Source organism: Bos taurus, chromosome 6, assembly GCF_002263795.3.
Source record: "Bos taurus isolate L1 Dominette 01449 registration number 42190680 breed Hereford chromosome 6, ARS-UCD2.0, whole genome shotgun sequence".
In the NCBI taxonomy this organism is placed as follows: Eukaryota; Metazoa; Chordata; class Mammalia; order Artiodactyla; family Bovidae; genus Bos; species Bos taurus.
In genome coordinates this window covers 70136245-70280423 of record NC_037333.1, presented here as the reverse complement: position 1 = coordinate 70280423, position 144179 = coordinate 70136245, and the positions used below count along the sequence as shown (strand labels likewise).

General features: G+C 41.6%; 1 protein-coding gene across 2 annotated transcripts; it reads right to left on the bottom strand.

The window, feature by feature from the left end:
* Positions 1–26374: 26374 nt before the first annotated feature.
* Positions 26375–113732, bottom strand: KIT (KIT proto-oncogene, receptor tyrosine kinase). 2 transcript variants are annotated; one of them, XM_005207937.5, is made up of 21 exons: positions 113564–113700; positions 74972–75241; positions 71590–71871; positions 70380–70516; positions 66025–66196; positions 61297–61486; positions 59044–59159; positions 42597–42711; positions 40731–40912; positions 39413–39519; positions 39196–39322; positions 38818–38922; positions 38623–38733; positions 37141–37291; positions 35115–35206; positions 34532–34659; positions 33392–33514; positions 30375–30486; positions 30162–30261; positions 29710–29815; positions 26375–28616 (listed from the first exon to the last, which is right to left on the bottom strand). In XM_005207937.5, exons 1-21 carry the CDS (start codon positions 113628–113630, stop codon positions 28488–28490), a joined length of 2922 nt encoding a protein of 973 aa, XP_005207994.2. In that variant the 5' UTR covers positions 113631–113700; the 3' UTR covers positions 26375–28487. The 2 variants fall into 2 exon arrangements, with proteins under 2 accessions (XP_005207994.2, NP_001159956.1); NM_001166484.1 differs by having other exon boundaries at positions 26380–28616; positions 40719–40912; positions 113564–113732.
* Positions 113733–144179: the final 30447 nt, after the last annotated feature.

Sequence of the window (144179 nt, the reverse complement as noted above, 5' to 3'; positions counted from 1 at the left end):
TGTAATCCTGAAGACTGTGGCCTGCCAGGCTTCTCTGTCAGGCAAGAATCCTGGAGTGTATTGCCCAATACCTGGTGCTGCCAGAAGCCCTGCTACCCAAGCAGCTGCACCACCTCCACACCGGGCCCTCACAGGGACAAACCCAAGCCCTCCAGGACAGCCTCAGGAGCAAACCCCAGTGGACGGCCCACATACACAGGTGGAAATAAAACCACAATGGAAACCCAGGGGCAATGTGGCTAAGGAAGAAGACCCAAAACCTTTCCACCACTTGTACAAACTGCAAATTAAATCCACACGATCAATTAGGCAGACTCTGTATCTATGGAATACATAAAAGGACATTGAGAGCTCCCACAAAAGAGAAGGCACTAGTTCTGATAGCTGTGGACATTGGAGGGAAGAACACACAGGAGTAGGGCCAGATTAGAATATAGCTGCCCGCACAACAGGTCCAGAGATCAGCACAGAGTTGGAGGGCATCCTAGGGAGGCAAAGTGGACTGTGACTCCCGGCAAGGGAAAGGACTCTGACAGCAGTGACAGCAGAAAAACGTTTATTATTCTTATGTTTTGACTTGGTTCACAGATTCTTTTGTACTTTTTTTTTTCCCTCAGTCACATTTTTTATTGTTGTTAGAAACCTCTGCCCCTGAATTGGACTTTAGCAGTTCTGTGGAGTTCTCCTTTTTTTTTTTTTTTCTTTTTTTAATTTTTTAAACCTATTATTATTTTTTCGACATTTATTCCTTTGCATTTCCTACTATTCTTTTCTCCTTTCAGTTAATCTTTAACATATATAAATCTTCTTTATCTACCTCTATTTAACTTTGCATATCTCTTCTTTCTTTCCTTTCCTCTCAACATGCTTGTTAGTTTTATTTTCATTGCTTTATTCCCCACTTGGCACCTTGCTTTAGTTTTGTTTTCTAGTTTGTGCTTTAGTTAGTTTTGTTCTTAACTGGTAGATAAAAATTTTGGCTTCCTTTGTTTGTTGGGTCAATCTATTGTACTTTATGTTTGTTGGACTGTTTTGATTTTGCTTATGGGTGTATATGTGTATATTCAGTCACATTTTTTATTGTTGTTATAAACCTCTGCTTCTATGTTGGGCTTTTGCAGTTCTGTGGAGTTTTCCTTTTTTTTTTTCATTTGCTCTTTTTTTCATTTTAATCTTTTAAACCTGTTATTATTTTTTCTACCTTTATTCCTTTGCTTGCTTTTCCTACTGTTCTTCTCCCCTTGCAGTTAATCTTTAACGTATATAAATCTTCTTTATCTATCTCTATTTAACTTTGCACATCTATTCTTTCTTTCTTTCCTCTCCTCTCAACATATTTGTTAGTTTTGTTTTCATTGCTTTATTCCCCACTTGGCACCTTGCTTTAGTTTTGTTTTCTAGTTTGTGCTTTAGTTAGTTTTGTTCTTAACTGGTAAATATAATTTTTGATTTCCTTTGTTCGCCAGGTCAGTCTACTGTACTTTATTTTAGTTGGACTGTTTTGACTTTGCTTGTATATGTGTGTATTCCATTATTTGAATTATTATTTGCCTGATTTTGCTACTGCCATTTGTCTGGGGTTCATCTTTGGTTTCTCATTTTTGGGTATTTGTTTTAATCTCACTTAATGCAATAACAAACCACTTGTGGAATCGTCATACCTTACCAGAAATCAAGACCTGAGCCTCTGGAGTGGGGGCACTGACTCTAAGACCCTAGACTACCAGAGAACCAACCCTAGGGAATATCAAATAGTGAGAATTCACACATAGAAAACCACTTGAATACAAGACCCTGTATCATCCAACCACCAGTAGCACTCTATGCAGGATGCCTCTTCTAAACAACAAACAAAACAAAAATACAAACCAAATCATCAGCAGACAGGATTACCACCTCACTCAGCCTTGCCCATCAGAGGAAAAACAAACAAACAAACAAAAAAACTCAGCACAAATCTCACCCTATATGAAGCTTACACAAATCACTGGACCAATCTTAGGAGGGCAGAAACCAAAAGGAAGAAAAAATTCAACCTTGAAGTCTGGGAAGAGGAGACCTTAAACACAATAAGCTAAACAAATAATGAAAAGGCAGAGAAATACTACACAAATGAAGGAACAAATTAGAAACACACAAGTCCAAATAAATGAAGAGGAAATAGGCAAACTACCTGAAAAAGAATTCAGAATAATGATAGTGAAGATGATCAAAAACCTTGAAAACAAAATGGATAAAATGCAAGAATAAATTAACAAAGGCCTAGAAGAATTAAAGAATAAACATACAGAGACAAACAATACAATTACTGAAATTTAAAATACTCTGGAAGGAATCGGCCGAATATCTGAAGCAGAAGAACAAATCAGTGAGCTGGAAGGTAAAATGGTGGAAATAACTTCTGAAGAGCAGAATAAAGTGAAAAGAATGAAAAGAACTGAGGATAGTCTCAGAGACCTCTGGGACAATATCAAACACACCAACATTTGAATTATAGGGGTCCCAGAAGAAGAAGAAAAAAAGAAAGGGTATGCAAAAATTTTTGAAGAGATTATAGTTGAAAATTTCCCCAACATGGAAAAGGAAATAGTCGATCAAGTCCAAGAGGGACAAAGAGTCCCATACAGGATAAACCCAAGGAGAAACATGCCAAGACACATACTACTCAAACTAACAAAGACTAAACACAAATAAAGAATATTAAAAGCAGCAAGGAAAAAGCAACAAGTAACATACAAGGGAAACCCCAAGCACTTAATAGCTGATATTTCAGCAGAAACTCTGCAGGCCAGAAGGGAATGACAGGATATGTTTAAAGTACTGAAAGGGAAAAATTTACAACCAAGATTACTCATTCAAATTCAAAGGATCTCATTCAAAATTGATGGAGAAATAAAAGGCTTTTCTGACGAGCAAAAGTTAAGATAATTCAGTACCACCAAACCAGTTTTACAACAAATGTTGAAGGGATTTATATAGTTAAGAAATACAAGAGAAGAAAAAAAAAATCTACAAAATCAACCCCAAATAATTAAGAAAATGGCAATAGGAACATATATATCAATAATTACTTTAAATGTAAATATATTAAATGCTCCAACCAAAAGACATAGACTGGCTGAAGAGATTCAAAAACAAGACCTATATATATGCTATCTACAAGAAACCCACTTCAGACCTCAAGACACATATAGACTGAAAGTGAGAAGATGGAAAAATACATTCCATGTAAATGGGAAGCGAAAGAAAGCTGGAGTAGCAATCCTCATATTAGACAAAATAGACCTTAAAATAAAGAAGATTACAAGAGATAAGGAAGGACACATAATGATCAAGGGATCAAACCAAGAGGAAGACATAACAATTTTAAGTATCTATGCACCCAACATAGGAGCAATACATAAGACAATACATAAGTCTCAATACATAAGACAAACACTTTGCGACCCCATGGACTGTAGCCTACCAGGCTCCTCCCTCCATGGGATTCTCCAAGCAAGAGTACTGGAGTGGGTTGCCATTTCCTTCTCCAGGGGATCTTCCCGACCCAGGGATCAAACCCAGGTCTCCTGCATTCCAGGCAGACGCTTTAACCTCTGAGCCACTAGGGAAGCCCAAGACAAACACTAACAGACATTAAATGAGAAATTGAGAGCAACGCAATAATAGTAGGAGACTTTAACACCCCACTCACACCAATATCAAAATAGATCATCAAAACAGAAAATTAGTAAGGAAACACAAGTCTTAAATGATACATTAGATGAGATGGATCTCATTGATATCTTCAGGACATTCCATCCAAATGCAGAAGAATACACCTTCTTCTCAATGCACCTTATGCAGAAGACTACACCTTCTTCTCAATGCACATGGAATATTCTCCAGGATAGACCACATCCTGGGTCACAAATCAAACCTCAGTAAATTTAAGAAAATTGAAATCGTATCAAGCATCTTTTCTGACAACAATGCTATCAGACTAGATACCAATTACAAGAAAAAAACTGTGAAAAAATACAAACACATGGAGATTAAACAATGCATTTCTAAATAACCAACAGGTTACTGAAGAAATCAAAAGGGAAATCAGAAAATTTCTATAAACAAATGACAACAAAAACATGATAACTCAAAACCTATGGGATGCAGCAAAAGCAATTCTAAGAGGGAAGTTTATAGCAATACAATCCTACCTCAAGAAAAAAAAAAAAAAACATTGAATAAACAATCTAACTTTATACCTAAAACAACTGGGAAAAGAGAAACAAAAAAACAACAAAATTAGTAGAAGGAAAGAAATCATAAAGATCTGAGCAGAAATAAACACACAGTAAATGAAAGAAACAATCAGATCAGATCAGATCAGTCGCTCAGTCGTGTCCGACTCTTTGTGAACCCATGAATCGCAGCACGCCAGGCCTCCCTGTCCATCACCAACTCCCGGAGTTCACCCAGACTCAAGTCCATCGAGTCAGTGATGCCATCCAGCCATTTCATCCTCTGTCATCCCCTTCTCCTCTTGCCCCCAATCCCTCCCAGCATCAGAGTCTTTTCCAATGAGTCAACTCTCCGCATGAGGTGGCCCAAAGTACTGGAGTTTCAGCTTTAGCATCATTCCTTCCAAAGAAATCCCAGGGCTGATCTCCTTCAGAATGGATTGGTTGGATCTCCTTGTAGTCCAAGGGACTCTCAAGAGTCTTCTCCAACACCACAGTTCAAAAGCATCAATTCTTCGGTGCTCAGCCTTCTTCACAGTCCAACTCTCTCCTCCATACATGACCACAGGAAAAACCATAGCCTTGACTAGACGGACTTTGTTGGCAAAGTAATGTCTCTGCTTTTGAATATGCTATCTAGGTTGGTCATGACTTTCCTTCCAAGGAGTAAGCGTCTTTTGATTTCATGGCTGCAGTCACCATCTGCAGTGATTTTGGAGCCCAGAAAAATAAAGTCTGACACTGTTTCCACTGTTTCCCCATCTATTTCCCATGAAGTGATGGGACCAGATGCCATGATCTTCATTTTCTGAATGTTGAGCTTTAAGCCAACTTTTTCACTCTCCACTTTCACTTTCATCAAGAGGCTTTTTAGTTCCTCTTCACTTTCTGCCATAAGGGTGGTGTCATCTGCATATCTGAGGTTATTGCTATTTCTCCCGGCAATCTTGATTCCAGCTTGTGTTTCTTCCAGTCCAGCGTTTCTCATGATGTACTCTGCATATAAGTTAAATAAACAGGGTGACAATATACAGCCTTGACATACTCCTTTTCCTATTTGGAAGCAGTCTGTTGTTCCATGTCCAGTTCTAACTGTTGCTTCCTGACCTGCATACAAATTTCTCAAGAGGCAGATCAGGTGGTCTGGTATTCCCATCTCTTTCAGAATTTTCCGCAGTTTATTGTGATCCACACAGTCAAAGGCTTTGGCATAGTCAATAAAGCAGAAATAGATGCTTTTCTGGAACTCTCTTGCTTTTTCTATGATCCAGCGGATGTTGGCAATTTGATCTCTGGTTCCTCTGCCTTTTCTAAAACCAGCTTGAACATCAGGAAGTTCACGGTTCACATATTGCTGAAGCCTGGCTTGGAGAATTTTGAGCATTACTTTACTAGCGTGTGAGATGAGTGCAATTGTGTGGTAGTTTGAGCATTCTTTGGCATTGCCTTTCTTTGGGATTGGAATGAAAACTGACCTTTTCCAGTCCTGTGGCCACTGCTGAGTTTTCCAAATTTGCAAACTAAAAGCTGGTTCTATGAGAAGATAAAAAAATTGTCAAACCTTTAAGCCAGATTCATCAAGAAAAAAAGAGAATAATCAAGTCAACAAAATTTGAAATGTAAAAGGAAAGGTTAGAATAGACAATGGATTATAAGAGACTATTATGAACAACTATATAGCAACAAAATGGATAACCTGGAAGAAATGGATAGATTCTTAGAAAAGCTCAATTTTCTAAGACTGAAACAGGAAGAAATAGAAATTATGAACAACCCAGTTACAAGCACTGAAACTGAAGTTCTGATAAAAAATTTCCCAAAAAACAAAAGCCCAGGACCAGATGGCTTCACAGGAGAATTCTATCAAACATTTAGAGAAGAGCTAATGCCTATCCTTCTAAAACTCTTTCAAAAAACTGCAGAGGAAGGAATACTTCCAAACTCATTCTATGAGGCCACCATCACCCTGATACCCAAACCAAAGATAACACACAAAAAAGAAGAATACAGGCCAATACCACTGATGAACATAGATGCAAAAATCCTCAACAAAATTTTAGCAAATAGAATTCAGCAACACATCAAAAAGCTCATACATCATGATCAAGTTGGGTTTATTCCAGGGATGCAAAGATTCTTCAATATATGCAAATCAATCAATGTGATACACCATATTAACAAATTGAAAGATAAGAACCATATGATAATCTCAATAGATGCAGGAAAAGCCTTTGAAAAATTCACCCATTTAGGCACCCATTTATTCACCCACAAAAGCACCCATTTATGATTAAAACTAAGCCTTTGACTGTGTGGATCACAATAAACTGTGGAAAATTCTGAAAGAGATGGGAATACCAGATCATCTGACCTGCCTCTTGAGAAACCTATATGCAGGTCAGGAAGCAACAGTTAGAACTGGACATGGAACAACAGACTGGTTCCAAATAGGAAAAGGAGTATGTCAAGGCTGTATATTGTCACCCTGCTTATTTAACTTATATGCAGAGTACATCATGAGAAACGCTGGGCTAGAAGAGGCACAAGCTGGAATCAAGATTGCCAGGAGAAATATCAATAACCTCAGATATGCAGATGACACCACCCTTATGGCAGAAAGTGAAGAGGAGCTAAAGAACCTCTTGATGAAAGTGAAAGAGAAGAGTGAAAAAATTGGCTTAAGGCTCAACATTCAGAAAACTAAGATCATGGCATCTAGTCCCATCACTTCATGGGAAATAGATGGGGAAACAGTGTCAGACTTTATTTTTGGGGGCTCCAAAATCACTGCAGATGGTGACTGCAGCCATGAAATTAAAAGACGCTTACTCCTTGGAAGGAAAGTCATGACTAACTTAGATAGCATATTCAAAAGCAGAGACATTACTTTGCCAACAAAGGACCATCTAGTCAAGGCTATGGTTTTTCCAGTGGTCATGTATGGAGGTGAGAGTTGGACTGTGAAGAAAGCTGAGTGCCGAAGAATTGATGCCTTTGAACTGTGGTGTTGGAGAAGACTCTTGAGAGTCCCTTGGACTGCAAGGAGATCCAACCAGTCCATTCTGAAGGAAATCAGCCCTGGGATTTCTTTGGAAGGAATGATGCTAAAGCTGAAACTCCAATACTTTGACCACCTCATGTGAAGAGTTGACTCATTAGAAAAGACTCTGATGCTGGGAGGGATTGGGGGCAGGAGGAGAAGGGGACGACAGAGGATGAGATGGCTGGATGGCATCACCAACTCGATGGACGTGGGTCTGAGTGAACTCCAGGAGTTGGTGATGGACAGGGAGGTCTGGCGTGCTGCAATTCATGGAGTCTCAAAGATTCCGACATAACTGAGCGACTGAACTGATTCAGGAAATAGTCATAAAAGGAACCTACCTCAACATAGTAAAGGCCATATATGATAAGCATAGAGCAAACATTCTTCTCAATAGTGAAAAACTGAAAGCATTCCCCCTAAGTTCAGGAACAAGTCAAGGGTGTCCACTTTCACTGTTATTATTCAACATAGTTCTGGAAGCCCTAGCTACACCAATCAGAAAAGAAAAAGAAATAAAAGGAATCCAAATCAGAAAGAAGTAAAACTCTCACTCTTGGCAGATGACATTATACTGAACACAGAAAACCCTAAAGATAGTATCAAAAAATTACTAGAGCTAATCAGTGAATTTAGCAAAGTTGCAGGATACAAAATCAATACGCAGAAATCACTTGTACTTCTATATACTAACAATGAAAAATCAGAAAGAGAAATTAAGGTATCAATCCCATTCACCATTGCAATAAAAAGAATAAAATACCTAGGGATAAACTTACCTAAGGAGACAAAAGAACTGTACACAGAAAATAAGACACTAATGAAAGAAGTCAAAGATGACAAAAACAGATGGAGTGATATTTCATGCTCCTGGGTAGAAAGAATCAATATTGTGAAAATGACTATACTACCAAACACAATCTACAAATTCAATGTGATCCCTATCAAATTACCAGTGACATTTTTCATAGAACCAAGACAAAAAATTTCACTATTCATATGGAAACACAAAAGACCCTGAATAGCCAAAGCAGTCTTGAGAAAGAATGGAGCTGGAGGAATCAACCTTCCTGACTTCAGATTATACTACAAAGCTACAGTCACCAAGACAGCATGGTACTGGCACAAAATCAGAAATATAGACCAATGTAACAAGATAGAAAACCCAGAAATAAACCCATGGCTACCTTACTTTTGACAAAGGAGGCAAGAATATACAATGGGGCAAAGACAGCCTCTTCAATAAATGGCGCTGGGAAAACTGGACAGCTACATGTGAAAGAATGAAATTAGAACACTGCCTAACACCATATACAAAGATAAACTCAAAATGGATTAAAGACCTAAATGTAAGACCAGAAACTATAAAACTCTTAGAGGAAAACTATAGGCAGAACACTTGATAACATAAATCAAAGCAAGATCCTCTATGACCCACCTCCTAGAGTAATGGAAATAAAAACAAAAGTAAACAAGTGGGATCTGATTAAACTTAAAAACTTTTGCATCGCAAAGGAAATTGTAAGCAAGGTGAAAAGACAACCCTCAGAATTGGAGAAAATAATAGCAAATGAAACTACTGACAAAGGATTAATTTCCAAAATATATAAGCAGCTCACACAACTCAATACCATAAAAACAAACAACCTAATCCAAAAGGGGGGGGAAAGACCTAAATAGACATTTCTCCAAAGAAGACATACAGATGGCTAACAAACACATGGAAAAATGCTCAGCATTGCTCATTATTAGAAAAATGCAAATCAAAACCTCAGTGAGATATCACCTCACACCAGTCAGAATGGCCATCATCAAAAAGTCTACAAACAATAAATGCTGTTGAGCCTGTGAAGAAAAGGGAATGCTCTTGCACTGTTGATGGGAATGTAAACTGATACAGCCACTATGGAAGACGGTATGGAGATTCCTTAAAAAACTAGGAATAAAACCACCATATGACCCAGCAATCCCACTCCTGGGCAGATACACTGAGGAAACCAAAATCGACAAAGACACATGTATCCATTGTTCATTGTACCACTATTTACAATAGCTAGAACATGGAAGCAACGTAGATGTCCACTGACAGATGAATGGATAAAGAAGGTGTGGTACGTATACACAATGGAATATTACTCAGCCATAGAAAGGAACGCATTTGAGTCCATTCTAAATAGTTGGATGAACCTAGAACCCATTATATACAGTGAAGTAAGTCAGAAAGGAAAAGATAAATATCATATTCTAATGCATATATACAGAATCTAGAAAAATGGTACTGAAGTATTTATTTACAGGGCAGCAATGGACAAACAGACATAGAGAATAGACTTATGGACATGGGGAGAGGGGAGGAAAGGCTGAAATGTATGGAAAGAGTAAAATGGAAACTTACATTACCATATGTAAAATAGACAGCCAACGGGAATTTGCTGTATGGCTCAGGAAACTCAAACAGGGGCTCTGTATCAACCTAGAGGGATAGGATGGGGAGGGAGATGGGAGGGAGGTTCAAAAGGGAGGGGATATATGTATACCTATGGCAGATTCATGCTGAGGTTTTACAGAAAACAACAAAAGTCTATAAAGCAATTATCCTTCATTTAAAAAATAAATATTTTTAAAAAGATTGCCAGGAGAAATGTAATTTCAGATATGCAGATGACACCACCCTTATGGCAGAAAGTGAAGAGAAACTAAAGAGCTTCTTGATGAAAGTGAAAGAATAGAGTGAAAAAGCTGACTTAAAACTCAGTGTTCAAAATATGAAGATCATGGCATTCGGTCCCATCACTTCATGGTAAATAGATGGGGAAACAATGGAAACAGTGACAGACTTTATTTTCTTGGGCTCCAAAATCACAGATGGTGACTGCAGCCATGAAATTAAAAGATGCTTGCTCTTTGGAAGAAAAGCTATGACCAACCTAGATAGCATATTAAAAAGCAAGAGACATTACTTTGCTGTATAGTCAAAGCTATGGTTTTTCCGGTAGTCATGTATGGATGTGAGAGTTGGACCATAAAGAAGGCTGAGTGCTGAAGAATTGATGCTTTTGAACTGTGGTATTGGAGAAGACTCTTGAGAGTCCCTTGGACTGCAAGGAGATCCAACCAGTTCATCCTAAAGGAAATCGGTCCTGAATGTTCATTGGAAGGACTGATGCTGAAGCTCCAACATTTTGGCCACCTGATGCAAAGAACTGACTCATTGGAAAAGACCCTGTTGCTGGGAAAGATTGAAGGCAAGAGGAGAAGGGGATGACAGAGGATGAGATGGTTGGATGGCATCACCAACTCGATGGACATGAGTTTGAGTAAACTCCAGGAGTTGGTGATGGACAGGGAAGCCTGGCATGCTGCAGTCCATGGGGTTGCAAAGAGTTGGACACAACTGAGTGAACTGAACCGATAACTGAGGACACTGGAGCTCAAAGATCTTATGTAATTTTCTCAGAATCATACAACTAGTAATTAGCAGACTCAAAAGTCCAGGCAAAGCTGTCTGGTTCCAAAGCTCATCCTGCCAATTTGTATCTTCAGCCTTAACTACTCTCCTGAGTCATACCTGGAATATACAGATGTCTGCTTTATATTGTCACCTGCACGATGATGGGCATCTGTAGGCATCTCTTCCATGTCAAAATGAGCATGTCCAAAATGAAGTCTTGATGTTTCTCCTCCCTCTTTACCCACCGAGTCCTCTCTTAGTAACTTTATCACTGTACACCAGATTTTCTCAATGAAAAACTACAGTTGCTATTGATTACCTTCATTCCCTAATCCCATAATGCTAATTCATCAGCAAGTCCTGTTCACTTTGTGTCCAAACTACATCCTGAATCTAGCCCTCATGTACCACCTTCACTGTAAGCACTCAAGTCAGCACTGCTCCTGCAGCAGCCTCCTGCTTTCCCCTCTTGCCCCCTAAACCATCCACCTGGCAGCCAGGATGACCCTTTAATAATGTAAAGCAGATCAAGTCACTCCCTACTGAAAGTCCCTCAATGACTTTCCGTTGCACTTAAAAAGCTAACTCTTGCATGACAGAGGTAGGCATCAGTTATTTCTTTGGTTATCCAGAATCCTATCCTACTTTGCACGCTAGAGACATTCCCTGACTTTTGGGTTTTGATGGGTGATAGATTCTACATCCCACTCAAGAATGCATCAGATACTCACTTTCAGACTCTTTTGTGAAGTGAGTAAGTGGCCACTTAACCAATCAGCTCTCCTTGTCCGCCATGATGGTTATCTTTATTTGTCAAACTGACTGGGCCATAGGATGCCCAGGTATTTGTGAACCATTATTCTGGGCGTGTCTGTGAGGGTGTTTCTGGATGATATTAGCATCTGAATCTGTAGGAGTAAAGCAGATTGCCCTTCCCAGTGTGCATGCTCAGTCACTTAGTCATGTCCAACTCTTTGTGACCTCATGGACTGTAGCCAGCCAGGGTCCTCTGTCCATGGAATTTTCCAGGCAAGAATACTGGAGTGAGTTGCCATTTCCTCTCCAGGGGATCTTCCCGATTCAGGGATCGAACCCAGGTGTCTTGAGTCTCCTGCATTTGTAGGTAAATTCTTTACCACTGTACCACCTGGGAAGCCCCCTAGACCTCACTCCATCACCAAAAGCTTTACTTGACCAATTGGCTGAGAAAGGAAGAATTCCCTTTCACTGCCTGTCTTCGAGCTTAGACACTGTCTTGCAGAAGACTGTTCTTCTTCTGCCTTCAGGCTTAAACTAAAATTTATTCCATCTGCCCTCTTAGTTCTCTAGCTTGCCAACTACAGATCTTGGCACTTCTCAGCTCTATAATCATGTGACTCAATTCTTTATGATAGAACAGATGATTGGTAGATAGACAGATAGACAACTCACATCTTACTGGTTCTGTTTCTCTGGAGAACCCTAATATGCCCACATAACCACCATAAAGAGTCTGCCCACAATGCGGGAGACCTGGGTTCGATCCCTGAGTCGGGAAGATCCCCTGGAGAAGGGGGTGGCAACCCACTCCAGTATTCTTGCCTGGAGAATCCCATGGATGGAGGAGCCTGGTGGGCTACAGTCCATGGGGTCACAAAGAGTCAGACACTACTGAAGCGACTTCACTTTCACTTTTCACTTGGTGACTACAGGGACCCAGTGCAGATGGCAGCATCAGTGGCATTGGCTGCCATCCAGTGGAGTATCCAGTGACAGGGATGATGGCAGGAGCACCATGTTAGTGTCCAGCTGCAGTCCCTTGTTCTTGCCACTTTTCTACACCTGTCCCTGACAATCCTGTGGGCTATCCAAGTTCCTTACAGTAAATTCTTTTTCTGATATAATTATCCAATCATCCTCTATTACTTACTGTTACTTACAGAAGGGTTTATAAATGTGGCTAATGAAAGCTGGTCACTGCCTCCTCCAGTTTCATCACATACCACCTCCCCACTCAATCCCTACACTCCACCCCTTGGAGTCTTTTTCCCCAAACTCTTCCCATTTTGATTCTTGGGTCTTCCCTGGGTATACGTAGAGGCTCCTTCTTGTTATTAAAGATTCAGCTCAATGGATCCCTTTCAGGGAGAACTTTCCTGACTGTGTGACTTAACACAAATCCTTCTTCATCAAAGTGCGTTTACTGATTAGTTTTCTTTTTTGCAGTGGTAACTACCTGCAAGTTTATTAGTCATGCTTTTACTTGTTTATGGTCTACCTCGCCCATTAGAAGTTATCCCAGTGGAGCAGGGACCCCTTCTGTCCTGTCAGTGCTCCCTCTGCAGAACATGGAGTGGTGTCAGGCACATAACCAACCTGCAGGAATCATTTGCAGAAGAGAGAAAAGGGAGGCCCCTTGAGGGAGAGTCATGGCAGCCAGATTTCTCAGAGGGAAGGGATCACTCTTCATGCTTGAGCATTTGATTTCTAAGTGCAGTAAACTCATGAATTTTGTCCTTCTGAGGATCCAAGCTTTGCCCCCTCAGGGTGTCAGCAGGGGTGGTTCTGTCCATGTGGATTGCTGCCATTTAAACCCTGAAAACCGCTGGAGTGTTTGACAGTAAAAAGTTAGCAGGCCAAAAGCCGCAATCACCCCGAGCTACAAATGTCATCAAGAGAGCCCTGGCTGTGTTGTCAAGAAAGGGCACCCGGGGATGCTTTTCACTGAGAAGCAACAATAACAACAACAACAAAAGATTTATTTCTTTGCTCTGGTCTGTCTTCATCTCTTCCTATGCCTTTTGCGTAGGAAGGGGCGCGAAGAGAAAGGGGGACAAAAAGCAGAGGAGGGTCTGGTTTTCCAGGCTTTGGAGCAATGTCTATAGGGCCAGCTTGGCTGACATGGGCAGAGGGAGGAAGACCAAGGTTACAGGGAAAGGAGGAGGGGAGAGAAAGGGTGGATGAAAAGAACAGACCTCAGAGAGCTGAAGGGAGCTGGAAGGAATGAGAGGAGGGAGAAGAAAGGACAAGGAAACAGAGGGAAGTAGAAGAGGATGGAGAAGGGAAAAGGAGAGCAAAGGAGGAAAGGAAATGAAAAGGAGGGGTGGGGAAGAGCATGATGCTGGGGAAGGGCATGAGGCTGGGGAAGGGAAGGCAAATTCCGGGGACTGTGGATCCCAGACCAGGTTTTTATTTTGTCTTTGTTTTCTTGAATGCTGATAAGAGCAAGTTCCATCTGGGAGTTACTGAAAAGAACTCCTGTGCCTTTAATCTGGATCCCATCTTCCCCTCCTTTCTCTACTCCTTCCAGTGAAGTGAAAGTTGCTCAGTTGTGTTTGACTCTTTGCAACCCCATGGACTGTAGGCCGCCAGGCTCCTCTGTTCATGGAATTTTCCAGGCAAGAATACTGGAGTGGGTTGACATTCATTTCTCCAGGAGATCTTCCCAACCCAGAGATCAAACCTGGGTCTCCCACATTGCAGGCAAATTCTTTACCATCTGAGCCACCACTCCTGTTCAGTACCCATGGTAAGCAACAGGCCCATGTACTGCACTGACCCACTGACCTTGCGCCAGTGATTTACATGTGTTGACTCATTTTTGAAAAAACTTTATTGAAGTATAACTGATTGACAATGTTGTGCCATTTTCTGCTGCACAGCAAAGTGACATGGTTATACATATATGTACATTTTTTTCATATTACTTTCCATTATGATTTATCACAGGATACTGAATATATTTGCCTCTGCTATACAGCAAGACCTTGCTGTTTATCTATCCTATATATAATAGTTGGCATTGGCTAAAAACCTTTGTTGACTTTTAATCCTCAAAGCAACCCTATGAGGTAAGGTCAGTACTGTCAGCCCCATTTTTTCAGATGGGAAAACAAACACAGAGGGGTTACCTAACTTGCCAAAGTTCACACAGCTAATGAAGGGAAGGAGCTGGGGTTTGATTCTAAGCAGTCTACCTCCAGAGTCCACCTTCTCAAATATCCACTCATTTACTACATATTTATTGAGGAGCTACTATATTCCAAGCACCATAAAGTCTCTTCCAATCCTCCAGGCAAAGCTAACTGTTCCCATCTCTTTGCTCCCAAGACACTGTGTGTACCCTGATCCCACAGTAATAAGTTGTACATATGTGATCTGCCACCCCCAGGAACCCATATATTTCTTGAAGTCACCATCCATGCCTTGTTTTTCACCCAGCCCTCTGCTTTCTACAGAGCAGGTACTGAAAAAATAGTTGTTGCATAATTGTGATTCAGTGATTGATTGATCAATATTATTTGGTGTGACTTTGGAAATAGTGCCCCCGAATTCTAGAATTGCAGGCTTCAGGTAGGGAAAATGGTAAAGCAGCAGTTAAGGCAGCTAAAAGATAAAGTATATATGTGCCTGTCTGAGCCCTGATTCATCTACAGCAAAGGGGTGCAGCCCAAGGCAAGATTGGGGTGAGGGAGCGGGGAGCAAGCAAGAGTGATCTTGAAAACCAGGGTAGGAGGCATTTTGCTACAATTCCTAAGGAGCTGTGCACATCTCAGAAGGGTTCAGTTCTGATGTTGTGTGTCTGGGTTCTGAGTCAGGGCTGGGACTGCACTTATTATTTGCTTACATCTAAAGGGCCTGGGTGGAATGCCACACAAGAGAAAGGTCATCACCTGTTCTCAGCTGATTCTGAGAATCTGAATTGCAGACCCTAGAGATCAACCGATCCAGTGGTTTTTACAACTTTTTTCTTGCTTTGGGTAGCAGACCTTTCTTCTAACCAGATATATAGATCAGATAAACATCAGGTAGCTCTGGGTAACTCAAGGGCAGGGACTCAAAGTCCCACCCACTCCCATCCCCATGTTTACTGAGTATTTCAAAAACCACTGATATATCATGACCATCTCATTTCAAAAATGGTTGAGTCCAACCCCACAGAACTTAAATGACACCATCTGAAGTTACCTCAGTGCTGAACAGCCTTTGGGTGGGGTTCAACAGATCTGAAGAAGTTTCCTCCATTATGTCCTTCTGCTTCTTTTGTAATAAATACAAGTGCACTAAAAACAATGATGAGAATGGTACCCTGTGATGTCCAGCATGTGGTTTGCAGGGCACTCTTCTGGAGCCCATGGCTGAAATGCTGCTGCTCATTGGGACGTCAAGAGACTTTTTAGACAAATAACGAATCCCTGAGTTATACTCAGTGCACTTGTCGACTTGTTGGCAGATCGACAAACTCTTTTTCAGATGTGGCAGTATAATTTGTTGGAAGATTAATTTGTGTGACAGGCAGGAGCTGCCAGAAGACAACATTCCCTCCCTTTTGGAGCCTTCATTTTTTAAAGCCTCGGTTCATAGAAGTCATTAGGCTAGCTTTTCCCAGAATGAATGAGGAGACAAGTGGGGACCTGCCAGGGAGGCTGGGGATATAATTGGGGAGACTGTTGGAGACTCAAAGGGTGTAGGAAATGGAAAGCCTGGCCCCCAGGTATCTAGACCCTCAGCCAAGAAGACCAGGAATTGAGTATCTGCCTGCTAACACTTAGCCTGGATTATCTCATTTAATTCTACAAACAACCAAAGAGCTAGAAACGGTTCTTATTTCTATTTAATAAATGAGGCAGCCGAGACTCAGAGAAATTACATGACTCACCTGAAGTCTTAAAGCTAACAAATAGCAGAGCTGAGATTAAAATTCAGGTCTTCTTGACTCCAAACATTCATCACTATAATGTTCTTTTTACAATTTTCTTAATCTAAGGTAGAAGCTGATGGAATACTCCAAAGTATAATTTGGCAAAAACATTTCTGGGGTTATGGTTCAATATAGCCTGTCCATGCAAACAACTTTCTTATGTTCATGGAGAGAACTTACCTTTCGTAGGAGAGAAGAGATGAACTTATTATCCTTTAGATGATTGTGCATAAGCATTTTTTCCAACAACTAGTCTTCTGATGGATTCGGAATGTCAGGGAGTTGGAGGTTATACGGCTTGACAGCTATTGGTGTGCAGCTATTATATTTTGATTGTTGGTTATAAGCAGGCTAATGCTTAACTAATCAGCCCAAACAGGGGTAAGGATTGACATTCTTATGAGTAGGGGAACTGCAATCATTGGAGAACAGTTCAAGGAGGAAGTGATAACTCATTGCTATCTGAGCAGTGAATATCTAATGTAACCCTGGTGTGGTCTGGCTTTATTTTAATCATGGGCAGCTGAACTGTAGATGCATGTGTATGATTGGAAAATACCTCCTTTTCTTTCAATTTCCTTTAGACATCTAAGAAAAGCTAATAATCTTCCTTTTAAAATTCACTGAATAAAAATCAATCCAGGCACACTAATGCACCTTCTACTTTCTTGGCCTCTTTTTACTTACTAAAGGATATTATACTTTCAGATTTAATTAACCTTTAATGAACACACACACCTTACCTGGCATTGCTCTAGGCCTTCTCATATGGATCATCTTTATCTAATAAATTGACTAAAATCTATTATCACGTACTTCCCCAACTCTGTTTTTAACCCAAACAAACAAATGCATGTCAGCTTCTACATTTGTTAGAGGTAGGCCCCAAAATATAAGGTCTATAAACTGTTGGTAGCTAAAGTGATATTTCTTATCTGAAAACGTCAGGTTTTTGGTATGTCCACGCAATGCAAAATTTTAAGCTTCATTTACATGTGGTGATCTAGAGTGATAATCATGATACAGTATAAGTTAAAAACATAAGTTGCAGAATATATAATAATCCCATTTCTTTAAAGAACAAGAAATACATATATAAATATATATGCAGAGAGAGCTAGATAGATGATAGAGGTAAAGATATATATTTGTATAAAATAGAAAGCTATGGAAGGAATCATATCAGAATTCACATTGTTGACCTAAGAGGGATTAACAGTTAATTTGAAAGCAACAAATTGGTTGCTTGGTGCTGGACAGAACTGGAAAACTTGCAGACAAGGAGGGTGTAATTCCTCCAGTATCTTCCTGTTCAGTCAAGAGTGTCTGTTTAATGGCTGAAAAATGCTACCCAAATGCCCCCAGACAGGAAACCTTCTAGTAAGAGGAGCCATCAGCTAGTCAACCACGTGGAAATGTGATAGAATTTTAAGCTACTGAACTGTAGGGAACTTCTGTGGTTTCTCAAATGTGGTCTGTGATGGATTAGTCTGGAGTGACTGTAGAGAAGGGGAATAAGTCTGCCAGGCACACCTCTGGTTCCCCATTGCCATGGAATGTTTTGCTTCCTAGAATTTCCTTTTAACTGGGGATTCAGCAGCAACCCAGCAAAAGAAGTTGAAAATTTCTGATTCCATTGAAAGAGACTTTGGAGCCAAACAAAATTTGCTTAAATTCCCTGCATCTTAGTTTCCTCATTTGTGTAATGGAGACAAAAAGTCCTACCTCCTAGGATTGTTGTGAGGATATGATGAAACAATGCAGGACTTCCCTGGTGGTCTAGTGGCTAAGACTCTATGCTCCCAATGCAGGGGGCCCAGGTTTGATCCCTGATCAGGGAACTAGATCCCAAGTGCCACAATTAAGACCCGGCACAGCCAAAGGAAAAAAAAAAAAAAAAGATGAAATAATGCAAGCAAAGTGCTTAGTACTTAATAAATGGTTGTCTAAAAGGAAAAAAAGTTCACTTGAGCTGTAAACAGAAGAACATGTAGGGCAAGTGATGGGCTTGGAATACCCTTCACAGTATCATTAGCTTCAACTTTCCCTGCCAGCTTTAAACATTATGCATTTCAGAGACCTGAGTTAGCCTGGACTTGTGGTTTTTACCCACACATGTTGAGCACCTGGGGAATTCCTCCTTCTCATCCTGGGGACTTCCACCTCTGCTGTGACTCACGAATAGATACCTTCTTGTATCTGAGGCCAAGGAAAAACATGTGAGGCTTTTACTGAATGAGGCTAACCCACGTAGTCTGTCTTGATTGAAAAAGGACAACAGAGGCAGTTTGACACAGTGCTTTAGAACCACACTCCAAAGCCAGACTCCCTGGATTCAAATTCTGCCTTGGCAACTTACTATGCCAAGTTACTTGACCTCTCTATGCCTCAGTTTCCTCATCTATAATATATTAAACATGGTCATTGAGAGGATCATATTAGTTAATGTATGTAAAGCACTTAGAACATAATAAGAGCTATATAAAGGTGTTATGTGGGTTAACAAATAAATAGCATTCCCCATACCCATGTCCAGGGAGACATCACTGATCGACAGCAGCATTCTGTTTCACTGAACCTGTCTGAGGTTCTAGTATCCTCCTCGAGAAAGCCACTTGAAGAAGTTACTGATAGATTAGGTCACCGAATGAATACCATTTTCACAGACTAATATCATATCAACTGGATGTAAGCGGTAGAGAAAGTCAGTTAACCCATTCCAGTTTTTTAGACCACCCACCCCCTCAAGAGTAAAGCACACCCTGATTAGAGCAAATGATGCCATATAAGGGAGGTTTGGCACTCAGGTCTGGTGACTTGTCACGTCAACACAAATGTTTTCAGCTGCCCTAGAATGTCTATTCACATCCTGAGACAAATAACCACTACAAAAGTGCTTGCCTGTCCTCATTCTTCATTAGCTATAGAACAAAAGCAGCTGCTAAGCCACAGACCACAGAGAAAAAGGTCAGCCTCATACAATACACCAGGGTCTTGCTGATGTGTTTGAAAAAGCACGCACACACTTCAAAGCCAACGGTGGACAGAGACATCTAGAAGAGCCACTTGAGAACATGCATTTCAATTAGAAGCCTTTACCCTGAGGATCCAGCCCTTGAGAGGTTAACACCACCTACCCCCACAACCCCGTCAAATCCACATCATGAAAGCTGCATTTAACCAACAAAAGTGGAATCGACAGTGGAGGAGACATATGGGCGACAGCTTGTTAATTTATAAGCAACAATAACAACTGTTGGAGCAAAGGAAAGGTGGTATTTTCACCCCCACTCTCACTGATCTGCAATTCCTGATTTGCCCTCTTTCTCCAGTGCTTCTCTGCATTTCAGACTCCAGCCCCTGCTGCAAACACTATTATGTTTTTCTCACAAGGCTGGAATGAACAAGACTGTTCTTTTAAATACAAAGGGGAAAATGTCCTTGAAGGATATGAGTAGGGTCACGTGGTACATAGGTGAGAGAGCAGACCATGAACCTGGGAAATCAGTGGTTGATTCTGGAGCCTCACATTAAGTTTGGCTTCAACCACCATTCTCACCAACATTCAGAGGAGACGGTATTAACAATAGGGAGCAAAATGGGTGATTCACTTTCTCTTTCTTTGTAAAATTGAAGGTGAAATGAAATGGCTAAAACCTCATCCAAAGCGCAGAGGATACACGGAGCTTGCCTGTCTATATAACCAACTAGTTTATAGTGACGTTGCTGTTTAAAATTCAGAGATCAAACGAACTAGAGCTTCCTCTCAACTCGACCGCTCCTAGCTGTGGGGTTTAAAGCAAGACAGTGAGCCTCTCAGAGGCAGTTTTCTGATCTTTAACTAGAGATAAATCATACCTACCTCCTAGTGTTATTTTGAGGCTTAAATAAGGTAATCTATGTAAAACATCTGTTGAAGGACAGGGAGAATAAAAAATACCTATGAACTAAGAAGTTATCCTGAGACCAAAAAATGAGTCAGGCAGCTCCATTTAATCATTGAACCAATTTATTAAAGAGTAACTTACAGGATGGATTGAAGAAGGAAATGGCAACCCACTCCAGTAATCTTGTCTGGAAAACACCACGGACAGAGGAGCCTGGCAGGCTATAGTCCGTGGGATCACAAGAGTCATATACAACTTAGTGACCAAACCATCCACCACTACAAAGTGAATATATGCCTAAAGATAATGTGTGAAAAGGATATTTGCCATATACTAGCTAGTTTTTTGGAGAAGGCACTGGCACCCCACTTCAGTACTCTTGCCTGGAAAATCCCATGGACGGAGGAGCCAGCTAGGCTGCAGTCCATGAGGTCGTGAAGAGTCAGACACAACTGAGCGACTTCACTTTCACTTTTCACTTTCAGGCATTGGAGAAGGAAATGGCAACCCACTCCAGTGTTCTTGCCTGGAGAATCCCGGGGACGGGGAGCCTGGTGGGCTGCCATCTATGGGGTCGCACAGAGTCAGACATGACTGAAGCAATTTAGCAGCATAGGATGGATTGACCAGACAAAGATCTGGAAGCATTTGCAGTGCACCCCACACTGCTGAGGGGCCACTGGGACAATTTTATACATAACCTAGGGTATGGGGGTACTTGCTTGGCATCAGAGAGTGAATTCCTAAGTCAAGATTTATGAAAGTGTAACTAGCCTCGTGGGTACTGGGAATACAAAGGCCTTTGTCATTGTTTGGAGACTCAGAGCATAGAGGCCACCTGGTTGTAATGGTTATAAGGAATAATATCTATTAACTACAAACCTGTTAGCAACAAAGAAGGGATTTACCACAGAGCACAGTCCTGGGTAGGAACAGTGGAAGGACAGGAGGAACTGTGTGGGTCCAAGATGGTGTCAGTTATGTTAACCAGCCATACAGCATCCAATATAGACCCAGGTACATAGTAGGCATTCAACAAATGGTAGCTTTCATTATCATCATTACCATCGTCTGCATCATCACTCTTAATATCCAAACAAGGCAACCTATCAATTATCACTGTTATTTGATCAAAACATTTAAAGATCCCAGTGATCTAAATAACTGAGTGCATTCTATGGGAGTCAAAAATGTGGTGTCATCTTACAAGGCAAGAGTAATCAAAAATTAATTCATTAAAATTAGTTGAATACTCATTAAGTGCAAACAAGCATGAGATAAATTTTGGAGAAAATGTTCTAAAACTATATCATGGGGATGGTTGCACAACGCTATAAATTTGAAAAAATCACTGAATTGTACACTTACAATGAGCAGATTTTATGGTATGCTAATTATACTTCAATAATGGTGTTTAAAAAAAAAAAAGTTCTCCTTGGGCAGGAGCTGAAGGGGGATTTAGATAACAGGAAGAATAAAAATTACCTTGTAATAGTATAAAAAGGCAAAAAGAAGGGAATATGAAAGATTAAGTGACACGGAGGGTAGAGTGAGATGCTCTAAGATGCAATGAATTGGAATTCTAAATGGATAAGAGAAATAGGATGGGCAGAGGCAATTTTAAAAGAGCTAAGAAATACCCCATATCCATGAAAAACATCAATCCATAGATTCAGAGTCCAAAAAAATCTCAATAAGAAATAGAAAGAAATTTCATCTCTGGCTGTTTCTGTTTTGTAAGTTCATTTGTATCAATCAGAGCTTAGACATTTCATAGTGAAATCAAAGACAGTGTTAGAAGCAATAAAGAAAAAAGATAACTCTCTTCAAAAGGACAATATATTGATCTGACTTTTCAACAACGATAGAAATCAGAAGAGGGCATGGAAATAAGGATGTTGAAAATTTTAACTGCCATTCTTGAGTTTTAAATCCAGTGAAAAAAATTTTCAAGAATGAAGGTGAAGACATCGCCTTTAGACAGCGAACACAAGAAGACCTGACATCTACAGATCTTCACTAAAATAAAGTTCCTCCTCTGGTTTTTTACAGTCATCAAAACTCTTCATTTCTTCCACCTGCTGGAGCTTGACTCCTCAAATCTAGACAAGGGTTATCAGATTTAGCAAACAAAATATAGGGACACCGTTACATTTGGATTTCAGATAAACTACAAATATTTCTTTAGTATCTATGTCCCCAATACTACATGGGACATTTAACTGGGTGTCTTCTATTTTATCTCACAACCCTAGTCTATACTGGAAGAGAAATACCAGAGACAGAGTTGGAATCATCTTACCATGACAGCCACATCCCAGAGATGATATGAAATAGATCAGGGGTTGATGGGAGCATATCAGATGAGAGAAGACATGAAGGACCAGACCTTGCGCAATTCTCATCGTTGAAGGGGCGATGGAGGAAAACAGAGCAGGAAGACGAAGCGGGGTAAGGGGGGCAAGTTCCAAGGAGGAGCATAAAGTTTCCTTCATTCAAGAAGTACTGCGCATCTTCTACAGACCAGGCACTGTTCTAAATAATAAAATAATTGAAAAGTGTGCTCTGAAATTGGCATTTTGCAGATCATTTTCTTAGTTTTTCAGAGAGCCAATTTCAGTACACTAGTGAGGATCAGGCCACCTGCTACAGTACAGAGGGTTTTTGAGACACTTCTGCTATGGACTGAATTGGTATCCCACCAATTCATATTGAAGTCATAACAGTAACTTCCAGGATGTCAAAACTGACCTTACTGGAAATAAGACTATTGCGGACATAATTAGTTAAGATGAGGTCATACCAGAATAGAGTTGGCTAACCCAACATGACTGCCATTCTCAAAGAAAGAGAAAATTGGACACACACACACACACAGGGAGAACACCACGTGAAGAAAACAGAGATCTACAAGCCAAGGAACGCCAACGATGGCTAGTGAACCACAGGGAGCCAGGTGACAGGCAAGAAACAGACGGACAACCTTCAGAAGGAATCAGCCGAACTCTGCCAACACCCTGATTTAGGACTTCTAGCCTCCAGAAGACAATGAATGTCTGTTGTTTCAGCTTCCCAGTTTGTGAAACATCATTATGGCAGGTGTAACAGACTAATACACTTTCCTTTACAGGTATCCACTGGAAGGCTGCCCAGCTGGTACTAGCCAGGCTGGTCCCAAGGCCCCTCCTGGGAGTGCGTGTGCAGGGTTTCTTCATGGAGAGGCTGGCCCTGCTGGGCCCTCCCAAGTTCAAGTCTAGGGTGTAGCTCTCCTGTCTTATTTCTGTACCTCCAGCCCAGGAGGGTCTTTGTAGCCTCCACACTGCACAAGAAAGAGAACTTCTGTCTCTTTCCCTTCCTCCCCAACCCTGCCCCAGCTACCCAAGCCCTCCTTTTCTCTACTTCTCTTCTCCTCTTTCCCACAAGGCAGCTGGGTGTTCCTCGGTGAGGCTGCCAGAAAGAAGTTTCTTAGTTCCCCTTCTCTCTTCTCCCCAAAGCCTCAGCCCTAGGATGAAATGAAGCTGCCTTTCCAAGGTGCTGGTCTGGGTAAATGTTGTATATTTCCCGTCTTTCCAAGACCCATTTCCTCCCAGACGGCTCTCCCTTACTCTGTGCTGATGGAATGTTTAATTATTCATTCAAAAAAGATTAATTAATCACTCATGAAATATTGTGCTAGAAGCCTCAGGAGCATCTGAGAACACCTGTTTCTCAAGAAATCTTGAAATGTGGTGATCATTTAAGGGTGACGGGTGAATCTCTCCTTAGGCTAACTCCCACTGACAAGTACAGGCTTCCTAGAGAAGCTGAGACTAAGGCATCTCCATGGGACAGAGTGCTGTGATAGAACAGGGATGACTACACGGACACAGATGGGGAGATGCCAGCATGCTAAGACCAGGTACTTGTCACCGTGGAGGTGCAGAGACTCCACAGACCACTGAGTGAACTTGGGCTGGTCTTCACACCTAGCAACTTCTCAAGCAATTTAACCTCTGGAGTGTCTACTTAAATATTTTAACAAGTGAATGATAACTTGTGAAATAAGAGACCTTAGCCCATATAGGTATGCTAATTCTAACACTGAATATAGTACAGGTGGGGAGGAGCTAACACAAGAATCAAAATAATTATAGTACCAGGCAGAATAGATTGTAAGAGCAAATAAAAAAGGATGGGTACCAAGTGTCATGGGGATTCAGAGGCAACTTCCAATGAGATTATTTGCCCAGTCCTGAAAGCTGGGGGCTTGCTGGGAGAGAAGAGACAACATGAAGTCGGAATGAATGGGAACACAAGTGTGGGGCACGTTTATGAGTCTATGGTAACATGAGAGAAGAATGGAGGGAAGGCTGGAGCAAAATAAGAGCCTTGAATTCCTGGTGATTTTAATAAAATTTTAATAAAACAGAGACATCGCTCTAGCAAAGTCAAGTTTCACGGCAAACTAGTACAGTTTTGTTTGCATTTTAGAGGAAGACAGTAGCTAGAAGCACATTTCTGACCAGAGTTCTATGTGGGGTACCTGCTGGGTTACGTTGGTAGTTGGTACAAGAGCATCTTCTTCCTTCTTAAGGAGCCTAATCAGTCATGACCAAAGTTACCATTTTTGAGTGCCATTTATGTAATAGGCATATGAACAGACTTCAGTTGAGTATAATGAGGCAGTCACCACTGTTACGGGAGATGAGATTTCAAGAGCTCATCTGTTCAGTGTCACAGAGCAGTAAGAGGTCGGGACAAGGCTGGCACCTTTGAACCCAGAACGTTGACACCAAGCATCTACTTGATTAAAGCTGGGTCAGTGAAGGAAACACCTAGACTAACAGAACAGGGGCTCCGGACTGCTTCTAACTCGAGAGTGCACATACAGGAAAAGTCTAAATGACACTGAAAATATGTATAAAGGATTTTCCTGTTTTGTGGTCAATTAGCATTCATTCTTGTCTGTAATACAATAATGGAAAATGCTTAACTGAAATGTGGGTCTATTTTTCATTGATTATTGATATGTTTCTGGTCACACCATTTCCCCTTAAGACTTTACAAGGATTCCTCTTCATTACAGGTCACCTTTAACCCCTCTTCCCTCTCCTTTCAGGAGTTACTTCTGCAGGAGTAGATGCCATGACAGTAAAGAAAATAAAAACTGATGGTATCTGGTGTGCTTACCTCATTTTTAATAGAATTTTGTGGTTCAGGGTAAGTCTTTATTTTAAGCTGGAATAACTCTTAGGCTCTATGCAGGGTTCACTGGTCTGGACAGCCCTCCTGAATACAAAGGATGCGCCAGTCACAAAACATACTGAATTAAATAATACAAGTCACCTCCCTCCAAGCAAATGATAGAATTTTGTCCCAGAAACAAGTGAGAATAAAGACTAAAAGGTGGAGCACGAACATTTCAGGATGGATGTTCAAAATCTAAGCCAACAAGAATACAAACCATTTTCTCAAGATTCCTCATGTCAACCTTGTGAATTACTGAACTTCACTGTTCATATTAATTTTTAGGCAATCTCTTTCAGGAGGAAACAAGCTAGTTATATCAGATTGAACCACATAAAATTGCTGCTAACCAAGATGGGTCATTTCACATGAATCAACTTAATAATCATCCTAGCAATGTTTTCTATATTACTTTTCAATTTAAATGGAGATCCTGGGTTGTAAAAATAAAATGAGAAAACACAGCATATACAAATTCTTAATAAATGTTTATCAAATCTTTAAGTATACAAATCCTAGTGATCTGATAGGCTTGCATGTACTTTACACACTTTACACACACGCATGTGTGCATGTGCTCAGTCGCAAGGTTATGTCTGACTTTTTGCGACCACCAGGCTCCTCTGTCCACAGGATTTTTCAAGAATATTGGAGTGGGTTGCCATTTCCTTCTCCAGGGATCGAACCCAAGTCTCCTGCATCTCCTGCATTGGCAGGTGGGTTCTTTACTTATGAGCCATCTGGGAAACCTCACCTTACACATACTAGGTACAAACCATTCTAATGTCAGGGTGAATGCACTTTAACACTTTTTAACACTTTCAAGTTTAATTTCACTGACTCTGAAATAATAAAATAAAAATTCCATTGACTTTATATTTACACTTTTATTAGAATTCTTTAGAACTGTGAACAGTTGGACAACGTATCAGGAAAAAAACACATAGAACATAAACAACCTTTAAACCTGCACCGCTTACATATTTACACATAAAGTTACTGTATATATAAAAAATATTTTCAAGGACTCATGGGATTGGGAATATTCAAAAGACATTATTGCTACATTTCAATATTTACAAAAAAAAAAGCCACAAAATAATTTCAAACATAAAGCTACTGCAAAGAAACATCAGATGTAAAAAAAAAAAAAATTATAAAAATATAAACTTTCAAGAATATCCAAGACAAAACTCTCAGTGAAGTGCCCCTGAAGTACCTAGACATCTACAATTAACAACCACTTTTCTTACTATAACCAAAGTCAATAGAAACGTAAAGAAAATTTTCAGACAAAGTGTGGCAAACAGCAAAAACGTCTTACATTAGCAACAAAACGCCCCAACCTGTTACCTTTGGAAAGGTGCGAGAGCATAGAACTCCAGTGCAAATGGTTACTTTCAGATAAATGGCCACAGTTCTCTAAATGAAAGCAAAGACACCTAGGAGGGGAAAACCGTGAGGGCAGCATACCTGAATCCTGCGAGACAACATAAACCCTGCCATGTACCCATGGACCTCTTATAATTGGGTAGAGGCAAAAAAAAAAAACAAACAAACAAACAGGTAACACTAAGAATAATATCCAGGCTACAGCCTAAAGGGTAGATAGAACTGAAATATGTTTCAGTAGGACAGTAGCATTAATAAGGTCTAAGGAACAGGTACAGTATGTTGAGTATAAGTAACAGAGTGCCTTAAGTGCAGGTGGATTGCAAATAAATATGGACTTAAGCACTCCTCTATGTAGGCTTTTGGTAAGCTTCCCTATACAGCAAGGTGAAGTGAAACAAAAGCTGGGCTGCTGCTGAAAGCCAGGCTACTTCTTGGGTGCTGAAGGACCCTTCTGGGCTCAAGGCAAGACTACTCCCAAAATATTTTGTCTACAAGCATACATACACACACACACATACACACTTATATAGATACTGGCCAGGTGTCCAGGACATGCCTGTGATGGAGGCTGAATCTAAAGTTTATTTTTGGCTACAGAAGAATCCAAACTAAGATAGCACTGGTTGTCACTCCTGCCAGAGTCATGCAATAAATCACTTTTTCAAACGGCATCAAATCCACTGAACACGATGACATTCTGAAGCTGGTCGGCTTGTTCTGGACAATCTCTAGAGCAAGTTCATCGGCTACAAAAGGAGATTTTTGTTAAGACTGTGCTTGGCAATAATTTTTTTTTTTTAAAGCACTGTTTCCTTCAAACTTGTTCTGGCTCATCAGTTATTCCTATACACAGCAGACTCAAGCCAGAATTGTATTCAGAAACTACACCTTGTGGGTTTTCCCCCCTCAAATATGTGAATGCATACAATTTATAGATGAGTATATACAAAATGTGGGCTGGGAGGCCATCTCTCCAATTCAGCTACTATTAGTGAATTTGATTTAGAAACCAGGTCAGAAGCACGAAGGCTCATGCCCAGCAGTCTTTATTCAGGCCTGGAGAACATTTTTCCATGGCCTATGTCTTACTCCCAGCATGAAATACTAGATTTCGTGAGCCCAGATATTCATAGGCTTCTGGCCTTTGAATAACATTCTATTTTCCGCATCAAGGGATAAGGTTTCAGCTTCTAGTCTTGCTACATCATCATACCATCATGGATGATTATGAGGAATGAAGGTGACTACTGCTATGTACTCAAAACTATCAACTACATTTTTCAGATAGAAATTGGAGAAACCTTGGGAAGGACTCAGTGTGTCTAGTCCATCCCACCCTCCCTTTCTCCAAGTCTGAAGTTTCCTTGTTAGCAGGGGCTTGTGTGCTATTAGGAACATAGGCAGCTTGATGGTAGCTGATGACAAAAATCATCAGCCACTAAAGGGTGCTCATAAAGACAGGATTACATCAGGGTGTCCACTACCCTGGAGTAGGATTCGAGTGGAAGGAAAACAAAGGAACCATTGTGAAAACCAAAAGAGAGGGGGTTCGGGGTTGTCAGGAGACCCCCAGATGCAGACTGCTTCAGACATCTTCGTGGACAAGCAGAGGCTGCGTGGAGGAGGCGCTGCTGCCCACAGAGTTGATGCGCACAGAATGGTCCACGGCGGGGTTCTCCCGGTGGGGGCTGCAGTTTGCTAAGTTGGAATAAATCTGAGGAAAAAAAATCCACAGTCAATACGCCAGTACCCACAAGGAACAAAGGGGCACATGTGCAGCTTAGGAACTGCAAATAACTTAGGAAGATTCTTACAGCCAGGAGGTTGACAAGACCTTACAGCCAAGAACCAAATCACACTGACCAAGGATAAGCTTTGTTTTATCCCTCATTTTTCCATGGTCTGATTACGTAAGAAGTGATAGTCCAAAGTGTGCTTTTCTGCTGGAATGCATCCAGGAATGAGAATGACCTAACTTTTTTTAAAAGGTGCATAAACTTCTGTAGCCAATTCCCATCTAATGGCTGATATCATTCACTAAGAAACTGGTGGTTCTTCCATTGAGAACCAGGCACTTGGGTGTGAAATGCTGTCTAATTTGAAATGTGCTTTGACACCCAGAAGAGCGAGCTTCAACCTGAAAGTATCAATGGTATAATCTTAAGAAAAGATAGCTCCAAGCACAATCCAGAAGAAAAAAGCAGCTTAAAAAAAAAAATCTGAGTCGAAGTAAGGATCACTCATTCCTCCTTAAAAGCAAAAGAAATCATGAATTTGAGTTTTGAACTCCCCGCTTCTCAAATCACTAGGAGGGATCCCTCAACTTCAAGCAACTCTTCATTCTCTACGGTTTGTGGCCATGAAAGCTATCTGCCATGTTCTGGTTATTTACTTGAGCAGAAGGTTTATTTTACTGCAGGGAACAAGCTGTCTTTTCTACGTGCCTTACCCCAACCCTCCAAAGGCTGAATGGCCTGACACGTGAGACAGAGCAGATGCAAAGCCCCATGACCAACACTTGGGGTGGAGAAGAAAAAGTGGCAAATCCTTATGGAAACTTCTAAGCCCACACTTCTGAGTGTCAAGCCCTCTACTCTTTCGCCTTTTCATCTCATATCCCTTGGCTCAGAGTAGGGAGCTAGGCAAAAAGAACTTGCTTCCATTGCTTCACTTTCCTACTCAATTTATAGCCTAAGCAAAGGAGAGAAAGGGTGGGTAGCTTAGTCCTCACCCCCAGAACCTGAGAAGGAGGACATGCTTTGGAACCAAGAGAATGGAGGTCCTGTGCCTGACTGGAGTATACTCACATGATTGGTGCTCTCTGAGATCTGCTTCTCAATCAGCTGCACAATCTGCTTAAATGTTGGCCTTTTCAAGGGATCAGCATCCCAGCAGGTCTTCATGATGTCATACCTGCAAGACCAAGGCCAGTTATCACTCCTCAATGCCTTTAACTGATCTGCAGGTATATGCCATTCAACAATTTTGAACATAATTCCAGGGTTACACAACTGGACATATTCAATGACATGGGTATAAATAAAACTGTGTGTACTGAGACTCTGCCTAAACTCTATGTGGTAGCGAGTTTTATGAAACTCAGCGACCGAAATAACATTTGCCCAAGATGTCATAACAAGGAACCAAATGACATTTTAAGCTATGCTTAGTGAAAACCCTCAATATACGAGTTTCTGTTTTTAAAAAAGGAAAACAAAAGAGGAAATGTTATCTGAAGGAAGGACATCTGGGCCCTTACATTTCCGCAGGTGCATGCTCGGGGCTGAGCATTCGGAAACCTTCCTTGATCATCTTGTAGAACTTAGAATCGACTGGCATTCCAGGGTAGGGGCTGCTTCCTGAGGCACAAACAGTTTGCAAATCAGCATGACAATCAGCAAGGAGAGCACTGGTAGCACCTTAAAGAAGATGCTGAGTGTGATTAAGGTGCCTTTGGCAAGGCTCACTTTACCTAAAGAGAACAGCTCCCACAGAAAAATCCCATAGGACCAGACATCACTTTCAAATGTGTATACACAGTTGAAAATACTCTCTGGTGCCATCCACTTCACAGGGAGTCGAGCCTGCAATGGAAGCACAAAAGATCCAACAATGTTAATCACAAAGCTAAAAAAAAATCAAAACCTGAATAGAAAATATTCCTATAGAGAGGTGGGGTGAGAACTTGATGGGCATCTCACAAAGACCTTCTACCCATATGACCTCAGAGGACCCTGATTGCCTCTGAGAATTATGTTATGTGTGGTTTTTTTAGTTTGGGGTGGTTTTTCTTTTGTGGGGTGGAATAGGGTATGCGTGCCAAGCAGTGGGCAGGACCTCAGTGCCCTGACCAGGGACTGAACCCAGGCCTTGTCAGTGAAAGCCCAGAATCCTAACCATGGGACCAGCAGGGAACTCTTGTGAATTATGAATTTTTACTTTTTTTTCTGACTACCTCTGAAATAAGTGGATCACCAGTACAGCTGACCCCTGAACAATGAGGGTCTGAACTGCATGGGTCCACTTATACACGAATATTTTTCAATAATAAATGCTACACGATCCATGCTTGGTCGAATCCAAGGACGTGGAGGAACCATGGATATGGAGTTCTGGCTTTCATTTATACTGAGATTCACCCCTGCCTTGTGCAATGGTCAACTGTATACTATCTTCTGGAGTGGGTTGCCATTTCCTTCTCCAGGGGATGTTCCCTACCCAGGGATCGAACCTTGGTCTCCTGTACTGCAGGCAGATTCTTTACCGTCTGAGCCACCAGGGAAGCCCCAATACTATCTTCATTTTCAAGATGGGGGTCACTGAGTCTGTACAGCCTGGTGGTTACGAGCATAGTTGTCAGAGACAGATACTTGGGTTCTAACCTGGGCTCCACCACTGGCCTTGTGTAACACAGAGGTTAGTTACCAAAGAAGGTTAGTTACCCTTATCTCTTAATAGAAACGTGGCCTCCCAGGGTAAGGACTACATTGCCCAGCTCCTTCATAGCTGTGTGCAGCCACGTGGCTCGGTTTTGGCCACTAAGTATTATATGACAGCTTTTGGAAAACTTCCTTAATATGAAGTTAGCATGTGTCCTGTGGCCTTTTCCTTCTCGTCTCTTCCTCCATTGTCTTGCCTGCTGGATCTGTTGGCTGGCTTTCTTGAGGCATCTTGGACCATGAAGCTAAGGGCCACACCAGGAATGGTGTAAAATGGAAAGGTTGAGGAATTTGCTCCCTGGTATAGAACCTCCATACCAGGCCTGGCCAGCAACTCCTATCCTTATTTTACTTTCCTCTTGGGTGTTCTGTCAAATACAGCCACAATTATCCCTCACTAACACACTGGGAACATCACATACATCTGTAATAGAAGCCTCAGGATATTCTTCCATAAAGCAAAAATTGTACCTCAAATTCCATGAGTTGTCTTGTGGGTTAAATGAGATAATGTGGGTACCAGTGCTTAGTTCAGTATGGCTGATTCACTAGGATCTGAAAAATTATCCTGTACAACCAACCACTTGATAAGACAGTAGTGGCTTATGCTGACTATGACTATTTCAGGGTGGTGAGTGGCAGATTCAGAGTTTAAATTCAACAGTTGAACTTCACATCCTGAACTCCTTCTGCTAACATCCAGCCAAACTTTCTGTGACTATTCCTCTTAGAGACATTTCTGGATTCTTGGATCTTAATTTACCACAGAAAGCTAAATCAACCCTTCCCATAATCCATTTAGGACCCAAAACTGGGAAGACAATTTTTTTCTGGTCTTAAAGTTATTTTAGTCAGTAGGAAAAAAATATAAATGCTTTCCAGTATCCCCTCCCAGATTTTGTGCTCAAGTTCTTATAGGGGCTCTTAACTTGAGATCTATTAATAAAAGGTGTCTTGAAATCAGAGGTGCTGGGGTCATCTTTACCAAATACGACACACCCACCAAATGACAGAACCAGGTTCGAACTCAGCAAGACTGGGCCCGGAACCCATTAGCCTTTTGTCAATATTCAAAGGCCAGGATAGAGAACCACCTTTCATTCTTCCTTCCAGTAGTGCACCAGGATGGTGGGGACTTGGTGTTATTAACACTCCTAGCCTTAGTGAGTTATTATTATAGAAACGCATGCTGTCATCAGAAAGTAAACCCAGCAACATTTCTACAAAAACCAAGTCTAGTACAGCCCACCCACAGAGACGCCTTAGTGATGGAGAAGGAAATATTACATTATGTGTAGGCACACCAATAGCTACCTCTAGGAATAGCTCTGGACTGGAGCTATGAGCCTGGGAAAATAGATGGAGAAATATATATGTTCAGGACTACTGGCTTCCCATACTAATGGGATATTGCTCTGGGAATCATAGGCTCTGGTTTCAGCCTCTACTGATCCGTGTCATCTCAGACAAATATCACAAAATACACTGTGCTTTTAGTTTCCCCAACTTTTAAAATGTGAAGACACTGCATTCTAATGCCAAGGGGTTGCCCTGATGATAACAATGAAAATTGGCAATGAAATAGAGCACTTTGAAATAAAATAACTATGTTCCATAAGCCAATTATTCCTTATGAACGTCTTTAAGAAGCTCTCTTGATTATAAGATCCAATATTCTATATACCTAATTCTGAACATTATCTTAGATTTTAATCTTTTTCATATAGCCTCTCAATCTCAAAATAAAATTCTCCTGCTGTGACCTTCAGGTCCACATTTGTTTCACTTGAACAAAATCGAGTTCATTGCTATTCTCCAGCTATAATGAAAATTAAGGCTATTTCTGTTTCTTTCACATGCCCCATAATTACACAATTAGAATTAGGAATTCTATTATTGGAATTTTGCTAAAGTATATTTAATTTGACTGCTAAAATGCATGATATCGCAAAGGTAGGATTTGCATTATGAAAATCATAAAAAGACAATATTTTTTAAAAATTGAAACGAAAATCTTTTGTTGGACTGTCAAGAGAGAGTGAGTACTCACGTTTCCTTTGACCACATAATTAGAATCATTCTTGATGTCTCTGGCTAGACCAAAATCACAAATCTTTGTGATTCGACCATGAGTAAGGAGGATATTTCTGGCTGCCAAGTCTCTATGAATACACTATTAGAAGAGTAGGAGATAAAGAAAACCATTTAAATTTATTTTAAACTTTTTAAACAGTGGAAGCTATATTGAATGCTAGAATGCTGCTTTCGTTATACAGAGCCAGTAGCTTTGCTTTACATTTAAACCATTCGGTGCCCCAAAAATAAATATCTAGATGGCGCTCTGAATGGTGTTCAATTTGTGTTTTACATTGTTAGGACTTTAATTACTATAATTGCTTTCAAAACCAACTTGAATAAATGCTTTCCCCCCCCCTTAGGACTGCTTTCCTTTTACATGCTTCTCTTTGAATATGTCCTTTTAAAAAGAGTTTCTAAAATGTCTACAACTTGAATTTGACCCCCTCAAAGGACAAAGGGAAGAGGCTCTTTATTTCAGCCATCCTATATCCTCTTTTAGTTTGGTAATTGTTCGGAAATGTCACCAATGACACTTAAGGGTAGGATCTGTAACCTCATCCTATTCTGTTAGCCTGGTTTCCTAAGAAATTCCTCTCACCCTTCTAGAGACCATCTTTCTTGTTTTGGTTCCTTCATTCTCTTCCTATCCTCAACCTTTTGATCAAATGTTTATTACTCTCTCTCGATTCCTTACTTCCCCAGCACTTGGTAAACCATACATGCAATATTTGAAGTCTAACTTCAAAAAGGCTCAAGTATATGCTTCATCAAGCACTGCAACTACAAGAGATACCCTTTCCTTTGGCTGATAAAATAACTACCTCTTTATTTTCTAAGAGCAGCTCCTACATCCTAAAAGCCAAATTCTAAATGAATTCATTGCATATAAAAAATATATTCATAGAAAGCTCATTTAGACAGGCTTGCACTTTAAAACTTATGAGAACAGGAATTTCAAAGAGACAGCAGTTGGAACATGAAGAAACTATATTTCCTCTGCTTTTGGTTACCACACTTCAAGCGACACTCTGCATTCTAACTATGGCTCTAAATACTCCTTGGGGGTGGTGGGGGCAGGGACAGGACCCTTCTGAGAATCACCCCCACTTACATTCTTTGAGGCAAGGAACGCCATGCCTTTTGCCACCTGGTAAGAAAAGCTCAGCAAGTCCTCCAGGTCCAGGGCCAGCTCATCATCTTCCATGATAGCAGGAGTCACGTCTCTTTCTATGTATGAACCTGTTAGGAGAAGAAGGATTTTCTTAGCAATTAAAATCTTAAAGACAAGGAGAGTAAAAGACAGTGACAACACCACCAAGGGCTGGTAATCAGGGAACTGATGTGAACTTGCAGGCAAATCCTCTCCCCAGTGTTAAGGACAGGAAGGTGCTGAATCACAAAGTTAATATTCCCAATCCTGGGCTAAGTTACAAAATCTTTAAGGAAGAAGAATGGTGGATGAACACAAAAGTCTCATATTTTTTTATATGTATCTGATGTATTTTGATATTCATATGTTATCATATATGCAACAAGATGCTCAGATACAGTAACACAGGCTCTGACTCCAAATACCTGCTTACCCTGAGCCTATTGTAAAGAACCGGTTACTACCAGGAATGATGTTAGATTCCATGGTGATATGAGAAACTCTGAGTCAGTGAGGTTGTTCTTATTGTTTGATAGGTACCTACCTATTCTTGCAGATCTCCTCTTGTCTGCCTTGGTTGGTACAACATAAGAAACTCCAGGTTTCATGTCCATGTACTCATTAGTACTATCATTGCTGGGAGAAATGAAACGTCCATCAAATCACGAGTAAATAAAATGAGAGATGGGGGAGCATGTGAGAGGCAGGCTATCTCTCCACTCCCTTTTTTACATAAGAGGCTGATTTATTTAAAGAAAGTATTGCCAAGTTTAAATGAAGAAAATCTTATTCAGTAAGATATGAGTTTTTAATATTCAACATTTGGGTCCAATCCCTAGGAATTAGATGGCCTTTTTTTGTATTCAACTGTAGAGGGGACTCTGGTTAGAAATGTCCTATCTCTCTACACCAGGGATTTAATGAGAAACAGAGAACCAAAACCACTATCCCACATCACTTCAAACTCTCTAAATTAGCCTCAAGAGAGATAAGATGAAAGAGACAAGAAAGAGACAAAGAACCAGAGCTCCTGAGATGTGTTATTAGTGGGGGAAGACAGGGATCGTTAACATATAGCGACTGATGGAAGATAGTTTAAAAAAACCAAGTTTGGTTCAGATAAACACCAATAATTTGGATGATTTTCTGAACCATCTGGACCTCTTGAATCTGTAACATTTGGCTGGAGAGTCTTCAAGATTTCTAGTACTTCCTGCTTCTGATTAGCATAGAAACACCATGACAACAATCTCCTTCAGAGCGTGCTGGTGGTTCCAATCCCATATGGGATCCCAAAGCACAAAAAACACTACATAGGATTGAACTATTTAGGCCATTATTTCAGAAAATCAAAAAATATATGTGAGGCCAAGGTTTAGAAATAAGGCGAAGTGGTTCATTCATTCACATAAAGAGCATATGTGCTAGGGAAACGACCAAAGGTGGTTTGGTTTACATTGTATTTTACTGCCCCTTGACACCACTCAAAGTTTACAGGATCGAAAAAAAATAAAAAGCTTCATCTAGGGTTTAAAACTTCAGCCAGAGGTACAGAAAAACCCTTTAAGAGGTAATCACCCATCAACCATATTTACTGAGGTCTCCTTCAGGGCCTGGGGTTAAGTTCAGGAGACAAAGTCTTGCCTTCTCAAAATACAGGGGATATGGTAAATAAAAAGGAAAGAGGAAACCCATCACACAACTGCAGAGATAAAATGTATAAGGGATTAGGCATGATGACTATGATTCTGTCGGGCTGCATAAATCTAGAAAATCTTAAATGGTGGATCTTAAAAGAAAGAAAAGGCAAAAGATGGCAGAGAATTCTATTCTGATTGTAAACTACACCAATTCTTCTTAAAGGAACTTGAAACTCTTGACATATTCAAATTCAGAATGGTATCAAGGATAAAAGAGATGAAAATAAGGTGCAGAATTTTTAAAAATGTGCTACAGTAGTTGTGCCTCTTGATAACCTAAGTTAAGGAAAAAGAGGGCAAGGAATACAGAAATAATTCGGAGGTAGATGGTGAGAAACCTCGGTACAGAGAGCTGTTTGGAGCTCTCTGCCATTCTGTTAAAGGAATTCACTGTGACAACTTGGCAGCCTTTCCCATGTTCCCTATAAACAGTCTCTCACTCTAAAGATGCATATAGGACCCTATTGTACAGTATAACGAGAACGACACACAGGAAAGAACCACGGTAAGAGAAACAGGTACAGAAATCATACAGGACCCTGGCTCAACAGTATAAAAAGAACGACACACAGGAAAGAACCATTCTAAGAGAAACAGGTACAGAATTCATTCAACTAAAGAGAACTAAAGTTCAGAAAAACACTAAAGATACATTTATAAAAATCAACAAAAACTTAAGTTCAAGACTATCTGAATCTGTAAAAACAGTTTGAACTTTCTAAACCGTTAATCACATTTAAATGATTTAATAATTCTGATTTTGCACCTCAAAGTACCTCAGTTCACTTTTTTAAAGAATCAGCCTTGATTGCAAACCCTTATGACCCCATGAACTGCCTATCAACAGCTATTTATGTAAATCAGTCTTACCAGGAAGACTCCTTTGAATGAAGAAGGTTCTTATAAAGCGCCACTTCGGCGTGATCTTCCTGCTTTGAGCAAATAAATGAATCACGTTTTCTTCTCAAAAAATTCAGAAGATCACCATAGCAACAATATTCTGTAATGACCAGGGTGGGCCCTATGAGCATTTAAGAGAAAGTTAGAGGGAGGTAAGATATACAGACCACCCAGTCTTCCATAAAAATACTCAGTGGCAATCACAGCCATTCACATTCAGGGTCAATGTTAAGCCTACCAAGTACGAGTACAATCCTATCTATGAACATGGCTTAGCAGAACGCGGGATTCTGTGGAGTAAAACTAAACAACCTTTGTAACCTGAATTTCTGCCTGATTAGGGGTCAGGTGTGACTGCTGGTTTTAGACAGAAGTTACAGCTTTCATCATTAGTTATCAAGCTTCCTACGTGAGTCCTCTGATTCACTTCTGTTTACAGAGGGGGCTTCACGCCTTTTGTAATGTCATTATGGAAATGATGATGAGCATAAGCACAAATGGCAGCATAATAGGAAAAGCAACCATCGGAACCACCAGCTGAGACTGGAAGGTGGGAGAAACCCTGAAAAGCAGGGCCATCACATGTGTTTGGGGCTCTATCAGTTGAATTTGTTTTCTTTCCCTGTTGTAAAAGCCTAAAAAACTATAGCTCTGAAGTTATTTAACAGACAACTAATTAACTTGGGCAAAAATCTCTCATAAACAATTCATGATGTCGGTGAAGCAACATTTATGGGGGCTGTTTTAAGAAATTACAGAAAGCTGTCAACTTGACCGTGGATCTCTCCAGATCTTGAGGAATGGCTCATTTTAACACATCTTTGTTCCTTTAGACCAAAATGTTTTCTGGAAACATCGTAGAAAGCCTTGATGGGAGGACTAATGAATGCTTCAAAACTGGAAATTTCTTATTTTATCAAAGTGAAGTCTTTGCTCATTTGGTGTAGATTTGAGGGCTGGTAGGCTTGGAGGCCTATTTTTAATGATAGCATGCAGATGAACATTAACTCTTTAGTGGCTAAAGAGTCATCCAGCCTATATAAAAGCTTGCAAGATAAAAGAAAAGCTTTCTGGAGGAGATGAGACATTCTCAAGATATTCAAGAGGTCAAAGCTGGTGTGACATACACGACAGTATGTCCTGGGTGTTCTACCCCATGATGATAAACACAAAATGTAATTCTTAAGAACAAGACACATGAACCTGGGTCTCCTGCATTGCAGGCAGATTCTTTATCATCTGAGCCACCAGAGAAGCCCCATATATTCTTATATACATGAAAATATACATTCTTAACATTCAGGGGGTCGGGGGAAATCCAGCAAGAGGTTAACCATTTGGGTCAAAATCCTGCAAGGAGCTTATAATCAAGCATTGTCAAAAATCATATCAAAATCTCCCGCCTTTTGATAATTTGACCAATTACAAGAGGCAGGTTGGCCACAGCCTTACCTCCAATGGTGCACGCTCCCAGAAGATTCACAATATTCATATGATTACCGAGGTAACTCAAGACTTTGAGTTCAGACATTAGGGCTTCTCGTTCGGTTAAATGGGCGCTTGCTAAAATTAAAAACATCTTATTTTAGCAAAAAGCAAATCTGGGACACTGACGGTGAGCACCCATAACAGCCTGCAGGAACTTACGTTTGAGCATCTTGACAGCAACAGTCATGGCTGCATCTGATTTAATTAAGCCATAAGCGGTGGCCTCAACAACTTTCCCGAAGGCGCCAGCACCCAGGGTTTTCCCTGTAGGAAGGAAGACAAGGGAATAAATGGTGGTGGTGGAACTGAAGAAACATTTGTGTCATTTCAAAACCAATAAAGGAATTAGGGACAAATGTGTCAAGATACACTTCCCTAAAGTGTACTTGATGCCAAATCTACCAAAGGCAGTGAAATCACAGAAAAAAACCTTATTGTTTCAAGTGAAATAAAATAAAGAAAGTTATTGGGATTCCCTAAAGGCAATGCGATGTGAAAACAAAAAGGTGTCATGGAAAACCCCTGTAGTATACTGACCAAAACTCAGCCTGTTCCTGGGAAACTCCCATTTGTGATCATAAGGAAGTTGTGTTGGGTCTATGTAAACATAATTGTTTCCATTTATCTCCTCGACAACTTTCCACTGTACTTCATACATGGGTTTCTGTGGAGGGAGAAAGGGAAAGGAGTCATCTTTTAATGGTTAATGGTTCACCATTACAGCATTTGAGGGAGAGGACAAATAAATGGTTACCTGCAAATATTTGTATGTAAGAATCATCACGAAGATACACATTAAACCAGCTGCGATCACAAAACCAATCAGCAACGGCGTGAACAGGGTGTGAGCATGGATTTGTTCTAAAATCAAAGAGGGATGTGGAATCACAACCTATTAGCTGCATCAGATCATCACACAACACCTCTCACCTCCAACTCACCCACCTCCCGCACTACCTACCGCCCATCACAGTAGGAGTCAAACCAGGTGCATCTGAGCTCCCTGCCTTGGCTATTATTTTACTCTAAGGATCTTTTAACATAAGCACTTTCAACCAGAAAACTGTGGGAAAGAAGCTGAGATTTCCACAGCACAAGAATAACGTTAGGCAGTTTTTCAGTAAAAAGTGACATCTGAGTGAACTTTGCACTTCAAATTCCTGCCTTGAACTTTAAGATGTTTCCTTTATGGATGTTTTATTACTTTATTCTTTATGCTTTCCTGTATTTCCCAAATTTTCTACATGGAGCATTGAGTGTCTTTCACAACTGAGAAAAACATTTTTTAAAGTGTTCTTTTCATTGCCCTGCCTGGAAAAAAAACATCCATGATGAAGAACAATATAAGACTCTTCCCCTCATCACTCAAATACTGAACAAATACCACTTTTTGGCACTCGTCTTTGCCAACTGAAGAAAACACAAACTGAACCCTACGAATGTATGCACCGAGTTCTTTTGTCTTCCAACTTCATACCAATTCATCAATTTGTCTACAGGATCATTTAACTTATGTGGGAGAGCTAGTCATTCATGAATCAGATTTTAAAGATGTTAAAAGAAAATAGCTCATTAACATGATTTCACAAAAGTTAATGTTAACTTTCTAACATGGTATCTGGTGATGTGTTAAAATAGCTGATTTTAAGTAACAATTTAAATAATTTTTAATTGAATTTATATTTTTTAATTGTCCTTAATTCCGATTCTGTTTGGGTATAAGGTAAATCTACTTCCCCTATTTTATTTCTCTACCCTTTTCTAATGGAAACAGTTGGAAATACACAATTTTATATATATACACACATGCACATGCATACACACATATATACATATGTGCACACACATAATACATATAACACATAAAGTGCATGGTTACTGCACACACTTTATTAACAAACTAGCACAGAATGAAACTTAGTACATTTGATGACAATCACATGCGTAATGTAGATATTACCGGAAATGACATGCCAGTGATGGAATGGACTTAAAAGTCATGATTGACATGGCAGGCAGAGTCTAAACATCCCCTTAAATTGGATTAAAAAGAAATATACCTTTGCTGTTACCTTTAAATGCAAAGTTAAAAGAGGCAGAACTCTTGCCCACATCGTTATAAGCCCTGCACTCCACCGTCCCATTGTGTTTGAATGTGCTGTCATCAATGGTGCTATAAACCACTAGTTTTCCAAATGGTGAGACAGATGAGTTTTGGATCTGTACATCCACTGGCCCAACGGGAACAGAACACCTAGGTGGGAGAAACAGCGGCCCAGACTTACTCTCAGAGAAAATCAACTGAAGGCATCGGATACGGCATACTTTTAAAACCAAGTCAGAGATTCATAATCAGATACTCCCTTTTACAAGTGGAAGTGTGATGACAAATGAACATGTCTGTGGCACTGAGAGCAAGAAAAGCACTTCGAAGAGGAGGAAGAGAAGAGGTTTTGAGGTGAGATGTGGGTTTGAAATCCGGACTCAAACACCTACTCTGTTGACTTGTGAGTAGTACTTAAAAGTCTCCAAGACTCAGTTCCTACAGCTGTAAAACTGGGGTAGTAATACCCATCTTGGAGGGTTACTGAAAGGATTAGAGATGAATTCAGTAAGACGGCTGGCTCCCATTCCTGCACAGCAGCCATTTATAAATAGAGTAATTGTGAACAGATGTATGCAGGGTTGAAAAGGAAGACGGCGGAGGAGGAAAGCAATAAAGTCTATAAGGATGAAGACAGGGCCACCCCCACACCCCGGAAGTGAGGGTGCTTTGGCTCGAAGTGCCATGGAGGGAGATGGAGATAGTGCCTGCTGGGTTGAATGAACTCCAGGTGGCAAAGATCATCAGGAACCAGACTCAGATGACTGTATTTTAAATTATCCCCCGCACATGCCTAGCAATTTTGTTCCCATACCTGGCTTTCTCCCTTAGCTCGTAACACCTGCATATGGTAGTTGTCAGTCTTCTATCCATCTCTACTCACTAGAATATAAACTCACTAATGGGACTCAGGTGTGTTTTGTTCACTAGACCCATGTCCAGCATACAGTTGGTATTCCATAAACATTTTCTCAGCGAATGTCTACAACTCCTGGGGCTGTGTCCCCTGTGGGCAAACTTTCCAGGGGTCTTGAACCTCTCTCCTTCTCCCCCAAAGTAAACACTCAACTAAAACCCAGCTGAAAACAACAGTCTTATGTAACCTCTCCAACTTGCTGTTTATTTTTTTTTTTAAAGAGCTATTCTGTGAAAAATAAAATTTCTATTATTATTATGACTACTCAATTGTGATGTTACACTGGGCTTTAAAGCCTGAGCGTAAAATAGCATTTGATGGATAAAAACAGTGAAGCTGACCCCATTTTCATCTTCAGGTAATGCGAAAGGACAATTTAAGGCTTAAGTGTGGATTGTGAAAGAGAGGAAGTACAATTCCAGATGCGCTCCACTCAGGAGCTGAGCACCTCATCAAGGAGAAAACCTTTTTAAAACATGTAGCTCCCCAGCACCATATGTATGGTAATTGTGCGATCATTACTTTTTTGGTAACTTGGCAATTAACTTCTGAGGTAATTTTTTTCATGATAACTACAGTCACATTTCCCACACATATTACCTCCTGTGTATATATTGGAAATCTAATTACTCTGTCCTGGGAAATTGCTTTATCTACCTGCAGGCTGGAAATTGCATGATAAATCCAAAAGATAACCACCAAAATAAAGACGTCGTTCAGTAATCATGTTTCAGCAAACAAAATTAATGTCTACCAAGAAAAATAGAGCAATTATGCTCTCTAAAAAGCCACATAGATAGAAAAAAATTAATCAAAACAAAGTTTAAAAAAAAATACTTTGAAAACATATTTGAAATTCAACTGAATTGCAGTCTTTTCCTGATGAGTATTAAGTGGTAGCCAAAATAATCATCTCACCTCTGCTCAGTTCCTGGACAAAAGTACCAATCGATGGTTGGCTCCGGGAACCCTGCGGCCACGCACTGTAGCATGCCATTCACCAGCCTGTCATGCGTCAGGATTTCTGGTTTTGCTGGAGGAAGAGAGAAGTGGCCGTATGTCAGACTGCTGGAAAACCTCACCAAGGCTCCCTCCACAATTTCTGAATTTTTAAAAACTTTCTCAAAGCTTAAGGGGACCCTGAGGGAACATGTTGCTCAAAGGGGAGAATGTGAACCAGAGAATGGAAGGTACAGGTAGACGGATGTGAAGGTTTGACCAAGAAAAAGGCTTTCCCGGTTAGAGCTACCCAGCCCCCGTGTGGACTGTTCATCCTGTGGATGTGGGGGTCTCTGAGCTCTCCCTGCCTCAGGGATGACTGAGGTTGCAGGACCACCTGGCAAGGTTTCTGTCCCCAGGGATGGGGAACCTGAAAGATGGGTTCTAATCAGGATTCCAGGGTTCCCAACTGTCTAACAGGTGAAGATGCTGAAGCTCCAATACTCTGGGCCACCTGATGCGAAAAGCTGACTCATTCGAATATACCCTGATGCTGGGAAAGATTGAGGGCAGGAGGAGAAAAGGGTGGCAGAGGATGAGATGGATGGATGAATGGCATCACCGATTCAATGGACATGAACTTGGACAAACCCCAGGAGATAGTGAGGGACAGGGAAGCCTGATGTGCTGCAGTCCATGAGGTTGCCAAGAGTCAGATGTGACTTAACAACAACACTGTTTATTAAAGTATTCCTGCCATCAGGATCTCATTGGAATGTCAAGTTATTGCAGGAACTAGAAGAAATTAGGAGGGGTTACGGAAAAAGAGAAGATCCCCCCCCCTCGGAAATGTCCCCCCTCCTTTTTTTGATGGGGGGTGGAAGGGATGGTGCAGACAAGGAGCTGAATCACCCCTTTAAAGAGAAGCCAAAACACCAGAGTAAAACACAATATGGGCTTTTAACTCCCAACTTTTATTTCAAATGCAAAATAGGAATAGAAAATTAGAAGAGGAAACCAGCCCAAGAGTTTTACTCATACATATGTCTAAACCTGAGTACAATCACTGAAAAAGTGAACTGTATCAGCAGGAATGCTCTCATTTGACATTTCTGTGTAACTATAATAATCAACTGATATTCAATCAAAGGTACCCTGCAAATTCTTGAGATTAGTGAACAGAAAAAGAACTTACATTCAGCTGTTCTACTGGTAATACACTTGAAGGATTCAAACCCTCTGAGAATGAGTAAACCACACTGGAAGCATCTGATGGCAGGGACGGTGATGAGCTCATCCCGCATCCCTGGTACAGCATCGCAGGTGCCGACCCCAAGCCTGTGCACAGAGCTACGGGTGGCCATGCGTGTGGTAGACAGAACTGTACCCAAGCTCTGGCTCTTGGTGGATCTCTGCTCTCCACCAAGTCTCCGGGTAGCCAATGGGAATAACAATAGTAACAACAGGAATTCTTCATAGTGATGTTGTGACAATGAAATGAAATGATTCTTGACAAAGAATCCAGAATGATTCACAGAAATCAAACAGTAAAAGCATTAATTAATGGGACTTCCCTGGTGCTTCAGTGACTAAGACTCCATGTCCCAGTGCAGGGGGCCTGGGTTTGATCTTTGGTCAGGGAACTAGATCCCACATGCTGCAACTGAAGATCCTACATGCCTTGACTAAGACCCAGAACAGCCAGTAAATAAATTTTTTAAATATTTTATAAAAAGTATTAATTACTAATTTATTACTCATTTATTATTTTTTCTCCTTAGAGTACCCACCTTCCTAGGTTAATCAAGTTTGGTACCAATTAAGTTAACTGTATTGGTCATTCTAAATATTCTCTTCAATATCTAAAGATATTAGATATTGAAGAGAAACTGCTTAAGACAGCATGATAACATGTATGTGTTTTAACCCAAAGAACTGGGAATTTGACATTGATTACATTGCAACTGATAGAAAAAATATATTTGGTCAGAGGAAAAGGCCAACAGGTCAGAAACTAATTTCTTCGAAGGAAGGTAACGCTGATAAATGACATCTTTGTAGAACAACCTCTCAGCACCTCATCTCCTTGCAGGCAAAATGGCTTGGCAGGGATCAAAGTGTCTGCATGCATGGCACACCCACCTGTCATTCAACCTGGCCCTGCTGACGGGCAGGCCATTTGGCTAATACACACAAAAGAGCAACACTCCAAAAGCAATCTCAAGGTAGGGGCATCCTTGAGAGTTTGGATCCAACGCCAGCTTTCACAAATAGAGCAAGAAGACAAGCCATCGTCTTGCGAAAGCATCCATCTGGCAAGTTTCATTTAATTATCATGGGCAACTGTGTGACCAGGCTGAAAAGTAGGACATAACACAGAAAATAGTGGAACTTTAGAAGAATGCTATTTGCTGAAGACGGCAGGCGCCATACGGCAGGTCTCTCTGGACTCAATTCAAGTGTCATCTCCTTTTCCTAGCCATCCTCAACTCTCCAAAGCCAAGTTGGTTGGTCTCGCTTCCCTACTCCCGAAGCACTTCAGAGCACCTGACGCACTTCTATAATATCCTGGTCTGCCTCCATCCGACTGTTCTCAAGGGCAAGGACCATGTCTTACCGATTGTACTTCTGACTCCTAGCAGAGTCTGACCTATGGCAGACACACAGTAAGAGCTGTTAATTATTAAGTCCTCCCAAAGAAACAAGTCCTTCAAATTCCAAAGGAATTCAATTAGTGTCACAAGCAGGGACCTGGAATAACAGCCTATGGTGACTTTCCTGTTACACCATTTTGCAATAGTGGGCCACGAGATAAGAAATCCGCACATAAACCTGGCCATGTGGATTTTTTTCTTCCATACTGAGATTAACGAGGAGAGAAGGTCCACACACAGATAGCAAAGACAACTGGATATAAGACAGATTTCCTCATAACAACCTTCTTCTTGTCATTCATTGTTCCTAATGCTACATGCTGGATTTTTAGTGGAATTAACTATTACTCAGTAGGAAAAAAAAGAGGGGGCTGAAAGGGTGCATTATGTTTATAGTTGTTATATCTGGGTAGTAGAGTTATACATCAATATCTGTTTCATTCTTCTGACTTATTTTCTAATTTTTTTTTTATAATGAGCACAGCTAATAATAAACTTATAAAACATTTTTAATTTAAAAATTGGAACAGCTGAAAATTACATAATCAACTACATTTACCTTTGGTTACAAGTGCCCTAAGATCCAAGCCTTCCAGCGTGACACCTGGTAGCAGTTATACAATGGCCAGGGCTGGCAAACAGTGTGGTCCGGCTGGCCTACTTGTTCCTGTGTGCTGGTTAATCAGGCACATTTTTAAGCTACTATCCCAACTATAACCTGAGGCAAGCCAAGCAGCTTTTGTCCTGTTGGCTCGTAAGCTGGCCAACCAGGCTCAGAGGGCCGCTCAAACCTCAAGGTGCATTTGAAGCACAGAGAGATGAGGTTAAAAAGCACATTCCTGGCCCACCTCACCTCCCCCAAGATTAAGTAATTTGAGAATCTGACCCAGAATGGGGTTATTTTAGAGAATCTTCAAGGGACCCCATCAGGGCCAAGACAAGGATGTGGCAAGAAAAACACCGAAGGTGAGGAATTTAAGAAGGCTCTCATCCTCCAGGCCCTGCAGATTCAGGTAGACACCAAGAGTGAGCACCTCCTTAAATTCTGCACCCTAGGCATCTCTCTTGCCTCATCCTAATTCCAGCCCTGTCCCTAATGCTGGTGACAAGAGACTTCATTCTGAAAGGGCTAAATTACACGAGTACAGCTTGGGCTATACGTGGCAAGTTGCACAAGAACATGTTTAATGCATAAAGAATGAGCTAGGTATAATTCTGATTCCTAAAAATGAAAATCTGGGCTCATCTGCATTTTGTAAGTGCCTCAACGCACCGTCTAAGTCATTAAATATACATTTTGCTTTTAAAGATACATAACTCCCTGCAATTCACCAGGTTAAATCTGAGCTGTGTTTTCTTAGATATTCTGCAATCAGCAGTATACCAAATGACACATTCCCTAAATCCTCCCAAGTTGGAGGTTTAGATAAGCCTAAGAGGTGTGTAAGTTATGTATTTCCTGTAGAGATAAAAAAATAGCCTTGTCTCCTTTCAAAGCACTGTGGACCTGAGTCATCTGGCATCTCCGACAACACTGATCAGCTTGTAGGCAGATTTCAGAGTGCTTGTAACTCTTCTGAGAATTTAGTGCTCATGCAATTAAAAACCCCAACCATTTGCTGATTTATCCCACAGATATATGATCTTAAAAAAAATTCCTTTTCACCACCATCAGGTCCGTAAGGAAGGCAAGAACAAGTTGAATTTTAAAAAATACAGCACAGATAATAGGAGCTGGGGGGCTGGGGGTGGGAGGAGGTATACAAGTAACTGGTGCGAAAGAGATGAGCATAGTTTTTGGCTTACCCTGACTGACTCCACCAACTCTTGCTACAAACACACATCTGCCTACACTCTCTAATCAGCAAAGAACTCAGACTTTAGTGTCCGTGTGTGTGTGTGTGTGTCCGTGTGTGTGTGTGTGTGTGTGTGAACATGCGTGTGTCCAACTCTGCAACACCAGGGACTGTAGCCTGCCAGGCTCCTCTGTCCATGGGATTTTCTAGGCAAGAATATTGGAGTGGGTTGCCATTTCCCTCTCCAGGGGATCTTTCTGACCCAGGGATTGAACCTGTATCTCCTGCATTGGCAGGTGGATTCTTTACCACTGAACCACCTGGGAAGCCCAAGTGCCCATATAACAAAAGACTAAATGAAAAGGAACCACAAGGACGAATTTGTTTTTACAATTGCAGGTCTGATGATATTTAACAGCAAGACAGCGATGCTTTGTAGCAATTTGTCACTATCCTAATTTGGATCTGTGTCAAATCCACATTCCTGCCATAATATCATTATAATATAGGAATTTAAATCAACTAAAAAAGTATTTAAAAACTCCGGTTAACTTTTACCTATAAAAGGAGTATTATACTTAAAAAAAAATCTCCAGAACAGATATTTTGAAGGTACATTTTGGATACTAATATATACAAAATAAACTACAAGATCCTACTGTATAGCATAGGGAATTATATTCAGTATCCTGCAATAAATCATAATGGAAAAGAATATGAAAAAGAATATATACACACACTCACACACAGAACCGAAACACTTTGCTGTACACCAGAAACTAACAAAACACTCTATATCAACCATATTTCAATTAAAAAAATGAAAGAAATTACATTTTGTTTTATACTTTCTTAAAGACATCTACAAACTGGTGTGTGAGTACTTTAACAGAAATTCATTTAACCAACTAAACAAAACTTCCAACTACAGTCTTCTGCATCGAGTTATGTTTTGCAGAATGTCCATCATTAAAAAAAAATCATTCTCCTAATAAAGTGATGTCCTAAATAAAAAGTATGCAAACTTTTGATGTGAAAGGTGAAACTAAATATTCTACATTTTAGGGGTTATGAGTCTCTCTTACATACACTCAATTCTGCCACAAATGTAGCCACAGACATGTATGCAAATGTGCAAGGCTGTGTTCCACTAAAATTTTATTCACACACACTGAAATTTGACTTTTTCACATCTCACAAATCTTGTTTTTTAAAATCATTCCTACTTCCCACCCATCCCAAAGAAATAAAAAAAAATTCTTAGATTATGAGCCATTCACAAACAGGATACTTGTAAAATCTGGCCAGAAGGCTACAGTTTGTCAATCCTTATTCTAAACAGCCATCAAAAAGATCTCCCTATCCTAGAAGTTAGCTTTACAAAAAATGATGAAACTACTTGGAGAAAGCCTTTCTCAGCCAGAATCACTGTGCTCAATTTACAAGAGCACCATCGCCAGTGACCCAGGGGTTGGGGTGCGGGGATGTGTACACATGTTACAACGCAGTCCAGCTTGCTGCCTAGGAGTGCAGACATGTGATAAGGTGCTATTTTTCTACTCTGTATAAGTAGTGGATTCATTTGCCACATTAATTTAGAAGTGGAAGAGAAGGGTTAACACAATGCCCGTTGAAAAATTACATACCTATTCTTGGATTAATTTAAATTTCCACTATACATTATAGGTGACCGTGTATACATCTGTAACCAAAGGGGACTAATTTGATGTTAAAACACATGGGGCTCAATTGGAAAGGAAATTTCCACAGAGCAGCAGTTCCACTCACATGAAAGCGACTCCTCAGGCTATTTTTAGAAAAGTATGTCCCAGGGCCTGGGTCAATTCTAGCTGAAGTTTGAAAATGAAAAAGTGAAGTGTCTCAGTCGGGTCAGACTCTGACCCCATGGACTGTAGCCCACCAGATTCATGGAATTCTCTAGGCAAGCATACTGGAGTGGGTGGCCATTCCCTTCTCCAGGAGATATTCCAGACCTAGGGAATGAACCTGGTCTCCTGCATTGCAGGTAGATTCTCTACTGTGTGAGCCATCAGGGAAGGCCCAGGAATACTGAAGTAGGCAGTTACAAACCTCTTCTCCTGCTTTCGCACCATAAACATGAAATAATGGCCAGATCATACCAACAAAGGGCCTAATGATCTAGATAGGTTATCCTGTTCTCCAATCAGTTCAGTGATTGAATCAGATCAGATCAGATCAGTTGCTCAGTCCTGTCCGACTCTTTGCAACCCCATGAATCGCAGCACGCCAGGCCTCCCTGTCCATCACCAACTCCAGAGTTCACTGAGACTCACGTCCATCGAGTCAGTGATGCCATCTAGCCATCTCATCCTCTGTCGTCCCCTTCTCCTCTTGCCCCCAATCCCTCCCAGCATCAGAGTCTTTTCCAGTGAGTCAACTCTTCACATGAGGTGGCCAAAGTACTGGAGTTTCAGCTTTAGCATCATTCCTTCCAAAGAAATCCCAGGGCTGATTTCCTTCACAATGGACTGGTTGGATCTCCTTGCAGTCTCCTTGCAGGGATTCTCAAGAGTCTTCTCCAACACCACAGTTCAAAAGCATCAATTCTTCGGCACTCAGCCTTCTTCACAGTCCAACTCTCACATCCATACATGACCACAGGAAAAACCATAGCCTTGACTAGACGAACCTTTGTTGGCAAAGTAATGTCTCTGCTTTTGAATATGCTATCTAGGTTGGTCATAACGTTCCTTCCAAGGAGTAAGCGTCTTTTAATTTCATGGCTGCAGTCACCATCTGCAGTGATTTTGGAGCCCAGAAAAATAAAGTCTGACACTGTTTCCACTGTTTCCCCATCTATTTCCCATGAAGTGATGGAACCGGATGCCATGATCTTTGTTTTCTGAATGTTGAGCTTTACGCCAACTTTTTCACTCTCCTCTTTCACTTTCATCAAGAGGCTTTTGAATTCCTCTTCACTTTCTGCCATAAGGGTGGTGTCATCTGCATATCTGAGGTTATTGATATTTCTCCTGGCAATCTTGATTCCAGCTTCTGCTTCTTCCAGTCCAGCGTTTCTCATGATGTACTCTGCATATAAGTTAAATAAACAGGGTGACATTATACAGCCTTGACGAACTCCTTTTCCTATTTGGAAGCAGTCTGTTGTTCCATGTTCAGTTCTAACTGGTGCTTCCTGACTGGCATACAAATTTCTCAAGAGGCAGATCAGGTGGTCTGGTATTCCCATCTCTTTCAGAATTTTCCACAGTTTATTGTGATCCACACAGTCAAAGGCTTTGGCATAGTCAATAAAGCAGAAATAGATGCTTTTCTGGAACTCTCTTGCTTTTTCCATGATCCAGCGGATGTTGGCAATTTGATCTCTGGTTCCTCTGCCTTTTCTAAAACCAGCTTGAACATCAGGAAGTTCACGGTGCACATATTGCTGAAGCCTGGCTTGGAGAATTCTGAGCATTACTTTACTAGCGTGTGAGATGAGTGCAATTGTGCGGTAGTTTGAGCATTCTTTGGCATTGTCTTTCTTTGGGATTGGAATGAAAACTGACGTTTTCCAGTCCTGTGGCCATTGCTGAGTTTTCCAAATTTGCTGGCATATTGAATGCAGCACTTTCACAGCATCATCGTTCAGGATTTGGAATAGCTCCACTGGAATTCCATCACCTTCACTAGCTTTGTTCATAGTGATGCTTTCTAAGGCCCACTTGACTTCACATTCCAGGATGTCTGGCTCTAGGCCAGTGATCACACCATCGTGATTATCTGGGTCGTGAAGATCATTTTTGTACAGTTCTTCTGTGTATTCTTGCCATCTCTTCTTAATATCTTCTGCTTCTGTTAGGTCCATACCATTTCTGTCCTTTATCGAGCTCATCTTTGCATGAAATGTTCCTTTGGTATCTCTGATTTTCTTGAAGAGATCTCTAGTCTTTCCCATTCCGTTGTTTTCCTCTATTTCTTTGCATTGATCGCTGAAGAAGGCTTTCTTATCTCTTCTTGCTATTCTTTGGAACTCTGCATTCAGGTGTTTATATCTTTCCTTTTCTCCTTTGCTTTTTGCTTCTCTTCTTTTCACAGCTATGTGTAAGGCCTCCTCAGACAGCCATTTTGCTTTTTTGCATTTCTTTTCCATGGGGATGGTCTTGATCCCTGTCTCCTGTACAATGTCACAAACCTCATTTCATAGTTCATCAGGCACTCTATCTATCAGATCTAGGCTCTTAAATCTATTTCTCACTTCCACTGTATAATCATAATAGATCCCCCAAATTAGCTACACACCCAGCCAGACCACCAAGTTTCTTAGGAGACATGAAAGAAAAATCATGCCAACACACCTAAATTTTTTCAAAATACAAGAGACTCAAACTCCACTTTAAAAGTAGGTTGCCATGATATTCCTTTATTCTTCCAGTTTAAATGTCTATAGCAATTCTTGCAACCACAGAGATCCTCTACATAAGGAGAAGATATTAAAGTGTCACATCAAAAACAACACTCATAATTCCCAAGAAATTTAAGAACAAAAACTCATTTCAAGTTCAGGAAAAGAAAATAAAAACAGACTTCAGATATTGTCAAGTATCTCAAATTACCTATAAAAAAATTAATGTAGAAAGACAAGAAACTATTTTTACATAGATTAACTACCCATACTAACATTATTTCTTAATTTGGAACTGTCCTGCAAGCCAGCACAGCTTATCTTCCTAGACATATGTTCAAGATACAGGAGCATGAAAGACAATGACAGATGATAACCTCATTGACTTCCTGCCACTAGAGTAAGGTTGCTCATTTGAGATTAAATAAGATAATTATAAACTTTAAATAATCATTTAATAGATTTCTTTTAAAATTCAATCATATCATTTCAGAGTTCCACCTCATACACCACAATGTCTCAAAATGGTATCAGATACTGGTATCTGATGGTTAAGGAAATCATGAAATGGTTAAGGAAATCATGAAATATCCATGCAAGGAGAAAGCAAAGTGATATTTGGGCTTCCTGGGTGGCTCAGATGGTAAAGAATCCGCCTGCAATGCTGGAGACCTGGGTTCAATCCCTGGGTTGGGAAGATCCCCTGGAGGAGGGCATGGCAACCCACTCCAGTATTCTGGCCTGGAGAATCCTCATGGACAGAGGAACCTGGTGGGCTACAGCCCCGGGGTCACAGAGTCAGATTCGACTGAGCAACTAAGCACAGCACTGTAGAAGAAATATCACGGCATGGAAAACGGCTCACAATGCGTTCACCGTTCAGCACCAAAACACAAGGTGATGCAAAAGAACTTCATTTTGTCATCCCCCCCAGAAAAAGTTTTTTTAAGTGGTCTGTAAAGATATATATTAAGAGATATATTAACACTGGTAATCCATAAAATGTAAATCAACTTTAAAAGGAAGAATTTAAACTTATTTCAGTCTTATTTCTGCCTACTTATAATTTCCAGTTATCACACCTGTCATATAACAATTTTGTAATATGAAAACATTGTTTTAATCTAAAAACAAATGTGTATAAGTGTTTGCACAAACCAGGCCTCATTCTGGGTATACTGTGGTAGTCTTACAGCAAACTCAGAAAAGCAAGTAAATAAATCAGAAAGGAGTTCTGATTTATTTAGCACTTATCTTTGTAGCACTAGCTTTATTTAATGTTGAAGAACTCCAATAATTTAATACAGAAGTAGGTCAAATAGAATCCACCTAACCAGAAAAAAGAAAAGAAAAATACTAAAAAGCAAAGCCTCTCAAGCAAAACTTGGTAAGTGTGTTAGCATTAAGTCTCAAAATTTTAGCCTCTAACACAAGTAAGATTTGGACACTCAAATGTTTGGAAGGTCCTATCACTTTTAAAAATGGTTAAGACGTTAGAAAACATGTCCATCTTCCAAAAACGCAAAGTCCTAATGACTCTGCTCTCTTGACTCATGAAGATCTGGAAAGATGCCCCAAACCCGATAGTATTACTTTTACCCTAAATATAATCACTGAGACTTGCAGCCAGGTGGGTGACTCAGATGGCTGGCAAGCAGGCTATCCAAAGCCATCTAGCTACAAGGCTGTCCTGACAGCCCTACACTCACCTGTGGCAAATGGTGGGCTGCCCAAGGTGTTGCAGGGTATTCCACACTGGGGAGCTTCTCCTTGGAAGGATGGTCTAGCCATCCATAACTGGATTTAACTATGACCACAAATGGGCTTCCCTGGCGGCTCAGTGGTTTAGAATCTGCAAGACACGTGGGTTCGATCCCTGGGTTGGGAAGATCCTTTGGAGAAGGTGGCTTCCCAGGTGGCTCAGTGGTAAAATAATCTGCCTGCTAATGCAGGAAACACAAGAGACGTGGGTTCAGTCCCTGGGTTGGGAAGATCCCCTGGAGAATGGAATGGCAACCCACTCCAGTATTCTTGCCTGAGAAATCCCATGGACAGAGGAGCCTGTTGGGCTACAGTCCATGGGGTTGCAAAAGAGTCAGACATGACTTAGCGACCACAAATATATAAAAAGCAGCCCAGATTCTGCAGATGTGGTCAAGGGGAACATTCCCATCAAAAGGCCTCATTCTAAATGATTTATTACTTTGACTGATTTGGGTATACTGTATGATCTATAAATAATCTCTTATACCAGACAGGATGTTAATTATGTGATGCAGTGGTTTAGAAATAATACATTAGTTAGCATTTCCTTAAATTGTTTCAACCCCTCTGTTAACACTTTGCCATAAATGAAGGGAAACTGGTGATTCTGAGAATTTCGTGTAGAGTTCAGCAGTCACGTGGATATCCAATGGAGCTTAACATCATTTGTGTTCCATGTAAGCCTAAAGATGAAAAGCAAGCCCTTTCATTCTCCAGACTTTTCTTGTCCTACTGGCCATTACGCACCACCACCTGAGTACCACCATTCTTTCACTCAACTGGTGAAAGTGTTAGTCACTCGGCTGTGTCCGACTTTTGGCAACCCCACAGACTGTAACCCGCCAGGCTCCTCTGTCCATGGGATTCTCCAGGCAAGAATACTGGAGTGGGTTGCCATTCCCTTCTCCAGGGGATCTTCCTGACCCTGGGATCAAACACGGGTCTCTTACATTGCAGGCAGATTCTTTACTGTCTGAGCCACCAGGGAAGCTGAAACAGGTCTGTCATTAAAGGACAGATCTTTGAGATTGAAGAGAAAACTCCAAATACCATTTGCTACAAATTTTAAATTCATAATGTGGATGTGGAAATGCTACCAAATAACATTTTATTGATGTAATGCTACTAGTGTCAATCTAGGTTACTGGCAAATCAAAACTACAATGAGCTATCACCTCAAATCTGTCAACCTGGTTATCATCAAAAAAACACAAAACAAGTATAGGCAAAAATGAGGAGAAAATAAAACTCCTGGTTCCTTAACATAACGGGAAGGTGGGAACATAAATTGCTATATCCATTATGGAAAACAACACAGAACTTTTTCTTATCTACAAGGATATCTGTACTCTCACATTCACTACAGTGATTTTTACAACAAAGTATGAAAACAATGCAAATCTCCTTCAGTGGATGAATGAATAAAGAAAATGTGGTGTGTGTGTGTGTGTGTGTGTGTAAGAGAGACAGAAAAGTCGAGAATCGGGATTAATTAGGGTTAAAATACATGTTTGGCCTTTTATTTGTCCTAGATCTGATAAAAGCCTTTATTGTATGACATTTATTATCACCAAGGAGATAAGTTTCTTTCCCCCTGCCCTGCCTTTTTTTTTTTTTTTTTGGCTAATTTGTAAGATTTCTCTAATTTTATTTTTTTGCATTTAAAAAAAAAATTTAACCTTTTTATTTTCTATTGGGGTATACTCGATTAACAATATTGTGATAGTTTCAGGTGAACAGTGAAGGGACTCAGCCATATATGTATCCATGTCGTGCTAAGTCGCTTCAGTTGTGTCTGACTCTGTGCGACCCTATGAACTGTAGCCCACCAGGTTCCTCTGTCCATGGGATTCTCCAGGCAAGAATACTGGAGTGGATTGCCATTCCCTTCTCCAATATATGTATCCATTCTCCTCCAAACTCTCCTCCCATCCAGGCTGCTATATAATATTGAGCAGAGTTGCATGTGCTATCGGAGAAGGCAATGGCACCCCACTCCAGTACTCTTGCCTGGAAAATCCCATGGACGGAGGAGCCTGGAAGCCTGCAGTCCATGGGGTCGCTGAGGGTCAGACACGACTGAGTGACTTCACTTTCACTTTCCACTTTCATGCATTGGAGAAGGAAATGGCAACTCACTCCAGTGTTCTTGCCTGGAGAATCCCAGGGACAGGGGAGCCTGGTGGGCTGCTGTCTATGGGGTCACACAGAGTCGGACACGACTGAAGCGACTTAGCAGCTGCAGCAACAGCATGTGCTATACAGTAGGTCCTTGTTGGTTATATATTTTAAGTATAGCAGAGTATACATGTCCATCCCAAACTCCCTAACTATCCCTTCTCTCCAGCAACCATTAAATTCATTCTCCAAGTCTATGAGTCACCAGAGAGACCACAGATTTCTAATCAACCATCACAGGCTACCTAACCTACAGAATCTTGGTGTTACCACTTTTTCTCACACCTGCAGGAATCTTGGAACAGGTAACACGTATTAAGAAAACACCTTTGGTTAGTTCTATAGTTCCTAAAACCCTGGTTTTCACCAATTTTGATCTGAAATGGAAACAAATGGCCGTTTTCAAAGATATGAAACTTCCTTTTAGAATGAAGAATCTGACTTCTATATACATCTTCAATAAGCAATTCAAGAATAATTATAGCAATGCAAGTTCAAGGCAAAGAATCACTGATTTTTTTGTTTGTTTTGTTTTTTGGCCATTACAAACCACCTTTAAGATCACTGAGTCAACAGACCCATGCAAATCATGCCTTGTTAGAGAAGCTAAAAACAGTACTAAAACACTTTAAAGTTTAAATGTATATAGCTTTCTCTTAAAGCCTCCCACATAAGTGATTAAAACACAAACACACACATGTACAACATTCTCAAATTTTCAAAGCAAATGAAGTCTTCAACTACCAAATATTTAACTACTCAAAATCAAGGATTTCCTTGAGCATTTCTCATGGCTGAATCTATTAAGCAAGTATGTATCCCTGTCACTAAAAGTAGCCTGAATTTCTACACTAACAGCATGCATTTATTATTCTGATTTTTATTCATTCTAGTTTCTGCAGAGCACAGTTCCTTTCACCCCTGGGGCTCAGCTTATTTACAGAATAAACCACGCAGCAGATCTACATATGCATTTGGCTTGCTAAAATAATATGTCAAAATGGACACAACTGGTCCAAGTTTAAATTTTAAAATTATTTTTAGCTTTTGATTTTAAATTTAACATAAAAAATCTTGCCCCATGATAGCATCAACTAGTTTTTTTTTTTTTCAATCCAAAAAATAAAAAGTCAGCAAAGAAATTAGCTAATTATATCTGTGAAGGGCAACTGGGACACAGTTCCTAAGAAACAGATAAAGTATTCACACAAAAATGCTACCTCTGTCAAAGCATCTAGAGATCAAGAACTCCAATGTGTTAGGTAAGTGAAGTAAATGCCTTTAGTCAGCTTAGTGTCTGTAATAAAACGACTTCAATGAATAGACCCCTGAAGAGCTCAGCCAACGAGAGAAGACACTGCACACCATCATCCTTGTGCCCAGTGCTTGAAGCAGGACCTCAGCACATGCTGAGAAGTATTTGTGACCCAGGCCCCAGGATTATAGGGAATCCAAGAAACAATCATTTGGGAAGGTTTAGGCCATTTCCTCTCTAGTCTCAAATAGGCATGAGTTCACCAGTAGAGGTGATTAATATGGATCCTGTCGGATGGCAAATTAGGCTGGTAAGTAAAAACGTAGCAATTTTGTCACCCAGAGAAAAGTAAGGGTGACTTCAGAGATGTCTTTCTAAGGTCAATGACTCATGACTGACTGGTAGGCCACACACTGGCAAATGGAAGCAGGAAAAAGGGGGAGAGAGATCTTCATGAGCCCTTGACCTTGAAGCCAGGGAAAGAGATGGATACAAATGACACAATGTTAGAAAATTCCCAACAACGAAGCTTCTCAAAGTGAGGCCTGTGGAGTAGACCATGGCCACAGTCTACTAGTTCTGGTGCATAGCATGTAAGCACAGAAGCCAAGACTAAGCACTGAGAAGGAGCACTTTCACTTAATTATATCTGTTGAGTCTAGTAATAAAAAAAAAAAGATCCATTCTGGGATTTTATATATCTTTGTTCTTTTCCATCTCACTATTCTAGTGACCGGTTCTTTCTGTATTTTGTTAAGAAGTATTGATTCAGAACAAATTGGAAACTACAAATACACAAGGTCCTTGACCATAGTTTGAGAAGCACTGCACTGGAATGCCTAAAATAAGGTTTTGTATAGACAGTAATGCATATGATATTTGCAAGGATATTGATTCACCTGCAATCATCTCTTCAATTACTTGAACATGAAGATTTCTCAGAAGCAGGCAATTTTGCCCATGTGTAATACACTAATCTCTGATTAACATCTGAATTAATCTAGTACCTGAATTGCAGGCCAATGAGAATACCATGCAATCAAAACTCTTCTGAAGAACTGAGATGTTAATTAACACGTTTCCCTTGGAAAAGCAGTTTTGTGGTCATACAAATTTGAGATATATGCTCAATCTCACGCCTCCTTCTGAGCAGGCAAAATATACATTAGTGTATTAAGGATGCTGAGAAAGTCTGTAGCTCAGAAAAATCTGTATACAGATATGATGCTCTTTATCTAAATACATGTTAACACCTTGTTCAGGAAATACAATTTTGGAAATGCTGGAACAGACAAAAGACTCCAGATTACCAACCAAAAACCTGTCTTGAGTATCACTCGCTAGCTGTTTCCATTTGTAAGGGGATCACGCTTCCCACCCCACCATGCTGGTGAGCGGCACCATCAGGGAGGTAACGATGGAGAATCACTCCACACAGCAAGTTGGAAGCTCCTGGAAGATGGGGAACTGGCTCCCTTCCTGCAGCCCAACACTTATGAAGGGCTCAGCCATTACTGAGCTGTTTTCCAGGGAACGTTCCAGATTGTCATCTCACTCCACCCCCCATACACCCTGGATAGCTAATTCTGCTGGTCATTTTGTGGACAGTCCCTTGGGATCCCACGTCTTTGGAGGCCTCCAGCCTTTGGTCCCCTGCTGGTGTGGTATGGCAGGCACCTGATCCTCTTTCTGGGAAATGTAGGTGACCCCACAGTAGAGCCAGGAGCAGGTCGTACACTTGAGAAAAGCCCCAGCTAGTGAGGACAGCCCCTGCAGCTCAACCTTTGTACAGAGGTGTTGTGGGACGTGGACCACACAGGGCTCAGATGTTCAGGTGTCCACGGCCATCCTCCCACCTTAAACCACCTGCTCCCTTCTCCCCCAGTCCCCGCATGGCACACAGCAGGGACACTCTGAGCTGATGAATACTGCGTTCATTTCACACAAAATAATACCCTAACCTTGAAAGAAAAGGTGCTGTAACAAAGAAATCGTTTGTCGGGGCTTGATAGCACCTCTTTCCCACCTAATACCATAATCCAGCTCCTATTCAACCTCCAGCTCCCCATCTCAGCAATCAATAATAATACATTGTCCCTCAAACTGTTGTTATTTTTAACTTCTATGTCTCTTCTGTTGACTTCAAAGGGTAGCACCCAGCATCTGAGCGCCAGCTACAAGGTCATGTGGTCAGCGAATTGTAGGACAAGGAATTGGTTTTTGTACACATCCTTCCAACCACCAAACCACGAGGTCTTTGTTAAGGTCAAAATTATCATGAAACATTATTGACCCAGTACACAATGAACTCGGGGCGGCAGCTGTTGCAAACACCAGCCACAACTTAAAAGAATAAAAAATAAAAAGATAAGGAACCATTTGTTCTACTCACTGTTCACGTAAACATTAAATGTCACGGAAGAATTGACATCAGAATTGGACACGTGAAATGTGTAAGTGCCTCCTTCAGTCCCTTTTAATCTGGTTAGATGAAGTTCATTTACGTATCTACAAAAAAAGAACAACCCATCAGTCACCTGTGGATCACCTACCTCGAAACGTGTGGCTTTTTCAGTTTCCATCTGGAAATCCATGCCTGTTTTGGAAAACTACGTCCCATGTAATTCAGTGTTAACAAAATCCACGTTAACAAATGCCAATACACACATACATTTCATTGAGACAAATGCCTGGTACATGAGAACAGAGTGGGGAGAGGCTTTCTCGCCATAAGGCAACCTCACCCTCATCCTGCGCTGTCCTTATGGCCAGCATCCTTCCCCGCCCTGGTCCTCTGTTCAGCCTCCCTTCTCACCAGTGTCCTGAACTCACTTGCCCTACTTTAACAGCACCTGCCTGGCAAAACCCCAGGCTGGCAGGCATCTCCATCAAGGTGTCTCAAAGCAGACACTTCAGGGCCATGCAGCAAGGTCAATACCATGGCCCTCACCTTCATTCTGACAACACCAGCATCTCCTGGTTCTCCTCCTACCCCTGCCGCTTCTTCCAAGTGTCCCCAGGAGCATGTGCTACCGGGGCTTCTGTTTTACACCAAGGTTATCACAGGTGGCTATGTTCAGCACCACCATCAGGGAGTTACTGACATGGGCTCCAGTGTGGATAGAGCACTCTGGGTGGCCCTAGACCCCCAAGGGCCACAATCAACTCTGCACTGGGGTGGCCTGTTCAGTCTCCTGTCACACTGCATACATTCCCTGGGCATTCACGCTCCTCTGAACTACTTACTGTTGCTTACAACTTTCAAATCCTGACCTCTAGTCCAGACCTCCCTGTCCTACGCCTCTTTCCTCTCCAGGCCATTGTTCATGGCCCCCAGTCCAAAGCACCCCTAGGACGGGGGTGCTCACCCCCATCACCGGCTCACCGGCATCCTGTTTACCTCCTTTCGCCCTCCCTACCCTACTTCCCCAACTTTCTGCCAGGTCTTTCTCTTCTTAATGAAGCCCTTGCCTGTGAATCCCACTCTCAGGAGCTGCATCCAGGGAACCTGACCTACAAAACATCCTACCTGAGTATCTCCACTCAAGATCCCACAGGCAAGTTCAAATTCAACAAACCCCAAACTCAGGTCACTCTCCCTCCCCCTGGAATGGTATCACCTCTTATCATCCAATCTGGCTGCCCCAGCCAGACTCCTCCCTCTTCCCTGCCCCTTCAGTCACCGAGTCCTTTAAGGAGGAAGCCTGGACAGCACCCAATCCATCCTCCTCCCTCCAACCCTTAGACTTTGGTCCAGGACAGTATCCACTCTCACCCATATTTTTACAACAGCCAAGAGCTCCCAACTAGGGGGAAAAAAACCACCAATTGTAACTAGGCACCAACCTCTTATAAGCCATTGGCTCTTGATGAGATTACTTAACTCAATGAAGTCTCAAATTCCTCTTCTATAGAAAGGAGGGAAGTAAGCATGCCTCCTCATAGCATTTGTGAGGACTAAATTTATTGAGTTAATGTACATAAGGGAATGAGAACAGCGTATGGCCAGAAACAAGCACATACAACTTATCTGAGAATCGAATGAGAAGTCTGATGTAAAAGAAACTTGGGTTCATTGCTTGGCCCAAAGATGCTTAACGATTCTTAGTTTCCTTCTAGCTTTAAAAATGTAACTAAAGGCACTAACATGCCTCTTTCTCTGAAAAGAATTATTTACTGTGGCCCTAGTATATGCTAGTCACTGCTCTGAACTATCTTCAGAACTCCAGGACAGGACTCTCCTCTAATTTACAAATGAGACAACTGAGGCATGGACTTTTCTGTGTGTTCTAAACACACAGCAAAATGAAATGATGAAGACTCAGGGAGCAGCCCCAAACTTCCTTCTGTATCAGCTGTCTTCTCATACATTGATGGTTACATAAATAGGATGAGGTAGCAGTTAAGAATCCACCTAGACTGCAGGAGATGGGATTTCAATCCCTGGGTCAGGAAGACCCTCTGGAGAAGGGAATGGCAACCCGCTCCATTATTCTTGCCGGGGAAATCCCATGGCCAGAGGAACCTGGTGGGGCTCAAGCCCATGGGGTCAAAAACAAAAAGTGGGACATGAGTTAGTGACCAAACAACAAGTGCAGGGGAAAGGTAGAACTGCATAATTGCCAGTAAAAGGCCCTTTTCTTACCTGATATTACTTTCATTTTCAGACTTAGGATAATCGTCCCACTTATCAGTGGAGGTTCTGTTCATATATATCCATTGTCGGTGTACAGGTTTGGGATATGCCTCATATTCAACAACCAGATCCACATTCTCTCCATCATTTACAAATACTGTTGTGTTCATCATAGGGAAGATATTAATGAATCCTTTATCTAACCACAGCAGAATGAAACGGAAAGAAACTGTTACCTGCAAAAATCTTAACAAATAACACAACTTCATTTTTGGATTATAAAGGTAACTGACTGATTTCCAGTATTAACTGGTAGTGCCAAGTAAGCTGGTAAAGAATCCGCCTGCAATGCAGGAGACCCTGGTTCGATTCCTGGGTTGGAGAGATCCCCTAGGGAAGGGATAGGCTACCCACCCCAGTATTCTTGGGCTTCCCTGGTGGCTCAGATGGTAAAGAATCTGCCAGCAATGCGGGAGACCTGGGTTCGATCCCTGAGTTGGGAAGATCCCCTGGAGAAAGAAATGGCAACCCACTCCAATATTCTTGCCTGGAGAATCCAATGGAGAGAGGAGCCTGGCAGGGTACATACAGTCCATGGGATCACAAAGAGTTGGACAAGACTGAAGTGACCTAGCACACACTTAGCATGCCAAGTAGGAATTTTAACTAGCCATTTTACATTTTGTTTTGCTCTTGGAGAATCACAGTCATAAATGAGAAAGGACACACATTGGAAATGTTTATTCTTTTATTTTTATCTCTTAAGCAACTCTGTTAAAGATCTATCACCATGGGATAAGTCTTTTAGACCTACTAGTCCTGATGCATATTATGCTAAAAATTATTTGGACTAAGTAGCCTATTCCTAGACCCAATATAATTGTATATGTGATAAGAAGATGTCATAAATCAAGGAGGGGAAGATAGCCCCAATATTCAATAAAAATATTGCATTTTAACAATTAAGCTATTTTTAACTAAACAACAAAACTGACTTCTATTAAACTTTGACCAAGCTGGGGGTGGGGGTGGGGGCAGTTTTCTAGGCTTTTTAGAAGCAATCAAAAAAATAAAACTTATAAAAGACAAATCTGAATACATAAATGTTTTCAAATGTCTACGTATAGAAAAATTAAGGAAAAAGAAGACATGAAAATATATAAGGAAAAATAAACTAGTAATTTAAATAGGGGATCCCTTTTCACATATTAAAGACAGCAAAACTTCAATAGAGCTGTTAAAAATAATGTATATCCATTCTATGGAAAACTAGCAAAGCTAATTTGAAATAAACTTAATAACTTTGCAAGTGTAATTAAAATAGCATGCTGAATTACACTTTAATTTGGCAGAACTCCTTTAGAAAGCATTTATAGATAAAAAATTATCTATTTTTCAGTTTAATCCAGAGAACTCTTCTTAGTGAGGTAGATAGCTACATGCAAAATAGAAGTGCTATTTACCCTAGTCATAATAATCTTAAAAATGAGAAAAGGGAGAACTGGTTAAGTAAATAAAGCAGCCCTTAGAAATGGTTATATAATAATACAATGAAGAGCTTGAAAAAGACCATAATAAAATAATTGCCAATATTATATTTATAACCTTTTATGAAATGTTTACTATGTGCCAAGAACTGCATTAAGTTCTTTAGCATATTCTATTTAATAATTATGACAAATATTTAATCTTACAGCAATACTGAAAGTGAACCTTGTAACCCCTGATTTATAGATGAGAAAAGAAACCAAGTCCTGGAAAGCCATATAGCTGGCTACCCAAAGGCAGAGACTAAACGTAATGTACACAGTGAGAGGCCAAGGCTGGCTTCTTTGTAGCATACCCTAGAGTCTCCACATACTTTAAGTGAGAAAGAAAACCTAAGATTACATATATAATTAAAATCCTGTTGCAGTTGGAGAAGACTCTTCAGAGTCCCTTGGACTGCAAAGAGATGATTTTCCAGGCAATAGTACTAGAGTGGATTGCCATTTCTTCTCCAGGGGATCTTCCCAACCCAGAGATCGAACCCGGGTCTCCCGCATTGTAAACAGACACTTTACTGTCTGAGCCACAAGCGAAGTCCATAAACCATATACCAAACCCTAAAAATGGTTATAGCAAGTTAGTGGAATTATGAAGGAGTTTTAATCTTATTGTTTTATTTCTTTTTCAAAATTGAAGATGGAATTATAACATTTAAGACTGTCATCCACTATCTCTGGTACTATTTAAATATATTTACACCCCAGGCTTCCCTAGTGTCTCTGTCGGTAAAGAATCCACCTGCAATGCAGGAGACACAGGTTTAATCCCTGGGTGGGGAAGATTTCCTAGAGAAGGAAATGGTAACCCATTCCAGTATTCTTGCCTGGAAAACCCCATGGATAAAGGAACTTGGTGGGCTACAGTCCATGAGGTTGCAGAAGTTGGACACAACTTACAGACTAAACCACCACCACTTACTGAGTAGATATCCTCCAGAGAGTATCTAACATGCAATTGGTACCCCACATGAGGTTGCCATTAGAATATTTACTATATAGTTTCCTACAGATTCAGAATAAAAAAAAAATGGAACCCAACTGTCCTTTGTATCAATGGAAAAACATTTTTCAGGTGAAATTTTAAAAAACATCCAAATGAAATCAAGTTGGAAACCAACAGCTTGTTCTAATACCTGAATCATAAATGATGCCCCTCTGTCATTCTTTAAGCTAACTTAAGTTAGTTTTGAGTAAATAAGTTTTATCTGAAAGCTACATTAAATTTTCAGGTACTCAAGGTCATAAATTCAAAGATAAAACACAATGCAAAATATAGAAATATTACAGGCAATATTATTTGCACTGATTTCTGTCACAATCATCATGAATAAAACACTAGTGCCTCCGGAGTTTTCTACAGTATAGTCTGGTCAATATAGTTTTATGTCCTATAATAGAACAGAGTTTCAAATTCATGAAGTGTAAGAATTATTAGAATCAAAAAATCCTATCTGGCTTGTTATAAAGGATGGTTTAAGAAACTGATGAGACATTAACAGTTAATCAGTACAAACACTATATCAGGCACATCTATAAAATCTGTTGCTTTTCTCCCTTCTACAGCCTTGGGAGTTAGAGGTTGTGTGTCTCATAAGAGAAAATAGAGGCAGAGTTAAAGTGGGGTGCATTTGAAATTTAAGTGGTAGAGCCCCAACTCAAAACTAGGTAGGGGTCATCCTAAAGTCTTGTGCTGCGCACCACTCCACTCTGTGTCCAAATTCTACTCCCAGCCCCTAAAGATCACTTTTCTCTGTCTCTTCCTGCTCTTGTCCCATCCCAACCCTCTCCCGAAACAGTACAGATTCAGATTACATGGACCCAAGTCTTTCCAGTTATACAGTTATATTCTTGGAAATTGATGAATGGATTTTAAAAATCTGATTACATACAACAATATGCTCAAAACATCCTTACTAATTGCTTTCTGGAGCTGAAGCTGATATATCAGCATGCTCCCTAATCAACTTAGCAAATTAGCACTTATGGAGTTTAATATTTTAAAAGCATAGCCTTTTATTCAAATTAATAAATGGTTCACAATCATGTTTAGGGACAGAATAGTACCCTTTCTCTGGGCTAGCTCTGTAATTGCAAATAAAGCGTCTTTTTCACGTTCATTTTGGTGAGACACTTTCCATTACAACATGAGCAGAAACAACTAACTCATATGAGATAATTGTGGGATAAATTGCAAACCTCTAACACTGCTACATAAATTATTGAAGAAATATGGGGGGAAAGAGAGAAATGAAAACAAATATATAATTTTATTATTGATAAAATTATGAGGAAGAATTTCACCACCCTACAAGTACTTAATCAAAATCAAGCAATGAGAATACGGTGGCATCCAAAAAAAAAAAAAACCCCCAAGAAAGTAGATTAAATGCAAACAATACTGAGAGCCCAAAGAGTGTAAAAGAAATAATTTTAAAATTACTACACTTTCCAGTAACTCAAAAACATCATGTACTTTGCCAGTTTACTCTCATTAAGTAGATGCTTGGGAAATAAGTATTTAGTAAGATTGCTAGATCAGGGAAAACTAAACCAGTTGTGTATACCAGTTATGATATAGGTTAGGGTACAGGTTAACATGTTTGTTTATGCTCTGTAGAAACAAGAAGCCATGCCCAGTGAGCTGCCTTCCTGAAGGTTTATGTTATAGCCTGTAGGGTCAGAGGACAGGGTAAGGTGAGGGGCATACTGAGAAGGAAAAGTCAGTTCAGCCCTTTCTGCTGCCAAGTGACTACAGCCCAAGAACTGTAAAACAATAAACCAAAAGGCCAAAGGACCTCACCAAAAGATCCAGAGAAATACATTAAGGTCTAAGCATACGTCTTTCTCCAAAGAAAAAAGTCTCCATCCATTTCCAAACTCAAGTCATTCAGCAAGGAGTAAAATTCTGGGGAAAGCTCAATCTACATTTGTTGGGGTAGGGGGGTTAAGCAGAGAATGACATGTTCAAACACCTTCACAGTTACAGCTTTTCCACTTGCCTCTATTAAATGGGTAGAATTTGCTTTTGTGCTCTGGTTGGAAGATCATTTTTTTTCCACGTATTCATTCATTCAGTGATACTAAAATCCCTAAAGAATCTGTTAACATTCCATTAATGTAAAAAGGAAACTATCAGGTAATTTCTTCATTCACTATGCCAAGTAATTTACCCATTCCCAGAGGTATTTACCTACTACTTCTAAGGTTGTTGTGACATTTGCTGATCCAAAAGTGTTATTGGCGTAACACATGAACACACCGGAATCATTCACTCTTGCTGAGCTGATAGTCAACCTTTCCTGACGGAGATAACTGAAGTCACCCTGATGCCAGCTATTCTTCTTCATCTGTGCTTTAGTCTGCTGCTCTCAGAAGGGGAGGGGAAGAAAGAAATCAAAGATTACCATACAATTTATATTCAGGATCTTTCCTAGATAAATTAAAAATAGCAGCAATTAACTTCTCCATATTAGCATTCATTATACACTACTTAAGTAAGAATAATAAAACATCATGACAAGTCTGTCATTGGAACACTTCATATTACAGGATTATATTGAAAGATAGTCATTATTAATGATTGGGAAAAAACATGAAAATTCATTTCTTAATAATCACAGCATACATAATTCCAAATTCTCTGCAGTGCTCAACATTTTTTTTTAAACAGTGCCAAATTTTAAAAGCTAGTATATAAGAAATACTACAGGATACTGATATTTTACAAGTCAGCATACCTGCATCCTATCAATATTTCCTGTTTTATATACATATTTATGTATTTTCTATTCTATAGCCCAGTGATTGAAAGAAAACACATCACTACTAACAATCATGTTCTATTTTATTAACATTTATATTATTTTCATTAATAAAAATAAATTTACAATGTCTAAGATTAACTTGAAAATTCATCCTATTGTTCTTATCCAGCAGAATGTTGGCAACTATTAAAGAGCATTCAGAAGTACACAAGACGTGTAAGACCAAACCCCAAATTATTTACACATGAGCTGAAGAAAAAAGGTTGTGCATTTACCCTTGTGATATCACCATCCTACTGTTAATATCTGTCTGCACATAAGACATGGAGAGAGTTCTTGTATGGAAACCTCATGGGGAAAAAGCCATAATATAAACTACAACCATCTCTGAAAAAATGAAATGGAATAGCATAGAGTTTTCTGTATCTTCCAATTTTTTTTTTTTTTACATGAACACATTCCTATTACAATGGGGAGGGGTAGGAGGGAGAGGGGAAACAACTAAAAAAACCCAAAACAACAGCGGATCTTGACATGGAACAAGATCAAGGGTGACTCCCTGTACAGGCTATGGTGGACCTATTAGCATTAGACCATTTTGACAGTACTCTAAAGCAGAACAATCCTTCTGGAAAGCAACTAGGAAGCATGTTCTGAGCCCTGATCAACTCCAGCAAATTTATCTCAAAGAAGCAACTCAACAGGAAACAAAAGCTTCAAGATATTTGCTGAAGTGAAAAACTGGAGATGACCTAATGTGTACCAGGTATCAAAAAGACTATGAATACACGAAAATTAAAAATGCTTATTTTATGTAAAAAATGTAAAATGAGTATACCTTAAGACAGTAACCATGTGTTCATACATATGCATGGGGACAGAGAGAAAAGAAACATGGAAAAAAATGTGGGCAATATAGCATTTATAAGGACTAACCACACGAGACTGCAAGCGCTTGAAATGCAAACTGAAGGGTGTTGTAAATATAAAATATGTCCCAGACTTTAAAGACTTAATATGAAAGAAAGTAGTATAAAATAACCCATTAATAATTTTAATTACATGATGAAATATTTTGGATACATTGGACTAAATACATTAAAACTGATTTTACTTTGTTTTAGTGTCATGTGCCTACTAGAAAATTTTAAATTACATAGGAGGCTCACATTCTATTTTTATTGCACAGTGCTGCTAATGTACAGTGGCAGAATTATAGCTATTTCTCTTTTTTCTCATGTTATTATATTTTTAGAAATTTTTTTTACACTAAAATAAGCACACATAAAAGCTGACTGCCAAAGCTAAATGTTTTGAAATAAAAAGAAGAGAAACCTGTTTGGTTAACTAACTGTGAGATCTTGGCCAAGTCAAGGATGCCACTATGGTCTCAGATTTTATTTCCAAAAATGAATAAAAGTCTTTAAAGGCCTGTCTAGTCTGGAGCACTGTGTCGACTTGAAGATACTCCCTTCTAAGAGATTCTTCTAATAATTGGCAGAAATCTAACATTTTTGCTGCCTAACAGCAATTGTTAAGAAGAGACGAAGGGGAAATGACATTTTTCTCTGGCCTCTCCTAGTCCATCATGTTACAGACTTCTCCTCTGTAAAGGCAGAGAGACAATGGACAGATCACATACTATATTCCACATTTACCGAATCTTCCCTCTAGTTCCTGCAAGAGCCCAGGAGTCCATTGTTAGGGAGCTAAACAGGACAATGAATACACTGGTGTTGGAAGGAATAGTTTGTCGATAATTGATACAATATCAACATCCAAACCCGGAGGCCATAATTTAGGATACTATCAGAGATCATGATTAAAAGCAGTAAAAATATGAGAGTTTATAAGCCTTAGAAAAGCTAACCAAGATTTACAGTGTTGAATAAACTCCAAGATCCTCTTACATTTTAAAACAAACAATTGAAAAAACTCTCCAACACTCAATTCACCCTAAATTTCATTGTGAGTTAAACTTATTCTAAATGATTCAAATCAAATTCTACAGATTTTTAAAATAATTTGATAGTGCTATAATAGCACTAAGTATTCCAAATTAAGCCAAAGGAAAATCAGTAAAAGATTCATGGATGAACTCTGGCATTCAGCCATGAGCCCCATCTGCAAGTCACACGTTACACAGTATTTGCACGTGATTTGGTTTTCCTTAACCCTTGGAGGTACGCACTGGGATTTCCCCAAAGAGCTCCCAACACTGCAGCCTTATCTACCAGCGCCAGTGGATTAATTGGGAATGGCAAGCAGGGCTCCTGGGAAAAAATGGTTCAGAACAAAACTGCCTGGGGCAATTTATTTCTCATCTCAGAAAGGCTAATTTTCAAGTTATACAGAGGCTCAGCTATCCACAGTCTAAACTGTTCTCTCATCTGAAATCAAGGATCATAGAAAGGCAATTAATATGGGATTGTGTTCTGTAGGGTTAGTCAAAAATCCGTATGCAAGCTATTGTTTTTATTAGGTTATATGATATGAAAATTAGGACTTCTTTCTCGGAGACATTGGTTCCATTCTCCTAGTCCATGGCAGACTTCACTTAGCAAGGTATCATCCATCACAGGTCTGCAGGAACACCATCATAATGCTTTGCATTATGGTAATTGCCATGGTTACTTATTTAGCATAGGATTCTCTAAACAGGCATAAAATTGCCAATTCAGAGCATGAGGAGGAAGAAGATGAGGAGGAGGAGGAAAAGACAGTATTTTCTTCCTTCCAATGTAATATATATGTGTGTACTGAAGAAAAACTACTATGATAGCAAATTAGCAAGATGGCCAAGATTATGCAAACAGAAATTATTGAAAACTCAGTCAATGGGAATCTTAAAAGCAAAACTCTAGGGAAACTGGACATTTCAAAGTCCTTGCTATTAATGTGAGTGAATTCAAAGGGAAAAAAACCCTTCAAATATAACTAGTCAAAATTTATTAAGATATGCCTAACACAGTATCTGACATACAGTAGACATTCAATATGCATTTGTCAAATGAATGATAACCTAAACATGTCCAAATGCTTCATATTGAAGATAACCATTTTATTAATAGCAACTGAAACAAATAGAAAACCATTAGCAATCTGATCTCAGGTAAGCAGTCTCAAAGGAGGAAATCAGACCCATATACAAAGATATCCATTTCTCAAATGGACAGGCCTTTTCATGGGGAAGGGAAGGGCTTCCTGGTTAATATCTAAGATCACGTTTCTTAATATGGAAGGGGAAAATGGCAACTTTTCACAGTATTTTAAATAATCTGGCCTGAATAGTTTCCATAATAGCTTTATAAAAATTAAGGTAGCTATTCACTGAACTGTTAATTTTTAAAAATATTTTCCCCGCTAAAGTCATTCAGAGAAACAGTATAGAGTAATAACAAGTCTGAAGTTTTCGATTTTCTCAAAATAAATTTACACAATGACATTTGTTTGTTACTCATAATGAATGTACACGTCTGCATATGGTGCTATGCAATGGGGAAATACGCATCTCAACGCACTCCAGACAGTTCCACCTCTGACAGACACACCAGCTGAGCCATCCTCAGGATGATTAATAGACTCTCTCAGAATTTGAAAAAGAATGCATATATATGTACTACTGAATCACTTTGCCGTATAGCAGAAATTAACACAACATGGTAAATCAACTAGACGTCAATAAAATACATTTCTTAAAAAATAACACTTTAAAGAAAAGCCTTCAAACCTCCCACACAGCATGATACATTGAGGAAAACGGAGCAGACAATCCACTCACCTGGCTGTTTTCCTTTATCCACATAGAGTCCACGGAACTAGACACGTCTTTAATCAAGCATGTCACTGCAAATTCCTCTCCTTCCCTGAGAAGATAGCTGGTTTTGGACACAGACACAACTGGCACAGCTTTGATGGCTAGAATAAAATGAAAAGTGGCCCTCAAACAACTGGTTGCACTGTAACTTAACTTCTTAACTTACCATTTTTCCTCAGCCATGCCCAGCTCACTCTGTGGTCTTTTAAGCAAAATATAAAGTAGGGCACTAACCAATCTGTATTACTTGTGTACCTGAAGACATCAGGAATTCAACTATGCGTCCCCCAAGTAAATGAATTAATATAGAGTGAAAAAGAGAGAATGTCTACTTTGAGATGATGATAATCCTGAACAAAGCTAGGCAGAAACCCTAGCATAGTGAAGCTGCCTTTATCTTTACTTCACGTGATGGTTTCATAAGGATGTGACCAACAACTAATTACATCCTTTTAACCAAACAGGCAACTTTCCCATGTACTGTAAAATTAATATCTTGATTATTTCTTAATAACAGGTTTTAAACAATCAAACTTTCCTTAACTCCAAAGAGAATCCTTTTCAAAAGCCTTAACGATAACTACTCAATAGCTAAATGCCCACTGGTATTGAGTTAGATATTCTCTGAAATACAAAATTCTAGGTATCCACCAGCTACCAAAATATTCTACCTCATGTCGAATTCATAACAAGGTCCATTGTTAGCTGGTACTTCTCAGATTGTGAACAGCCTAAGAAGGCATTAAAATTAAATATTTAAGGAGGAAGTCAATTCACAGATCAATAGTAAATCAAGGAGTGAATAATCTGTATGCTAATCTTTTCAAACAGTGTAAGGCTTCCCAATAAGTTTTCCTTGAAAAGAACACTGTGCATTTATGAAACTTTGGGATGTCCTGATATCAGTAGGTTTAATGACTGTCCCCAGGACCATCTAATTGCTCATCCCTGGTAGACCCACCCAGCTGGAGGCGGGTCTTGGGCCAGTCATGGGCCAGTCATGTAGTATGAGGACTGTGAAATAAAGAATTTACAAGCAGCTGGCATTATTTTGAGGCTGGGAGAACCGATCAGAGCAGCTGCCTGAGTGACCAACATACTAAGATGGACCAGCGAGAAGTCTTAAATCAATGGATGCTCCGACACCCAGCAGAAAGCAAACAAGGGCCGGTACCTGCCCGCACTTTCAGAGTGAATTTCTTCGACAGCATGGACTTGCCCCTCTGATTCGCTGAGCAGTGCAGACAGAGCCGATGGTACTCGCGCTTCACATTTCTGATTGTGATACCTGCCTTGGGGTCGGCCACAAATGTCAAATCCTTGGGGAGAGGTTTCCCCTCACACCCCGTAAGAGAGTAATTGGTCACCTCGGGGTCTGTCAGGGGACAGCGAACCAGCGTGTCGTTTTCTTCTTTCCCGTACAAGGGAAGGTCAATCAGGAAAAGCTTCTCGGGGTCTATGGCATAACCGACAATCAGTATTTCAAACGGCACATATATAAAATGACAATGAAAACATTTTATAAAGATCTAAGACGTTGCCTTTCGGGGACTTCCCTTGTAACCCTGTGGTCAAATGCTTCCACTGCAGGGGGCACAGGTTTGATCCCAGGTTAGGGAATTAAGGTTCTGCATGCTGTGTGGCTTGGCCAAAAAATTAAAGAAAAATAAAATGCTCTCTCACAGCAAAAATCCCCAGTAGCCCAAATGGCTGCCGACTTTATTCTTTGCAAATGAAAGTAGAATTTATCTGAACTATACTAATAAGGAAAAGGTGGCACTTAAACCATATGTCAGGCACTAAGATTGGCCCATTACACATTCACCTTTCTCATTTAATCCTCAAAACACCCATCATGGATGCATGCTGATGTATGGCAAAACCAATACAATATTGTAAAGTAAAAAAGAATAGAAAATAAATAAATAAATAAATTGCAATGATCTAAAAAAAAAGAAAAACACCTATCATGTGATGGGCACTATCATTATCACCATTTTATAGATAAACCGAAGTCTCAAAACTAGCAACTCTCCTTAAGTGATGTGGCCCAGAAATGGCTAGAAAGAACTCAAACTCGGGTCTGACTGATACCACAATCTGAGCTCTTAAAACTCTGGGAATATTTTACTATAATATTTATAAATATAAATATTATAAATTTTTAATTTTTATTTTAAATTTTATTTTTAAATTATGAATATTTAAACATATAAATGTTTTATAATATTTATGAATATAAATATTTGTAATATTTATTATAATATTTGCTTTTTTTCTAAAATGTATAACACTGCAAAGAAAATAGGCCACGAATAGGCAGGCTGATGACATCTAGTAGTGTGGGGAAAAGTGTTCTCCACTAACCCAAGTGACCTTCTTTCCAGAGTTCACAGTCTCCAGGATCCTCCAGCTTCTGAAAAGAGTCTAGAAAACTATCAGGGGGCCACACAGTATGAATAACACGTGGTCCGTGCTCTATTCATATTCCTTGAAAGATATGTATAAATAGAATTTCTGGAAATCAAATAAATTGATATGCACAAGGGAAGCTTATGAGGTTCAGAAATGCTGTGGCAAATACATGATTGTCCAAACCAGGACACCTGGACGTGAAAGAGGTACAATTAGCAATTATGCTGGGATGCCTGGCATGGACTGGGAAAGCCTTAGGCCAACTGGGACCTCTATACACACCTCATTCTGTACACACAATATGCTGCCACCTCTATACTGTGTAACGATCATACAGACACATGGTTGAGCCAACGGATTACACTTAAAAAGTTTTTTCATCTTTTGGCCACACTGTGCAGCATGCGGGATCTTAGTTCTCCAACCTGGGATCGAACCCGTGCCCCCTACAGTAGAAGTGTGGAATATTAACCACTGGACCACCAGGGAAGTCCCTAAAATGTTTTTTAAAATGTCCTTTCCACATGCAAATTGAGTGCGCCACAAAAATCAATGAAATAATTGAAATCCACTTATCATATAATTTTGACCAATTTTCAAAGAGTTTTCTTAAACGAATTATGCACCTCCCAGCCTAACTAATTTATTCTGCAAATAAATTACCTCATAATGGCTGAAATATAGTTCGAGGCTATCATTGGTTATTTTCCCACTTATTCTTTCTCAATCACTTGAGCTATAGCTCCCACAACAATGCCCCGATTTCCTTCACTGCCATAAGACAAACTATACAGGCATCTAAACATCTTAAACCGGTAATAATTAAACACAGTTCCAAGTTATTGAGGATGACTTCCCCTATCAAGAAAACCTGAGCGCTCTGTGAGACTGATTTGGCTAATGCAGCAGTTTCCCTATTTATTCAGACGTCTACCCATCCTATTAATAAGCAGAATGACACTTCATTACCACCTGGAAATTACAGAGTACCTTCTTGAATGTCAAAGAACAGAACACGGGTGGCTCAACAATTATGGAAACATACCCAGAGGCTAGCTGTGGCTTGTGAACATGTATTTCTTTTCAGCTATCCACCCAGGAAAAGATAAAGTAAGGAGAGGCAGTTTCAGTTTCATGGCAACCTTCTCACAGCAAACAGGAGAGTCAATTTTACTAACCCTCCATAGAGCTAGAATGTGCATTAATTCTGTCTCCCTGAAAACAATTATATAAGGAGGACAGAGCAGGTGATCTTATCCAAGTGTTGCTGTGAGGAACTGTAACTCCAGAGGTTGCTCAGATCCACAATCTAGGACAAATTTATTGGATCTTCTTCCACCATACCATAGATGAGGTTGCAATGACAACCTCAGTCCAGGTACAAATCCAGGACGAGAACTGAAACTATTTCTCCTCCTATAACTTTGGTATGTCTCTTAAGCTTTAAGTATTCTAGTTTTTACACCAAGAAAAAGACCCCTCCCCTATCCCTTCCCCTGGCCCCACCAGGAAACCTTCTTCTGACAAGCTTATTAAAAGCACAAACACAGATGAATCACTGCATTCATCACAGGAAATGAGGTACAGAAATCCAACCATCACATTTTCCTTTTATTTCTCAGAGGTCACAATTTTTTAAATGAATAAACTGACTACTATTAAGAACCCAGGAAGGACAGAGGGTGCTTAACCAACTGAATTGTTTCTGGAATTTACTGTCTAAATGTGGATCAATTCATTTGAAGCTTTGGTCTGTTTGGGGCCTTTAGAGGCCTTTAGTTCCCTGAAGTGTTTTTACTAAGTGGGAATATCTGGGATCTCAAGGCATTAAAATGCTGTCTTCCCAAAGGGCCTAATTTATTCTCAGGGTTTACTGACACCACCAGGACAAATGGGCTAAACCATATTGTAACCTCATTAGGAAAAGCATCACAGCCTTACAAGACCTTCAGCTGGAGTCATACCCGAAGCCACTATGCATCAGAAGATGTGGGAAAACTAACTAAGAAAACTGTGTTTTATGCTTTCTAGACCCAGCCAGTAATATTTTATCCATGACTCAGCTATCTGTATGTCATCCTTAATTAAGGACAGGATATAAAGTTCTCTAAGCATAGCATCAAAGAAAGCTGAGCATTTACCTCTAACAAACACATAAATGGAACTGCTCAAGCCGCCTTTATTGGTGCACGTGTAATTGCCTGTATTTGTGGCCTCTGCTTTCTCGGTGATCCATTCCGGGTTTGTTTTCTCACTCAGTTGACCCAGGATCTCAAAAGTCCACTTGACAAATCCTGGATCGGTGCATAACAGCCTAATCTCGTCGCCAACGCTGACAATTAACTCTGATTTTGCTGGGTGGATAGATGGTAGAGACAGTTCCCCTGGACTCACAGATGGCTGAGAAGAGCCTGCCAAGAAAAACGAAAATCGTGTTGAACATGATCTTTTTCTTGGGCGAAATAAAGCATTTTTTCCAATATTGATTTCCATCTTCTGTGTACTCGACAATAAAAATAGGACAAAGCTGCCCAGCTATTTATGGTGAGAGTTCTGTTTAAAGTTTCTAAAGTTCATCTAGAAAATTAAGTTATTTTCAGCAACTCTCAATTAATCCTGAGGGTCACCCTCGGTATGCAAGCCAAGACTTGCTGGATGCCATGGCATTCTCTGGGTTAAACATACAACGGGGTCAAGTTTCCATTCTGAATATGGGCCACTGCAATGACACTGACATGCTGACACCCAGTCTAGAAGCAACAAAAACAAAACCTCCCACGATTAAACAACACAACAAAAAAACTACAGGCCCATCGCTCTTTAGGCAAAATATCCATGATCGTGATAGCCTGGCTTTTCTTACAGCTTTGTGAATTCAGTTATTTCTATGCAATTGTCTTTATTCGGTGATGGTCATTTAAAAAAAAAAAAAAGATCTTTGTGTTTCAAATGATAAGGCAGAAAATGAAAATCTTATTTTAATGATCAGATCATGAGATTTCATAGCAGACGTTGGGTTGCAGCCTGATCAACCTAATGCCTACGGAGATTTGCTACATAGCAAACTAAAGATACAAAAACTAAAAGAAGTGCCTAAATAGCTCAGTTGGGAGAGTGTCAGACTAAAGATACAAAACTAGAGACTCTGAATATGAAACTGGAACCTTAGAAAAGCACAGCAGCCAATCCATTCATTCATTTGTGCATACAAGTATATACATGCATCCGTTGCATGAAGGTAAGTATCTGTTCATTACTTATGAGCTGCAAAAGCACTGTGTTAGATGCTGGGAGAAAATCCATGTAGACGGGACACACAGTCCTTACAGTCCAGAGCTTAAAGTACACAGTGTTCAATGTCAGAATAATGCAACATAGGTACAAGACTTAGCTTCAGGCGACATAGAAAGAAGTGGGCTGGATTTCCACGATATCAGAAGAGGAGAAAGAGCATACACACAGATACCACAGACAGACACCAGAGACACTCGTGCACAGTGAGATACCTGAGGTCAACTAGACTCAAGATCAGTGAAAAGTTCTGGCCCTCAGGTCAGCAGAAGCCACAGAACTCACAGTTAAGGATTTAAGACAAAAGAGGACGATGTGAGGCTGCCAGAGAAAGAGCACACTGGTGGTGATGGTACCATGAAGAACACAAAAGGCTGACTCACGTACGATCCGGGTGAGGGGAGCGAGGGCGCCAGGATAACAGAGCTCCCTGGGGGGTTTTCAGTCACTTCTGCAGGATCATGGGGGGAATGGTTCGTGTGCTTGGATTTGTGCCCCCCTCCACACATACAAGGTCAGAGACAAGAACTGACGTGGGTTCTCAAGGAGGAGCAAAAGCCGTCCAGGCCAGTGGAGGAAGCGGCGGGTGGGAGGCAGGGGCAGCCAGAGAAAGCCACAGCAGGAGTCTCTGCACACGTTCAGGGCAGAGATGGAGATAAGGTGAGAAAGGGGCAGAGATGGGAGAAGCAGGACACCTGCTCCCAGGTGCTGCATCTGGCCAGCAGGTGGACTTACCACGAATTCAGATGGTGAGAAAGGGACAGGCGGGAGAAGCAGGACACCTGCTCCCAGGTACTACACCTGGCCAGCAGGTGGACTTACCACCAATTCAGATGGTGAGAAAGGGACAGGCGGGAGAAGCAGGACACCTGCTCCCAGGTGCTACACCTGGCCAGCAGGTGGACTTCTCACCTGATTATGTGAAATTCAGATGGTGGGGAAAGAGCAGTACCTGTGAAGTTATAAGACAGGATCAAATAATCTGAGGAAACGGTTTTGTAGAAAAAAGAGGGACACAATGAGTACTGGTCGCAGAGTTCTTCCAGCTAAGAGTGGGTAGGAAAGAGTCAAGACAGATTTTTTTTTAATGGGACCATCAGAAAGGAAGGGGAGAGGCTAAAAAAGACAAGGGAGGCAACACATCAAAAGGTTTCCAAGAGAAGGTGGGTGGGTCCCAGGGCAGATGCTCAGCAGGATCAAAGGGAATGAACATAGGTCCCCAGATCTGGTTAGGAAGACACCACAGGAAATCCAATTTCAGTTGAGTGGGAATTTCTGCTGGCTTCAAGGTTAAGCCTGCAAGTGTAGACCTCTTCCTGGAGAATTATGGCAGGAGAAAGCACAGAAATAGATCTATAGTTAAAACTTTAGTAGTAGTTAAAAGGTTACAAGTTTATATAAAAAATAGGAGGCATGCTGACATCTGAAGATAGCAGGAACAGAATCCATGGAGAGGGACGGCCCAGAAGTACTCTACAGAAGGGCTGAAGTTGCCCCCTGAAGGTGTGTATAAATCACCAGTCTCAAGTTTAGTTATCCAGACAAATATTTCATCTGGGTGCCTTCCAACCATGCCATCAATTATAGCCCCATGATGTCACGCAAAGTACACCCCAGATCAGAAGATGCTGGGCAGCCTTGAGTCACAGAAAATTCAACAATAAGGTGAATTAGTCATCACATGTTACCGAGCATCAACAGAAAGAGAAGTGCTATGGGCCAGACTGTGTGCCCCCAGACTGAAGCTCTAAATGATGGAACCAGACTATGGAAATGAAGTGGTTGGGGTGATTTTTAGTCATACAGACTGTTAAATAATGAAAATGGGCACAGTGGTAAGTGAAGATGCTGGTTTTTCAAGTATTTATCTCCTTTCAAAACGAAGTACTTTCAATTTAATCCAAAAATTCTTAAGAATTTATATTTCAAATGTATTTCAATCTGGGCTTCCATGGTGGCTCAGTGGTAAAGAACACAGCTGCCAACGCAGGAGGTGTGAGTTCAGTCCTTGGGTTGGGAAGATGTCCTAGAGAAGGAAATGACCACCAGGTTCCTCTGTCCATGGGATTTCCCAGGCAAGAATACTGGGTGTGCTGCAGTATTTCTTTCTTCAGGTAGTTATGGTGAAAGCAGTAAGGCATCCTAGATAAGAACTTGACTCTTTTTTTTTTTTTTTTTTTTTAGGTTTCTAATTTTTTTTTTAATTGAAGTATAGTTGATTTACAATTATGTGTTAATTTCTACTATAAACAAAGTGATTTGGTTACACATATATTGGAAAAGGTCAGTTTTCATTCCAATCCCAAAGAAAGACAATGCCAAAGAATGCTCAAACTACCGCACAATTGCACTCATCTCACACGCTAGTAAAGTAATGCTCAAAATTCTCCAAGCCAGGCTTCAGCAATATGTGAACCATGAACTCCCTGATGTTCAAGCTGGTTTTAGAAAAGGCAGAGGAACCAGAGATCAAATTGCCAACATCTGCTGGATCATAGAAAAAGCAAGAGAGTTCCAGAAAAACATTTATTTCTGCTTTATTGACTATGCCAAAGCCTTTGACTGTGTGGATCACAATACACTGTGGAAAATTCTGAAAGAGATGGGAATACCAGACCACCTGATCTGCCTCTTGAGAAATTTGTATGCAGGTCAGGAAGCAACAGTTAGATCTGGACATGGAACAACAGACTGGTTCCAAATAGGAAAAGGAGTTCGTCAAGGCTGTATATTGTCACCCTGTTTATTTAACTTATATGCAGAGCACATCATGAGAAACGCTGGACTGGAAGAAACACAAGCTGGAATCAAGATTGCCGGGAGAAATATCAATAACCTCAGATATGCAGATGACACCACCCTTATGGCAGAAAGTGAAGAGGAACTAAAAAGCCTCTTGATGAAAGTGAAAGAGGAGAGTGAAAAAGTTGGCGTAAAGCTCAACATTCAGAAAACGAAGATCATGGCATCCGGTCCCACCACTTCATGGGAAATAGATGGGGAAATAGTGGAAACAGTGTCAGACTTTATTTTTCTGGGCTCCAAAATCACTGCAGATGGTGACTGCAGCCATGAAATTAAAAGACGCTTACTCCTTGGAAGGAAACTTATGACCAACCTAGATAGCGTATTCAAAAGCAGAGACATTACTTTGCCAACAAAGGTCTGTCTAGTCAAGGCTATGGTTTTTCCTGTGGTCATGTATGGATGTGAGAGTTGGACTGTGAAGAAAGCTGAGTGCCGAAGAATTGATGCTTTTGAACTGTGGTGTTGAAGAAGACTCTTGAGAGTCCCTTGGACTGCAAGGAGATTCAACCAGTCCATTCTGAAGGAGATCAGCCCTGGGATTTCTTTGGAAGGAATGATGGTAAAGCTGAAACTCCAGTACTTTGGCCACGTCATGAGAAGAGTTGACTCATTGGAAAAGACTCTGATGCTGGGAGGGATTGGGGGCAGGAGGAGAAGGGGACAACAGAGATGAGATGGCTGGATGGCATCACTGACTCGATGGACGTGAGTTTGGGTGAACGCCGGGAGTTGGTGATGGACAGGGAGGCCTGGCGTGCTGCGATTCATGGGGTTGCAAAGAGTCAGACACGACTGAGCAACTGATGTGATCTGATATATATTCTTTTTCTTACACTTTTCCATTATGGTTTATCACAGAATACTGAATATAGTTCCTTGTGCTATACAATAGGAGCTTGTTGTTTATCCATCCGACTTACTTCCCTCAGTACAGTCACATCTAGAGATAAGACTGTCCAGATTTGCATCTGCCAGGATGCAAGTGTGTGATCCTTAAGAAAGATACCAAGCATCTCTACCTTGGTTTCCTCATCTGCAAAGTGGGGACAGTAACAGCACCTAATTCATAAGGCTGTTATGGAAAGCACTCAGAATTGTCCTCAGGCATGCAGAAAACACATAATACATACAAGACACGATTACTCTAAAAACAGTCTCATCTTCCCTCCAATCAGTCCTGACATTTCCTATGGAAGTAACTGGACACATCATTTCCCAGATTTCTGCCTGACTTCTCCCTCCTTGGCAATAAATCATACCAGTCATTCCCCAGAGCCTGTCATACATCCCTGTATGCCTCTCCACTCCTGCTGCCCTGATCCCAGAAGTCATTTACTATGTCCAGAATGAACAGCCATTCCTGAAAGATACCCATGCCTCCAGCCTCCACTCACCCCACCCTCAAATCATCCTGCCTCATAACCCTGATATCCATCAGCCTAAAACACTTTTTCAACACCCCCAACCCCAGCCTCAAAAACCCTAACAGAGGCAAGCAGCAGCTAACACTGACATCATGCACAGCTTACAAAGCACTCTCATGGTGTTAATTTCTAGCTGTTTCCTCTGGACCCAACCTGCCTCTCCAATCCTTTTAGCCTAAGGATCCCGCGAACGCTCTTCATTCCATGCTACGCCCACCTCTCTGCCCATGCACCCAGGACATAACTACTCCATCAATTTGCCTCCTTATCAGGAAGAAAGCCCAATCTTCATGGATGTTGTTTGCTCTCTAACTATTCCAGGTCACAACCACCTGTTCCAAAATCCTCAGCTCCATCACCCATTTGGCTTCTGGTGTACAAGAGTGGTCTATATCTAGATCTTACCTCTGCCTACTCTGGGGTATTAGGGCCCTCAGAACAGGATCATAAATCGTACTCCCTCCCCACCTGAGCACAGTTACATAAAAATTCCCTTCAATCACTGACCATATAAAAGATTGGTGGAAAGACAGGTTCCAAAATACCTAGCCCCAGTAACAGATGTCAACAGTCTATTGACCTATTCTCCAAAGGAGGACAATGTCTATTCTGCTGCTCTACTAAGAAAAAGTAATGGCTTGATTCATCCATTAAAATTACTATAGATACCACCGAAAGAAAAGCTTCCAAATTTGAGATCACTAGCTTACACTTTCAGAGAAGGCAATGGCAACCCACTCCAGTACTCTTGCCTGGAAAATCCCATGGACGGAGGAGCCTGGTGGGCTGCAGTCCATGGGGTTGCGAACAGACACAACTGAGCGACTTCACTTTCACTTTTCACTTTCATGCACTGGAGAAGGAAATGGCAACCCACTCCAGTGTTCTTGCCTGGAGAATCCCAGGGACGGGGGAGCCTGGTGGGCTGCCGTCTATGGGGTCGCACAGAGCCGGACACGACTGAAGCGACTTAGCAGCAGCAGCAGCTTACACTTTACTTTTAGAGTTTAAAAAAATAAATTTTTAAAATAGTCACCACCAGAGGCATTCAGGGTTTTCTTTTCAAAATAAAGTTTAAGTTCAACCCTCAAACTTGAGCATATACTAGAGCGTGGCTGTGGATATTATTCTCTTTTCTCCAAACTATCTTGAGTGCTGTTATAATGTTCTCTCTCTCACACACACACAAAGATTAGAGGTTCATGTTAAATATATATATATATGTACATGCATATATATATATATACACATACCCACACATATACACATACAAACATGCAGACATATATATATACACACACACACACACCCCTTTATATTTAAAAGTCAGTATCAGTAAATTAGTCCAACTGAGCTTTGAAACTGCTCTGGAATCATACATTTTGAAATGTATCTGTATATAGCAAGTTCTCAACAAACATTTGCTGAATGAGGTTTTATCTATGTCAGGACCCTTTGCATTTGAAATGTACTTCCCTAATGATGTTTGACTAATAAAAACACTGACTTATTTTCTGTTTCCTGAATATGTTAATTAATAAGTCCCCCAAATATGACAGATGGCAAAACCCACCATTCTGAGGAGCAACTAGTCTAGTGAATGATGGCTGGGGGCTAGGAACTCCAGCATCTATTCAGAAAATATTCATTCCAGGTATCCTGCTAAGTGCTGGACCTAGGAGACAGTCCCTGCTCTCAAAAAGCATAAATAAGAGAGGAAAAGGGCACTTGAGCAGTCAACAATGCAAGATTTTAACAGCAGTTCAAAACAAATACCAACATACCCTCTATAACCTTTGACCAGTATAAAATTCAACCACATCCAAAAGAATTGAAAGCAGGAATGCAGATACCTGCACACCAACATTCATAGCTGCAGTGTTTACAATAGCCAAAAGGTGGAAATAACCCAATTGTCCATCAACAGATGAACGGGCAAACACAATGTGGTGTATACACAAAACAGGAGTATTATTCAGCCATAAAGAGGAATGAAATTCTGACATGCTGCAACATGAACTTTGAAAACATTATGCTAAGTGAAATGAGCCAGAAACAAAAGGTTAAATATTGTATGATTCCTCATATATGAGGTACTAATAATAGGCAAATTCATAGAGACAGAAAATAGAAGAGAGGTTGCCAAGGGCTAAAGAGAAGAAGGATTGGAGAGTTATTCTTTTAATGGCTACAGAGTTTCTGTTTAGGATGATTTTCTTTAGGACATGGTGACGGTGGCACATCATTATAAACACACTTTAACAGCACTGAATTAGACACTCTCATGCAGAGTTGACTCATTGGAAAAGACTCTGATGCTGGGAAGGATTGGGAGCAGGAGAAGGGGACAACAGAGGATGAAATGGCTGGATGGCATCACTGACTCGATGGACATGAGTTTGAGTAAGCTCCGGGAGTTGGTGATGGACAGGGAAGCCTAGAGTGCTCTAGTCGATGGGATCCCAAAGGGTCAGACATGACTGAGTGACTGAACTGAACTGAGACACTCCTAAATGGTACTTTTTATATTATGTATATTTTGCCACAATTTTTTAAAAACTTAAAATCAGTAATTCTTAGATTTAAAATCAATAAATCAATAACAATTAAAATTGATCTAATTTAAAATCAAGGCCCAGGTGAAGCCTCAAACTTTCTCAGGCTTCTTGGCTCTTTCTTATCTGACCACTCGGACCTTCAGTAGCAGCCTCTGTGAGCCCCCCAAATTTATCTTAAATCCACATCACTAAAAATTAATCACAGTTAATATTTTTATTCATTCCACACAGTTGTGCTTAAGGGCATGAACACCACCTTTTCTTCCTAGCTTTCTACTACCTTATAAAGTAGGCATTCATAGCAGAAGCTCTTTAACTCTCTGGGCTGAATAACCCAGAGTTTTAAATCACACTGACTACTGCCCAAGAGACTTGAATGTTCAAGGCTACCAGATTCTTCTTCCATCCATTTTTCCTTCCCTCCTCATACTATCTGAGTCCTTTGGTTTTATTTTCAAACCTGTTTATAGAATTGGGACTTGACAGTATATTATATATAAATTGTGTGTGTGCTAAGTCATTCAGTAGTATCTGACTCTGTGTGACCCTATGGACTGTAACCCGCCAGGTCCCTCTGTCTAATACTAGAGTGGGTAGCCATGCCCTCCTCCAGGGAATTTTCCCAACCCAGGGATTGAACCCACGTCTCTTATAACTAAGCACATGTTATGAAAGTTGATGAAATATGGGTATGTGTTGGGGGGAAAGCTGTCGATTCTCTGATAACTAAGCAACACTCTACAAGGGTGGCTCAACTGAAAAAAAAAAAAAAACCCACAAGTACTTCAAGTTAAATGTGGGTGAAACACAAGAAGAGTGAGAGAGGGCCTCCAATTTGCAAACATGGGGGGATTCTGCATTCCAAGCTAAAATTAAAAATTGCAGACTTTGTTTTGTGGGTGTGGAGGACAGCAGCTCAGAACGGTCTGAGAATGCCCATCAGTCAACCCAAACTCAGGAAAGGTTCTGCTTCTCCATCAAAAAGAACAAAGCTATCAATCTTTCTTTTCTTAAGCAAAATAAGCCCATTCAAGGTAGACCTGTTATTTTCTGTAATCTTTAGATTAAAAGACTCATCAAGAGTCCACACTGGGCTTCTACAGAAGGCTCTTAATGACCTGCGTAAGTAGGGGTGACTTGCTTGAGCACAGGAGGCTCCCCAAGCATCTACAGTAGTGGTTGGACCATGTCAACTGTTTATTCAAACAAGTCTCACTTGTCCTCCTTCACAAATAACTAAAATATCCTTCACAAATATCTAAAGCTGCAAAAACCAGATTGACAGCTTAAGTTCAAAGTAAGGAAGTCATTACAAAACCTTCTCCTCTTTGGACACAAGTATAAGGACCCAGGTAAAATAATGGCATTGAAGAAGATCCACGTAGAGAGGCTATTTTCTAGTTTGGGGGAAGTAAAGCTGTGACAAAGGCAAAGTGCAAAGCTCTACTGCAGTTCAGCTACTCTTTGGTTCACATACTATTCAACCACAATTCGTAATAAAAGAGCTAATGATTTGTATATCCTACTGTTTCTGACATACTTTTATATTCCCACAGGAGTAAACTGGATAAAAATCAAGATGGAAGGATTGTAGTAATTGCCCACAACACCCATGAGGCTTTAAAAACAAGTGGATCATACTGGAAATAGAATAGAGCTGGGGGAGGGAGGTATGAGCTCAGTGAAAACCATACAAGTCATAAAAAAATGCTCTTGCCCAGTGGCAGGGAGAGTGTGAATCCACTCTGGATCCCCACGCAAACTGAAGGAAGCCCTGCCATGGAGGACCCCAGCACGGTCCCCATCCCACAATGGTGAAGCCATGCCACCAGAACCATTAAGAAGTCACTGTTATCAACATGGATCTATTGCATGATTATTACCATGGTAGTGAACTAGATGGAACTCAGTTTTGTAAAGGAGACAAATCCAATGCAAATGAAGCAAAAATACTGAAAGATGACAAACAGGTCCCAAGACTCAAAGGAGGCAGCTGTCATTCTGCCTAAAAGGAACATGAAAAGCTCCACGGGGAGGCACTGTGAAAGCTGAGCCAGGAAGACTTTGCGCCTTTGTATGTGTCTGTTTGTATGTGTGTTTGAGGAAAAGTTCATCCTATGAGGACCCCACCCCACCCACTAAACAGTGAGCTCTCAGAATCCAAAGCAAGGTTTGCACCCATCTCTCGCCTCAAAGCCTCACGGGGTACCAGGAATACAGAAAGTGCTCAGTAAGTGCACAGTGAAGGAATGACTACATGCAGGAAGTGCAGAGCTGCAGGACTGGGGAAGATAATTTAGGACGTCACCTTACAGAGCAATGCTTTTCTCATCTAGAAGACTGCGTAACAGTCTTCTTGAAGGTCAATTTCACTCAGTGACAAGTAACTGCCAACGTTTGTTTTATATTACAATACATACTGTAAAACAGAAAAAAAATCAAATGCATCTTTTCAGGGGTGGGGGAAACATGAGCTTTCAAAGAAACTGAACTACATCCCAACTACACACTTCCAAACACATCACCCAAATCCTGAGGATCTCCAACCTTGAAGAGCACCTCCACAGGTCAATCTGAGAACAGTCCTAAATGGATCATGTGAATTCCAATTTACAATTGTTCTGTTTCTGATGGATTTGGGGGGATAGGAGAAAAGTTCAGTTATCTTTAATTTTGTAACATAGAGATTTAAAGGACTCAACCGAGTAGAACTCACTGCCTAAATCTACTTGGTTTTGGACTTGAGATGAATAAAAAGTAACTGACACAACTTTCTTACCATCCTTTTAAGTCTCTCACTGTAATATTCCCATGTTTGGGGACTGAAAAAACATTTCCTTGGTACAGTGGAAATTTGTACTTAGCTTTTGAAAATAAAAGAAATTTTCTCACTGCATGCTAGGTCTTGGTACTACTTTAGGTCCAGGATATTTAGGGATTACACAAAATCTGTTCCCATGTTTGAGACAGTTTACAGTTTCAAGTAATAGCAATAGACCATTGTAAAATGATCAGCTGTTTGAAAGTCAGTTTAAAAATCACAAAATAACAAAGGTTTCCTGCAGCACAGCTTTTTTTTTTTTTTTTTAAGTAACTCAAGTGTCTTTCAATGTTGGTCTAAAGATTATGAATTAATTGAAAGAAAGAAACCAAAGGACAGAGAAAGAAAAGCTGGAGTGTTAGTCATTAATCGCACAGAGAAAGGGCTCAGAAACAAAGCCAGCGCCTGAAACGTGTGTTCACAGATGCAACGGTAATTGAGCGTCTACTATTTCGCCTGGGTGGGGCCAAGGACCAGGAATACAGAGCAGGGGATGGCAGCCCAGTGGGGAAGCTGGACTCACACAGATAATGACAGTACAATGAAGCAAACATAGGCAAAAAGGGCGATGGGGGGGACGGTAAGAAGAGGGGTCAGAAAGGATTCCTAGAGCTCGGATTAAAGAATGTGTGTGACCTGGCCAGGCTGCATGCAGACAGAGAAGAAGGTCTACCAGGTCAGGGACCACAAGAGCTAATGTCACAGAACCAGTAAAGTGCATGCTTAGAAGTCACGTGTTACTCAGAATCCCTGCAGCATCAGGGTGTGTAAAGCCAGAGACCCAGTAGGGTCTCTGTCATGTTAAGGAAGTGAGCCTGCCCTGATGGGGAGCTACTGGTGCATGTTTTGGGGGGACCCCTCTGGGAGCAGGGGAGGACAGTACTGACAACACAGGACTAGAGACAAGAACAGCCAGGAGACTGGATCCAGACAGGAGCTAATGAGAGCATAAGCCAGGTGTGGGGATGGACAGGAGAGCTTACTGGGTGAACATGGGGCCTTGCGATGGGCTGGATCTGAGCAGTGAGGAAGTAAGAGGAAGGAGAGAAGACACCCCAGTTTGGGGCTTACACCTATGAGAAGAGAGGGTGCCAAAAGACTAGAAGGGGATAAAACTGATTTAGAGATATGTGGACCAGCAGGTGGTCGCTAAAAGGTCCCGCAAACCGAGAGGGGGTGGTGGGGGAGATCAGGGCCACAGACATACTCGTCAGCACCCAGTGGGTGGTCAGAGGGTGGTATGAGGGGTGTCCATGAAATCATCCACGAAGGTAGTGGAGACTACAAAGAACAGAGGGGCCAAGAAAAAAGTGACAAAGCCCAAGGTGGCTGACTTGATTGGTAAGAAAGAAGCAGGAAACTCCAAGCTAGATGGTGAGGAGAGACTCCTAGAAGGATGCTAGATTCTCATGGCAGCAGGTGAGGGGAGCAGAAATGGTCAGAGAACCAGTCTCAAAGTCTTCAGCACAGAATTTATCACCGACAGTAGGGAGGAGGGATGAGTCATAGAACTTACACCACTCATTCGCACCCCTGACTGCACACCAGCACCCCAACCTCCCAGCCCTACATCACGCCAATTCCAGCAGAATCTCTGATGGTACTGCAGTCATAGGATATGGGAGAAGAGGAGCCCTGACTACATGGCAAGGGAAGGAGGGGCAGGCAGGGAGGGATGAGTCGGGGAGATGAGGGGGGAGGACTCCTGAAGTCAGTGAGTAGAGGAGGCCCATGTGAAAAGGTGGGAGGATGAATATCCGCAGGAGCAGGCAGCCAGGGTGAACAGCAAAGGAAGAGGGAACGGGAAGAAGAGATAAAGAGGAGAGATAGCAGAGAAGGTCCGTAGGCAGACCTGATGGAAGCACCAAGGGAGCCACTGCCTGACCTCAAGGGCTGATGAATGTGGCCACGAGGTGCATGAGGCAGAGTAAAACCACTATTACTTTTAAGCCCCTCTTTCTTTGGACCTGTTCTTTTCAGAAAAATATCGATGCACAAAGGAGCCATGAGACCACCGTGGGTCCCACATTCTGATGGACATCTGAGCAAGAGTGATTCATTCATGCTAGGAAGGGATGTCCTGCTGCGAAAGGGGGTGCCCTTCTCCAGGAGGCAGGACTGAGCGACACTATCCCCACCACTCCCTTCACTGGCTCACCCTTCTGCAGGCTTTCAGCCTGGGTGGATTCACCTGTGGTTTGGGCTCTTCCTGCCTCTGCTCCCGAGAGTGGTTTCCTCCTGGGGCCAGAGTCAGCCCCTCTATTTTCTGCCTTAACCACATGGACTAACCCAGAACTAATAAATCACCTGTGCTGCTCACATCTTTCCTGCAGTACTGGCATTTTCTGCTTTTCTGGCTGTTATTATGATCCTGGGCCAAATCATGCAAGCCTGGTGCTCTGCTATAAAGCATGTCCCCACTCAGATCCACCAACAGTCCCCAACTGGGAGCCTCCCTGTGCTTGAACCCCCAACTCCTTCGTTCCATCAGTTCTCCACTCACAATTGTGCCATCTGGTGGCAAGAGAAGACATCCTTGGGCTGTTTTTGATGTTTGAAAAGCACAGCCAAGATCAAGGAGATGTTAGATGTTCTGCACACCTGTAAGGAAATATACTAAGAGGACTCAGCATCAAGGATTCGAGCTTCCAATAAATGCCTTTTAAAGATACAACACCTGTCAAAGCTTTTCTCCGGTTGGAGGCGACAAGCAAAGTTATTAATTGGCTGGTGTCTGCTAAGATATTTAATATCTGCACGTTTTAGATGAAATGTGTAATTGCATATTTTTCCTCTGAAGCAGTTAGTGAAGGATGTGAAGAAAAAATGTAATGTGGGGACATAGAGAAACTCTAGATTCTAAATCTTGAGCAAGTCCACAGGCCTGTTTCCTCTTCTGAAAAACTAAAAAGAGGGCATCGAAAGCCATCCAAAGCTCTAGGATCTGTACCTAATCAAATACTTAGGCCTTAAAAGAGTCATGATAAAAAAAAAGTAAAAAAAAATTCAGTAGCTAGACATAAAAAGTACTCAACTATTTGTGGCAATAATGAACAGCAGTGATTCTCTTATTATATAAGTAATATAATTAATTGCCTGCTTTGTTTGAACACAGAATTAGAATAAGGGCCTAAATATGGAATTCAGTCCCTAGCTCTTACATCTTACAAAGTGAACAGTAAGCATGTGTCATTCATTGGACAACGAAAGGAGGGTCCTTCTCATCTTATTATCCTGCAAAATCTCTTCTAGATACACACACATCCTCCACAGCAAAGGCTTTCACAAGGCTACTTAATATATTTCCTACTCACTTATCCTAAGAAAAATACAACCTGATGTTTGAGGAAGCAGAACTTCCCCTTTTGATCTTAGACAAAGATCTGCAAGGCCATTATGAAGTGTGTCTTTGGGGAGTCAGATAAGGTCTGGACTTGACAAGCATGATGTATCAGGATCCACCCGTGCAGCAGAAAAGAGGAACTTCCTCATTTCCAGTGGATTTGCCCCAATAGCCTAGTGCAGCTCCTGTTGTAAATATGTAGATTTCCGTGTTTTGAGTTCTGGAAAGCACTTCCAGAAAGAAACACCAGATAAGAAACAGAAGGACTCAAATCAATAAGCATCAGAATAAGACCCTTACCATCTGTGAAGTCTGGGGTTGGGGGTGGAGGTGGGGGAGCTCTTGATTTCTTTCAATGTTAACTTCCTTGACTTAAAGAACAAATACTAAATATCTTATCAGACACAATCAATAACTTTGCTCATCACCTCCAACCTGAGAAAACCTTTGACAGATGTCACTTCTTTTAATGGCAAAGTAAAAAGGAACAGGGCAAGAAGGGCATGGAAGGTCGGCCATGCTAGTCAAAGGCTGGCTTCACCCCAGACCTACCAAGGGCCAAGGAAAACTGACATGCACGCATCTCACTTCTCAACAGAGCCCCCTGGCTGCACGCTTCACAGAGGGCAGAATAGCCAGACCCTTGAAGGGACCTGTAGATGGACCTGTCAGACAGAAACTGACTTCGTGTCAGCACTGTCCTGGACACGTGTGGTTGGGAGTGAGTGTGGGTGTAGAGTTCTAATCTAATCACCACGCCTGTCTGCCAGCCAGGAAGCTGACAATTCCTCAAAATGCCAATTCCCAGGCTCAAATGGGGAAATGAGCCGGAGTTAAAAGCAAATGAATGCTTACACAAAATAAAAATGTGACACTTAGAAGTTCTAGTTTTAATTCTACAATGACATCAAACTGTTACCAATAAACAAAGGACTGTAATATATAATGTAAATATATGCCAATAGGGGTATTTAGAACATTTTCTGCTGGCAAAATATATGGAACATAAAATCTATCACTTTAACCATTTTTAATTAAACAATGGAATGGCAGTAAATATATTTACAATGTCATGTGACCACCACCACTACCCATTTCCAGAGCTTCTCCATCATTCCAAAGTCAAAGTCTGCACCCATTCAGGAATAACTCTCCATTATACCATCACTCCCACACCGCAGCCCCTGGTGACCACCGTTTTACTTGCTGTCTCAAAAATCTGACTGCCCTAGGGATCACACAAAAGTGGCAGCCCCATACAATACTTGTCCTTCTGTGTCTCACTTAACTCAGCATAAAGTCTCCAAGGCTCACCTACGTTGTTAGTGTGTGTCAGAATTTCTTTTTTAAGGCTGAATAGTATTTCACTGTGCGTATTACATTACATTTTAGTTTCTCCATTTATCCTGACGTTTGGGTTGTTTTCCTGAGGCGCTTTTTAAACTCTGTCTTCAAATGTGATCTATATTTTTGAAAGAGCTCTCTCTGCTTTTCTAGCTTGGAAAAATGCTTGGAATATGTGGCTTAAATAGATGTTTAAGCTAACTGTCACCATAATGGGTAAATCAATGTATTTAATTAGTGATTATACTCTGAATTCTGTTTTTAATAGACCTGTCAGACAAGGGAAATTGCACCTTCCCCTCTATCCCAAACACTAGGAGGACAGAACTTTTTCCTTTTGTTTCCACTTTCAAAATGTCGTTTTATAGCTGGTTTAAAACAGAGGAAATAAAAACAAAATTATTGATTTAAAAAAAAAGGAATTTTATCTGAAGCACTTGCCAGAGAAAAGGTAACCAGCATTGGTTGTGTCCAGTTCTTTGCAACCCCATGGACTATAGAGTCCACGGAGTTCTCCAGGCCAGAATACTGGAGTGGACAGCTGTTCCCTTCTCCAGGGGATCTTCCCAACCCAGGGATCGAACCCAGGTCTCCCGCACTTCTGGCAGATTCTTTACTAGCTGAGCCACAAGGGAAGCCCCAACTCTCTTGAAAACAGAAGTCAAAAGGAAGGGGTCAAATAGTTTATCTGCAGCCCTGAACAAGGTAGAACGAAACCCCATTCTCCCCCTTTTTCACAAAGTAGAAACATATGAGGAACCCCTTTTTATTTGCCTGTACTAGATGCCATGGCAGAGAAGGCAATGGCACTCCACTCCAGTACTTTTGCCTAGAAAATCCCATGGACGGAGAAGCCTGGTAGGCTGCAGTCCATGAGGTCGCTAGAGTCGGGACACGACTGAGCAACTTCACTTTCACTTTTCACTTTCATGCACTGGAGAAGGAAATGGCAACCCACTCCAGTGTTTTTGCCTGGAGGATCCCAGGGACGGGGAAGCCTGGTGGGCTGCTGTCTATGGGGTCGCACAGAGTCGGACACGACTGAAGTGACTTAGCAGCAGCAGCAGCAGGTGCCATGGCACCCCACTCCAGTACTCTTGCCTGGAAAATCCCATGGACGGAGGAGCCTGGAAGGCTGCAGTCCATAGGGTCGTTGAGGGTTGGACACGACTGAGCGACTTCACTTTCACTTTTTACTTTCATGCATTGGAGAAGGAAATGGCAACCCACTCCAGTGTCCTTGCCTGGAGAATCCCAGGGACGGGGGAGCCTGGTGGGCTGCCGTCTATGGGGTCGCAAAGTCGGACACGACTGAAGTGACTTAGCAGCAGCAGGTGCCATAGAAGAGGGTCTACTGGTTAGATGCTGGAGAGAGCCCATTTTCAGAAAGGCAGTTGCATGGGTTTTAGGATCTAAATTAAAGGACTGGGACTAAGGCTGAGGGCAAGAGTGAGCTGAGGCTCCCTGCTTGGGCCCAGGCCCCAGCCTGGGAGCGGGGCTGGGGGGGGTGGGGGGGGAGGTGGAGGGGTAGAACCACATGGATTGGGGCCAGAAAAGGAACTCAACCTGGGTGGCCTCCATATTCTCATAAGTCCAAGGCTGAGGCTCAGATGGGTTTTCAGGGAGGCATATTAGCAACTTAACTCTCAAAAGAGTCAAAAAAACTAATATGTATATACATGGACAAAGCAAATGAGGCAAAATGTTAATCCGTGAATCTAGTTTAAGAGTATCCTGAAGTTCTTTGCATTCATCTTGCAACTTCTGTAACTTTATTCAACAGTATTTTAAAGTCTAGAAGCCAACTCAGAGACTGGGGATGACTCTGCTTTTCTAAGCTTGGATGAGCAGGGGAGGCCACAGGAATAAAATGGAAAAGGTATGGGTTTTAGAGATTCCAAGTTGAGTGATGTGAAACTTGGGAAGTTACCTAACCTCTCCAAGTTTCAGAGTTCCAACATCTATAAATCAGTAGTGAGCTACATCAGGATTTAGACATTATCTCTAAATCCTATACCTACCTTATGGTCAATAAATGGTTGCAAATGAGAAACAGTGTTTATGATGTTTGTTCCAAAACTTACTGTGTTTATTCCATTTCACTTTACCTATCAGGAGTTTACACTGGGTATGAGAGTATGCTGAGCCCCAAATGTAAAATAAACACAACAATCCATTAATTGACAAATACAGAGAGCAGATTATCAGCTTCCTATATTAAAAGTAAGAGTCTCAACAAGCCACTCTAGATCTTGAAACCACCATCTTTAAAGAGGATTTAAGTTACTTCCCCGGCTGTCCAGTGGTTGAGACTCTCTGCTTCCACTGCAGGGTGCAACAGTTCAATCCCTGGTCGGGGAACTAAGATCCCCTGTGCAGTTCAGTTCAGTCGCTCAGTCGTGTCCAACTATTTGTGACCCCATGAATCACAGCACGCCAGGCCTCCCTGTCCATCACCAACTCCCGGAGTTCACCCAGACTCACATCCATCGAGTCAGTGATGCCATCCAGCCATCTCATCCTCTGTCATCCCCTTCTCCTCCTGCTCCCAATCCCTCCCAGCATCAGGGTCTTTTCCAATGAGTCAACTCTTCTCATGAGGTGGCCAAAGTACTGGAGTTTCAGCTTTAGCATCATTCCCTCCAAAGAAATCCCAGGGCCGATCTCCTGCAGAATGGACTGGTTGGGATCTCTTTGCAGTCGAAGGGACTCTCAAGAGTCTTCTCCAACACCACAGTTCAAAAGCACCAATTCTTCGGCGCTCAGCCTTCTTCACAGTCCAACTCTCACATCCATACATGACCACAGGAAAAACCATAGCCTTGACTAGATGGACCTTTGTTGGCAAAGTAATGTCTCTGCTTTTGAATATGCTGTCTAGGTTGGTCATAACGTTCCTTCCAAGGAGTAAGCGTCTTTTAATTTCATGGCTGCAGTCACCATCTGCAGTGATTTTGGAGCCCCCAAAAATAAAGTCTGACACTGCTTCCCCTGTGAAGCATCCCCCCAAAACAAATGAGTCCTCACTCTTAATATGTGTATTTTAAATAAATTATACCCATTGATGCTATTGCCAACCCTTCCACTAATTGTTAGCAAGGCTTACTTAGTTTCTGATTTGAGGCAAAATGCTCCCACTTTGAAGCTATCACCTCTGGGAGGTAACTCGCATATTGTCACCTTCTACAATAGGAATGAAAAATCCTAGCTTATCTAGGCCAAGACTAATTGACCAAAATGAGGCAAAGGAGTGCGTGTCAATTCTATCAAACAGATCTGAAAGTGGCCGCGGAGAAAGATGGTGCCCCAATATCAACTTCTGTGAGCAGAGTGAGCAGGTCTTCCTGGAAGCCCTGAGGGGACAGAGGACGACAGTCATTTCCCTGAAACCCCCCCAGGTGCCACCTTTACCACTTGGGCTACTGGCCTGTGTATTATGAATATCTCCATGATCAGAGGATTTCCCCCCTTTCCCACATCCCTGAATGCATAATACTCAAGAACCTCTCTTGGGCGTCCCATAAGCCAGATTCCAAACTAGAAATCATGAGATTCTGCTCCCCTGTGCAAAGGACTCCCCCTTCCAGCAGTAGAATTAGATGACGGTGGCAACTGCTCTTATAAATAAAACACACTAGGTGACACACCATCAAAATTGCATACATTAACCACCCCACATGTCCTAGGAATAAAAGGGGACTACTTCTCCCTACCTTTCATTCATTCATCCAAAAACTTTTCTTGAATGTTTGCTATAGGCTGGCCCCTTGGGCAGCAGTGAAAAAGGCAGGGTCTCTCTCTCTCCCTCACAGAATTTATATTTGGCTGCACCGGTCAACCAGTATTGTCCAATCACACAATTACAGTGTGCAGAGTGGGGAGACATGCATCATTCAAGGTGCCCTGACCTGACCTACCCTGGGGGATCAGAAAAGAAACACGCCAGCTGGGGTCTGAAGGGCACCAGGAAGCAGGGAGAAACTGGTGCCCCTGGCAGGGGCAGAGGGGCAGGGAGCTCCAAGGAGCAAGGACAGCTTCAAGCAGTGAAGCAAGCACTGAGAACAGAAGATGAGGCAGGTACTGTGTGCAAAGTGGAGATCAAGTGGAGCCACTGGAAGTCTCGGATGGGATCTACATGGACAGACTTTATTCCAAAAACACTGAGAAGTCTCTCAAAGGTTTGAGTCAGAGAGGAACACAATCACACTTATTCCTTTAAAATACAATCCAGAGGGGCCTTTCCATCACCGTTCCCCCACCCCCACTTCCATGAACGACTTTTTTGCAGCCTCTACCCGGGGCATTGTCCCCGAGAACTTCAATTGTCTGCTTTCCTATCTGGAGCAACTGAAACACCTATCCATCTTTTCAGCGCAACAGAAAGAGAACAGAGAATTGCACACTGTTCTAACATTCAAGAGGCTACATTAGCTTTAATTTTTTTAACTATCTCAGCCCAACACTGCAACAAAGCTCAGTCATTTTTATACTCAGGACTGGTGGTTTTAAAACTTTAGCATATACCAGATACAGCTGGAGAGCTTGGTAAAAGGGACCACTGGGCCCCATCCCTAGAGTTTCCAAATTTGGTGGGTCTGGGGTGGGAAGGGAGTCTCTACACCCCTGAAAAGCCCCAGGTGATGCTGCTGCTACTACACGTCTAGGACCACACTTAGAGAACCAACCATCCCCTCCCCGACAAAGCAGTCAGTTACTAGGAGAAACCTATGGCATTAGTGCAACAACAACAACAAAAATTCTTTTTAACCAGCATTAATCTGGATCTGTATCTTGGAATTCAAAGCGAACCTGCAAAAACAGATTTTCTTGAGTGAGCAAATCTGCCTGGCTTTTACACCTAGAAATCGGCCTCGTGCTGGGTCCCCCTGACAAGCTTTGGCAGCCACTCGGGCACAGATTTCTCGAATACCCAAGCTTTAGAAGTGGGAAATATTGCAGAATTCACCAGTCACAGCTACAGGACTCCGGAAGAGTGACACAGGGTGGCAAATACAACTTCTGCAGCACACCAGACCTCAATCTGGTGCATGACATGCAAGAGCCCACCTCCACAGCCCAGGCTAACCAGTGACGATCTCAAGGCTCCCACCTGCAGTGGGTCAAAGACAGACAACAGCCCAAGCCTCTCCTTAGACTGTGTGTGCTCCTGCACAAAGTCCTGTGAAATGCCAGGCACTGTGAGTAGTCAGATACCACTCACCAATTTTCTAAATTGCTAATCAGATAATTGCTGCAATCATTAATTCTGCAGCCATTCTACATTTGAATACACAAAATAAAAAATAATTAGACCAAAACAATCACATTGGTCTAAAAGCACACTAATGGACAAAATTAGTTTATTCAAATTTGTTGCAACATTTATCAAAAACACTTGGCTGGTCAATCTGCTTAATGAGTATTGACTTTTCCCTTAATTTTTCTTGGGTGACATTCACTTAGAGCAATACATTAAGCCTGCTACCCTTTGCAAAGGATTCTTAAAGACCAGCTCCATTTTGAAATTTCTTCTTCTCAATCTCTTCATAGAAAACCAGAAGGAAATGTCTGAAAATGATCTTGTTCTATTTTCCAGAATTTTTTTAAAAAAAGTTTCTACTATGCCCATTGAGTAAGTTTTACTTCTTTAGAATAATGGTTGTCCCTTAATACAGGAGGAAAAGGGGGCCAATTCTAAATTGTCACCTTTTAGCATGTAATTTAAATCAATGGCCAATTGGAGGAAACTCAAGTTGGAGGAAGGAAATTTCGTATTTTTGGAAATCTAAATTAATATTATGTCAAATCCTGGCAGCATTTTTTTCAAATGACTATAATTAGAGATATGCAAATTCTGCACTGGGGGGAAAAAAGCTGAAAGAGAAAAATGCAACTAATTAAGTAATGATTTTATCTTTATTAGATGGTATTAAAAGTGCAAATGTGGTTTAATCCTTTTAAAACTATAAAATAGAATTGTCTCCTTTAGAACTCAAGGAATATCAACCCAAACAAATAATGGCAAAAGTGGGGTGGCTTTTTACACCTTTTCCTCAGAAACAACAGCCCAGAGATGACTTACTGGTCCTCAGATAATTTCAACCATTACATTTGTAACACTAAGTTTAGAATATGGCTTAGGTAGCCCATAAAGTGGCCAGTTTTCAGATAGTTAGAAGCACTAACTTTTCTATCACACATTCTTATATTTTGAAAGAAAATTACTTTTAAATAAGGCAGCTATTATTAGTCATTTAATGTTTTAAGACTTTGCTATTTTGCTAGCAGACCCAAAGGTTACCAATTTTATGTTAAAAAGCCCATAGATATTCTGGCAAGACGGTGGTGGGAGTGTAATTCATCGAATCTCCCCAATTCATCCTAACCATAAAAACAGACAAATAGAGCAGAACCAAAAACCCATGGATAGCATCTACAACAAACCCAAGTGATACGGTATCCCCGTGAATCCTGTGTGTGAAGGAAGTGGGCACAGACTACCAGGAGCTTGAAGAACGGCCACTAGGTACTCACTGGAAAGCTCCAAGTCCCCATTCTGGAACACCCACAGAAGCTGGCAGAGTACTCTGCAGGTTCCAACTTCCCTAGTGTATAGGGATTGTGTCCCATGTACTTCTACCATGCTGGAATGCTCTGGAGGTGGGGGAGGTCTAATCCTCATGAACTAACAAAGTCAAAGCTCCACACTGAGGAGAAACTAAGGATGAATCCAAGGTGAGTAAATTGGGGCAAAGGAAAGATTCAGTCAGATAAGAGCTGGGGACACAGACCAAAAAGTTAAGATCTTAGAAGTAGAAAAGTCAAGTCCATTTGTTTTTAGTTTTTTATTATTATTAATTTTTTTTTTACTTTACAATATTGTATTGGTTTGCCATACATCAAACCAGAATTGAAAGAGACACGTGTACCCCAATGTTCATTGCAGCATTGTTTATAAAAAGTCCATTTTTTTTAAACCACTTCGTGAAAACAATGTAAGTGGGTTCTTTACAACTGTGAAGCTAGAAGAGCTATAATAGTTCTACGAAGAGTACCAGAAAACTAAAACTAATAGTGAACAACAGAAAGAATCACAATTGAATCCAAATGTTTTATTTTAAAAAAGCGTAAGGAACAGAATCACATCTTTAGTATAGACAATACAATCAAGCCAGAAAGACACATATGAAAACTATTATACTTCAAAAATGAGCTAAAAGAAATAAAAAAGTTTTAAATAGACTAAATCCGAATTTTAAAGTCATAAACGAGCTGATTGAAAATATATATAAATAAAACGGAATCACTTTGTTGTATACCAGAAATTGACACAACATTGTAAATCAACCATACTTCAATTAAATAAAAAAGAAAGAAAATGAGCTGACTGGAGAAAAGATTTGAAAAATGGAGATAAAAAACTAAGAAAAATGAAAGAAAAAAATCATTTCAGAAATAAAGGGTAAATAAAAAGAACACAAGAGCAAATAAAATGAATAATGCCTCAAAAGAAGTAAAGGAGGAAAATGTTTTAATTCTATCAAATTATGAAGATATTAAAAGGATTTGAGAGAAAAAGGTCAAAATAAAAGATGGGCAAAGAAGATCTAACATGCACACAATGGGAGCTCTAAACGCCAAGAAGAAAAATAGAACCAAGAGCAAAAGCTGCACTGTAAGTAAATTTAAATTTATAGTTGAGCCCAGGTTCCCTGCATTGTCAGTGGATTCTATACCATCTGAGCTACCAGGGAAGTAGCACATTATTGTCCTTGGGGGGAAAAAGAAATCAACCCAGAGCATCTAACAGTACAGAACTACTAGACTTCAAAGAATAAAGGTAAAAAAACAGTCCTTTGGGTATCTAGACAAACATACAAGCTAAATATGAAGGAAAGAAAATCAGATTGCCAGCAGACTTTGACAACACTTTATGGCAAAAGACAATATAGTAAAATATTAAAGATCCTTGAGCAAAGGAAAGATGAGCCAAGGATTTATATCAAACAACCTGACTTTTAAGTATAAAAAGCAAAGGCTACAGACAAGCTCCTGTGAACATAATTCAGGAACTACTTCCCATGAGTGCTTTCTGAGGTACTTTAGAGAATGAGCTACAGAAAACCAAAATGTCAGGAAAGACAAGACATAAGCCGTGGTGGCAAGCATTAAATATACATTTACTTGCAGAACTAAGATTAAATGATGATTTAAAAAGGAAATAGCAGAATATGTGACTGCTATATATTGTGATAAAGTAATTTTGGTGTCGTTTCAGAAAAGTTAGGGGACGGAGGAGTATGCAAGAATATGCTTGCTGACTGCCTCATAGATAGTAACTGGGAGTACAAGAGTATCTCTTCAAATCCCAAGCTAGGAGAGAAGAGGGAAAGGACAGACTAGTAACTAATTTAAATGTTGCTCACAGAAGGCAACCAGTAGGAAATTGGGCCCAGAAAGAGTGAACCAAGAGTATTATATAAAGGTATCAGTGTAAAGGCAACCATCAGAACAAAAGCCAAAAACTTTGCAAGTACTCAACAGTATATCCAAAACAGGGAAGAAAATAAAATTATAGAGGAACACACCATCTATTGACGTTATCTTGTTAAAAAAGAAATCAAACCCGAGTATAATCATACCTCTATGTGACAAGTCTTACAGGAAGTTCAGGGAACAGAACATGTCACACAGCACCACAGGAATGCAGGCAGCAGCATCTGGACTGTGGAAAACTGCACGGGACAAACCCTCAGTTTCTTCAACACACACTGGGGAATACAGCCGACAAAACTAGAAATGACTTAAAGGCCGTATCAACCAACTGACAATGTGGCTCTTGTGCAGAGTCTAGCAAAAATTCTTATGTTCACATATGTTTTCATATTTATTTTCAATAAGGGAAATGTAAATCCTGGATACTCAATGACATTGTGGAACTTTACTGATTTTTGAAGGCTGGGACACTGGCATCGTTATGTTCAGAGAAGGGAATCCTTCTATTTTAGAACTACATACTGGAAACATTCACAAATGAATTTCTACAATGCTTGAGATATGCTTCAAAATAATGGGAGGAAAAGGTGGGATGGATTCCCTGGCAGTCCAGTGGTTACGACACAGGCTTTCAGTGCCATGGACCGGGGTTCGATTCCTAGTCAGGGAACTAAAGATCCCACAAGACACACAGTGCAGCCAAAAAAGAAAAACAAAATGGGAGGACGAAGTAAAGAAGACAGACTGGTGCTGATCCAACTGCTGAAGCTGGATGATGGGTATATGAGGGTTCGTTACACTTGTCTCCATGTGTGAGATGGCCCCATAATTATTATATATATGCCTGTGTACATGCTATGTCAATTCAGTCATGTCTGACTCTTTGTGACCCTACGGACTGTAGCTAACCAGGCTCCTCTGTCCAAAGAATTCCGCAGGCAAAAGTTCTACAGTGGGTTGCCATGCCCTCCAGGGATCTTCCCCAGCCAGGGATAGAACCCATATCGCTTAACATTTCCTATATTGGCAGGTGGGTTCTTTACCACTAGCACCACCTGTGAAGCCCCACTATATATATATATATATATATATATATATACACACACACACACACACACACATACATACACACACACACACTCACATTTCTGTGTATTTTAAAGGTATATATTCATATAGTCTTTAAAGTTATTGTGAGATCCAATTCCTTCATCTTGAAATAAAATGGCTGCTAATAAGTTTTCAAATAACCCAGGAAACAGCTGAGAAGTCACAGGCCCCTCTCTTGTTTTCTTCAACCCTTCCCTAATCAACCGAGAGCAAACTTAATAAGTCTATTACATTTAGGCCCTGATGTTCTCACCCAAAACAACAGGTACTAATGAAAGACAATGACACTGGATTTTTATTTTATTTCTACTCTCAGCTTAGAAACACTAGTCTTCCGTCTAGACTGCTGCTGCTGCTAAGTCGCGTCAGTCGTGTCCAACTCTGTGCGACCCCATAGACGGCAGCCCACCAGGCTCTCCCGTCCCTGGGATTCTCCAGGCAAGAACACTGGAGTGGGTTGCCATTTCCTTCTCCAATGCATGAAAGCAAAAAGTGAAAGTGAAGTCGCTCAGTTGTATCCGACTCTTAGCGACCTCATGGACTGCAGCCCACCAGGCTCCTCTGTGCATGGGATTCTCCAGGCGAGAGTACTGGAGTGGGGTGCCATCGCTTTCTCCGTCCGTCTAGACTAAGTGCTTTAAAGCAACTGATTTCATAATTACTTAAGCACCCGCACTTGTATACCTAAGGCTGTTAGTTTCATCAGAATTGTTAACTGACACTGTCCCAAGTACCTGAGTACCCACCTGAATGCCGTCATTAAGTAACCACAGCTGTAGTCAGTGGGGATGCCCTCTCTTCCACACACAGCTCCTGAGGGTACCACTCGCTGTCCCCAGTCTTGAGGACTACCGCCACCAAAGGCAGCACGAGTCCTACTCCGCGCCCCCAAGAGCGGAGAGAGGAGGAGCTTTCCTGTCCTGTGTACCCAGAATATCCATTCTCACTGGGGGGAGTCCTTGATTTGAAACTGGAGGGCTTATCACTTCATGGACCTCTGAAAGTTCATCCTAAGGCTAAAATGCAAAGAAGTCATCCTGTCCTCTTATCCACGCTACTGCAGTTAACAGCAGAGTGGAAACAGCACGCCCAGCATGACAAGACAGTGGCTGAACTGTGTTTTAGCTTCACCACGACCTGCGTGCTTTGTCAGACTCGAAGCGCTAAATATAGGTATCATTAAAAACCGAAGATGGTCAATTTCGACAAGAAAAAGATGAAAGAATGTGAAAAGGAGGTACAGAGCCTCCGTCCTTGGAGACAGACTGGTGAGCATTCAGCCTGCATCCCTGAAGCATCTCTCTCAGCTGTGAAAAACCATTCTGGTCCATTCGGAGGAAAAAATGGTTCCAAACCTACAGACGGATGACGGACTTTTGGCACATTCAAGTCTCCGCAAACTCCTGAGAAGTGAAGACATTCCCTGGCATTGTGGACACTTCTGTCACCCACTCTGCTACCCCGTTCATCAGTACAGTCTCATACCTGCTAGAGAGGCTGAAGCTACAAAGACTAGAGCCATGACAAGCTGGGCGACTCGTAGGTGCTCAGCCCTTTGAGGGCACCACAGAGGCAGACAGGGCTCAGGAGACAAACATCTCACAAAGCTCTTCCTGAGTTGCCACAACCCGTTTCCCTCCTCACTCCCATCTCTCTCCATTTTGCCTCCTCTGGCCCCTCCTTCCCTGTGACCAACCCTCTGAGAAATCTTGCCTTTCTTTACTTCCTTCTTTAATTGACCCTAATGCAAAACTGAAATAAATCTAAATAAAGCTGCTTTCTCGTGGAGAGCCCCTAGACTTTTTCTTTCTTCTGGGCTCTTTGTAAACCTGGGCTCATGAAAGGAAAAGAATTCGTTAGAACATAAGCCCCAAAAGGACAAGGATCTTTGCTTATTCATGGCTATGCCCTTCCACCACATCAATAATTATTTGTAAACAAATCTACAAATTCCTGGTACATGTAGGGTCCATTGAAAAGATACTGAAGGGACGAAGAGAATGAAGCTGTAAACCTTAAGCACTATAGCTTTATGCCCAGAGGTGCTGTTCCAAGATTCCCACATGGAGAGAGAAGCCACCTGCACCTGCCTGGATTGTGTTCACCTGCCTGGAGTGTGCTCACCTGCCTGGAGTGTGCTCACCTGCCAATGGCAGGCTGCTCACTACCGTAGCACTTTCAGCATCCTGGCCAGCCTCTCCTTAGAAGGCACTCATTCTGAAACTAAAGGGATCATTTAAAATAATATCCCTTGAAAATGCTGGAATGGAAATTAGGCTACACATTCATATCTCCTTAAAAAATTCATAAACCCTTCTACATATGCTAGTTTATTTTAAAAGACTGGAAAGAAGAGTTCTTTTTCATGAAAGTGAGCTAGAAACTTGCCTACAATTTCCCTGTAGTAAATACACTAACTATACTAAAGTAACAAGAAAAACACTTAAACACCCCAATTAACTGTTTTCAAGTGGCGATTCTAATGACGTATTTTTAGAGAAAGGATCCTAGTTTAATTTAACTAATGACGAAAAGCCTAAAGCCTGTGCGGTTTTACCAGGCTGTTTCTTGAGATGAAAATCTTCCATCAGTCGTTAAAAAAGAAATCTACATTGTGAAGAACATGATGGAAACACATTTTTAACATTTTACAAACTATAAAACACACTTTAAAAGGAGCCATAGTCTTTCCAAGTAGAATAATTCTCAATTTTTTAAACCATTTAGTCTTGTTTTCTTTAAAACATATCCTAGCCAAGTAGAAAAACAGCCAAAGGCCACACAAAACCACTAATATTTTCCCCAAAAGTCAAATCTACATTAGATCCGTTTCTATAAATACTTCCCTTCCAATAAAAGACACCAAACAATTAGCAAACCTGGTAACGCCTCCTTTGTTTAAACCCTGCAAAGCAATTCCTCTGCTAAATCTGCATAGGCCATTATATCTAACTTACTGGCAGCCCTGATTGTTTTCAAGAATTTTAAAACGTCCTTTGAAATTATCTGAGTCACCTGGGGTAAAACCAAATGTTTTTTTAAGAGATACAAAGGAAAAAGTAAGGACTTCTCCTCTTTTCATTTACCCTATTATTTTTTAATCCATTAGGTCAAGTACAAGGCATTCCCTGGAAAATACCATCATTCACATCTTTATCTCAAATAATAGATTTCCACCTCTCACAAACAGCTACCTCTTCCCCGAGGATCACTGCTTTGGAAAGGGCAGTAACCAGCACCTCTCATTACCTTTTAATTACCTTCTAATGCAGGGCTAGGGAATCCAGAGCACATCAGAATTCTTTTCAAGGCTTGAGGGTTTTACTTGCTGCTGGGTTTTTTTGTTTGTTTGTTAAATAAATGAATTTATGCATATTTATGCATAAATTTATGTTACACACTTGAGTTACCATTATAATAAATATTTAAAATTTGTTAATAAGCTAAGACTCAAAGATTATCTCTTGCTACTATCAGATGTCGAGCATACAAAATCTGTGACCTTGGCTGGGGGCGGGGGTGGGTAGGTAGGAAGGTAGGGGAGGTAATCAGCCCTGGACTTAAAAGCAACTCCAAGTACATATCCGTGGACCTACTCTGGATGGGCACCATGCATACTGTGTGTGTATGTGTGTACGTACACACGCGCACGCGCGTGCCCTGCGCATAGTGTATATGTGTGTGTTCGTTGCTCAGTCGTCTCTGACTCTTTGCGACTCCAGGCTCCTCTGTCCAGGGGATTGTCCAGGCAAGAATACTGGAGTGAATTGCCATTTCCTCCTCCAGGGGATCTTCCCAACCCAGGGATTGAACCCAAGTCTCTTCAGTCTCCTGCACTGGCAGGCAAGTTCTTTACTACTAGCACCGCCTAGGAAGCCCACAATATATGTAATACCATGCAAAAGTGAGATCCACACTCTTCCTAAAATTACTTCTCTGAGTAAGCACCTACTTGACCAGATGACACTTTCAAAAACCTCATCACATATGGCATTATAGGAAATACTGCAATTACTGAAGAAAAATCCAGGTGCCCTAAAACTTATCCTATCTCGTATTCTGTTAGTCTCCACAGAGACTGTTTTCTACTGGAGTCTTTCAGCTAACTGTCACTCTCTGCTTCTATTGTTCACACCCTGACCAATCATCCCACTCTTCAAGGTTTAACTTGGCTTCCAAATCTTCCTTGCAATCAGCCATTCTACCTGAAAAGTGAAACTTACTCCTTCAGCCCAATACAATACAATATGTGTCTTACTTAGCTTCTGGACCCGAACTGTTATTTAAGTCTTATTATAAATTTTACTACATTAGCATCTACCTAGCACTTCTGTTTCCATAGATTCCCGGCTCCTTCAAGGCAGGAAATCACATCTCAGAAATCTTCATGCATGACGACATGACAGGTGTAATGATGTAATCAACCAGAGACTGCTGAATTGCAGTTCCATTTCTACCACCTTCCCCTGCTGGATGGTCGGCTGATTTAGCAACTGCCACTGAACCATGAACACCAAATGGCCAAAGGCAAGGGGCAGATGCGAAGGGAAGTGAGAATGCTGGGCCAGCCCCAGAGCAAACAGTCCATCCCTGAGTAATCAAGGGGAAAGGGCTCCTTCATCCTTACAGACCTCAGCCTGCGTGCAGCATGGCTGACTGTGTCTCAGGATCACCAGTCGGTGGGGCAATCACAGAGCACAGCCATTCTTAGGTCAGGGCTAATTACGGCTGATTATAGATTACTCTAGACCTCGAACTTCCTTGTTTTTATTCTGGCCCTCAGCTTAAGCTATGGCACTGTACAATTCATTCTGTGGTTATTTTCACCATCCCTACCTCCAATACATCAATCAATAACCCAATTTTAGGTGCAAGTTCTTTATTGGCTACCTTGAATATAACCCAAAATTGTGAAGATCCTGTTAGTCTACTCAGAATTGATGAGAAACACTCCACAGCCACGGCAGTGAAGAGAGAAAAGGGGCTAGTTATTTTATTTACCAAAGATTTCACGTAGGCCCCTAAAAGGTCATCATGCCAACTGAGGGGCACAGGACCTAACTATTTAAAGACGAAAATTACTTACTTGGCTTTTGTCATACCTGCAGCCAAGATCCTATAACTAGTTCTGGTAACACAATAAAGTCTTTCCAACCTTTCCAACCAAAGGATTTTCCACACACACACTCAAAAACAAAAAAAACCTGACTTCCCTTCTGGGGCAATTTAAACTAGTCTTATTTAGTCCCATTCTTCACTCATATTCTGCAAATATTTGAAGACTGTCATTCACTAAACCTCCCTTCACCTTATCTTCTTCAGGCTTAATAAATCCAATTTCTTTAAGTTGCTTTCAAAGGGCCTATTTCCCAAAGCTTTAATCAACTCTATATCCTCTTCTATACCTAAAACATCCATTTTATTCTCTGAGAAAACCAATAAACATACTTTTTAAATGGTCTAATGCAGAGAATAAATGCAGAATTATCTTCCTGTCATCAATTTTTCAGGAAAATGTGCTTTTCATTACATGACTGGTACAGAACACACAATTCTTTCTAATCCCCAAATCCTACTGTAACATTACAGAGCCATGTTCTGTTGACCTTTGGAGCTTAAGTTTTGTTTTTCACTTGGACCTGACCCTAAGAAGAATTTCATTTATATCTATCGTAGTTTCTGTGAAATTGGGTTTCAAGAAAATGCAGTCTGTAAGTAACCAAAGAACAAACATAGCATCCCATGCCCTCTTTCAAAAGGTCTCATCCTCTTAGCTTTATTTCTGTTAATTCCATAGCACCCCCAGTTCTGTTACCACACCCACAGTAACTCCTGTTCCCCCCCCTCACTATCTCACCAGTGACTGGCAAATCCAAGATGCCTGTAAATTGGCCAAGTGAATGAACCAAGTCTGCCACCTTTATCTTCCTCTTATTTCTAAAGTGTTTCTCTTTCTCTCCAGAGCATGCACCCCAACACCCAAGTGCTCAGTTCTTCATCCAAAGACCATCTAATCATCTAACGAGTGTGACTGATGGACCCCTGCACAGCTCCCCACAAACATATAACTGCTCAGTCAAAGGCTTAACTCCACTCTAACAGAGGCTCCAAAACTCTCCCTTAGATATTTGTACACCCATGTTCATAACAGCATTCTTCACAATAGCCAAAAGGGGGAAGCCAAGTGTTCATTGATGGATGAACAGATAAACAAACTGTGGTAGACACGTCCACATACATGCACTGCCCTCCTTAAAAAGGAAGGAAATTCCGACATATGTACCACATGGTGGTGCAGTCACCAAGTCGTGTCTGACTCTGCAACCCCATGGACTGTAGCCCACCAGGCCCCTCTGTCCATGGAATTCTCCAGGCAAGAATACTGGAGTGGGTTGCCATTTCCTTCTGCAGGGGATCTTCCCAACCCAGGAATCGAACTAGACAAATTCTTTACTGACTGAGCTATGAGGGAAGCCCTGAACCTTGAAGACAGTATGCTAAATGAAATAAGCCAGTCACAAAGACAAGTACTGAATGATTTCTCTTATGTGAGGTCCACAGAGCATCACAATCATACAGACAGAAAGTAGAATGATGGTTGCCAGGGGTTGACGGACTGTTTCATGGGTTGAGAGTGCTAGGTTTTTGTAAGATGGAAGTGTTCTATCTTAAATAACAATGTGAAGATAATACCACTGAGCTGTACACCAAAAAATGTTTACGATGGTAAACTTTACGTGTATTTTACTAAAACTTACACACACACACACACTCCTTAGTTTCAGCTGCCCACAGCAAGGGGGTGCCCAAGTTTTCGGAGCTGGCTGGGGAGTGTGCATCAGGACAATATGGTGGAGCAAACAGCCCTGGACTACTGAGCAAAGCTGGGAGGGCCACTACTGGGTCAAGTCTACCATAGCCTTGACTACAAAAGTATTTTGCAGAATCTGGACCAAACCCAAAACTAAAACGACCCTCCCCCACCAATGATCCTTGAGGCTAACCAAAGTCCACCTTTCCAGCCTCTTCCCTCCAATTCCTTCCCCCTAGTCCTAACATGAATTGAATCTTCAAATAAAATCTTAATCTCTTGCTCCCTCTTTCAGTTTTTTTTCCAATACAAGCCTCAACTACAGACACTCTGCCCTCCTTTAAAGTGTAGAACTTAATGTCAAATATTATCTCCCATATGGACACTTTTACTGATCCCTGATCTCTATCACATGCCCACCAAGATGTAAACTCCTCTCCTTTGAAATACTGCCTGGGTGCTCTGCTCTTATGACACCGAATTCTACTTTGAATTGATGGTTCTGCTCTCACTTTATTCCTCCACAGCTCAGGAGTCCACACGTACAGTACCTGCAAGGACCAAAGCATAGGGATTGATCATCCTTTGCTAAACTGAATCTGAAACGTTGACTGAGCAAAGCTCTATACAAGTGCTGGAGAACAGGCGAGAGTTTAAACTAGTATTGACTGAGCACTGCTGTGCGTCCAGTAGTGGGGGCAACGGACAAGCCCAGCTTGGTCCTTCAGCAGCTAGAGAAGAACCTCTTAACAGTCACGGAGCAGCCTCTCCCTCTCAAGGCTTTCAATGCCACTTTGCAAGGCATAGGGTTCAGGGACCCTCTGTGAGCTACATTTACCTATTCACATTGAGAAAATGGCCATCTACAGAACTTTCCCCCCCTAAACTTTTATCCAGAAAGCTGAACCCCCTTTTATAGAAAGCAGCTATGAATAAGGTTAAACAGAACCAGGGAGAGAACTATGCACAACGCTAACTGAATCTTTAAAAAAAAAAAACAGACAGACATTAAATGGATAAGCTTCAGGACTTCCCTGGTGGTCCGGTGGTGAAGACTCCATGCTTTCACTGCAGTGGGTACAGGTTCCATCTACGGTCAGGGAACTAAGATCCCACATACCTCTCCATGAGGTCAAAAAATATATATAAAAGTAAAAAAATAACCATAAATGGATAAACTTCATCTTGATCTGGGCTTCCCTGGTGGCTCAGATGGTAAAGAATTTGCCTGCAATGCAGGAGACTCGGGTTCGATCCCTGGGTCTGGAAGATTCCTTGGAGAAAGGAATGGCAACCCACTCCAGTATTCCTGCCCCATTCCAGTATTTCTGGAGAATTCCATGGACAGAGGAGCCTGGTGGGCTACAGACCACGGGGTCGCAAAGAGTTGGACCTGACTTGATTAATAACTTGTCTTGATTAATACTAAGACAAACCCCTCTATATAACCTGGTTTTAAACCATTTCTTAGCTCTTAGGAAAGCTAAGAGACAAAGCTGAAAAAGAAACATTAAAGTCAGCCTGATGGTGGAGTTCCCATGCTTTCCCTGTAAGGGACGCTATGCAAATGTGTTTTGTGCATAATCTAATTTTCTCCTTTTAGTAGCCCTATGCCATCATTCCCATTTTCCAGGTGAGGAAATGACGCTTGAGCGAGGTGAAGGGTCTCATCCCAGGCCACAGAGCTGGCAAGAGGTAGAACTGAATAAAAACCCAGCTTGTCAATTTCAGAGCCCAAGCTCTTAACTCCACATACGCTGAATAGCAGTTTCACATAAACTTTAAAGTTTAAAAAAGCCTTAAAAACATAGCTGTCAGAAAGGTATGCAGCCAAAGATACCTAGCAAAATCATTTCATAACTAAAAGGTAAGCACTAAGGCTAAAGCATAAGATGAATGGAAAAAATTAGGAGGGATAAATATTTTCACTGGAGAAATCTGGGTTTTTTTTCCTCCTGAGGAAAAAATAGCCCAAGATCTGTTCAATCTCTAAGACTAGTGATTCCCAACTGTTATGTCAAAAGCTATATAAAATTCAAGACAAAAATTAAAGTTCATTTCATTTTAAAAGTTGTCAAAATCTGTTGGTATCTACATGCAAGGACTATAAAGAGAAATAGTCAAATTCTACACACTTATGAAGTTTCTTCATTTGTTAGGTGGCTATCCAATCCCAGATCCTGCACCAAGTATTTTCACAAGAATTTGTTTCTAATCTTTAAAGTAATCATATTAGAGAAGGCATTAATCCCATTTTAGGGATATCAATAATTTCTAATTTATGGATAATACTTATGTATTAAACTTGACATGTATTGAGTTTGTACCATGAGTGTGCCAGGCAGCACCATGCTAAAAACTTTATATGTAGCCACATTCGTACTGACACAGAGAGGTTAAATAATTTTCCCAACGTCACACAGCTAAAACTAGGATGAAAGAAGGAAACTCAGCAAGAGGAAGCAATTCGTTCAAAGGTCACAAAGCTGTCAGTCATGGAGTCAGCAGACTAAGACAAGGCTGTCTTCATTCCTTAGGCCTGTGCTCCTTCCACCAGGTACCTGCAATATCCCACCTGTGCTCACCAGAGCCCAAGGCTAAATACCCAAAAGCCTGACTGGCAGTAGAGAGGGATTGTCTAGAGCAACAGGAAGAGCTGAGGTCCCATGTAAAAAGCAATTTTCAATTCTTCAAGAGAATTGAGAAATCTAGATTTTGATACAAATTCTCCATATTTTAAATACTTCCCCAGTGTTTTCTATAAAAAGCATTATGTGAGCCAAATAAAACACATCCAAGTAAGGGCTATCAGTTTACAATTAAGTGTCTGAAGTCAAAAGATGGGCTGTCTCAGGTCCAAAATGTCAGAAACCAGAGTTGCTAAGCCAGGCTTATTCACAAGTCCTCTCTACTTTCAACAATGATTTACACTGAATTCCCTCTATTATTCAAACTTTTACCTCTTCACTCTGGATTTGCAGCCATGAAAATATCTATTCAAGTTACAGAGACCACGTGTGAAATTTTGCATGCCTAAGGTTTCTTCAAATGTCTTTCAGTGCCTGCTTTTAAAAAGACACCGAACACAAACACAGCAACATTTAGCACTTCCCCAGCCTATCGGCTGTTAAACTAAATTCATTCTGGAAAACACCGCTGCAGCCTTGACCACTGCCTTGAGGGGTTCCCGCACTGCAGTCCAGCTTCAAGAATTCCGCTCAGGACACTACGGCTCATTTCCTGGTATCCTTTAATCAGCTGGGGAGACTTGAGGAAATGAGTCAAAATCCTAAGGGCAACTTTTAGCGGCCATCAACAACAGCAGCAAAATCCATCACCACCACAACATCTGTACATAAACGTGCTCCAAGGGAAGCCCACAGAATAACTTGGCACACCATTTGTTCGGGGGAGAGAAAGGTTCTGAGTGGTGAACTGCATTATAGCTCATGGTGCTCATCTAGGGTAAACGGCCAATGGTGTTATCCATCACTGGGGGATTTCTCTCACAAGTTCACCACAAGTATACAATGCAAAGACCACTTTTTATTTTTTTTATAGTGGGGATGGAAAAAAACTTCAACTAACTTGCATCATCATTTTAGAGACAGCGCATCTTCATTTTGGAGGGATTCTAACTGGAACAGGACAGTTCACACCTAAAGCCCTCATGCTGTGCTAAGTCCCTTCAGTCATGTCCAACTCTTCTCGACCCCATGGACTGTAGCCCACCAGGCTACTCTGTTCATGGGACTCTCCAGGCAAGAATACTGGAGTGGGTGCCCTCATACCCAGCGTCAAAAGGGGAGCTATCGTACACAGGTATCATACATAGCCCTGGGGAGCTATCACTGAGTGACTCCCTCTTTGATGAAACTTCCCTCAAATTAAGAACTCTAATTCAGACACCCTGTGACAGGCAATTCAAGGTCTTTTTTCACCAACATTGGGAAGGTAATAATCTTGACGAGCCTATATTCCCAGAACCTCCAACAATGCCTAGCATATGATATATAACAGTTTCAAATAAATCTCACTTTATAACTGACTGAGAAATCATGTGAATGGATATACACCTGGGCAGATGGGGCCAATCTCAGGCTTCACCACTGATTATTGTGGGAACTGGCTTATTCTCAGCCAGTTTCTCCAGATTTGGTAGGGATGGTAACAGGACTACCTCCAAGACTTATCGAGAGGACTGGAAATTTCAGGCAATGGAACCCAACACAGGATCTGGCACTAATGCGAAATTTAAGGCACACTAGAAAAACATGTTGCAATAACAAAGCATGAGTGATTTATAAAGTCTTGAGGAAAAAAAATGTGTGGATGGGTGGGAGAGACCAGAAAGGGCATAAATGAAGTATCTGGGTTTCCTGTATAAAAGCGTCATGTTATTTCCAGCAGGATAATAATCCAGAATGTTCTGTGTCCAGCTGCTGAGGATGACTCTAGCCTCACACCTGCAGGAACGAGGGCAGGGTATGATTCACTATTCCTTGCAGGTTCATCCTGCTGGGTACAGGAGTTGTAAACACTGCAGTGGAGGCGGGGGGGGGGGGGGGGGGGGGGGGGCGGAAATGGAGGATCCTGCAGAGTGGGCATCTCCTTCAAAGAGAAACTACAGGCAAGCATGTGAGAGAACACACACCTTGCTGCTTTAACCAGAGGCAGACGAGTGGGGTACTACCAAGGAGTCTCTGTGACCAGGAGAGGCAGTGGAATTTCAAGAAGGCAGGAAGGATTCAGGGTAAGAGTTCAGAAGTAGACAGTCTATGCTCAGGACACTGAAAGAGGAGACTTTGGGACCCAAGGAATCCTTCATGGTGCAGACCCCTCACTACCCCGTGGAGGACGCTGTGCTCCCCTGAATTTAAGGGACTGGCACAATGGCACGCAGCCAATAAAAGCTGAGAAAAGAACCAGAAAGGCAGCACGAGCCTTTGTCACTATCCCACACTGCCCCCCGCGAGCCAGACCTTAAAATCCCCTCTGCCAAAAAAATTCTCTAGGATGGAGCAGGCTAATTCTGAGGAAGAAGGAAGCTATTCATTTAATTTTCCAAAAAATGGGAAACAGTCTGTGTGGTAGTTCTCGTGCCCCCATCAGGTCCAGTGCACATGTCTTAAATGAAATTAATTAAAATGTCAAGGCACCAAGATGTAAGGGACCAAACATTTCATTTGAAGCTTAGGCGGTCAAATCAGCCACCGGAACCCGGCCACTCGTCATGATCCTTCCTACCTCTCTTCCCCCACAGGAAAGCCCTCACAATGCCTTAAGATTTTATGGGAAAACTGACCAGCAGTCAGAAAACTGACGAGGCAGTTCCACAATAGTTCATAGCGATGCTTCCTCTGGAGCCCTTGAATTCCAGTTCAGACTCACTTTCTATCCTAACATCATCAAGTTAGCCTTAAGGGTTTAGAAAAAAAAAAAAAAAAAACAAAACGACGTGGGAAATAGCAGAGCTTCAGGGGGTTAGCTGGGCGACTTGCACTCGCTTGCGCACCAGAGACACCCAGAAAAAGAGAGAGGGGGCAGGAATGTGATTGAGGGTTTCCAGGAGTCTACAAATCCTCCTACTCCACCTGAAGACCCAAGTTCCCGCGCAGATATAACCGATTTTCACAACAGCTTTAAGATTTAAGTAAGATTTGCTGAAAGTTCCACTCCATCTCCCACCCCCCACCTCGGGCAGCCGTTAAGTAAATCACGCGAGAGGCTGTGTTGCGATTCTCAATATTCCCAAAGAAAACAGGGACCTGCGATTAGAGGTCGCACACACCGAAGGTGCTGGAAGAGCCCAGTCAACCTGGCCGGGCACTCTGGCCGGGCGTGGGCGGCGGCTGGGGTCGGGGACCGCAATGTCTATGCGCGCCATCCCTGTCTCCCGCGGGAGCAGGCAGCAAACGCAGCCACCAGCCGCTCCGAGGCGCGTTGCAGGAAAGAAACGGCACGCGGCAGAAAGGGGCGAGCCTCGGGCACGGGATGTACAAAAGCAAAGTCTGCAACCTAGCGGCTGCTTTCCACACCCCTGCCCAAGTTGTCTCCGAAGCCGCACCTCCAGGTTCGCGGCCACAGAGCCGCACGCTCCCCCCTGCTAAAAGCATAACTGGGGAACCCGAGGACGCCGCAGCCTTCGACTCCGGTCCAGAGTGGCGCCTGGAGCAGAGGAGGCAGCGGGTGCGTCCCCAGCTCTGGGGCACAAAGAGCGCCGCGGTTTGGAAAGCAGCCGCTGCAGAGCAAAGAAAAGGCTCTCCTACAACTTCGCCCTCGACGCGGCTGAGAACCTGCGGGCCGGTTCTCACGCACAACTTTTAACAAAAGGATGCAACCGCCGCGCCTCAGCCGGCGGAGATAACGCGCTGCGTGAGAACTCCCTCGCCGCCCGCCTCTGACCCCGCTCAGCTCGCCCTCCTCACAAAAGCAGCCCTAAACTCACACACAACCCGCTGCCCTCAGCCTAAGCCCCTCGCCGCCCGCCTTCCTGAAAGACTCGCAGCTCAGCGCCCCCACCACCGGCTGAGGAGGGCTCCCGGCGCAGGTGAGCAGGGCAGGGCGCAGTAGAGTCCCGGGGCCGCCCCGAATCTTCCCGAGGCTGAAACGCACCGGCAGCCGGCTCTCCCCAGCCACCCCAACGTATTCGGACCCTAACGGGCACAGGCTGCGCCGGGGGGGGAAGGGGGGAGGCGCGGTCCGAGTACCCGCAGCGTCCTCCCACCTGTCTGGACGAGGAGCAGGAGCAGCAGAACGAAGAGGAAATCCCAGGCGCCGCGAGCGCCTCTCATCGCGGTGGCTGCGCTGGGACCGGAGCTCTGTTCCACGTTCCGGCTCTCGCCCGAGTGCCGGGAGCGCGGCAAAGCCGAGCCCCCAGAGCCGCGAGCGCCAAGCCGCGGCCGCTCCTCCCAGCGCCCTCCCCCTGAGCGGCGGCCACGCCCCTTCTGCGCGCCCCTCCTCGCCTTGGTCTGGGTCTAGCTCCCTGGCGGCGGTGTCTGACCCCTGTTCTTTCGAGGTGCTGATCCCGGGGGACTGAGCCCGCGGGGAGTGGTTGGGCACGTCGGCCCTCGCCCCGCGCTCACGACCCCAGAGCCCATACATCTCTCCACCTCTCCTCCCCGGTGATGTTCCCGGACGAGAGTGGTGTTGCCCGCCGCGCGCTTTGTGAAGCTGGGCACCACGCGCACATCAGGGGATCGGCCCGCCACCTGGCAGATGCTCCCCAGACAATAAAGGTCCGCCACCGCCCCTCAAGCAAGCTCCCGAGGGAGGAGGCTGGACGCCGCTGGTGGTGGAGGGGTGCGGGGAACAGGAATTTGGGGGGAGCGGAATTGGGCCCCGACATTCTTCTGTATTCTTGTTGTTCGAGGAGGACCAAACGTGGCTACAGGAGCTGCGGTAGAAGGCTGAGCCCAGGCGTAGGTAATTTTTAATGCTCAGTTTCTGCACCTGCTCCTCAATCTGTAAGGGCACAGTTGGTTTCTATTGGTCGGCTTGGCCTCTGCCGAGACCTTTCTGGAGACTGGGGCTTTGGGGGTAGGGAGGGGCCTTGTGAAGTTTACTCTGCGAGCTCGAGTTTTCAAACCCTTTTGAGCCAAAGTTCTTGTACTTTTAAGCCCTCTGAGCGTCTATTTTTTTTCCCCCTTGTACTCTTTCTGTGCCTCTCTATCAGAAGGTAGTTACAAGGGTGGGGATTCTTGTGTTCCTCTTAGCTGCCCTAGCCTGTACCAAGAGCAGAACAATAGTAAAATGATCCTCTTAAGCCAAGTTTTTCACGGCCTAGGAAGTGCTTTACCCAAGGAAACAACAGTATCTGTGTAGGGTTTTATAGTTCCTCCTTATGCTGAATGTTATTTCATGCTCACAATAACAGCTTTGTGAGGTAGGTAGATTTATTATTTCAGTTCTAAAAGTGGCCCAAAATCACACAGTTAAAAGAGGGGAGACCCAGCCATTTTAAGATTGACTCCAGGTATGATGAGTCTTCCCTCTGCATTCTAATAAATCAGTAAGACACCTCTCCATTCTCTTCAGAATGGAAAATAAATGGAAAGTGCCCATAAGAAAGAGCTGTGGAATAATTTAGATGCATTTAGACTCTTCTCTAAAGTAGCAGCCAAAATTTATCATTAACCAGTTCTCCTCCTCCCCTTATTTCATACTGAAAGCTCCCTTGTTCCATGTTGGTAGGGCCTAAACTGGTTTAAGAAATGTAACTTTCAAAGTTAGCTAATCACTTAAAAATTATCACTACTCGATCAATATGATATATGATCACCTCTCTTTAAATATATTTATTTATTCAGTAAGCACTTAAGTGTCTATGGAGAGCAAGGAGGAACTAGGCACTGGGAGGACTATTGTTCTTAGACAGGTGTGGGCACCCCGCCACAATCCTTAGAGTCAAGTGTGGGAACCCACAGTCCAATGTCCTAGCAAAAGGTTCAAGTCACACAGCTATGGGATGACTGAAATTCAAAGGGTACTGTACTCAGGACCATCAGACCACATCTTTTTCTGAAAATGACAGAGATATAAGGTACCACTCAGAGCAATGATAAGTTTCTGGGATCTTGATTTATTTCTAAAATCATTTCATAGTGGGGAGAAAAATCACTATGTGTTAAAATATCAACATTATGCCTGAGAGAGAAAATTTACAATTTTCTTCTTCAATCAACTGATATTGGAGAGGATAACAAGTCTTCAGAAGATTGAAGAGAAAAGAGACCATATTGCAATTTAATTCTAGGCAGGAAACTTCTATCCAGAAAAAAAAAAAAAATAGAGAATTATACAATGCTGGACTATCATTCATGTTCTCTCTTCAAAAACACCTATGAGCATCTAGGTAAGCATATGCTACAAAACCAATAAGATGGCGTCTCTGCCTAGAGGATTCTCATTCCAGGAGGGAAAACAGATACCCCAATAAGAAACTAAAATATCTGTTAACAGGGTCCATGTTCAGCCTGTATATACCCAGGGTGGCCATATTGGTTGGGAGAATATTGAAATCTTTCTGTACTGAGAAAAACAAACACTACTTCCCTAAACACCTTCTCATCCCAACTCCCCTTAAGAACACCCCAAATCTCCTCAGATATAGCAATTAAAGGTTTAAGGCCAGGCATGGCAGAGAACCATCAGTCCTAGTGCCTTTAGGGTTATTAGCTATTTTTCAAAATATCCTCTGCTAGCTCTGTCCTAAAGGAGGCATGTAGAAGGTGCTATGAGTGAAATGCCATGGAATGCACTAGGTTTTAGATCGTGTCCAGTAGAAACATTTACAATAATGGAAATAGTTTACATCTCATGTGTGAGACCAGTTCTGCACTATTTTGTGATAGCCCTTGCACCCTTTCATGAGTTATACTTTATATATTTTTATTGTTTTCATGATTGTATTAGTGAGGGCTCTTGATTGCAAGTTGTAGAAACTCAACTCAAACTGACTTATGCAAACAAAAACATAAAACCTATTAGCTCAGATAACTGGAAAGTCCAGGGATGATGATGTTCCAGACTTTCCTAGGTCTAAGAGCTCAGTCATCAGGACTTGAAGATGTGTATGTCTGTGTGTACACGCATGTGCATACACACATGTATTCTTTTTCATCTCCATCCTTTAGCAATGCTTCCCTGTATTGCTTTCCTGACTTCATATGCAGCTCTAGACTTACAGCTCATTGCAGATGCAAGCAGAGTTTTTCTGCCCTCAGGAACATCTCCTACAAAAGTGCTGACTTGGCTTAAGTCACATGCTCATCTAGAACCAGTCACTGAAACCAGACAGATGGAACATAAGGATCAGCCAGGCCTGGGTCACATGCCCCGGCCTGGGTCACATGCCTATCCCTGGAGCCAGGGCTGGGGGCCCACTTCATCCACATCACAAGGCTTCAGAATGTGGAGGGCTGTGTTCTCAAAGGAAAACTGAGGAGGAATGTTGCCGCACAAAGAGAACCAGAAAGGTTCACTATAGCCTCACACAGCCCAAATCTGTAATTTGAAATTTTTTATATTTCTGATTGTAGAAGTAAAGATGCTTACTGTAGAAAATTTAGAAAATACCAAAAATGATAATGAATGAAACAAAACAACAATCACCCAAGGTATAATTACCGAAGGGTTCATTTTGTTATGTTTCTTTTGAATCTTTCTTCTCTGTTTATTCTAACTTCTTTTTTTCATTGTATGATTTAAGATTTTACAATATTTGGTAGGTTTCTATCTAGCTTTTTCACTAATCATAACACAAGCATTGTCCCAAATCATTATCAATTCTTTGGAAACATACCATATAATGGTAATATAATGTTCAGTCAACCCTATATATGTACCATAATTCTGGATGTTTCATCATTCCTTTATTTTTTCCAGTTTTTTTCCTATCATAAATTACTTGGTGATGATCTTGGTGAATAAAACGTCCCTGCCTCTGATCACTTATTTAGGATAGATTCCTAAAGATGGAATTAGTACATTGAGGGGACAATCATTTTCAAATTTGCTCCTTGATAGTCCCTATTTTTCCAGTAATGATTTGAAAGTCGATCAAGTGGGAGAAATGAGTATATGATCTTTATTGGTAGATTCTGTTTTCATGATAATACTCAGAGTTAGTGAGGACAAAAGAAGATGATGTGTGCTCTTAGTACAAGCTTTCATGCAGTATTTGTTGAACACCTAAGTGTGTTCTATTTGGTGCTAGGAATGTGGAGTTGGACAAGACACAGATGCTGTCCTCATGGGATTTGCAGAGAAAGAAGAGGGACACATCAGGGGGTCAAAGATGAAATTATTATACGTGCTCTAAAAGAAGTCTGCCCAGGGTGATTTTGAATGCAGAGGAGATCCTTGATCATATTGTACAGTGGCCTCATGAAGCTCCCGCAAAGAGTTGGCAGATTCTGAGTCATGCAGAAGAGAGGAGGGCCAAGAGGGAGAGGGAGAAAGCAGGCGTGCAAAGGGCTAGAGGCCGGAACCAGCATGAGGCAGATGAACCACGCTGTAGTTCATCACAGCACAGCTAGGGAAGGGTGTATGGTGCAGCACAGCCAGGGAATCAGGGCCTTACAGGAATGGGAGACCACAGAGATAAACAAGAATCATTCCTGCCAAGAACCATGAACTTCATCCTCTGATGAAGAATGAAGCTATGAAGAGTCACTACAGGACTACTCTGGGGCCAGAAGTGATTAAGATTTACATTTTAGAAAGATAGTGGGAAGACTCAGTGAAGGGTAAATGAAAAGGAGCCAAAACTTGAGAAAATAGTCAGGAGCCTAATGTGGTGATCCACAAGAAGAGTGGTGAACTGGATTAAGTTAATGGAGGTGAGAATGGTGAGAAAGGGTGAAAAAGAAATACCGAGCAGACCTTAGACCTTGATCCCCAACTGTGCTGTGAAAGGGGAGTGGAAAGAGGGACGGATTTCTGATGTCAGTTCCAATGTGCTTCCCTTCAGCAAGACACAGAAGCAGGCTTATAATGGAACGTGAAGGATGTGGAGTCGGGCCTGGTGGGTGTGAGGTGCCCATGGGTGCTGTGTAAGCTAGACGTGCAGTCTTGGAGCTCAGCACGGGTCCTGGCCATAGCGAAGTGGTGGGGGCCGAGGGTTTGGATAAGATCACCCCGATGGAGTAGATCACCCCGATGCAGTGTCCCTCGGGAAGAAAACAGGGGGCTGATGTCATACCTAGGGAAACGCCCACATTTAAGGGATAAGCAGAAAAAGTTCTGACAAAGGATCCTGATAAGCAAGGGTCAGAAAGGCAAAGAGAGAGAGCTATGGCTCAAGGAGATTTCAGGGGCATGGGTGTGTTCAGGTGTTGCCTATCTCTTAAGAAGGTCAAATAAGATAGAAATGCAGCAGTTGCCTTGTAATCATAATAGGAAATCGCGACACCTCAATTCAGTTCAGTTCAGTCACTCAGTCGTGTCTGACTCTTTGCGACCCCATGAATCGCAGCACGCCAGGCCTCCCTGTCCATCACCAACTCCCGGAGTTCACTCAGACTCACGTCCATCGAGTCAGTGATGCCATCCAGCCATCTCATCTCTGTCGTCCCCTTCTCCTCCTGCCCCCAATCCCTCCCAGCATCAGAGTCTTTTCCAATGAGTCAACTCTTCACATGAGGTGGCCAAAGTACTGGAGTTTCAGCTTTAGCATCATTCCTTCCAAAGAACACCCAGGGCTGATCTCCTTCAGAATGGACTGGTTGGATCTCCTTGCAGTCCAAGGGACTCTCAAGAGTCTTCTCCAACACCACAGTTCAAAAGCATCAATTCTTCGGCACTCAGCTTTCTTCACAGTCCAATTCTCACATCCATACATGACCACTGGAAAAACCATAGCCTTGACTAGACAGACCTTTGTTGGCAAAGTAATGTCTCTGCTTTTCAATATGCTATCTAGGTTGGTCATGACTTTCCTTCCAAGGAGTAAGTTTCTTTCAATTTCATGGCTGCAGTCACCATCTGCAGTGATTTTGGAGCCCCCCCCCAAAAAAAAAGTCTGACACTGTTTCCACTGTTTCCCCATCTATTTCCCATAAAGTGATGGGACCAGATGCCATGATCTTCGTTTTCTGAATGTTGAGCTTTAAGCCAACTTTTTCACTCTCCTCTTTCACTTTCATCAAGAGGCTTTTTAGTTCCTCTTCACTTTCTGCCATAAGGGTGGTATCATCTGCATATCTGAAGTTATTGATAATTCTCCCGGCAATCTTGATTCCAGCTTGTGCTTCTTCCAGCCCAGTTTCTCATGATGTACTCTGCATATAAGTTAAATAAGCAGGGTGACAATATACAGCCTTGACGTACTCCTTTTCCTATTTGGACCAGTCTGTTGTTCCATGTCCAGTTCTAACTGGTGCTTCCTGCCTGCATATAGGTTTCTCAAGAGGCAGGTCAGGTGGTCTGGTATTCCCATCTCTTGAAGAATTTGCCACAGTTTATTGTGATCCCCACAGTCAAAGGCTTTGGCATAGTCAATAAAGCAGAAATAGATGTTTTTCTGGAACTCTTGCTTTTTCCATGATCCAGCAGATGTTGGCAATTTGATCTCTGGTTCCTCTGACTTTTCTAAAACCAGCTTGAACACCTGGAAGTTCACGGTTCACGTATTGCTGAAGCCTGGCTTGGAGAATTTTGAGCATTACTTTACTAGCATGTGAGATGAGTGCAATTGTGTGGTAGTTTGAGCACTCTTTGGCATTGCCTTTCTTTGGGATTGAAATGAAGACTGACCTTTTCCAGTCCTGTGGCCACTGCTGAGTTTTCCAAATTTGCTGACATATTGAGTGCAGCACTTTCACAGCATCATCTTTCAGGATTTGAAAGAGCTCCACTGGAATTCCATCACCTTCACTAGCTTTGTTCGTAGTGATGCTTCCTAAGGCCCACTTGACTTCACATTCCAGGCAACACCTAGCAAGTTCCAAATTCTTTATGTTGATAGAAACTAACTCATTTCAACCTCACAGTAACTCTACCAGGTAGGTACTCTTGGTACCCTCAGTTTATAGATGAGGAAACTGAGGCTCAAGAAAGTTAAGTAACTTACACTAAATTTACACCAGGATTCAAACCCTTGGCAGGCTGATTCCATACCCTGGTACATAATTCCTGTGATAAGTCACCTCCCTACTCAACCTCAAGGTTATTGGTGACTAAATCCATACTCTCTCACTCAGACACACACCTAGACACACACACTCACACACACACAGAGTTTATGACACCAGAATTTAGGCTGCAGTGGGTTGAATGATACATTAGGGGTGAAGAGATGGAGCCAAGGATTTATTGCTAGATACATTTTCAAGAAATTGAGTGGTATAAAAAAAGGAAGGGATGAGGCAAAGGACCACAGGGAGATTGGGAAGCCTTGAGCAGTTTGTAGGGTGAGGTGAGAACACCAGAAGAGGGAGATTTGAAAGATCCAGCTGGTGGGAAAGGGGAGATGAAAATAGAATCTAGGGAATTCCCTAGTGGTCCAGTTGATTAGGACTCAGTGCTTTCACTGCCAGTTGGTTCGATCCCTGGGCTGGAACTGAAATCCCACAAGCCAGGCAGGCAGAGTAGGTAGAGAGAGCCTCTCTGTGTTCAGTCACTCAATCAAGTCCCGCTCTTCGTGGGCCCATGGAGTATAGCCCGCCAGTCTCCTCTGTCCGTGGGATTTCCCAAGCAAGAATGCTGGAGTGGGCTGCCATTTCTTCCTCTAGGGGATTGGGGGTCAATTTTTAAATCCTGAAGTCATTTATATGTATATATAAATATATACATATTCATGTATTTTAGTACTTAGTACTTATATATTTTGGAAATTAACACACACACACACACACACACACACACACACACACACACATATATATATATATATACTTTTTATACTTAAAAGATGAAACTAAAAGATTATTATACTTAACAGCAAGTACTCTTCCTGGGTCTCTGTAAAAAAAATAAATTAATTAAAATCAACTCGATAGGGCCTCTTATCTAAATCCTTGCTACTTCCCAGAATCAGAAGTATTTCTAAACTTAAGAGTCACATTTGTGTTCCATAAATCTCCTCAGCACATGGCTCAGGCATCTCTGAAGTCATATATCTTTCCTTGCCTTTTATTAGAATTATTTGTAACCTTGTCATAGCCTTTCCACTAAATAATACATTCTTTGAGGAAACTGTGCTGTAATTCAACTGTGGGTCTCAGTGAAGGCCTTGCACAAGACACAGCTGTGATACACACAGTAGGGACTGAATGTCATCAAGATGGAGTTACTAATAAATGTGCGTCTAGCAGGGTGCCTTTTTCTTTAAGTTTTATTTTACCAAATTTTATTTGGGCTCCAAGAAATCTAGCTTCTTTTTCTGAAATTATTATTGTTGTCATAAATTTGTGTAATCCAAGTTTGTCTTAATCACGCACTAAATGCCATGACCTTTTCACCTTTGACATTTTTCTTAGGCTCTGATAAAGAAGTCACGTTGCAGGAGAAAGGGAGGAAGAAAAACTTGCTTTAAGATAGAAAGTATTAAATGATCAAGTAAATACCAGGAGGAAAAAAGTATTTAAAACACACAAAAAAGAATACATATAAATCAGGTATCCTGATTGATGAGGGAGGGAAAGAATAGAATTATTTAATCTTTTTAGCAGTCTTGAAATTTGCAACGAAATGATCTCAGATTAGGGACCTTTCCCTCATTCTTTGCTTTTTCTTTAATTGAAGGATAGTTAATTTAAAATGTTGTGTTATAAAGTGTACAGCAAAATGATTCAGTTACACATATATATTATATATGTATATATTCTTTTTAGGATTCTTTTCCATTGTAGGTTATATAAGATATTGAGTATAGCTCCCTGCACTATACAGAAGGTCCTGTTGTTTACCTATTTTATATATAGTCTTGTGTACATGTTACTCTCAAACTCCCTTCATTCTTGATTGATAAAAACTACTTCCATGATTGAAGGGATAGCAATACTAACATGGTCCTTGTTACTCCAGTGCTGTAGCAGAAACCGTTCCCAGTGACAGAAGTGTCTCTGGTTGTGGCTTGTCTGCTGGCCCCCAGTGATTAAAGTGACTGTGGAGATGGGGTATATACAGAGCAGGCAAGGGTAGGGGTGAGCATGAGGAAGGGGCCTGAGACACTTTGAAGAATGAAAAGGGACAACAGGCATAAACCAAACAATCCAGGAGGAATGGTTACTCTAAGCATAAAGATTACAGCAACCTCTCCGCCATGGCTACCTCATTTCAATTCGGAATCAGATCTCTTCTATCCCTTGGGCCCTTTAAGACAGAAACGTCTTGGAGATGTGTCTGCAGGGATTGAGTCCTTCTGTCCTCAGCTTGGAGGAGGGTGTGAACCCAGAGAGAGAATGAGAGAGAGAGAGGATGCAAGTGCAAACTCACTAGCAAATTGTGGTTGACAATTAACTTTAATTGACTTGCACATTAAAAAAAATAAATCCTGGCCAAAATCCTCATCCTCATCCTCATCCTCATCATCCATAGTAATTATTATTGTGTATTATAATTATTCCTGGCATAATAACCAGAACTCCCCACCTTTCTACTATAGAATGCCTTTAAGACTTATTAATGGGTCATAACTACTTCCAGATTTAATAATAATAGATAATGTTTGTTGAGTAATTATGATGCTTATGTGCTGATCTGTTTGCCTGTATTAACCCATTGCTTTTCCAAGCAACCCTTAGAGGTCAATCTATCTTTAGCCCCATTTTACAGATAAGGAGAGGAAGGCACTGATAGATCAGGTGACTTAGTTATGGCCACCTTGTTAGTAAGTGGTGGAGATGGACTTGAACCCACGGAACCAATGAGCAAACATCTATCTGTGCTGCTTCCCTCTGCATATGGTTTATTTCACTTCGATAGTGGGTTTTCAACTTCATACTCAACTGCTCAGAACCAAACGGTAAGGATTTTTTTTCCCTACCATCTCTGTATCCTCCACAGTCTTTTGTACTTGTTGAAAGTTCAAAATTTGCTTGCTGCAAATTAACTATTTTAAAAGAAGTTGAAAGTGTTAGCTGCTCAGTCATGACCGACTCTTTGCGACCCCATGGACTGTAGCCTGCCAGGTTCCTCTGTCCATGGAATTTCCCAGGAGAAAACACTGGAGTGGGTTGCCATTTCCTCCTCCAGGGGATCTTCCCGACCCAGGGATCGAACCTGGGTCTCCCACGCTGCAGGCAGATTCTTTACCATCTGAGCCACCAGGGGCCTAAGTGAGTGGTAAATGGGGAGGGCAATTGGAACCCTGATAGGCTGTTTGATGAGATTATTGTTATTTTTAAGATAATAGCATTGTGCTAATATTAAAGAGTCCTTAGCCTTTAAAAAAAAAAAAAGAAATATTGCAGCAACATGGATGGATCTAGAGAATATTATGCTTGGTGAAATAACTCAGAGAAAGACAAATACTATAAAGTAAAAGTGAAAGTCGCTCAGTGTTGTCCGACTCTTTGTGACCCCATGGACCATACAGTCCATGCAGTGGGTAGCTGTTCCGTTCTCCAGGGGATCTTCTCAACCCAGGGATCAAACCCAGGTCTCTGCACTGTGGATTCTTTACCAGCTGAGCCACAAGGGAAATCCAAGAATACTGGAGTGGGTAGCCTATCCTTTCTCCAGTGATCTGCCCAACCCAGGAGTTGAACAGGGGTCTCCTGAATTGCAGGTGGATTCTTCACCAACTGAGCTATCAAGGAAGCCCTATATGATATCACTTATATGTGAAATTAAAAAACAAACAAACAAATGAATCTATATACAAAATGGAAGAGGACTCACAGAAAACAAACTTGGTTACCAAAGGGGAAAAGGAGGTGGAAGGAGGGATAAATTAGGGATATAGGATTAACAGATACAAACTACTACATAAAATAGATAACCAAAAAATATTTACTGTATAGCACAGGGAATTATACCCAACAACTTATAATAACCCCTAGTGGAATATAATCTGCTGAAAAAAACGCACCCAAACCACTATGCCACACATCTGAAACTAACACAATATTGTAAATCATCTATACTTCAATAAATATTTTTTTAAATGAGTCCTTATAGTTTAGATACATACTGAACTTTTTATGATGAAATGTGTGATGCCTGATGGAGGAGGAAATAGCAACCCACTCCTGTATTCTTGCCTGGAGAATCCCTTGGACAGAGGACCCTGACAGGCTGCAGTCTGTGGGGTCACAGGGAGTTGGACACAACTGAAGTGACTTAGCATAATGCCTGAGATTCCCTTCAAAATTATCCAATGAGGGCTGGTAGGTGGAGAGTGAGTGGGAATACGGAGGAAGCCAGATTGGCCAAGCAGCTAATGATTGTTGAAACTGGGTAGTGGGACCCCTGGGGCCCATTATACTATTGTAGATGTTTAACTTTCTCCACAATAAACAGTGTTTGGTTTTTTAAGTTGTTTGTGGTATTAAAGCAAGTGGGAAAAACCATGGGAATGACTGAGAATAGTGAGCAGCAAGATCTATGCCCCGACAAGCTCATCAGCAAGCTTAAACTTGACTCAGCTACCCTAAATGCTGTGGGCCCAGCATCTTTCTCGCTTAACATGAGAGGTTTGCCCTTGACATACTTCTGAGATTCTCCAGAAATATGTCCAGCTCCAAAATGTTGATGACTCTGATATGGGGACAGTAGTTAAAAGAAAAAAACAAACACCAACTCTTTGCCCTTGTGGCCAAGAGGAGATGCTATGTGTGTGAGCGTGTGTGTGTGTGCTCAGCCCCTCAGTTATTTCTACCTCTTTGTAACCCCAAGAGTTGTAGCCTGCCAGGCTCCTCTGTCCATGGGATTTCCCAGGCAAGAATACTAGAGTAGATTGCCATTTCCTTCTCCAGGGGATCTTCTCAAACCAGGGATTGAACATGACCCTCTTGCATTGGCAGGCGAATTCTTTAGCACTGAGCCACCTGGAAAGCCCTAAGAAGAGATGCTAAAGCCTCCCATACTCTTTAAACTTCTTTAAGTACTGTGTCTCTGGCTTTCATTCCTTTTGCTCCCTGGCTATGTGATTCTTGGCAAGTTATTGATATTTAACCTCTGCACCTCAGTTTTCTCATCTGTAAAATAGGGTTAAAATATCACCCCAACCACCTGATAGGGCTGTGAGTTAATATATGCAAAGTGCTGAAAGCAGTACCTGGTATACAGTAAACACCCAATAAATGAGAGATCTTTTTTTTTTTTTTTTAAACTATCTTAATTCTATAGCTATTAAAACGAATTGTGGTTCAATGAGGAGAAGCGATTTGGCCGAAGTCTATCCATTTTAATAAACAATGGAGCAGACACTTAAAGGCAAGTTTTCTGATCATAAATCCAAGGCTACTTCCACTCAAATTGCCTTCTGAGGGCATTATTATGAAAGATAGCAATTATGAAAAATTATACTAGACGACAATCTAGGAGGATAGGGTACTAGCCTAAGACTCCGGCAATCATCAGAAACCAAGTTAACATTTGTTGTTAACACAAAAACTTAGTCTGAGTTGCAGACTATGGGCTCTGGGTCTTGGAGCCAGCCAGCCTCTCTCCCAGACAGCCTGGAGCCCGGGCAGTGCAGAGGGAGAACGCTGGGTGGCTGAAAGGTAAATTACAAGAAGCAACAAGAGCCAGCCTAACACAGGGGAGGGGATGGGCCATTCTTTTGTTTGCAAACTGAAAAGCTTCTTACCCAGGAACACTGGGCCCCTTAGAAAGAACCGGTCTTCTGGTCAGGCTGAACTCAGGCGAGCCGTTTATTTTTCAAACGGTAGCAAATTATGAGTAATTTTCCCAGCAGCTCCACCATCATCGGCCTTAATCTGTCATGTCAAGATTATTTTTGTAATGATCCTTGTAGAGATGTTAGATGACAAAGAAATACAGTTGATCTCTGTTTATTCACATAGCGTTTAAAGATATGCTGCTAAAGAAAAACGCAAGTCACAGAGTAGGACGTGTCAGATGACTAAATATTAGGTGGCGTCCTGCAAAGGTATTGATCATTTGACCATTTTGATCAACTAAAAGAGCAGTTTTAGATGGCTCCACCTAATATAGAACTACTTTTCTAAAAGGATACACATCAAACTGTTAACTGTTCATCTCAGGCAAGGAGGGTAGATTTGGGGAAGGGGGAACGAAGTAGGCAGGTTCACTTTCTTCCCCTTTTTCTTTTTGTACTCATTGAACATTTATTCAAGTCGGTTCATGCATCATTTAAAAATTTTTTTTAAAGTTGCTATTTGCCAAATTTAGCCGTGTCAAGTATTTTCTGAAAGAAACTTAGGAATTAATAAATACTTATGTCAAATTAAACATTCCTATCCTCAAATACTTTTGCATTTTGCATATCCCAGCATACACACTTCAGATGTCACTAACTTTCAGTTTCCCCCTCGACTGAATTTTTTTTCTAATTGAAGTATAGTTGATTTACAATGTTGTATTAGTTTCTGGATGGACCTAGAGATTATCATACTAAGTGAAATCAGTCAGACAGAGATTTGTAGTTATTTTTTTGGCTGCACCACATGGCTTGTGGAATCAAATCCCCAATTAGGGATTTGAACCCTTGGCTGGCAGTGAAAGCATGGAGTCGCAAAATCCTAACCACTGGACCATCAAGGAAATCCCTAGAGTTTTGTATTTTTATCATCCATTTGACCTATCCACTTACTTACTTTACTGATTTCTTTATTTATGAGGATAATGGGGATAATTTTCTTTATATTTGTTTTTGAATGGAGGCAATGAACATTTCTAACCCCTGAAGGCTAAGTTAGGGGCCCTACCATGTGTTTCAATTGGTGTGACTGCTGACACACCTTTTGGGTCTTAGGACTTCTCACTCTGTATTATAATCACCCATTTACCTGTCTGTGTCTCCCAAGCTCCCCCATCCCCTGCTTCCACCAGAACAGCGACTGGAAAACCACCACCACATTCACTCATTGAGCCCTTAGCACAGAACATCCACCATAATAGGGGCTCATCAACATTCAGTAAATGAATGAAAGCTTACATGTCTTGGGGGTGACAACTCTTTTCATAAATTGTTCATTTTTATCTTTTAAAAAAAAATATCTGTGCCATGTTTATAGCAATGGCAGAGCAGAGCTGTAAAGAATTACTCATGTAATGGTTCAAGGGCGAAGAGCTAAAAGCAAGTCAGAAACTTGTTCACGTTTTGTTCAAAGCCCACTAACATTTCGACATGTATTAAATGTTAATAAGCAGCTATCTGGGTCAGTGGGTTAAGTAATAGCGGTGGTAGAAGGTGAGAGGTGAAGAAATACATGAAAATTACATTCACGGATGACGTGGTTCACCAGAGCGCAACTTGTAGAATAACATGCAAATGATTTAATCGTGTTATAGTTTTCCCTTCTCCTGTACAGCAGGCTTGGTAATGTGACAACATTCTCTTTACTTGGGCATCTGCCGAGCCTGATAAAATCTGAAAATATCAAGAAGAAGCCAAGGGGTGGGTCACCTTCTTCTCCTTAGTGGCAGAAAAAAAATATCACTACATTTAACAAAAGTTCCAGGAGCTGGTGATCCAGTTTGTGGCTCATCCTTCCCCTCTCCACACATTTGACCCTTTGTCTGCATGTTCTCATCAAGGCCGAGCAAAGAAACAAAGAGGTTTTTTAAGTTACTGCTCCTTAATGACAACATGTGTGTGCTAAATCACTTCGGTTACATCTGAGTCTTTGAAACCCTATGGATGTAGCCCCACCAGGCTCCTCTGTCCATGGGATTCACCAGGCAAGAATACTGGAGTAGGTTGCCATTCCCTTCTCCGGGGGATCTTCCCGACCCAGGGATCGAACCTGTGTATCCCATGTTGTAGGCAGATTCTTTACCATCTGAGCCACCAAGGAAGCCCTTAATGACAATACAATGACCATACAAAATGATAATAACTAATGGATTTTGAGCACTCATTGTGTGCTGAGTACCCTATTAAAATCACTGGTCAAGGGGAAAGGATGCTTTTGCCCACTAGGGGACATAAACTTTGCTTTGGATGAATTGTCTCATTTAACACTCAAACCCCCACTAGGAGATTATTGTCTCTATTTTACAGATTTGGTAACTGAGGCATGGGATGGTTAGGTAGCTTGCTCTAGATCACACAGCTATTAAGCAACCCAAGCCTGTCTAGCTCTGGAGGCCCTAAACTTGGCCATGGAGTATGGGTGGAAAGGGAGCAGATCCTCTTAAGTTTGCTGTGTATTTTATGATTGCATGGCAGAGGACTGCTGCCATAGGGCCCTAGGGTCCCTCACTGGCATCCCTAGGAACTTGGAAGCAAGTGACATCTACTTGCTCAAAAATGTGAACTCTGTAAGTGTACTTAGTGCTCTTTGTTCTATTTCCAATTAAAACAGTCCAAGACTGTATTATTTTTATGAAGATAATACTGATTTGTAATTAACAGTAGTTATATTGAATGAAAATAACTTATAAAGCAGTTTGTGTATAGTTCTCCAGAAATAATAAAAAGTACTGGCCAAAGAAGGAAATAGTAAGTGCAGCCTTTCCTCATTCTATGGAATTTTTCTTCAGCCTTGCATCTCAATGGGCAGACTGTATTCTAAGTTATGTGAAATTCATGAAGCAGCTTTATAGTCCTTATCAGCTGTCATTTTCCATATTTTACAAGAATTGAAATTTTAAGTATCTCAGTGCAGTGCCGTAGTACCAGACCCAGCAAGAAGATATTTCACATGGTTGTAATTGTATTTTGTACATAAGGGCTACCTTTCCCCTTCAAAATCCTCAAAGGCCTATCATTGGCGGAATCTACTGAAAATCATCCATCCTTCCATGAGGCCAAAACAGGTTCCATATTTAATGGGCCAACGTAAAACATACTAGAAATATTAGTGTGTATGTTATGTTTTTCCTTCCTCTCAGTGGGTAATGTTTCTTTTACATTCCTACCTCTTGTCATGATCAGATTTTTTGTTTATTGACTTATTACCACATTTGACTTGATAGTTTTCATCCCATATGTCTAATGACATTCTCAGCTATTGATAGCAGGACAGAACAGGTATCTCTAGGATCACCCAGGCCCCCAAAATATATCTGAAATATTACTATCTCCATAATAATGCCCAGACTTTGTAATACTGCTCCAATGTACTGCAATAGTGCTTAGTTAGAATTGGTGAAAAAGAGGAAGAGGAAAAGACCCTAGGAAATTCATAAGGAGGAGGGGGAAGTTTTTAAATAACTGAACCATTGTTGTTTTTTTAATTATACTAGTTTTTAATGAGAGAGTATATCCAGTTCAGTTCAGTCGCTCAGTCACATCAGTCTCTTTGCAACCCCGTGGACTACAGCATTCCAGGACTACAGCATGCCAGGACTCCGTCACCAACTCCTGCAGTTTACTCAAACTCATGTCCGTTGAGTTGGTGATGCCATCCAACCATCTCATCCTCTGTCATCCCCTTCTCCTCCTGCCTTCAATCTTTCCCAGCATCAGGGTCTTTTCTAATGAGTCAGTTCTTCACATCAGGTGGCCAAAGTATTGGAGTTTCAGCTTTTCAACATCAGTCCTTCCAATGAATATTCAGGAGTGATTTCTTTTAGGATGGACTGGTTGGATCTCCTTGCAGTCCAAGGGACTCTCAAGAGTCTTTTCCAATACCACAGTTTAAAAGCATCAATTCTTTAGTGCTCAGCTTTCTTTGTATTCAGTTCAGTTCAGTTCAGTTCAGTCACTCAGTCATGTCCAACTCTTTGCAATCCCATGTACTGCAGCACGCCAGGCCTCCCTGTCCATTGTCAACTCTCGGAGTTTACTCAAACTCATGTCCGTTGAGTTGGTGATGCCATCCAACCATCTCATCCTCTGTTGTCCCTTTCTCCTCCTGCCTTCAATCTTTCCCAGCATCAGGGTCTTTTCTAATAAGTCAGTTCTTCTCATCAGGTGGCCAAGGTATTGTAGTTTCAGCTTCAGTATCAGTCTTTCCAGTGAATATTCAGGACTGATTTCCTCTAGGATGGACTGGTTGGATCTTTATATTCAGTTCAGTCACTCAGTCATGTCCGACTCTTTGCGACCCCATGAATTGCAGCATGCCAGGCCTCCCTGTCCATCACCAACTCCCGGAGTTCACCCAAACTCATGTCCATCAAGTCGGTGATGCCATCCAGCCATCTCATCCTCTGTCATCCCCTTCTCCTCCTGCCCCCAATCCCTCCCAGCATCAGAGTCTTTTCCAATGAGTCAACTCTTCGCATGAGGTGGCCAAAGTATTGGAGTTTCAGCTTTAGCATCAGTCCTTCCAAAGAACACCCAGGGGTGATCTCCTTTAGAATGGACTGGTTGGATCTCCTTGAAGTCCAAGGGATCTTTATATTAGGATATATAAATTGATGTAGCCACTATGAAAAACAGTATGGGGATTCCTCAAAAGACTAAAACTAAAACTACTGTTTTATCCAGCTATCCCACTCCTGGGTATATATCTAGAAAAAATAAGAACACTAATTTCAAAAGATATATGCATCGAAATGTTCATAACAGCACTATTTATAGTAGCCAAGACATGGAAGCAACCTAAGTCCATCAACAGATGAATGGCTAAAGATGTGTTCTATATATATATCATGGAAATTAGCCATAAAAAATAATATTCTGCCATTTGCAGCCATGTAGATGGGCCTAGAGAATATTATGTATAGTGAAGCAAGTTAGAGGAAAACAAATATTGTATGATGTCACTTATATGTGGAATTCAAGAAATAATACAAGTGAGTATATACGAAAAACAGAAACAGACTCACAGACATAGAGACCAAACTAGTGGTTACCAAAGAGGAGAGAGAAGGGGTTAAGGCCAAATTAGAGGTGTGGGATTAAGGGATACAAATTACTATGTATTAAATAGATAAGCAACAAGGATATATTATATAGCACAGGGAATTATAACCATTATCTTGTAATAACTTTAATAGGATATAATCTGTGAAAATACTGAATATGCTGTATACCTGAAACTAACATAATATTGTAAATCAACTATACTTTAATAAAAAGGAGTATTAGGATAAAATAACATATATCCTTTATTTTGGAGAAGGGCATAGCAACCCACTCCAGTATTCTTGCCTGGAGAATCCCATGGACAGAGGAGAGTAGTGGGCTACAGTTCATAGGGTATCAAAGAGTAGCACATGGCTGAAGTGACTTAGCATGCACACATCCTTTATTTTAACAAAATAATTCAATTTCCTGGGTGATCTCTTACTCAAATCTAATATTAAGTTAACATTAAACCACATCATTGGACAAAACCTAAATTAATACATATTTTATCTTTTAGTTTCAGGAAGAAAATAATAACAAATATTTAAGTTGCTGCTGCTAAGTCACTTCAGTCGTGCCCGACTCTGTGTGACCCCATAGATGGCAGCCCACCAGGCTCCCCAGTCCCTGGGATTCTCCAGGCAAGAACACTGGAGTGGGCTGCCATTTCCTTTTCCAATGCATGAAAGTGAAAAGTGAAAGGGAAGTCGCTCAGTCGTGTCCGACTCTTAGCGACCCCATGGACTGCAGCCTACCAGGCTCCTCTGTCCATGGGATTTTCCAGGCAAGAGTACTGGAGTGGGGTGACATTGCCTTCAACCTCAAAACAACTTTGTCTCTTGCCACTACCCCTCCCCTACCTCTCTAATCCATGCTGCACTCTGCAAGGAGAGTTATCTTTCTAAAATAAAAGTATGTTAATTTCAAGGCCTGTCTCAAAACCTGCGATGAATATCACTCTTCCCTAAAAATAATGCTCCAATGCCTTACCATGGCATTCAAACCCTTCTAGATTTGGCTGTAATTTAGCTTTCTAGCCTTATTTCTTGCCAATTCTCACTTCTTTTTATTTCCCTCATCACCCAAGAAGCTTTCATTCCAGTCATAGCAGACCATTCAAGGCTCCTCAAACATGTGTGCTATTGTTAGGTCCATTACCTAAATGATCATTGTCATTTTACTGTCCAATTCAACCCATCCTTCTAGGCCCAACCTAAATAATAGCCTTCTCCCATTCTTTTCTCAACAATAGAATCCTTTAAAACATCCAGTAGGTATTTTTGGTCACTTACATAGATATTTGTAGTATATACTAGTTTCTGGGCTCAAATTTTATACAATTTTTATAACATAGACTTATGCCCATAATTGGGAACCAAGAAATGTTTGACTTGAATGAATTGATCATAGGGGGTGTGTTTTGGGCAGTAATTTGCCTGAGGAAGCTGAGATTATTGTCTACACTGGCCACTCTTGGCATTTTGTGTATTTTGAAGGTGTTTAGGAGTAAGTGGTATGAAAAACACATGTCTTAAATAGGTCAATTCTGCCAATAACTGTGAGATCTGATTCCTTTACCATCAAGTTTATATCAGTTCAACAGCATTTCCCCAAGTCCCTCAACCCCAACTATCCCACCTTTAGGCTAAAGATGCTTAAAAAGCAAAACAGAACTTTTCCCACTTTTGTTTTCCCAGAAAAGCCACTTCCTTTCAGTAACTCCAGTCATACAGTAATTATTATATTGGTACAAGGATTTTGGACTCAGTGCCATACAATTTTCATTATAATTTGCAAAAACCTGGCAATTTAGCAATGTCTTTACTCTTGGTGGAACAGCACATAACCCATGATACAAACATTTGGCCTAAATAAGGCCCACTTGGGTGTATTGTACTTAGGAATTTGTAAACAGAGAAATTTCAGCTTTTCAAATCCTTTATGAAGAAGCAGCCGCCACATTCCTTCAGGCTCCTACTCTCTTGTTTCTCTCTTAAAAACTCCCTAGGCCCTAAAAATGGAACAGCAGAGATTGCTTTCCTGACTCAAAATTTAAGGAGGACCAAGTAGCTACTGAGGTACCAGTTAGACTTAAGCCTGGTTAAAGGACCCACTCCTAGGATGCAATCTACCGACAAAGGTTGTTAGTCTTGAGAATGACCTAGAGGCAAGAGTCAACAGCTCCATAACCTCCAGGCGCCCAGCAGAAACAATGTAAGAGCAGACTGGTGGGTAGGAAGTGTGGTTACCTTTGGGATATAAGAGGTTGTAGCTCTTTTAAAAGGAACAAACCCTACCCTACCAGGCAACAGTTCCTGGGTAGGAATCAGGGGCCCATTTTTGCTCAGAATTTCCAATTTTCTAAGAGAAGCTGAAAATCTAGATTTGGGGCCAAGGGATCTCCCTATTGGGAAACTAACCAACTTTTATTTTCAAACATCATGTAGAGAAATCAATCTGCAGGCTGGATGTGGCCTGAGGCTACCAATTTGCAATCCTGGTCTTAGGGACCACTTAGTCCACCTCCTTTATTTTATAGATGGTTATAAAGCAGGTGAGATTGATTTTACACAATTGGTTGGAGGCAAAAATAAGACTAGATTCCAAGCCCTCTGATCTCCAGTCCCCTTATCATCATTCACCTTGGATTCGGCATTGGAATCTGAGACTCTGGAATATAAGGACTGAATTAGCCTAGAGGTCTCTTACCTGGTTCAGAACATAGATTCCAGGCTCACTTGAAGTTACTGGGTAACAGGATGATGGATACATTTCAGGTCCCTCTACTATCTCTCAAAGCCCCTGGAACTAGACTAGCACTTCCCTTATATGGATCATCAGATACACCTGAAAGAAAGTGAAGTTGCACAGTCGTGTCCGACTCTTTGTGACCCCGTGGACTGTAGCCCCCCAGGCTCCTCTGTCCATGGGATTCTCCAGCCAAGAATACTGGAGTGGGTTGCCTTTTCCTTCTCTAGGGGATCTTCCCGACCCAGGGATTGAACCCAGGTCTCCTACATTGCAGGCATACGCTTTAACCTCTGAGCCACCAGGGAAGCCACAGATATACCTGAGGACCTTACCAACTACATATTTCCAGGTTTGAACCTAGAACTAAGCAGTCTGAGGCTCTGGACATATGTATATTTTCAGTAAGCCCCATCAACAATTCTCAATGATTCTTAAGTTTGGCTGCTCTAGGCTGGGGAGCCAATGTGGGCCATACCAGGAACTCCACATTAATTCCATTCCAAGGCTCCGGGCTTGAACATGGAGCACTGCTATGCTTCTATTAATTTTTTCCACATTTTAAAAAGTGTTATCTTCCAGCTTTCTAGATTCTTGTGTTCTTTATTTTCTTCACACTTTCAGAAAAAAAAAAGGTGAAGGAAAAGCAAACCCTGTCATGGTAAAACTTTTGGTCTTTAATAGTACTGCTGGATGCAGGATATTTTTGTTCAGAAATGAACCTGAACAGCTGCAATGAGCTACTTAATTAAATCATGAATGATACATTCCTCATAAATTATACTTACACATTTTATAATTTTAATAGTTCTTATTTTTTTAACTATAATCTGTAAACATTTAAGTAGAAGCTATGAATTAGATTTTGAAATAGATGAGTAATTTTAGACTGTGACATCCATTTTCATAGCATTCTAGTTTATTTTAGGGGACAATTAGTAGCACTTATAAAAATGTATCTAATTGCTAAGCTAAATCAAACTCTGCAGTACTTGGATGTTTTTACCCTCATCAGTCCTATTTTTTCCCCATAGTGACCAAAACAATAAGAGGATGGAAGCAAAAAAAACCATTCTAAAAGCCAAGTGCTTATCATAAACATAATTATCATTTTTGAAATCAGCCCAGATTTGCTTAGGCTAATAACTCTTCATTTCTAGATCTAGTAAATCCCTTGTCAAATTGACCCTGATTACAGACAAGGCTAAAGTACTTACTGATCAAATGTAACTTGAACCTCTTTATATCAACTTCGAACGATTGGTTACATTATATGGGCACTTCACTTGTTTTCAAATGCCTGGATTAAAACTCAGATTTCATCAGTAATGATGATGATGATGGTGATGGTGATCCTCTGCTGCTAATTCATCATCAATTGATACAATAAACACTTTGACTTGTCCAGGTACAAGCTGTTTGTCAACTGTCAAGGCATATGGCCCGGACAAGGTTTAAATAATGCCCGTTTTTTTCCTCCTTTCTTTGGGAACATAGGGTATCCTTGCATAGCTTTTATTAGCTGAGTTAGCTTGATCCTAAGAGGAAAAAATCCATTCAGCTTCTTACACCATGCCTAGAATTTAACAACAAAGAAAATCTCAAGAATAGCAAACAAAATTTCTATTATTTATTACTGTAGTAATAAATAACCTACTGCACCACTGGCAAAGAACTTTGGAAGAATCTCTGAAGGACCAATCAGGCCTAATACATCTCAATCTTGCACAAATATTCCCTGAGTTGATTTTACATTCCTGAAGGGTTTGCTGCTGAAATTCTGTATTTATCTAGTTTTAAAATCCCACTTATTTTCAGGATGACTACAATGGGGCAGGATCCCCAGGATCCTTGGGTCAACACGAATTGTTAGTAAAAGCAAATGGAGGGGACACGGACTTCCAAAAAGGGCAGCTTCTCGCCAGCCTCAGCCCCTTGTGCCATGTGGCAGAGGTTCCCATGTGGCTAGATCTTCTGGCTTTTCAAGAAAGGTTGGAGTCAGGATTTTTATGTGATATCCCAACTTTTAAATATAGCACACTCATTTAAGGCCTTCCCAGGTGGTGCTTGTGGTAAAGAACCCACCTGCCAAGGCAGAGACACGGATTCAATCCCTAGGTCAGGAAGACTCCCTGCAGGAGGGCATGGCAACCCACTCCAGTGTTCTTCACCTGGAGAATCCCATGGACAGAGGAGCCTGGCAGGCTAGAGTTCTTGGGGTCACAAAGAGTTGGACACAACTAAAGTGACTTACCAAGCACGTAACTCATTTAGAACAATTTAACATACTACCCAGATTAAACAAAAACATTTCTGTAGGACACTTCTAGCTGAGACAATGCCAGTTTGCAAACTCTATATTGTGAGAACCATGGCTCTGTGCATCTATAGTTTTAGTACATCAGGTTAGAACTGTCCCTGGGATAGCCTTTATGTCACAGCACTACATATATGTGCCAATCACTGTTCTAGATGTTGAAGCTGCAGCAGTGAACAAAACAGACAAAGTGTGCTGACATTCGAGCAAACATTCATATTCATAAAATCCACAAAGGATGAGACAAGAAGGCATGAGGAACTGGGGAACGAAAATAACCTCAATGAAATTGAGAGCTAGATGATTTTAATAGAGACTTCAGCATGTCATATAGAGCTTAATAAAATTAAAAATTTCTTAAAGCAGACTTTTTGTTGTTGTTGTTCAATTGCTCAGTCATGTCCAACACGTTGCAACTCCATGGAGTGCAGCACATCAGGCTTCCCTGCAGTTCACCATCTCCCGGAGCTTGCTCAAATTCATATCCATTGAGTCAGTGATGCTATCTAACCATCTCATCCTCTGCCACCCTCTTCTCCTTTTGCCTTCAATTTTTCCCAGCATCAGGTCTTTTCCAGTGAGTTGGCTCTTCACATCCGGTGGCCAAAAGCAGACTACTTCATGGAAAATGTAGCCTTTTAAAAAACCACCTATCAAAATAAAGTGTTTCTTGATATAATAGGTATTTGTTGAGTTTCTACTTTGTGGCAAGTACCTTGTTACACAAGAAAAATACAGTGATGAATAAGAGCATGATTTTAGCCCTCTACACTCAAGTTCAGGAGGCAGAAAATAAATCAGAAAAAAGACAAATAAATAATAATAATAATGTGCATACTCAGTCACATCTGACTCTTTGTGACCCCATGCACTGTAGCCCACCAGGCTCCCCTGTCCATGGGATTCTCCAGGAAAGAATACTGGAATGAGTAGACATTTCCTACTCCAGGGGATCTTCCCAACCCATAGATTGAACCAGGCAGACTCTTTAACACTGTGCCAGCATGATAAATACTATGAAAAGACTAAAATAGAGAGTAATGACCAGAATGAGAAATCTAGTTTAAATAGGATAGTCTGGAAAGTTCTGCCTGAAGAAGTGACATTTAAGGTGAAGTCTAAGGAATGAAAAAGGAGAGCCACGTGTAAGAGAAGGATAGGATGGAGTGAAGATTTTTTAAAATAAACAAAATAGCATGTTCAAGGGCCCTGAGGCCTGAAAGCTCTTACTTAAGGAATTGAAGACTAGCAGGGCTAGAAAATAGTAGATTGAGCCTCCAGGAACAGTCAGTGCCATAGATCCACAGAAATGATTTCAGATTTACCTAAAGTGAAAAGAAATTACTAAAGACTTGTAGTCATGTTGTTTGTTGTTTAGTTGCTCAGCTGTGTCCAACACTTTGTGATGCCATGGACTGTAGCCCACCAGACTCCTCTGTCTATGGGATTCCCCAGGTAGGAATACTGGAGTGGGTTGTCATTTCCTTCTCCAGGGGATCTTCCCGACTTACGGATTGAACCTGCATCTCCCTTGTAGCAGACAGATTCTTTACCGCTAAGCCACCAGGGATGACATAATTTGATTTATACTTTTTGAAAATCACCTTGGCCATTGTGTGTGGGAAAGTCAAGCAAGCATTGACACAGAGAGATAAATTAGGAGGTCATTGTAAGCAATAGTCTCAGTTGCAGGTAATGGTTGACTGCCCTAAGAGAGAGGCATTAGAGACAGAAAGAAGGGCATTATTTCAGATACATTTTGATTGGGGAGCAGGGGCGGGTGGTTTCCCTCAAGTCCTGTGACTCTCTCTCCTTGTCTATTCTTATTTTTTCTAGGAAATAAAAATCACAAGATTTAAAGTCAACCTTGCCTTCTGATATGAAAAGTCAGTACAGGAAATGGACAGTCCACTCCCACCTAGTAATAATAACTCTGTGAGCTGAATTTCACTGAGGTTAAGTCCACAAAGATAAAAATCAGGGGCATGGTTCTGCCTGTTGAGTATCTCCCTTAATGCCAAAAACTTGGGTCACTAGGAGTTCTTCAGACTCTGAGAGATACAAATAGCATGATTGTTCTTCTTATCAAAATACTTTCCACATTTGTTTTGTTGCTTACTTACTTTAAAAAAAACGCTGACACCGTAGTTGCAGGGGAAGCCTCACTGTGACTCTTAACTAAACAAAACTAATGAGGAATTAGTCTTGAAGAAAAATTAAATGAGTCCAACAAACTGACTTGGTGACTTGGGGTTCCTGTGGCTAATTTTTTTGCTCTGTGTGATAGGAACACAGTGAAGCCAGCCTGGGCCCAATGGGGCAGTGTTCCCAACAAGCTGGGCTTGAAAATCAAGCATATTTGGAAAAAAAAAAAATCAAGATAAATATCTGTGATACAGAGAGAGGAATAAGGAGAGAAAGTGGAAGACAGAGTAAGAACTCTCAGCCCAGAACCTCTGCAAGGAGATAGTCTCTTGAAGCCCCCTCTCTGCCTCCTAATTCAATAGTATGGTCCTAGCTTTACTCTGGAGAAGGCAATGGCACCCCACTCCAGTACTCTTGCCTGGAAAATCCCATGGATGGAGGAGCCTGGTGGGCCACAGTCCATGGGGTTGCTAAGAGTTGGACACGACTCAGCGACTTCACTTTCACTTTTCACTTTCATGCATTGGAGAGGAAAATGGAAACCCACTCCAGTGTTCTTGCCTGGAGAATCCCAGGGACGGGGGAGCCTGGTGGGCTGCCGTCTATGGGATCGCACAGAGTCGGACACGACTGAAGCGACTTAGCAGCAGAAGCAGCAGCTTTACTCTGATCAGTCACATCTTCTGTAACCCTTTCTGGTGTGGATTTGGACTGGGGAGAAGGAAAATTGGAGAATATCAATACAAGAGAAAGTAGCAGAGGTATTATTGTTGTTCAGTCTCTCGGTTGTGTGACCCCATGGACTGCAGCATGCCAGGCTTCCCTGTCCTTCACCACCTCCTGGAGCTTGATCAAAATGTCCATTGATTTGGTGATGCCATCCAACCAATCTCATTCTCTATTGCACCGTTCTCCTCCTGCCCTCAATCTTTCCCAGCATCAGGGTCTTTTCCAGTGAGTTGTCTGTTCGCATCAGGTGGCCAAAATATTGGAGCAGAGGTATTAGGGTTGGAGTATTTGAAGTTCCTCAAGTTTTAACATTCCAAGTGGAAAAGGAACTAAGAAAAAGGCATAAAATTCGTAAAAGGTTTAGTCTATCTTACCAACCCTTATTTTACCTTGAAGGGAGGCCCAGGATCCTCAAAGAACACCAATCCCTTTAGCTGATCCCTGGAGTCATTTTTCTTAAGCTCCTTTTTCTCCATCCAATCCCAGCTCAAACTAAAGTTAGCATCACCCTTTTTGACAACCTGGTTACAGTTGTAAAAGATTAAATGCTTAATCCAGGGAATCAGTGCTAGTGGAGAGCTAATCTACTAACATGAAACAGAGAGTTTGTAGCCAACTCCAAGAATTCAGTCAGGATATCTAAAGATTTTAAACTTCTTGGGGAAAGTGCAAGGTCTAAATCAAGGGCTTCTTCCCTTAAAGTTGCCTTTGTGGATATGTTGTAGCCTAAGAGTGATTATCGGAGAAGGCAATGGCACCCCACTCCAGTACTCTTGCCTGGAAAATCCTGTGGACGGAGGAGTCTGCAGTCCATGGGGTCACTAAGAGTTGGACACAACTGAAGTGACTTAGCAGCAGCAGCAGCAGCAAGAATGATTATGGCAACCATACATGGCTCCTGTGGGCTTCCAGGTGGCACTAGTGGTAAAGAACCCACCTGCCAATGCAGGAGACATAAGAGACGTGGGTTTGATCCTTGGGTTGGGAAGATTCCCTGGAGGAGGGCATGGCAACCAACTCCAGTGTTCTTGCCTGGAGAGTTCCATGGACAGAGGAGCCTGGTAGGCTACAGTCCATAGGGTTGAAAAGAGTTGGACACGACTGAAGCAACTTAGCACCCACGTATGCACATGGTTCCTATATGTGTCAGGTGGTGTCCTAGGAGCTGTACTTGTGTGATGTCATTTAATTCCCACAGTGACCCTCCAAGGTCATCCAGCTAGTTTGTGAGTGGCATGGAGTCTCACTAAGGCAGCCTGGCTCCAAATATGTGATTTTTTTTTTTAATTTTTATTTATTTATATATTGTTTTTGGCTGTTAGGTCTTTGTTGCTTCAAGGGCTTTTCTATAGTGTGGCAAGCAGGGGCTACTCTCTAGTTGCAATACACAGACTTCTCATTGTGGTGGCTTCGCTTGTTGCAGAACACAGGCTCTAGGGCACATGGGCTCAGTAGTTGTGACATATGGGCTTAGTTGCTCTGCATAATGAGGGATCTTCCCAGATTAGGGACTGAACATTGTCTCCTGCATTGGCAGGTGGATTCTTTACCTCTAAGCCACCAGGAAAGCTCCAGGTGTGTGCTGTTAATACCCCTCTTCTCACTCTCTAGCCCCAATCCTCAGAGATGGCAATGGCAAGCCACTCCAGTACTCTTGCCTGGCAAATCCCATGGATGGAGGAGCCTGGTAGGCTGCAGTCCATGGGGTAGCTAGGAGTTGGACACGACTGAGCAACTTCACTTTCACTTTTCACTTTCATGCATTGGAGAAGGAAATGGCAACCCACTCCAGTGTTCTTGTCTGTAGAATCCCAGGGACGGGGGAGCCTGGTGAGCTGCCATCTATGGGGTGGCGCAGAGTCAGACACGACTGAAGCGACTTAGCAGCAGCAGCAGCAGCCCCAATCCTGGCCCTAGCTTTAGTAATGTGTCTTTTTAAAAAATATTTATTTATTTATTTGGCTGTGCCAGGTCTTAGTTGTCGCATGTAGTATCTAGTTCCCTGACCTGGGATCCAACACAAGTCCCCTAATTTGGGAGCGCAGTCTTAACCACTGGACCACCAGGGAAGTCCCTAGTGATATATGTCTTTAAGTCATGTTGGGTATTGGAGAAGGCAATGGCACCTCACTCCAGTACTCTTACCTGGAAAATCCCGTGAACAGAGGAGCCTGGTAGGCTGCAGTCCATGGGGTTGCTAAGAGTCGGACACTACTGAGCGACTTCACTTTCACTTTTCATTTTCATGAATTGGAGAAGGAAATGGCAACCCACTCCAGTGTTCTTGCCTGGAGAATCCCAGGGACGGGGTAGCCTGGTGAGCTGCCATCTATGGGGTGGCGCAGAGTCAGACACGACTGAGGCGACTTAGTAGCAGCAGCATGTTGGGTATTCTTGTAGGATTCTTCCCTCTCCTTTCTAGCTCACATGTGAAACATTTGGCTTTGGATTGAAAGAATAAAGTAGGAAAGGAGGTATGAGAATATTGTTAACCACAAAACCTAACACATATGGGATTCACCAGATGTTAGGCACAGTTCTGAGAATGCTACACTGACTATCTGTTTAATCTTCACAACAATTCTAAGATAAATATTATCGCCCTCTAAATTAGAAATGAGGAAACAGAGACACAGAGAGGTACAGTGATGTCCCTAAGTCACACAACAGGAAGAAGTAGAAAAGAGATTTGAAGTCAGGCTTACCTGCTTGAAAGCACAAGCTCAGAGCCTCTGAACCTGTGAGCTGCACAGTCTGTCAGGACTCTTACGGTCTGTTCTCTCTCTGGTCTTCACTCAATAAAACAGAAGGGTTAGCTGCTGTAGCAGATACCAGGGTATGCTCCCCAGGTCTCTACTGCAGGATGCATTCATCCAGCTACTGGAAGCATCGACTGCTGCTGTGTGCTCTCCAGAGATACCTTGGTGGGAGAGAACCACCTTGGCCAACATCATGCCCCTCCCCAGACAACTCGTGGCTAATGACTACTTTCAGGTATATAGAAGCTCAGCCCCTCACCCTAACCTGAGTCAACTCTGAGTTATCCATTGGGTAGGCTGAGGCTTGCATCTCCATCACAGTTGATCATTCCCCTTGCCACCCAATTCAACTTTCCACACACTCCACTGGTATTGATCCTGAGACCACGAACCAATAAAGTTCCTGCATACAAATCTCAGTCTCAATGTCTGTTTTCTCAGAAATTGGGCCTGTGACAGCTCCCAAGAGTCCTAGTGCCCTCTCCACTGCCTAACCTTGTAATGCCTCTCAGTTATGTGCTAGAAGAGGGAGGGGAACAAACATTTCACTTCAGTTCAGTCACTCCGTCGTGTCTGACTCTTTGCAACCCCGTGGACCACATCACACCAGACATCCCTGTCCATCACCAACTCCTGGGGCTTACTCAAACTCATGTCCATTGAGTAGGCGATGCCACCCAACCATCTCGTCCTCGGTCATCCCCTCTCCCATGTTCAATCTTTCCCAGCACCTGGGTCTTTTCAAATGAGTCAGTTCTTCGCATCAGGTGGCCAAAGTATTGGAGCTTCAGCTTCAGCATCAGTCAGTCAGTCAATTCAGTCGCTCAGTCGTATCTGACTCTTTGCAACCCCATGAATCACAGCACACCAGGCCTCCCTGTCCATCACCAACTCCCAGAGTTCACTCAGACTCACGTCCATCGAGTCAGTGATGCCATCCAGCCATGTCATCCTCTGTTGTCCCCTTCTCCTCCTGCCCCCAATCCCTTCCAGCATCAGAGTCTTTTCCAATGAGTCAACTCTTCACATGAGGTGGCCAAAGTACTGGAGTTTCAGCTTTAGCATCATTCCTTCCACAGAAATCCCAGGGCTGATCTCCTTCAGAATGGACTGGTTGGATCTCCTTGCAGTCCAAGGCACTCTCAAGAGTCTCCTCCAACACCACAGTTCAAAGGCATCAATTCTTCGGCACTCAGCTTTCTTCACAGTCCAACTCTCACATCCATACATGACTACTGGAAAAACCATAGCCTTGACTAGACGGACTTTTGTTGGCAAAGTAGTATCTCTGCTTTTGAATATGCTATCTAGGTTGGTCATAACTGTTCTTCCAAGGAGTAAGCATCTTTTAATTTCACGGCTGCAGTCACCATCTGCAGTGACTTTGGAGCCTAAAAAAATAAAGTCTGACACTGTTTCCACTGTCTCCCCATCTATTTCCCATGAAGTGATGGGACCAGATGCCATGATCTTCGTTTTCTGAATGTTGAGTTTTAAGCCAACTTTTCACTCTCCTCTTTCACCTTCATCAAGAGGCTTTTTAGTTCCTCTTCACTTTCTGCCATAAGGGTGGTGTCATCTGCATATCTGAGGTTATTGATATTTCTCTTGGCAATCTTGATTCCAGCTTGTGCTTTATCCAGCCCAGCATTTCGCATGATGTACTCTGCGTATAAGTGAAATAAGCAGAATGACAATATATAGCCTTGACGTACTCCTTTCCCAATTCCGAACCAGTCTGTTGTTCCATGTCCGGTTCTAACTGTTGTTTCTTGACTTGCGTACAGATCTCTCAAGAGGCAGGTCAGGTGGTCTGGTATTCCCATCTCTTGAAGAATTTTCCATAGTTTGTTATGATCCACTGTTATGATCCACACAGAGGCTTTGGTGTAGTCAATAAAGCAGAAATAGATGTTTTTCTGGAACTCTCTTGCTTTTTTAATGATTCAGTGGATGTTGGCAATTTGATTTCTGGTTCCTCTGCCTTTTCTAAATCCAACTTGCACATCTGGAAGTTCATGGTTCACATACTGTTGAAGCCTGGCTTGGAGAATTTTGAGCATGACTACTAGTGTGTGAGATGACTGCAACTGTGTGGTAGTTTGAGCATTCTTTGGCATCACCTTTCTGAGGGATTGGAGTGAAAACTGACCTTTTCCAGTCCTGTGGCCACTGCTGAGTTTTCCAAATTTGCTGACATATTGAGTGCAGCACTTTCACAGCATCATCTTTCAGGATTTGAAAGAGC

Coding starts and splice junctions, on each gene's coding strand:
- KIT (NM_001166484.1), bottom strand. CDS start 113,630: ATGAGAGGCGCTCGCGGCGCCTGGGATTTCCTCTTCGTTCTGCTGCTC. Junction 35,207..37,140: donor CATTCAAAGGAGTCTTCCTG/GTAAGACTGATT, acceptor CATTTCTCCCAG/CAATGATAGTACTAATGAGT. Junction 29,816..30,161: donor GAGCATGCACCTGCGGAAAT/GTAAGGGCCCAG, acceptor TTGGTCTTGCAG/GTATGACATCATGAAGACCT.